This window comes from Copidosoma floridanum, unplaced genomic scaffold, assembly GCF_036245765.1.
Source record: "Copidosoma floridanum isolate Cflo_tuat_1 unplaced genomic scaffold, Cflo_Japanese_pri ptg000021l, whole genome shotgun sequence".
Lineage (NCBI taxonomy): Eukaryota > Metazoa > Arthropoda > Insecta > Hymenoptera > Encyrtidae > Copidosoma > Copidosoma floridanum.
The window spans coordinates 29,165,138-29,305,861 of NW_028321898.1; the positions used below are offsets into that span (position 1 = coordinate 29,165,138).

The window sequence follows — 140,724 nt, forward strand, 5'->3', positions numbered from 1 at the left end:
AATTATATTTATTATTTAATACTTCACGAGATGTAAATGGCGTTAGCCTTCTCAACAGAAACTTACATGTGAAATTTTGATAACGTCATAAATAACTAATTAATAAAGATATTGTATGGCAAAATATAAAGTGTAGTTTCATTGAAATTTAGGTAATGATTTTTCATTAAATCGGTATTGTTTTATGAGTTTTTAACTATTAAAAAAAAAAAATTGAATGTGGTATTAAGCAATAGTAGCTTGAACTCGTCTAAAAATATTAACTAAATTTCAATGAACAAATAAATTCTTACATAAAATATAAAAATTGTATTGAACAAAACAACGGAGAAAACAGTGTAAAGAAAGTAGTTTAAAAGAATGTTCCTTCACGTTTGTGTGGTATTGGAGCTTTGCATGGGGACTAAAACATTACAACGCAAAATTCAATAGAAAAAATTAAAAATACCTAATTTTGTGTTACAAGACTTACATCATCACAAAAGCAGCAACATATAACTAAAACAAATAAGATTCTGTTTTTAATGCGAGGAAAAGTAGTACGAAATAAAAGATTTCGTAGCGACGTTGTTGTTGCATGAACGAAAAAAATTACACAGTTAATTTCTATTATTATTTTATAAAACATATGATGGTGTACTAACTGTAGTATAAGCTCATATGCAATCGAGAGACTCGTTACGTTAATGATTTTAATTTTTTTAAGCAACGATCAATTACGCATTTTTATTAATGCAAGGTCATTAATGTTGCTTTGTTTTTGCCGAGTGATTTTCGTAACAGTATTTAACAAGCGTTATTGTATTTTTGAGTTTCTTTACACAGTATAAAAATAGCTTTTTTTATTCATCACTTTTTTTTCTTTAAAGTGTTTTTACGTTAGAGAAAAAAATATATATAAGTTTACAAATCAGTTTAGAAATACACTGTACATTTTCGCACGTGTCACTTGAAAAATAAAAAGAATGTTTTATAAGTTTCGTTCATTTTTATGTATGATTAAAAAAAAAAGAAAAAAAAAGAAAATTCTACCCTTACAGAGCTTGAAAAATCGATCCAGCCAGAAGGTAAGCTCACCCGTAGCAACACGCATATGATTCAGCAGCTCGACGTTATCGACTTTTTCACACCTTCCCCCCTACGCGTGAACACCATGTGGACACGCGACATACGTATACGTGTACCTTATTCCTCCCTACTCGTGCGCTTCCATATCCGAGGACTTACGGTCGTTCCATGACTGAATGTGCTGGTCGAGTCGACGTGAATGCAAATAGGGGAATGAGAGCTCTGGAGGATATTACGTTTTTTCAATACTTTTATAAGGATGTAGGAGAGATGAAGTTTCTGCTGAGGGTGAAATTCTCTTCGTTTTTACTCAAACGTGAAAAATGAGTAAAATGACACTCGTTTTGAGGGGTATTTTAATTTTTTTTTTTTTTTTTTTTTTTTTTTTTTTAACAATGGTCGAGTCCATTCTTACTTTGTGTTACCAACACTATAACACAGCAATAAACTATACGGGATTTTAAATATCATAGGATTGTCGGAGGGAAACGATATGCAAAGTGTGGAATTTATCAATTGCACTTTATTAATTCCATACCATCTTTTTCACGTACTCTGTGTGCACTGTGTTTTTGTTTTTGTTATTGTTGTGTAATACTTATGATTTTTATTTGTTGGTATAAATTATTTTTTCAGCATCATTGTTGGATATGAGACTCTTAAACAACAATATATTTATAACTCAATCTGTAATTAATAGTGAGTGGTATTTCGCTCATATTTTATTGTTTATATCCTACTTATATTTATACCTGTATATAGTAGTGGTTAAAAAAACATCAAACTCGATGGAAATCTTTTGTTTAATTAATTTATTTTTTATTATCATTATAATTTTTTTTTTTTTTTTTTTTTTGTGTTTGTACGCTGCCGTGAGCCTTCGATTTTCAAAGAGCCCATTGTTTGTTACCCCAAGAGATTAACGTACGTCCCAGTTACAGGCCGTCCCTTCTCTTTTATTCTTGTTTCGCAAAAAAAAAAAAATTCTCGTTTTCTTTATTTTTGACGTAAATATTTCAACAATCTCGCTTTTTCTATTTCTCGCACAAATCATCGATTTATTGCTTGTGCAATTTTATAATTAACATAATAGAACACATTCGCATTCTCTGCTCGCATACAAATCATTTTTCGTTTAAAATAAATATATATATATTTGTATTTATCCATGTGAAGAACAAGAAATCACGTGCTCGTCTTTTTTTTCTTCAAGTATTCCATTAGCAAGTAATTAATTAATCAATTAATTAAGATCAATAATAACTTGCGCCATAAATATATAAATAATCTACATGTGATCTTGATTTCTATTTTTTTGTAGTTGTATAATTAATACTTGATATCCTTTTCTTCTGTATGTACTCTTTTCCTCGTAATCTTCTAAAATTGCAGTTTTGGGCCAAGGTGCACACGCACGTCACATTTTTTCTTTTTATTCTTTTATTTATTTGTTTATTATTTTTTTCCACAATTTCTTTCCTTTTGCATACATATATATTAGTGTTTCGCTCTACAACGGCGAAATCGAGGGTTAATAGTTTTTTTTTTTATTTATTTTTTTGTTTTACGAAGTAATTCTTTTACACACATGCTCATACTTAAAATGTATATAAACGAATACACGCGTGATTACATTTCATCGTTACTTTTTTTTTCGTTTATGCGATTCATTTATTCATTTTTTTTCTTTTTTTTATCTACAAATGTATTATGTGTTTTATGAATTTACTAGTGCTACAATATTATTATTATTATTGTTATTGTGTAGCTTAGAAATTTTCTTCTCGAGAGGATCTTAGTTTCTATAGTTCTTGTTTCTGTTAGACATACACGTACAAGCTAATAAAAAGGTACATTTTGCTACTGGTCTCGCATAGATATATCTGCGGTTTATAAATATTTTCTTTGCTATTACATAACTAAATTCACTTGGTTACACATATCGTACTTTCTATTTTTTATTTATTTATTTTTTTTTGTTGATTTTCCTTACGACCCATTGCATTCTACACAAAATTGAGTCCTTTGTACATTTAATTATAATTTGAGCAGGCCCATTCTCTACAATAATGTGTATTTTCACAATATCTATATTCACGCGCACTACTGCCCGAGCGATGAATAAAAATTTTGACAAGCCTCTCGTACATGATTACAGAATCTAAAGTTAATGTTGTTATTTACAGTTACATTGAAAATACACTTTTCGAACCAGGTTTTTATTTAATACGTAAATAACTGTAACTTTACGTGTAACTTAATCATAAGATTTTTTAATACCTATTGTAGTAATAATTTTATTAGCTTATTTTTATTCAAATAAATATTTCTATATAGAAACAAAAAGACGAGACAATATTAGTATCACTTTCGACTAAAAATATGGTTTCTTTTAGACTACAAAAAAAAAAAAATTAAAGAAAAAGGCGAGAAAAGATTGATTTTTCTGTACATGAACGTACCTAATAATCACATGCTTTCATTACCTTATAATTAATTAAAAATTGCATCAAATATTCAAAGTTACTTTCGCATGCTGTCGATCTTCTAACAAAGATTTTGACCCCCTATGGACAAAAAATAATGAACACTTTTAGCCGACAGCAAGTTCGAACGTTTAAGAAAACCAATTTGTTTCTCGCCCCCTTCATCCTCATAATTTACAAAATTTATTTTTTCTAAACTGAATTTTTTGCTCAATAAGAAATTGTTGCGTAGGATTCTAACTCGTACTTCTTAAAATTACAATTGTAATGTTAGCGCTTACACAGTAGCATACGGTCCAAATGATGCGTACACCTATAATATTTTATGTTTATAATAATTAGCTACGCAAACATTATACTATACATATATACCGAATACGTATTTATTTCATTAGCTTCAAATATATACGAATCGAATTTGATCACAATGCTTTTTTCATCGAGATTTGTGGTGATGCCCTTCGTAATGAGTAGTAGAACATTAGGTTGAGTTTTTTTTTTTGTTTTTTTTTTTTGTTTTTAACGCTAAAAACTAGTCATGCATTGATAATTACTGCGCCTATAATACATGGGTACAAGTGTGTGTAATGAAATTCTATTTTATATCCACAATGCCCCGATGCACACGTAAACACCTATTAATCGTTTTTGCATGTCAAGTTGCAAGCCTTTCGTAAATAAATATGCATTAAAATTAATTGAAATTGAGAAAGAAAAATTTTTCAAAAGCACACAAATATATATATATATACAAGTTTATCAGTATAAGAAAGAAAGTTGTAATAAAGAAACCATTTTTATACATCACTAAGAATTCAGTTGAAAATACGTGCACTAATCAATATAATAGCACGATAATAAATAGCCTGAGAAACTTTTAATAGCTTGTTTCGTGAAAATGTACTTTCACATAATATAAATTTATTAATTATATAATTAAATTAATTAAAAATAAACCGATGATGTACATATGAATTTTATTTTGTAAAATCTTTTCAAATTTTATTTTTTATTTTTTTTGTGTTTAAATCTTACTTTCGGCCTTACAAATACTCTACGTAAAAGTTTAAATATTTTTATTTCATATCTATATCGATAGGATATCTATATATGATGCGATTAGCACAAAGACAAAAGTAGGGACGCAAGTAAGATGATGTCGTTACGTGGAGCCGCATTTATAGGCGTGCACACGCATTTTATAATTTACTTATAATTTTTTTTTTCCGCCACATGAGTAGAGCCCCGAAAAGTGGTTTTCACGGTGATTTTTTTTTGCGTAGAGGCTTTTTGTGGTTTTTTTATAGGTATGTACCCTGAAAAAGATATTGCTTATCAGGTTTTTAATGATGAACGTCGAGCTTATCGTTTGATTTAGTGTGGTGGAAAAGTTTTTTTTATTGCGTTGTAAATTTTCCTCTGAAAATTGACTATGGCTTTTAAATTTAGAATTTTAAAAAGTATTGATAAATATGGTAATTAAAAAGAATCGAAGTTGAAGCATTTCTGCTTACTTATACTAATGAAGACAAAAAGAGAATTCGATTTTTATTTCTTGCTATAGGAGAAGAAAACTGTTTTATTCAATAAATTAAAAAAAAAAAATTGAATAAAATGAAATTAAAAGCTTAATAATTTTTACATCCGAATGAAAGAATCGTAGGTTTCACTTCGAGTTCAGTTTTACCTAAATCTTTCAATTATTTTATCATTCAATTCGGTTTGTTGCACAAGCCACAATTGTATTTATTTTTTTATTGTTTATTTTATTTCATTCCATGTTTTAATTTTCATTATCCTCAAAATGTTCTCGAAACCAAGACTCAAAGTTAAAGTTATTTGTATTATTATGCTGTACTTCCATTAAACCGTATGCAAATTAAGCACATAAACGTTAATTATTACATCACTAACGACAATAATTCATTATGAATCAAGAATATATTTTTTTTCCAACTATTATTACTAGGAGAAAAAAAAAATCAGGGTCGATAAGACGAAAGAAAAAATCCGCTCTCGGACATAACGGCAGATACGACTCGGAAAAATCATATATGCGATAGCGGAGAATCGCAACGTCGGATACATACAAAGAGGCACGTGTTCATCCGCCGAGACACGCGTGTACGTTATGTATACTTTTGTTACATACAATGCAAGTTGTTTGACCGACTTTGAAATACTCTGACAATCATTCATTCATTTTCGCTGATTCGACGCATTGGAATTTTCAATTTTTACGACAAACCGATGTATATTAGCATAAGAATACCGTGTTTTTTTTTGCTCAAACCGCGATCCATACAAATTTATCACAGTTTACGTGAATATTATACATTCGTATTTCTTCCCGAGACGTTCGTCAAATAGTGAATTCCTGTTCGTTCGAGTTTTGTTAAAAATTTCCATTTCTTTTTATACATCCATCTACTGGATAGAAAAAAAAATTCATACTTTATGCATTAGCTCAACAGCGCGACCGCCTCGCTGTCTGGCTAATCAAATTGCCGGCTCGTTATTTCCTCGACGCGTCGAGATGGATTTTTCGCTTTTCTGCACATATTGTGCGCCAACGCAAAGCAAATGCCGCCGAGGACGTGACGGAATTTTTTTTTTCATTCGTCATCCTCGTCTGTTTATTTATTATTGCAAAGATTTTTTAATGGTACAGCCGTGAGAACGTTTATTAGGTATTATTACGTTAAGTCGAGTTTTGTGAGCCAAGGCTTCCGAGTTGAAAGGCCCGCAATTATCGGTTGCTTTTAAATTTATAATTGCACTAGTTTTGTTGTTTGTTTTTTTTTTGTTTTTTGTTTTTTTCCCCAACTTACAGCTATTATTATTTTTATCATCCGTAAAAATTGGCGCGAAAACCGAAAATCTTTCGTCATCTAGATTTTATTATTAGATAGCGGAAGTCAGACTTTTTTTTTTCACGGCGCCAAATTCCATATTTATTATGCATAAGTTGTGTATTACGGGTTTTTCTGATTGTCAGAAAGAAAAGAAAAAACACCGTGATATATTGCTCTGTTTACCACCTTCGAACTTAGTTTTTACAGAGAACGTGAATCTTAAAGTTTATTTGTTTTGGTTGGTAGATCTGTGTCACTTTTTCGGAAGCTCTACTCGTGCGGATTGATTAATAATTTAATTACCGAACACATGATTGTGTCATTGTCAAACTATAGAAATTTCATTTTCTCCTAGACGTTATTTGATTTTGTTGGTAAATCAAACGGAATCATAACGATTTCTCTGTTTTACATGATAAACACGTCGTTTTTCACACGAAAAATTTCTTACTCTCTGTTTTAATTTGTCATCTATTTATTTATTTATTTATTTTTTTTTTATTCACTCAGTTTCACAAACTGTGGTTACAAAAAAAAAAAAAAAAATTACGATAATCATAATAAAATACAATAAATAGTCCTCCATTATATGTATATGTAATTAAAGACACAACTTATCATTTAATAAAAAAAAAAAAAAAAAAAAAAAGTTATGATTAAAAAGTGTATCTTAAGGGGGGAAAATAAAATAAACAATCCCAATAATTATACACTCATGTGTTAACAAGACAAAAATCAAACTAACAAATAAATATAACTCTAATTTTTTTTCCTCACGGGTTCGAAAGCGGCGACGAACTTTATACAATATACATGATATATTTTTAATTACGTTTTTCTTTCTTTCTTTCTTTTTATTTATTTATTATTATTTTTATTTTTTTTCTTATATTCGAGTGGCCTAAAAAGCTTGCAATGAGGTAAGTTTTTTTTTTCCATTCGTGTAATAGTCGTACAATAACCGTGCAAATCGTCGTGCAAGAACGATACCGCGTTTGTGAAAGAAAACAAAGAATACAGAGTGTAATAGGTATAGGAGAGAAAGTACGTATGGATATGAAAAAAAAAAAAAAAAAAGAATAAATAATAATCAGTTGCGTCGAGTGCGAGAGTCGCTGCCTTCCCTCCGAAAAATACTCAAATAATGTGCAACAACTATACCCGAGGAAGAAGGCATTCGACTCCCCGAGCGCGTTTCCGTCGCTTCGTTCAATTTTTCATTTTCGCGTTCGCTCCGTTATGCTCTTATCGAACCGAACTAATTGCAAACGTTGCCGAGCACGTGCAACGCAACGTTACGAAAGATGCATTCGAAACGATTAGAAAGTAGTCAGTTTACACATGGAACGAATCGCGTGCGTTTGTATACACATGTAATAGAAACACAAATTTTCTGCAATAAGCAAAGCGTTGCCTTTGCCTCACCAACGGAAACATAAAAACGCACCGCGATATTTTTGTTTCGAAATTTCAGTTCGATCCGGCAAAAAGTTCAGGCGCTCGCGCCTAATTCTACTTTTGTTTGCATACAGGTAATAATATTCAAAACACTCCTCGCATAGCTTCGTGATATTGTAACGACCTTTTTCTTATCCAGATAAAATAATATTGAGAATAATAATAATAATAATCAACTGATATAATTATACCTATTATAGATCCTCTCTCAAATACACATCATCATCATCATCATAATAAATCATCGTATATATGAGCATACGTGTGTCGGCCCATTAATTAATAAACTCTCTTTCTCTCTCGTGTTCTCATCGGAACGTGCACCCTGGCCTTGAGATCTGAAGGGACTAGCATTTGCGGTTATTGTTGGCGTTGCTGTTGTTAAGCCGCAGACGATCCTGGCGACGCGGGCGCCGCGACTTGCCGCTCGCCACCTCCCTAACCTTGTTAGCACGATCGAGCCGGTTGCGCTTGGCCGTCTGCGTACTACGTTTCTGCAGCACCTGCACGACCCAACAAAAAACACCCTCGTTTAGCACTTTGTTGTTTTCCTTTTTTTTTTTTTTTTTTTTTTTTTCTCTCGAAACTGAGCCAGTTTTAAGGTGGTAAAGCCGCGGTAGTTACCAACCGGGAGCAAACTTACCTGCTGAGCCGAGTGGATCTGAGAGACGCAAGCGTCCTCTTCGGCAGACGTGTTCCTCATGTCCCTCATACTCGTCCGCCTCGTGCGCTCGGCCACGCTGCTGTTTGGCTGCTGCTGCTGCTGTTGTTGTCGTTGCTGCAGCCTCGGCCGTGCAGGCTGCCTGTTCTCCTGGTTCTCGAGGTTCTGTCGCCTCTGCTGGCCACTCTTACCACCACCCCTGCTGCTGCCAGCCTGGCCCTTGAGAACAACGCACTGGCCGGCACAGCAGGGCGCCGGTGGCACCAGCGGAGCCAGGGCCGGCTTGATGGTCTGCGGCCTCATGTGCCACCACCTGAGGATGTTCCGGTGTTGGTCGTCCAGGACCTTTTGCCTCGGGACCTCGAGCTTCTTGCATGGCTCAACCGGCGTCAACTCGCTCGCCATCGCCTTGGACTCGTTGGTGGCAACCACCGGCTCTTCGCTGATCTGCATCTCCTCCAGCTTCCCGGGAATCCGGAGTTTGGTGTTCTTGTTGCGGTGCCTGAGCTCGGCCGGCTTCTGGCGCTTCTGCCTGGTCGTGGTCGTTGGCGTCGCGGTGACCTCGAGGGTGGTCGCGTCGACGGTCGTCCAGGACATCATGGACGACGAGGTGGCTCGGGGTGGACAGCGCTTGGCGCGGCGGTCGTTGCTCTGGGCCGCGCCGGGGGAGGACTTTGCCGGTAATCTCTTGGGGAAGGGGCGCGGCTTGTTGGGCACCTCGCGAGTCGGGCTGGCGGCCACGGCGGCGTTGCCGTCCTCGTCCAGGTCGACGAGGGCGGCGTCGCTGCTGCTGATGAGGCTCGCGCTGGCCGTGGTGCTGCCGCTCAGGGAGGCGCCCGCGTACACGGACATGCTCGGGTGCTCGATCAGGAGGTTCTCCAGGGGCGACGTTTCCACGTGAACCGGTCCGGGCCGGGTGAAGCAAGCCGGTGGCGTCACGTACCACGACTCGTCCATTCCCGCGCAGCCCTCAACTGCAACATTCATTTTTTTTTTTTTTTTTCTTGTCTTGGTAAGAAAGTGCCATTTTTGGGACCTTTCAAACAGCCGAATTCATGTATAAAGAAAAAGAGGTATGTTTATACCATAGCGTTCTATGAGGATCCAGTCTTCGCCCTCGACCTCGGTTTGCCTGAGTTTCGGCAGGTCCTGCGCGGCAGGGGCGTTGGTCTCGTCGGCGACCGTGTCCGCGACCGGCGCTTCGGCCCCAAGGGGCGCGGGCACGGTCTCGCCCTCGACCTCGACCTCGGCCGCGCCTCCCATCAAGTAACTCGCCAACCTGCCGAACATCTTTCCTGGCTATTCTCGCGCTTCTTGTCCCTCGTTTATCTTGGACACCCAATGGCCCGTCCTATCGGTATGTATATTATGTGTGCAACCAAGTGCGCGACGACGGCTCTGCTGTCTTCCTTCTTTCCTTCCTTCCTTTCTTCTGATCCCCTTCTGTAATCACACAAATCGGCGGACAAGTTTCATTACTATTTTGCGTGCTTGCAGGTGATATTTAGGATAAAGAAATTGCCTCCGTTCCGAGAAACACTTGTATTTTTTTTTTTTTTTTTTTTCCATTTGGATGTCCGACAATTGACTTTTGTTAAAGTTGTCGGGTATCCAAATACTCTAGGTGTCGCAAGGTTGTCAAGAAAAAGAAAAAAAAAACAATTGGTTTCACTTGTAAAAGAGAAACTAGTACCGATATTGTATTCTTAGGGTAGAAAAAGCTATCAAAAGTAAATCCCCAATTTGCAAAAGTCGGACGCGTGAGCCGTGAAAGTAAAAGCCTCGGGGTCTCAAGCGCGACGACTCGACTTTTTTCTCAGGTACATACACTCATTGTACTGTTGATTGTGCTGTAAGTACATGTGTTATATGTATGGACGTAAGTAACGCGCAAGCGTGTGCTTTATAGCGATGCTTCTATTTCGAGCTTTGCGAGCGCGTGTGTTGGGTATTACGTCAAATCTCTTGTATCGAAAGCCCTCGGTGAAGGTCAAGACACGCGCGGGAACGGTATATACACATGATGCAGAGGAAACGTAGGAGGGGCACGGGTTGGGCAACCGTATATTATATGTACACCGAGTGAATGGGACGATAAGAAAAACAGGTGGGGTTTTTTTTGTTTTTTGTTTTTTTCCCCCTTCAAGTCGACATAAACAATGGGACCAAAGAGTGAGATGTTGTTGCTGTTGCTCTTTCGAAAAACCTTTTCATCGGCACTGCCGGAAAATGATAAACATGTAGGGCTAGGAGAGTGGTGCGTCGCTTTGCGCAAATATCCGATTCCGTTCGGGCAATTGGATGTCGCGAGCAAAAGCCAATTAGCTCGTGAATCCAGTTACGCGAGAGAGATTAGGTGTATACAGTCGGGGCCGATCGAGGATGGGTGGAGGAGAAAGAAAAAAAAAAAAAAAAAAGGGAAAAACATTTCCAGTAAACATCGCCGCCTCTCGCGACGTCATTGCTGCTTTTCACCCCCTCGCGGTCATTAGAAAGCAGCTCACCTGGTAACGATTTTGAGCGCCTGCCAGGCTGCTAAGAATACGCGAATGTCAAGCTCGACGTCCGAATTTTTATCTCTCCCCCTCTGTGTGTGCACCAGCAAGAAAATACATCGGGGTAGCGTGTGTTTTTCCGTGTTTTTATTTTTTTTTCAATTGTTGGAAGGAAGAGGCGGTGAAAAGAAGAAAAAAAAGGAACAAATTATAATTTGACGCGAGTGTCACTGAAGCGAGGGGTAAACATGCAAAACCCCAAGTTGAAAAACAAAAAGCTTCCCCCGCGAGCGCGAGTCAAAATAAACACACCAGCTAGATTTTAAAACTGAATGGGCGTACATTTCTTGTTTGGCCCCGAAAATAAAGCGCGACCTTCAAAACTTGCTCTAGGTCGAGCGCGCGAGCATTCCCGTGTATATAAGATTTAATTGTCGTCGTCTTCGATGGTCGTGGCTTGTTTCTTTATTTTTCGTCTTTAAGACTCTAAAATTTGTAAGAATAGCATCTGGTCGGGATTTGAACTTTTTTTCCCTTTTTTGTCTTTCGTTTCCAATCACGAGAACAAGAGAAAAATGGTAACGAGGAGGAGGGGAAAAAAAAGCCAACAACTGCGGGGCGATAGAGCGACTGTCGGAGGCTATCCCACGAGAGCTGTGGTGTACAATTGCATTTGACATACAAATGTAATGTATACGCGTACAGGCGGTAACGAGATAAAAGACGCGGGAGCTTTTATTGCTACAACATGTATTAGAGAAATTGGAGTATAAATACTTAAAAGCTTTTTTCCATTTAAATATTACTAATATGTTTTTGTTTTTTTTTTTTGTTTTTTTTTTTTCATTTCATGATGAACTTGTAAAATATTCTTGCTTATGCATCTGCTTCTGGTTTTTAAATACCACGATTATTTTACGCTGCACACTGCATACGCGCATATCATACAAACACGTGTAATGTACGTACTTCGTAGTTCCATGTACTATACGCAAAGATAGCATTTCGTTTGATTTACGTGAAAATTCTACCAGACAAAGTCCACGACGCGTAAATCCATTTGTTCGAAATTAAAGTTTGACGTAAGCTGTAGTACACGTCATATACATCTTATCTCCACGAATTTATAAATAAAAGTGACAAAAGACTGATGTAATACAAAATGACGTTTTATAGTTGGCGCTCGAGAAAATTTGTATACGAGCGCGCCCGTCGAAGCGAATGATGTACGTGGTGGGGGAAAAAAATACAAGTATAGTATCGCTGTCAAAGAAAAAAAAAAAAAAAAAAAAAAAAAAAAAAAAAAAAAAAAAAAAAAAAAAAAAAAAAAGTAGGTATGAGTCATTGATCTTTTTTCTTGTTTTCAAAACAACGCACGAAATAATTATCATTGATGCCCGTCCGTGACTTATTACACATACGTGCACGCTTCTGGGAGCTCTAGGTAAACAAAAATATTATTCGACATTGAAAAAAGAAATAGTCAATGGAATCTAATCTTTCGACTTTCGGGTGTGTGCGAGTGATAACAAAAATTTTTTTTTTTTTTTTTTTTTTCATGCGACATCTGCACTGACGGAATTCAATCGACGCTTTGTCACAGATTTTGATAAAATGTCACACCTGTCTCGTACCTACTTATCTACTCGAAAATGTTTTAAAAAATCTCGGATCGGTCGTGTAGATTCTATCATTTATTTAAGCCACACAAAAGTCTCGGTAAACTGACGCGGGAAAATCAAGTACAATAGGCCGTAAAGTCGATTTATTGTTGGTGATGACTAAGAGCGCATAAAGATATACGTAGGTATACTTGCAATCCACAAATATTTCCTGCACCGCTTGGATGGAAAACTAAACCGTAGAAAAAAAGAAAGAAAAAAAAACAAATCGATCCTCACCAAATTCACTCAGCCATCCCCCGCTATGTGTTCACTCTCAAACGACAATTTCACCACTTTTCACCCTCCACTTGAACACTGAGGTAAAAAACAAACTCGCTTTCGGTCCAGCCGAACAAGTGGTCCAAAAAAAAAAAAAAAAAAGAAAACAGCTTCCACGCGTATAATATACAAGTAGGTCTCCGTCAAAGAGACAACGGGTGGCTGCGCTGTGATGTATCAAGAGGAGTTTCTAGTTGACAACTGGCTGCTTTTATTCCCGAGCTACTACTGTACGCGCTTGGTGCCGCGATGGCTCTAATGCCCCGTACTTATCGCTCGAAAAATTGGCTCTCCTTCTCTCCGGCCATCGAGTGTATTGCGCGTACACGCGCGCCTTGTCTAGTATTTTTTTCTTTTATTTATTTATTTTTTTTTTTCGTGACGTATACGCTGCCCGCGCGTACGCACGTGACGCGCGAATGGGATGTACGATACGTGTGTGTTAATACGATTCTGAGATGAGCTTAAATTGAAGTTAGTGCCTCTCTCGTGAATGCTTGGCAGAGAAAGTAACGCTTCAAATGTTTTTTTTTTTTTTTTTTTTTTTTTGTTTTCTTCAAGATTTTTTGTTTTGTTTTTAAATCGTGTGATTTGAAGTAAGCGTGACTGACTAGGTGTACCAAAAAAAGACTATTAGATACGTTTTTATCGTTATCGCTGTAATTATTGCTTATTGATAATGATAGTTGGCCTCATTAACGAAAGTAAAAATATCTTTATTTTTTGTTTGTCTAGACTCAATACGAGTAATGTTTCTTCTTTTTTTTTTTTTTTTTCAAAACATGACCGTGACTGTAAAATATTATCCTATGGTCCCGCCACAAAATTTAAAGCGCTGCGTGTCGTTGAACTCTTTGCTGGTGCAGTAAAGACCATATCACGATTTTTTAAATGCTGTTTGCTTCTTATCTCGTTGGGATGGATTTGAACTGATTCTCCGATAGCAGACGGGACGTAGACATTTCAAAACAATCGAGATTAAACGAAATAAAAAAAAAAAATTCAAACGAAACATGCAGTTTCTCGCTGCCAAGAAAGAAAATCACCATCAAACTTCTCGCGAGCCTCGTTTTTTGTTTCATCAACGCCTTCGTAACAATCACATCATCAATTTCTTTATTTACTTGCGTCATTATCTTTTCCCCCGTGCACCCTATTTTTAATCTCCCTTGGTGCACTTTAACTGTCGGACGCGGTGATAATTCGCAAAGATCCGTTCGTTGACCTAGACTATTTTTTTTTTTTTTTTTTTTTTTTTTTTTTCTCCAATAAAACTCACTTGTTTATTGTACTGCGCAAACAACTCACTGCTCTTTTTCCAACAATCGTTACTCTAATTTTACCGTCGATGTTTTGTTTTCGCGAAAAATACATATTTCGGGCAAGAGTCGTGTATTTAAAAAGCATAAATTGTCTCTGCATCAAAGAGACTATTATTTTCAAAAACTTGTTTAAACAAAGGCCAGGGGGTATCGTTGGCTGGCTCGTTAAAATTAAATTACCCCGTGTATATTGCGACAATCGCAACTTAGGCTCATCAAGAGCGCTTCGTATCAAAATTATCGGTGTATAAAACTACTCGCTGTGTTGCTCCTGGGCTACTTTTTTTAAATTTTTTTATTTATTTTTAACTTACATCCTACACGTCCATAAATATCCCGAGCTTTATTTCAATGAACGAGGGAGATAGCGCTCGTTTCGACGGTTCACGGGCACATCGTAATTTCTTTTTAATGTTCTTAATTACGCACCTCGTAAACAAAAGAAATAACATCAACCAAACGATATTATACACTCGACACAAAAACAGCGACCCATTAAAAAAGCTCCCCAACCACTGCAGCCGTATACGTATATAACTCGGTTTTGTTTCACAATTTTTTTATTTCACTGCACTTTGACAAATAAGTATATCGTGATACCCGACCTGGACCATAATAATCGTGACTCCTAACTTTTTTTTCTTGCAAACGGCTGTATAGTACAGACATATACTTGATGGCAAAGTGTACCATTATCGACCGCATGTAGAGCTTGTGCACTTTTAAAAATGACGTCACTCGCAATCGAGCTAAAAGCACAGTGACATCGGTATCCACGAGTACATCAAACGATGATAATTACATGCGTGTATGTATGTGCAAGCACAGGGAGGAGTTTAATTATGTAAAGGTCCCCATCTGTGTATATATACAATACTTTTACTTTGATACAACAACGCAAGCTCATCCGGTTGGCGTATACCGTACACACTAATCGCTTAATTCAATTAAACATATTCAGGAATACAAGTACAGTTTTAGTTGATGTTTTTTTTTTTTTTTTTTTTTTTTTTTTTTTTTTTTTTTTTTTTTTTACCAACCGAATGACGCACTTGTGTTCATGATATATGTATATTAATTTCATATAGTGTTGCGTGAGCGTGGGTGGAGCAGATGAAGATTCGAGAGCATTGTTGGGAACGATGATGGTAATTTCGCGACTTCTAAGATGGATTTTCTAAAGATTTATATCGTTGTAGCATAGAGCGTGTCACGTGCGGCAAATATTAATATTCATGGGGTGGATAGGAAAAAGGAAAAAAAAAAAAAAAGAAAAAAACATCGACAACCTCGTGCATGCAGGCTTGAGTAAGTACCGATGCAGCGGTACAAAAATTATCGAACCAGAGAGCACCGGATCGAGCAGTATATGCGATATGGAGAGCGAGCGGCATTAGGACACGTGCTGCAATGCGTTAAAGCACAAATTAGTCAAATTGTTCGCTGCCTCTACACGCGCGCGGCCGAGCGCGTATAATGTCGTCACCTTGAACGAATGAATATTTTAGTATTATTAGCGCTGGTGCGAGTTGAAAGTGTATCGGGGCATGGATCTTTTTTTTTTTTTTTTTTTTCTTTTTCTTTTTAGATGTAGGCTTGGGTACGGGTACTTTTTTACTTATTTTTTTTTTTTTCAACTAAAATTTTTTGCCAAAATTATCATGGATTATTTATGCTAAAGAATAAATGTTTTTTTTTTTTTTTTTTTTCTCAACTACTTCTTGTAACACGTTGCTTTAAAAATATTTACAACTAAAAAAAAAAAAAAACCGAGTCAAAGTATTTGAAAAAGTGTATAAATATTTCATTTTAGATACTCTATAAAAAATTATAGTATTTAAAAAATTTATTGTACTTATCTAGTACAGAAAATTTTTTATTTAATTTTGTATCGTGAATAATTAATTAAAATTTTTTTTACTTAACTAATGCACTGCACATGTATATTAAAAATGAAATACATTACAGTATTCATTAAAAATTCATAAAACAATTGTACCCAAGGCTGCTTGAATGTAAAGCTTTTTTTTTTTTCAAGTACCCGGCTATGTATTTTAGAACGTTTATTATTCAATGTTACTAAAAAATATATTTAAAAAAAATCGATCACATTGATGTAGACTTAGTGTAGACTTTTTCAAACAAAATAAATGATTTCTTTTTATTTTCGAGTATCAATTTCCCGTTTCTTTATAATTTTAGCCCATAAAAAAACCTCTCCAGCGACGCGTGGAAATAGGGGCTTCTCTGAAAACTCACGGGAGCAGAGATAAGTATATAGACGCTGGATAGGTAGAAAAAAAAGGTAAAGAACGAAAATTAGGTGTCACCGCAGCAAAAGTGAGCGAATGATACGTATCTTTTTTTTTGCAACTTCCATGGTATTTTTTTTCATACGCTAATTGGAGCTCTCGAATGGAAAATTTTAATTCACGGGTATTCTCTTTCATTACCTTTTTCCATAGAGACGTCAATTTTTATGCAACGTAAATCATTTATTTTTTTAATAATTCAGTATAAATACGACTTTTTTAATTATTATCATTTAAAACTAAAGATAAGATACCAGTAATTGAGAAGAGCAGTGATAAGTATAGCGTTATATAAAGTAAACGTTGGACGAGCGCTCAATGTTGTGATGATAAAAAAGAAAAAATCTATAAAAAGCCGAAGCGTAAAAAGTAATGATAAAGTGGACGAGAAAAATAAAAGAGATTTAAAAAAAAAAAAAAAAAGAAAAAGAGAAGGGTCATTGCAGATAAAGAAAAGGCAAACGTATGTATTATACACTGCATTTTCAAGGACAAAAGTGAATAGCACCTGATCGTTGGTAAAACAAAGGCTTTGGCTGTCAGTGAGAGCAGACAAATAATAATATGTGTAATATGAAAGTAGACTCAAAGTATGCATATAGGTATTTGTTTTATGTACTCGTTGAAATAGCAAAACATCATATATACGAAGGATGTAAATATATCGATGCTACGTGCGAGTGACGTCATTTCATGCAACTTACACTCCCTGAACGTCTATATATATATATATATATATATATATAAACGCAAGTGCGAATACAAAACATTCGTACCGACCCACACGCGCAGTTAAACTTGTAACTTTATTAATAACCATATAACAGCGCAGTTTTTTTTTTTTTTAAACGCCCACACTTACTAGCTCATACGTCAAAAAAAAAAAGAAAGATGTATACACTAGCAACGCAAGACTTAAAATTTCAATACAGAATTTAGTTTAATTGAACATAGATGGACGAAATCTTGAATAAATTGCGTTTTAATGTAGTTATCGCGTGCACGTAGGAAGCATCTGTAGGTACGGGGGGGTAGAGGCGACGAGCTGGCTGAGCCAAAAGATGCATAACGTATGTGTATACACATATCCGCGTCGGTACCTATGTATACGTTATTTATTCGCCCATCAGCGAGAACTTGGACTTGGGTCGTTCTTCTTCGGTCTAGCTTCTCCCTCTCTTGCGTTATGAAATCGCCGTCGCAACGGGTCTGTGTCGCGAGTCGAAAATAAAATCGGGCCACCACGAGCGTGTACAAGTGTATACGTATCTGTCGACTCGCGCGTCCTTTGGGCTCTTACGGAGTATGCTTTTTTTTTCTTTATTTCAATACATATTTTTAAAAATTATAATAGGTACCCCGGGAATGAGCAATCGAGCGAGACAGCGCGTCGCGTTTTTTTCTGTTTTCTCGTTCAAAGTCACGGTTATCCGACGCGTGTCCGATGCTAGGAATTTTTTTTTTTTTTTTCGCGATAAAAAGCATACTAGCGTGTGCCGTACACGCACACACGTGCCGGAAAAATTTTTAGTTTTAAAAGCGTGAGCGTTGATAATTGATTTGCGACGATTTCGCAGCAGTTTTCGCTTGGCACGCAATAGGTTCTCTTTGTGATAATTTTTTTTTTTTTTTTTTTTTTTTTTTTTTTGACACTAAAATACATATCGATGCCCCGCCAAATGAGCTACTCCTAGCTTCTGTGAAAGATAAATAAAACTTGTGAACGCCAGTGAGGAGAGTCTACGAAATGAAACAGCACTAGTCAAACATTTTTCAACTAAAAGGGAAATCTCACGTACTTTTTTTTTCTCCTAAATGCTCGATAAATGACGCAACAAAGCGCGTGTATTACGGTCACGAGAATGCGTCCAACAATACAAGCATCGCTTGTCTCCTCGGAACGGAATCGGCACAACACCAAATAAATATAAACAATGCCGTTTTTACAGCTCGCGAGTGCGTAACAGCCTCGCGTGTGTGTCATTCGAAGGATTTTTCTCCTCGGACGTGGATTATCCCCCGATCGATTGACTTATCACTGCCGGTGTGGATCAGACTATATCTAGCGAGGCGTTTTGGATATATTTTTTTTTTCTTTTTGACTATCCAGAGTACGCGTATGAAGGTACACGAGCTTTTCTTTTACAAAATATCGCGAAACATCGCGAATTTTTTCATCGATGGAATACCTGTAGAAACGCGCTAATTGCCACGTCCATTTTTTTCCATTCCACAAGTCATTCGAATAAAAAAAAAAAAAAACTTACCAGAGACGCGTTACCCTATACGGTGCACTAGTCCGTTTTCCCCCACCGTTCACCTGTACCTCGTTTTTTTTCCTCTCAATGATTGACATTGAGCCGCGCTAATGCCGTACACTTTTTTTTTATTACTCTATTAACGAACGAGTTGCACGAGAGTCACGTAATTTTTTTTTTTTTTTTTTTTCCTTTTTCCAGATCCATTCTACCGGAGGTTGCTGCAGCCATTACGTCATTTATGAAGAAGGTAAGTACAGTTTTTATCGAAAAGACGAAGGTTCACGGCAAAAGCGCTGGCGGAGTTAACTAGTTTGGGAAGGACCGCTTCTCAAAGTGCGATAAATTAAGCATCGCGTGCGGAGTTTTAAACGAATATCTCTCTTTTTTTTTTTTTTCTTTTCTTAAGAACACTTTTCGTGCTCTGGTAGAGTAAAATTTATTCGTATGATATCTCACGATCTCGAGCTATTTTTCACGAGATTGCGCTTAAATGTAATTTTGGTAGACTGAAAAAAAAAAGAAGATTCTATCCTTATATGTATTCGATGCGATTGTCTTTATCAACTAGACGACACCAGCTGATGTGCAACAAAACTTGCGTATAAAGCCCATATTAAAATGAGAACAAAGCGGGGACATTTTTTACGGATGTAGAGACACAGTAGCGCGAGTGAGCGGAAAATCCCGGGAATATCTCTAATCGAAAAATACATCGCGAGGTGGGGGTATCTTTCATGCAACTTCCTCAATTAGCAGTATGTAGAGAAGCGCCCGAAAGTATATAGGGAAGTCATCGATTATTCAACTGTTCAAGTGATTGCAGGATTGATTTTTCGCGAGCGAGCGTATCGATTTTAGACATGCAACGTAAAAGGCGTCCAATCGAACAAAAAATTCCGTACTCTTGCCGACAAAAGTATGATAATAATCACGACAGAACGTAACGATCGATTGCACAATTTTCCTCACAGCTGGTCAGCGCGAGTATATGTTTATGCGCGCACACGAGCGATTTTCCCACCTCCTTCCCTAAACATAACGATTTTTGGCACACGCTGATTTGTGCGCGTTTTTTGGAGCCCGTCCAACCAACCAACATAAGGGTATATATCCTGCGCATACGAGTCGTAATTATTATTGTTTCGCGATGCTGAATTATTCGTTTCATACATGCAGTTTGATTTTTATCGCATATATGATCGATAGTTTTTTCAACCGTTTGATAAATTGATGGTTTTTGTCGCAGAATCGAGTCCTCAAGTCTATAAATAATTTCCTCAATATTATGTACACTACCCGTACCCAAGTAATGATGGATAGTAGCTAGATATGAGGAGCAGTTTGATAAACCCAAGAAAATTAAGCAAACACGGGAGAGTTTATGTATGGCGTGCGTATAGACCCTCGCGTACACGAAAAATCGTGCGGAGGGCAAAAACCGACCCCCATCTTCCAACGCAACTTTTATATGTATATTTACTTGCGCCCATCACGAAAATCACGCGAATTCACATCACTAAACGGCTGATCATGTATACGAAAGAGAGAGAGAGGCGCTATTGTGTACGTGCACTCGATGTAGGCCGCGAAAACCGAGCCTCCGCGCGTTGCAGGCGTAAATAACCTTTCTTTTGCTGCTCCCACCCTCTTTTTTTTTTTTTTTTTCACGGTGCCACTCTTATACGTATACAGGTATACCCGTTGGCTGATGTGTACTCTCTTTTCTGCTGATGGTCCATACTCTTTGTTGCCCATCGCGTGGAGAAACGCGGAATCACCCAAGGCCAGGGTCCGATAGGTTTTCTCGATGCGTGCATGGATCGTATATGTACTATAACAAGGATACGCTTGCACTCTCCGTTTGATGAGTGAAATCGAACGGTTATACTATCGAGTATTCCAGTATACTATATACGTTGTACTTCTTTTCTCAGTGTACACTCAGTGGAACTTTGTTTTGTCCCGGACCCTATTTCGGAACTATGGCGTGAAGTACTGTTCAATAATAGGGTCCGGGACAGAACAAAGTTCCACTGACTGTACCTATGAAATAATGTCGAGTGTGTGATTAATGAATATCGATTTCGAAAAATATTTATATATGCTCATCAATTCACCTTTACCAATGTATAATAATATACTGCGTATATAACAGTGTTTTCCAAAGGCAACGCCAACAGAGCAGTTCTTGGCGAGTAGGTAAACAAACGAGTCCTTACGGTGCAGTAACTCTTTGACACTTTAATTGACGTATATATATATATTTATGTATGTGCGCAGCGGGTATATGTCGATAGGTGTATTATGATAGAGATATAGGAGGTGTGTGTGCAAAAATAAAAAGGAGGAAAGGTTTGCAGTTGGTGCGCGATAACGCTCGTCATTATTGTTGTGCGCATCGAGTGTAATTTTGGCTCATTTGGAGTCATGTGTTTACCGTTCGATTTTATCCGTCAAATGGTACCCAAACACCGTTTCGTAAGAAAACGCAAAGAAAAACATGCACAATGGGCGCGAGTTTCCAAACGAAATCCTCGCCGTCGATCCGCCTTTGTGCGTATAATATATGTATAATTGCTAGGTGCGTATCACTGGTGAAAGAAAAATTCCGCGAACGCGCTTTCCACTCCTCGCCGATGTAATACCGTCGATTATGGGAAATTAATTTCCGCGCTTGTTTTCCCGAACGCGTGAATGTAAATTATATCCATATACGTCAAGAGTTTTCGATGCAGAGAAATTAAAGTTTTTTTTTAAAAGAGGAACGAGTAACATTTTACGAGCCAAGGTATATATGTATATGCCCGTTTGTTTCGTTTCTTCGGGGGAATAAAATATATCGTACTTCCTGCCTCCTCGTGTATTTTCGAGCGCAAGGAAATCGGCTAATACGATTTTCACCGACACGTCGTGTGTGCGTAAGCGTATGCGGCTGATGATAATGTGTTTGATGTACAATTAGGTAGATCGGCAAGGAGATGCGCAGTAGTAGGGGGGGGGGGGGAAGGCACAGATTTTTGGAATGGCCCACGATGAGCCAACCGTGTGTGTGGCTCGGTTTTTCCAGTCTATGCATAATACTTATTCACCTGTTCGCAGGTGTGGAAACATTTTTCTCGAATTAGTACAAAAGAAAAAAAACAGCTTTTAATTCCTCTTCTAACTGTCCGTTGGGAAAACGCGAGTCTTGTGCACGACGAAATTTATTGAGATCGCTCGGAAATTTACGAGGTCCATATATTACGTACAGAGATAAAGAGGTGCACGCATGCGGGAAGAGTTTAATTGGAAAAATGCGTCGGAGGCTTCCGTTAATTATCTCTTTCTCTCGTTATATATATAAAGAGCTGTGCCGAAAACTGTGCGATAAGACGCTCGATCGCGCCGAGGATACAGGTTGCACGGGGTTGGTTTGTCCGATGGTTAAATTGTTTTTCAGGATAAATCGATGGATGGCCAGGTGATAGATTAATAAATACATTTTTTTTTTTAAATGGTAAATTTCATTTAATAAAAATTACCGCACTCCGTGTGCACGTATAGGTATGGGTTATTCGATCGAATCAGCGAGCTTTGTTGTCAACAGCTGAGAGACACGCACAAAGAAGAGATCGCGATATTTTGCACTCACACGCGAGAAGGTCACAGTATACACACACGTGCGACACACATTCCCTCCCACTTTTTCTCTTTTTACTTTGATTTTTGTTTTTTTTTTCTCTCGTTTATTTGCTACAGAGTCGACGCGTAAATTAAATACCGCAAAAATTGCAAAGCTCGAGTAAAAGTTTTTCTCCGACATCGCCCTCTTTTTTGGGGTCACATGCAAATAAACAAATAAATAAATAAATGAAAAAAAAAAAAAACTAAGCGGAATATCGAAACATCGGCGCGTTTTGTAAATATTGGCTTTTCGCAACAATATCGCGCGAAACGCGCCTGCACGCAATTATTTATGCGCGTGCACGGTTTATGATGTCTAATACACCCAGAAGTTCAAAGACCTCAACAAGTGCGTTATATGAACGTAACTTTTTTCTTTTTTTTTTTTTTTTTCCTTCTTCATTACGAGAGCGGCGTGAAAAGTTTTCTTACTTTTCTCGGGAGAGGCTATACTTAGATCGGTAATATGGACGTAAAGGTAACTTAAAAAATTTTACTTTGAAAAAAAAAAACTTGACGATTTCAAACATTAAGAAACCCAAAAGCATTTTGGTTGTAAAGAAAAATAAAAAAAACACATCTTTTAACACAACTGTCGCGTATAGGGATTAATTTTGATAGTAAGTATAACAAATACTCTAAAAACCGTACAAATAATTGTAGTACCTTGTCACCTCATTTTCGCACAAGTGTTGGCTCCGACTTCAATTAACTACACCGACTACTGGTAAATGTTTACAAGTTCTATAAATAAAATGCTCGAAAAAAAAAAAAATTAAAAAAAAAAAAAAAAAACACCACCACGTCCGTCCCACTCGAGCGTCCTCGTAGCAATGACAGTCGTATTAGTGGTTTACCATAACACTGTTCCCTATATATAGGTACAACTCAACATATATACGTGCGAGCGAGAAAAGTTTCCCCCCTATATTTTGCTGTTTTCTCCGTCTCTCTCGCATTTGTAACACCAACTCGTGTATGTATAGGTATACATGAAAAATTCAACTGCGTCACACCGTAGCGTGGATTATACATAACGTACCCTCTGTCTCTTTTGCTCAACCATCCCGTGATTCACTCTCTCCCACAACAACAAGTCCGGTCCAGTTCGGGAAAAAGAAAAAGAAAAAAGAAAAAAAATAAATCAAGGGGCCTAAAGCGAAAACGCGTCAGAACAAAGTTTCGTTCGCGAGGGGCTGAAGGGGAAATCGGCTTTCCCGAATATCCTCCCCATGACACACACGCACGCGTGTATATATGTTCATATGTTCGTCCCTCGCTCTCTTCCACAATCGCTCAAAGCGCTTCAAACTCGGGTATAAACCCCGAGAACCGAAAATTAAAAAAAAACCCTTACACAGGATCCCTTGAAAAAAAAAAAAAGAAGGCGTCACTCCTCATATTTATATTGATGGTGCCTCCTTGTGCGTACTTTAAACAACCCCGTAGAAAACCCACGATCGGCAGATCGGCACTTTTTCGCGGACTCCTCCACGTATACGAATGCACGGGAGAGAAGCGCGACGAGAGGAGAAGAAGGAGAGAACAAAGGACTATGTATACTATACGCGCGAGCGAGCCTAGTTTTTTTTTCTCTCTCTCTCTCTCTCTCCCTTTTTCTTGGCTCGACTCTAACAAGCCCGACTGAGATTTTCATTTAACTCGTTCGTTCGCTCGCGACATTTGTGTATTTACTGTCAACGCGCTCGAAACAACGGAGCTTTTGCACAGTTGTTGGGGTATAATACACTTAAATACACATCATCCCAAGCAACAGCTGAGCGAAAACTAAAAACAGCTGATCGGCGTTTCGCGCACTGACAGCACACGTATATCAAGTACAATTGTACGACAAGTTGGCACAACGAGCTGCGCCAAGGGGGGACCGTATTTCTGATGGCAGAGAGAAAAAAGAGAAGATGAAGCCTTGGTCTTGGAAAAAAACAAAGTTTTGCGGTTAAAAGGAACAAAGAGGGAAGAAGATAGAGGAAGCCAAGGGATTTAAATCGCGTTAAAAAAAAAGGAGAGGGGACGTGTTTCGATGTGTACGGGTGTGCACAAGCCAAACAAACATAGGCGCGATTCGCGAGGGGAAAGGATGAAAGAAGCAACAACAAAAAAAAAAAAAAAAAAAAAAGAGCACAAGGAAGAAAGAGAGAGAGAGAGACCTTTGAAAAAACTGGTCGTCAAGTGCAAGTAGGAGGAAAATACAAGGGGTGAGAAGGTTGAGTATATACAGTATGAAATTTATATGGTCAGTGCCGGCGGGGGAGGGGAGAAGAAGAGAAATAGAGAAGAGGGATGTGTATATATGTATAATATTATAACGTATATAGGAGGGCTTTGGGGAAGAACAAGGATGGCTCTTCTTGTCCTTTTCTTGGCCTCGTACTCTTCTTCGGGGTCGCGAGGCGGAAAGGAACAAGAGGAGAAAGGAAAGAGAGACGCTCGGGCACGGGACGCGAAGCGGCGGGTATATATATGTACATACGCGTGTACAAACAGAGACAAAGAGCCCCGCTCTCGGGAAAGCGCTCCGTTTTTCCCGAGCGACGCTCTCCGCGATTGGAAATTTTTCTTTTTTTTTTCTTTTTCTTCTATACGCTTTGACGGTATACAACGGGGGTGGACGGTACGTGTACGCAGCGCTGCACCGAACGGCTGATCTCCCATCTCCCAGTGTTGTTGTTGTTGTCAAGGGGATACGCGTCGGGAGCGACACTCCGTAGATACATATACGTGTACGTGCGCGATATGATTTTTGGAGCTGATATATTATGGACTCGGCACTCGCACAAGTTAACAATTTAAAAGGAGGGGAACACACGATGATGATTATTGTATTAACGCACAACAAAACGCACTGTGTTTCCTGTGTGTTCGTATGAAAGAAAAAAAAAAAAAAAAAAAAAGAAGAGGAAGAGACACACTTTTAGCGTTGCGCAGCACTCACTTGTCACCGCTTGCATCAGAAAGAGTGCCGTGTATTGTATATACATATATATATATATATTGTATACCTATACACCGCGCGATAACCCTTTTCAGCTTGTAACTATATACATGTATAACATAATGTAGGTAACGCGTAAATAATAAAAAAGAAAAAGCTTCTTTTTTTGCGCGAGTACAAATTATAGAAAAGATGGGACGCGCGTATGTAATAATACTTGTATACCCTACAAATCCAACCACCCACCACCCACTCACACATTCGTAATAGTGCGAGGGTTACTTATATATTATGTGTGTAGGTACAAGAGAGGAGAAACCGAAAACTATCGATCGTCGCGGAAACGTCGGAGGCTCGCACACACTCGCTTGCTTTGCTTGGGCTTTAAATGCACTCGTACACACACAACACCACATCTATACAGCTAAGCCATACATGTATGTATACTAATATAGGAGCACTTGCACTCGTAGTCGTATAGGTATATACTTAGTAGTCATCTTGATCGTTCGAACGAGTTATACGCGCGAAGCTTGCGAACTGCATCGCTTAGTGGCTATAACAACGGTATATACTTATAATTGTAGAAACAGCAACAACAACAACAATAAGTAGTACCAATTGCACCGATCAATCACGTCACAATAGTATCAATCGCGTGTATACTTGGTTGGGAGGATATTATTCAAAATAATTTATGTTGAAACGGCTAAATTAAAAAAAAAAAAAAAAAAAAATAGTAAGTATCCTTAAAAGCAAAGAGAGAAAGGGAGAGAAAAATAATGAAAGAAAGACAGCCGGGGGAACAGTTAAATGACAATAGAAAAGAAACAAACCCGCACATCTGAACAATTGGGATATCGTATAAAAATGTAAAACATTGTAGTTATGATTAAATGTGAATAATAACAGTTTATATATATGTAATGAGTAAAAAAATAGAGAATTACAGAGGGCTCCTGTCGTAAGCTCGCCTGGGCGTGTTGCTATCGAGGGCTCGCGGCAGCGACTGAAGCCACCAAAAGAGAGAGCCAAGCCAGGATGAGCCTCCTCCGCGATGCCAGTGGTGGTGTATACGCCAGCTCCGACGACGACGTCTGATGTCTCTCCGCACAATATACCTATACATGCCAAGTGGATATATACACACAACACCGATGGCTGGGGCACTTGCATGCAGTGCGCGCGCGCGAATATCCCGCATCATCTGTATGCAGCAGGTATATACGTGTGTGTGTGTGTGTGTGTATTAAATGACACAAAAAGAGAGCGATGCTGGGTGTGTGTATGTGTAAGCGCGAGTGCGAGGGAGATGGATGATGGAAAACGGAGCAGCACAGCAGGCCTCTGTCAGCTGATTCGCTGAGCTCGAGGTGGGGGAGGACGCTCTCTCTTCACGGTGTGTGTGTATGTGTGGGAGGCATCAAGGGGGCTGCGGGGGGTTACACTCCGCTGGGATTCGTGACGGTCAGCTGGACGCTTTCTGAGTTGCCGATGATGAGCTTTCGATTTTTTTTACCCTCCCCCGCACTCGCACGTTTATTTTAATTTGAAAAAAAAAAAAAAAAAAGAAGAAGAAAATCATTTCTTTACCTCATCTCACCAAAAAATGTTCATCCGTTTACCAAACATATAAATAATTGGGGTTCAAATATACATGTGTAAAGCTAAAATTAAAATACGCACCAACAAATTGAGATGCGCACCAACGGCGGATTAAAAACGATCTTCCCGTTTGATTATACTGGGTCGGCCGAGTGGGTTTCGAGTTTATTGGAGTAATAAACTGATTTCCGAACCGGTTGCGAATACAAGTGCCCGTGAAAAGAAAAAAAAAAAAATAAATAAATAAGTAAATAAAAATCGTTACAGCGCGCACGATTTTCCGCAAACAGAGCGCATCGGGAAATTATTCGCGATGGATATTGGTTTCTTTCGATCAAGTCCAATCGTCTTGAAGATCGCAAAAATCTCATCAAGTACCACACTGCAAGTGCAATGTTCATTAATTACAAAAGCAATTGACCCTAGATCTTCACTGTATCATTTGGAAAACTTGTTCGAGTTTTACCCTAATTCACTTCTAATGGTATACGTGACCGATGATTAATGTTTCCCGCGTGTATGTGTGTCATAGTTCGTGCGTGTGTATATATTATGCATGAAGCGCGAGATTAGCGGGAGATCGGCTTACTTTTGCACACTTCCACGCTTACATACACACAAATAATTATATATACCGCTAACACAGAGAGATGAACGTGTATTTTCGCAAACGCACGAGTATACGTACAAATAAGTTGTTACAAAGAGTCGTAATACTCTTTGAGCTTATCGCAAGGGAAAAGTGCGAGCGGGGATTTTATTTTCTCTCGTAGGATCATACCAATCAACGAGTTTTTGTTTTACAAGACAATCTGGTGTAATGTTCATTTTTTGTCGTTGGTACAGACGAAATGAAAAATGGATCCTCATTTTCATACACATGCGGTATAATGTATTATAGGTAAGACAGGCTGGTTATTAAAAATGATCGTACAGTTAACGAGAAACATATCATCATCGGACGTTATACGGATATTTTTTTTTTTTACCGTCACTCCAAAACACGTGTAAACCAATGCATGTGTGTATACTCTTGGTTAAAAATTATACGTAATCATCGAAAATTATCCAAATTAAAGTTACGCAAGGTAAATAAAATATACCCATACGTTGCGATTTTGCATTCAATTTTCTCATTTTCACGTCGAGGCGTGTTGAACAATCGTGCAATCGTCATCTGATGGTCGGTTACAAACGGAGCGTAGATTTCCTTCGACAGAAGAGCGAGAAAGAGTAAGAAAAATTGAAAAATAAAAAAAAGGTGTACATCTCAAGAGCGTGACAGACGTATAGGCAACATTGACCGTCATCGCGTTGCATCAGAGCCTGGATATTAATATATGTACGATCCACACAAAAAAAAATCGATACATGGATCGTTTCGCGAAAAGTTGCATCTTGACCATGACACCCCTTTACGTTCAGATTGGAAAGTACTTTTCAAAAATTTCCCTGCGACAGATTTCCGTGACTTTTTAATGTAAATAAATCGAAAAAAAAAAAAAAAAAAAATCGGCAAACGCAGCTTTTTTGTAAAATGACCCATGTACAAACATGCCCCGTACACACACATTCTTGTCTACTTCTGGCAACCATCGCCTATAAAATGTATATCCGTATACTTATGGGCGTGCAAGCGTGTGCATGTATATATTATAAAGAGAGAGAATCGGTTAACATGGAAATGTGGGTCTGTTTTCGTGTGTACGTGCACAAAGAGATTGGATGGAGAAAAAGAAGAGATGGACACATGGACAGAGAGACTACGGGCTGTCTGAGCGGAGCTGGATGGTCGTATACAACACATGTGGTGCTGTTGATAGTACATGTAACGTGTACGGGGCCACAAAGTGGGAGAGAGCGGGGCTAGCTCTCTCAGCTGAGCGAACAGCTGTGCTCCTTGTTTTTGCGCTGATATGCTGCTGTTTTATTATGCCCCTTGTTTTGTATACATAATACATGTTGGGCGCTTGTGCGGATATGGTACGCAGATTATATCGTTGGGGCACAATTTCCAGTAAAAGTCACGGAGCATGGAAAATTTATTTTCTTCGGACTGACCTCATTGTCGTTGTGTGATTTTAATTACACGTGTACGTAATCGTATATATATGCGAATGAGAGCGAAGAATTGAAGAAAAAACTCGTTCGTCCACTTCGTACGCGGTACACTTTTATATGCATTTAATCACTGGCTTTTATGCGGATAAAGGAGTATAAGATGTCGATTGTGAGGAATTATTCATATGTAAACATGTCCGATCGAGGTGTAAACACAAAAACATGTGAGAATCGTTAAAGATCGGTATGAGCATTACTTACCGATTTTCTCGCGTTTGTAACGATCTCTCGCTCGTATGGCCTATGGGAAAGAACGCCAACACACGAATGTACAGAAAAACAGAAGAAAAAAAGGCGTCGAGAGTAAGTAGAGAAATGATTGAAAAGCGAAAAGGGGCCGTGTAGCAGCGGGGGCTTGATCAACTCCCAACCGTTTCAGCGCTAAATAACGCCAAATGTAACGGTAAGCTCTTTCATTGTGATGTACACAAATACAGTTTATATACTATGTGAGCACAACGGATGGAGCGAGTGTTTTTTTTTTTGTATGTCATGTAGCGATGAGCAGTTATATACTCATAAGTTCTCTTGGTGAATAACCTTTATACAATATGAACATTGAATTGGTGCTAATGCGCGAGCCACGAAAACGGAGCTTAATCTTGTGTACACATGTATAGAACGAAATTACGGAATAGTCATTTTCATTTTTTTTTTTTTTTTTTTTTTCACCTTAATAAAACGTTGCGCCGAGTGAGTCGATTGTCAGGGTTTCTCGAAATTACGTGACATTCTGATGTAAAATCGGCAACCGAGAGAGAGAGGCAAGTAATAGATTTTTTAGAGGCAAACAATTTTTTATTTTTTTTTTTTTTATTTTCCACGTCCATACGAATCTCGTCATGAATTTTCCATGTCATTGTCCTCCTCCCCCTTACCGTTCTTTCGAAAGAAAACACATAGGTACATACACACATATAGGTGTGTTCGTCGATGTTACGGAATTTTCAGGCTTCGTAAAATTACGGGAGCGTCAAAGGAAGGGGGGGGGAGCTCGCAGAGATGATGCGTAGTTAAGGAACGCGTGTAAAAACAGAGAAAGAGCAGCTCCAGCAAGATGAGGCACATCAGCGCAGTTTTTACAACGTTTTCCAGCTTTCTCTGTCGGATCTCCTTTTGTTGACGCACGCCTATATAATATATGAGGTGTACATATATACACATATATACATGTTTTCCCATCAAACAATATACTGTGCATGGATACGGAGACTGACTCCAATGCGGTATACGTTTGTTAGCAAAGAGCACGTGTGAGGGGGGGAGAGAAAGATTTGTGGCGATTTTTTCATGAAAGCTGCAGGAGAAAGGGGGCGAGTCAAACCGATGGGCAGCAACAGCTTATAGGAGCCACCGCTTAATGGTACTCCGGTGTATAAGGTATAGGTATATAATAGCCACGTATATATATGTGTGCACAATGTATAGGGGTAAATGACCCAATTACTGCGCACTGAAATTTTTGATTGTACTAAATTTCTCATTTCTCAATGTTTTTCGATGTAAATTGAACCAGTTTTACTTAATCTTAATCTGCAGCATCTCGTGCGATTAAAACGACAAACATTTTTCTGTTAAGTAACTTTTTTTTTTTTTTTTAAATAATTGTTTTAGTGCTGATATCACTTGCTGGTATTACTGCACCGGTTATAAAATTAGCACCAGTCGCTGCGCCCCCAACTGCTGCGTGGGTATCTCCCATAAGGTTTTCATGCTGAAGCCCTAGACCCAATTGCTGCGCCCCAATCACTACGCACGACTACAAAGTTTTGTAGGTTAGATTCGTTTAGAGTCACTTAGTTAAACAATTATAAATGTCATGATGTAAAGTATGATTCTGGATTGAACGTTATTAATGTCCGTACGTGTTACAATATCCAAGCACCCAAATTTTTCAGTCTGTCTTTCTTATTTTCAGTTACCGTCGAGTGCGCAGTAATTGGGTCATTTACCCCTATATGCTCATTGTGAAGTAACAACAGAAAATTTTCACACGCGCGGGAGAGCTGCCGGAGCCTATACTTACTCTCGTTGTTGTGGCTGAAACTACATTTTCAAGTGCGCGTGGCAGAAGCTACGGTATACAAATATATCTAGATGAATTTTTACAGAAATCAACTACGTTGTAGTGCAAGAAAAAGTTTTTGCCTTGTATCGGTGGAGGTGGCTCTCGAAAAATTGTTTAATCATCTTGAACAAGTAAGAAATTGAGTGGACTTTTATTTTATGTGGTATATCTAGTATATGCTTACAAAATAAAACCTTCATCTTGCGGAGGGCGTGTATAATATTACTACTGTAATATAGTGTATCTAAAAAACAAAAAGGAAAAAAAAATGTTTTTGTTTTAGTAAATATTTAACACATCATGTACATGTTTTAATTGGATCATTGCAATGTCATGGTAATTGATTACAACTGATTATTATATGACATGTGCAGCAAACAACTTATAATCATGTATCAACCGATCACAATGTAAAGTATGTAAAGTTTTAATTTCTTATTGTTGAATGATTGCATTAATTTTTAATAAGTTATACTAATGATAATAATACATTTATGCTGCAAAGTACAAATAATGCTACCATGTAAAAACGTGAAACGATGATCCAACTAAAATAAGATGGAGTTGGTTACTCGTTCCGGAAAGCACGTCGACGAATATCAATCTCGTGACGAGAGAGAGAAAGAGAATAAAAGTATAAACTAAAGGCGTCCGTCTCCAGCAGCTGACGAGAAAATCAAGAAGCTTTGGGAGAAAACACATAATACTACAGGAGCTCGTCAGTGCAATAATGAAACGTGATTGAGGTCGAAGGTGCGTTCGCAGCCTTTCTCTCTCCGTCCATACATCTTCCATTAATGCTAAGTATACTTCGACTGCATCAGCTCTCCGCGTAGGCTACGCCTTGTTTTTTTTTTTTTTTTTTCTCAAGCAAAAGTGCACGATCTTGCCAATTGTATGCTAACTAATGAGATTTACCGAGTCGGAGGAAAATATATTATATAAATTTTCACTCCCCAATTTTTCCAAGCGTGTTTTTACGCGCCTAGAAAGTTTAGAGGTGGATCATAAAGGTTCAAGTATTTTTCTCTACCCACGAATACATACATGGACATTTTTTTTTTTTTACGGTAAAGTACGCGTTTCGCCCCAACCCTCTGTTGGATACGTAATACACCAGTGTGGGTACAACTATATACATGAGTCACAGCAGCTCGGCCTCCCCTGAAAATATTAACAAGAGCTACCGTACACTTCGTTTTTCCTTAAATATTTAATCACGCTGTGCCTCGCTCGCACGTCTGTGCTATTATTTTCCTTGCTGGATAAATATATACGTATGTACACATTATATACGTGCACGCAGGAGGTAATTTATCGCACGAATGTCGTAACTAAACACCATGTTACCTACACTTGTGGCGTTTGAATTCTGTTGATTTGCATAATTCATCCGTGAAAGTTTTATTTCATCGTGTACAAATATATATATATATGTACATTTAATGCTGTTTTGTTGATGATTGTTTCTTCAACTAATGGATGAAACGTTTTTTTTTTTTTTTTCTGTCAAATAAATAGTTCACTATTAAAATTAGTTTCAAAAGCTGTGGACGAAGCGCAGTCGTAGAAACATATTATTTCGCGCTAGTCTAGCCCGAGGTTTTGCTTCCATCGGCCCCCCGACGTCGGAACGGGGCATGGAAACTCGTGTACTTATTTCGGACGGTATGGTATATTATTATCTGTTTCGGTGCACAAAAAAGGTTTCCATACTCGCTGTAACTGAAATCCCGTTTCCGCACTACCACACTGCGCGGCTTATTATTAGAATTACCGTTATATATTGCCGAGTACGACAAACTGGTTGGTACTCGTTTTCATTTTGTTCCTCTAATGGTGCATTGTCATCTTTTTGGAAAATAATTTCAAATGCCCCTGAAAAAACAATTTACAAGGCAATTGCATGACTAAAAGTATTTGCTCCACTAATGGGTTGAACGAAGAGGAAACAACGCAAAGTCGAGCTTGCATCGTTGAGATGAATAAATAATAAGAGACGGTGAGCGGGAAAAGCTGCACATTTTTTTTTTTTTACGCAACCCAACAAAAAAAGTACCGTGACAAGCTATACTGCAGTTTATACCTCGTCTTCTCCTCTACAAAGATTTGGACGTGTAGTAAGTATAACAAGCTGTGTACCCTCAGCGTCTCCAGTCTCGAGTTCTATTATCCCCTTCTACTTCTCAATTTTTCATCCATATCCCAGAAATCAGCTTTTTCTTAACCACGAACAGGAAAAAAGCTCGTGTATATAATTGAGCTTTTTTCTCCCTCCCCGAGTAACCGTGCTTTGCATAATTGACGCCGTGCACTTATACACCCCTCATTACTCCAAGTTTATGCTCGAGGGAGCTTCTGTGCTTCGTGTTATTTATCGAAAGCTCACGCTCGTTTTTCTTCTCTTCGATGGTAGAGGTAAGTTTTTCAGAGCTTTAATTTCGGACGAGACATTACAAACATATAAATCCAAACTGTGTAGCTTTCCATCAAGTCCATGTGTAGTTAGCCGCGACAAGGATACGACGGGGGTGTGTAAAAATCAATGCTTGCGATTTTTTCGAGCTTTCGCTACTCCTCGTATGTGGTCTGGGTCTAAAAAATTCTTCCGGCTCCGGGGATGACGCGTCGTAGGCAAGTATACATACATAAGAACGACTTGAGGCTGCTCCATCACCCACCCCTCGCGCAGTGTTACCGAAGCAGAGCGCGCCTGCGCGTGTTAATTTGCCCGTCGATACTCCACTCTCCTGCCACACGTCATGTACAAATGTGCAGCGTACAATATACACGGCGCCTCTGTCCTGCGATGTATATGCGTACAAAAAAAATATTTCTTACGTATCCACCCCTGTTATGCGTGCTCGGGCTTATTACATGTGCCACTCGATGACTCGAGCCTTCTCTTTTGTACATTTTATACATGTGTCTCTTACAAAGATTTCTTTTTTTTTTTTTCTTTCACAACATTATACATTTATAAACTATGCGCTCTGGTATGTACACTTTTTTCAGTATACAATACGACAAACAGCATTTGTATTTTTTCACCCCCTGCTGACTTTGATTTTACAACTTCGCTCCCTCCCCGAAGTAGCGGAGCTTTCGGACGCTTCTGCGTGCACGCGCGCGCTGGAAACTCATTGAACGTCGATTTCGACAAGTTAGCGGCAATTCCCGATACGGAGGATAAAGAAAATAAAGAAAAAAGCTCCGAGGCGTTGTTTCCCAGTTGCCCTCGGCCGTTAGAGTTTTGGCTTTCCCTTCGAGCCCCTGGCCAAGGAGGGGTGGGAAAAAGTAGCTATTATTCAAGGGTCCTATCGAAAATCGACTTTTGTGTGTGCTTCGGCAGAAAGCTCGCTCGGCCTGGAGCTTTTACAGTTGTTCTGGAAAGCTTGCGATTTTTTTCAATTTTATTTTACTCAACAATCCGAACACCCTTTGCTAAATTTCAATAGATGAATCAATACACGCATCCGAGGTATCCTCCAATAATACCGTGACAAACGTTCGATACGCTAGCACAAAGCGCTTTGTCATGCCTCTTTGTGCGTGTATGATGTATAAAAATGCTTTTGTATCCGAGGAAAATCTGCCTGATGACTAAATAGCGCAGCAGCTCCGGCACAAAGACAGATCAGTGCCTCGTACTCGTTAATGCATGGGTTATTGTGCACGACGCATGTGTGTATGTCCATGGATTTTCTATTCCTCTCCTATACTTGTGCGAGCGAGAAAGCGTCTCTGAGCTTTTTTTTTCATACATGTCATGTGTGTCATGGATGCGTGGAGGGTAGAAGGGGGGCATTGAAAAGCATCGTTTTTAGCGGACTGAGAGCTGTAGTAAGATGATTTATTCTTTTAGATGCAAATGTACAATCAATAAATTACCTATGAGAAAGACGCGATGGTTATTACTTGTTTCTCGAATCTCGCGTAATTTTTCGTCGATTCGTCAGTAACCCCTTGTTTTTCTTTTTCCTTTCATTTAGCTATTAACCAACATAACAATATAGAATAATACATTTATATATATTATATCATTAAATTCAAGGTTGACGTTGTTTCGCTGGCTATTTTTTTCCATTTATACACATATTACACTTGTGTCCACGCTAACATTCGCACGCGAGCTTTCATTCGGTACACTTGTTTCATCTAATCATCGTAATTTCATTATTTTATTTTATTTTATTTTTTTTTCTTTACAAAGTTCATTTTGATAAAAATTGTAAATCGCTATTATTGTTACATTCTGTGCATGAATCGTCGATTTCTCGGTACTCTACAATTTCATTACTGATCCGTTGAAAAGGAACTTAATTCGCAGAGTGGACAGCACAGTGTCGAGAAATCGGCTTCAATCAAATATAGAATAAATTGCAACGATAATTTTTATTAATTTTTTTTTTTTATTAATGATATAACTAAATAATGTAGTATGGTGTACAAATATTTTTAGGCAGTCTTTGCCCGAATCGCAGCACGCTTGCCAGTAACGGCCTGAAAAAAAAAAAACAAATAAGGAGCCAATCAGTAATGTTGACAAAATGTTAGTTTCATGCAAAATAAATTTATTGACGATAACACTGACCTGGAAACCAGATTTAATACTGGCCACAGAACATCTAGAACCACACGTTTCGCACTGAAGGAAAAACAACCTTGTGTCCTTTTGCAAAATGGTATCAGGCGAACGACACGTGTGACACGTCACGTACTCCTTGATATATCTTCGTAAAACGTTTTCGATTTGCTTCTGTTGGAAGCGACCTTTGATGATTAGTTGACTGTTACCGTCTACCGAGCCGCTGGTACCCAGCTCAGCTAGTAAAAAGTCCAGCAAGTGTTTTGGCTGTCTATGAAGAGTTTTACAAATCTGTAAAGAAAATGAATGATGATACAATTTTTCGAAGAATTGAAAAAAGTAACTAGACTGATTGTTGCTGAACATTTGCTCAAACGAGAATTATTACGAAACCTTAAGTTAGGGTCATCAAATTTTGAAAGTTAATAAATCAAATATTACCTCGGTAAAGTTAGAAAAGGACGTCTTTTTCGTTCCAATACGGACGACTTGTGGTGGTCTCATGACGAATTTTTGTTTCTTTCCAGCAACCATATCAGGATTCTTTTCTTTCATTATGTTAAATACTCTGTCAAGTAATTCATCGTATGTGTAATCTCGGTCCGAGCCGACCCACTGACTTTGTACCTCTGCACAAATTACGGTCATTTAGCATAAAAAAATTTTTTTTCTTGAACATTGAAAAAAAAAAAAAATGTTGAAAAACCACATTTAGTACAATAAATAACATTCAACAGACAATTAAGCTACTAGGCATCCATAAATTGCATTTCTATACCATGACCTGAGATCATTAAGTTGTGTGTATCACACTTATTTATAAACTAGTCATAAATTAAGAATATACAAAAAATCAATAATAAATGACATGTGCGTTCAGATTTAAAACAATTGTTGATAATTAACTTTGTAACTGATATCTAAATATTCTGTAACAAGATGCAAAACCATAAATGAACAAATACAAAAAATGACAAATGGAGCATGAGAATAAATAGAAATGTACGACAAGTTTTGCTGTCTAAATTTGTTAAGTGCAGTTCACAAAATCCATTAATTTTTCTTCATGTATGTCTTACCATAATCTGCACTTTGCTCGGACTCAGTGCAGCATGTTGACAGATAACGCATAACATAAACACCCAGCCTCACAGATAAAAATTTTAATTATTACATTATACCTACCAACATCATTGGCTTCATTCTCCTTTCGTTCTTCAGCCATCAACTCGTCCAAATCCTTCTTCTTCTTCTTTTTCTTTTTTAAAGGTACAGAAAAGTCAATGGACAAGTCTAGCTCTTCTATTTCATTTTCGTCTGCTTTTTCTTCCACAGCATCCTTAAAAAAAAAAAGAGGAATTATTAGACTTAAATTCACATTTAATAGATACTTTCAGTAGTCAATTTTTGAAATATTACTTGGAAACGTACTTCTTTCTTTCCTGTTTCAGGAAGAGCTGCATCAAGTTCTTCAAGATTGAACTTTTTCTTTTTCCTCTTTTTTTTGCCAAAATTTTCAAGATCTAAGGCTTCCTCTTCCTCTGCTGGTGCAGGCTCTACATCCATGTTTTCCTTATCTGCTTTTGAATTTTCATTTGCATCATTGAGTGCGGAACCACCATCAAGATCCATTGCTGCATCCAAATCAAAGCCAGTCTTCTTCTTCTTTTTCTTTTTTGTGAGTTTGGGATCAAACATCTGCAAGGTAAATTATTGATGTAACCGACTCTGCTCGAACAATTTTTTTTCTAATTTCATCGTACATTCGTCAATGAAGAAAGTTTGTGTCAATGATTTAATAATGCCTTCAAGCAATGAAGTATATTGAAACCAAAAAAAGGCGTGTGTGTCCTTTTCGCATACAAACAAACATGAAGGAGAAACGTCAAACAGACGATGAATCATCGACGTCTCCAAATTTATTAATACAGGATGAAATAACAGCTAACAGATATCATATGACGTAGGTACACAAGCATATAAGGCGCCGTGCGAAAAGAGGACACAAGCTAAAAAAACCGGCCTCGTCTCCAAAACGAAAGAAGCAGCGAGAGCAAAGAGGGGGGGGGTTCCTCTCTCTCTCACGCAACGTGCATTTGAGGTTGTGTTTACCTCGTTTCAAGCTTTTTCTCAAGCCCGAGCTTGCAGCCCCTTTTTCCCCTAAGAACTTGTAGAGATCGACGAAAACAGCGTGGCCAAGCCGATCGTGGGGGAAAAATCGAGAAATGCCGGGATTTCGGAGCCGAAAAAAGGGTACACGTGTTGCGGTTCGGAGCACCTAGGGCCACCACGCCGACACGGGGGAGTGTTCCCGCAGGGAAGCGGCGCGCCTTGGATCACAGAACGACTTACCGATTCCTCTTCCGTCATGTTGATGAGAATCTACGGGCTTTTATGGATAACCAAAGATACACCAAAGTTCACTGATACGTAGGACTGAATTTTTTGCTTGAGTATAATATTTTTCACTCGGTTGCCTGCTGTTGCATCAGACAATTTCGTACGCTATACACACACAGTCTTGCACTCACACTCTCTCTAGCTTCTCTTCTGCTTTCAGGGTTTTCTATCTCTCTCGGTTTTTTCTTGGGCTTAGGTTAGGTTAGATATGACACTCGCTCGGTTAGATCGTTTGGTTTATTACCGACAGAGGCTGGCATCAACTGCCGGTAAAAGGGCGCGAGTTTTTGAAAATCTTCCTAGCCACGTTATAAAATGTTCAGCCGCAAAATCGAACGAAAGCTGTAAAAAATTGTAGTGAAGATAGATGTTATTCGGCAAATAACATTAACACACTCGCGTTAGCCCCGCAAGCGCCTTCTTGTCATTCGGATTCGTGTAAATTTTCGAAGAGACCGTAAAACTTATCGCGTGCGCCACGTCAGATGAGACGAAAAAAAAAAAAAAAAAAAAAAAGAGGCACGGCTCGTAACGGTATCATATGTACCTACAAGTACGATTCGCACGTATGTGTACGTATATATGTATATATTTAGCCAAATGAAAAATAAAAGTGGAGCAAAAGATAAGCCAATGACGTTCCTCAAATTACCATGTAAAGTTATTCCACTTGCATAAATTTTTCTCAATATACCCACACACACGAAAGCTTCTTTTTCAGATACATAGATAAAAAAGGCAGTGCTTTGGATCGTATACTGAAATGTTTGTTTTTTTTTTTTTTTTTTTGCAAAAAAACCCATATCCTATAGCTAAGATTCAACCTGAAAACCACATCTCCAAGCACGTCGTTGAACGTGAGGTGTTCGCGTGATCAACCCTCCTCGAGAAAAACAAGGTCATCGAGTCAACTTCGAGAAGAGTTTGCGTATCCATCACCCTTGCCCTCTCGCACGTGCCGAAACCTCACCCCCCCTCTGTATTATATATATAAATATACACGCGTTAAACGACTTTTCCCCTCGCGAGCGGGAAGTGCAAGCACACACTAAACGCCGCGACCTTAAACTCTTTCCGGGAAAAGCAGGAAAAGGGTCATTATTGCCTCATCGCGTCATTTTCCCCCTCGAGAAATTTCAAAGGGGGGGAGGACGAGCCATAGCTCTCGCCACCTCCTGGGTAGAGACGGACGCGTTGACAAGCAGCGAAAACGAGGGAAATTGTTATAAATGTGCATATACGTATATGCGGCTCTCGGTTGTTCCCTCTCTCTCCCCCCACCCCCTACCGGCTCTTATATTGATTCGCGCCACCGTATACGCACACACGTCCAGGGAAACAGCTAAAGCATCGCCGCTCCCACCTTTTTTTTGCGTGTGCAGCCCCCCCCCTTGGGAGGAGTGACGGTCACGCGTTTTGGGGGGGGTTTTGTGAAATTTCGGCAACCGCTTCTATATAATATCTACACTCCCTTTTCCTCCACCTCCTCTCCTCTCTCTTTCTCTGATTATAGCTTCTCACCCGACCGACGCACTTTATAATATATATATACGTATACGAGAATCACCCCCACTTATCATATACACTTTTAGCTTTTTTTTTTTTTCTTCCCCTGGACGTATATCACGCGCTCGAATAGATATACGTAACCAGTCGTCTTATTTGCGTGTATAGTTACGTTGTTCGCCCCGACAGTACAATCGCGAGGAGCTGAAGTATTACAATAATAATCATGTACACGGCGGTGCACTCGGTGTCCAACTCAATCGGGCGCCTCCGACGTGTATACGTTATATTGTTATCATCGTTTGCACATTATTTATATATATATATAATGCACATTACTGAATACACACACACACGCCCATTTAAAAATCAAGGAGTATAACAAGTGCACGTGCAACCCGAGAGATTTATCGTTCTCCAGGGTATGTACGCGTATATTATATAATATTATGATCACGGGCCCGTGATGTTCCGTTGTAAGTATAATATATGTGTTTAGACAATCGTAGGGTCGACCCCCCCTTTTTTTCTTTTTTTTTTTTTTTTTTTGCTCGCCATTTATGACTTTTTTGGGTTGCCTCTCTTGCAAGTAGTACAGGACGACTTTGGTCAGACCGGCTCAACTCTCCTGTCTCTCACGGCTGTTTTTACACGCGCGAGACTCTAATAAGTAGTTACTGACCCCCCATCCCCTTTTTTTATTTTTATTCTCTTCGAACTGTTGCAACTTGCGCCTGTGTTAACTACAGACGAGCGACACACGCGCGCGGGAATCGAGAAACAAGTGGAACAAGAGACCGGCTTACTCTTCCCCAAAACCAAAAGCCATATACCTATAATGTACCCCACTGATTTTAAAAGCACGATTCTTGCGCAGAAAACAAAAAAAAAAAAAGATAGTCCTCTCGATAATCAGCCCCCCTTTTTGTTCCCCCCACACGTATCACAAAAGTGTATATATATATGTACACCAGCAGAAGGGGTGGGGTGGTCGCAGCCACATCGTGCGCAAGGGAAGCGCATAATATTCCGCCGGCAATGTGCTTATACGGGCCCGTACGACCTTTGTACCGCTCGTATATATATACGTGCCTATGTGTATAATAACCAGAGCCGCCCCTCCCGCGAAACACGGCAGTGCGCGCGCGCCTACCCCTGGCTAAACACTGGGGTGTACCTGCATTCCGTGTCACGCGCGCGCGAACTCGCGTACTGTCCGCGAGGGGGAAAATAACAAACAACGTCTCGACATAATAAATAAAAACTCGGAGGTGACACGATAGACGGGTTTTGACGAGGCCAAGCGAGTTGTCGATCAACGCCCACGTCCGCGTGCCTTTGTGTGACAATTAGCGTGTGTAGAGGTGGTTGGGAGGGGGGAGGATGGTCTCGTTTTTTCGGGGGAGCTTGCAGGGGGCGATCGCGAGTTTTGGTGCGCTAGTTGCTCGTCGATAGCCAGATCAAGAGAGTTTAAGGGAGAGAGAGAGAGATAGTTGGTGCTGCAGCCGTTGCTGTACGCGGGTCTCGGAGAATGGACTCATCGCGCGCCAAGGTAAGCCTCGACAGGGTGCACGTATATATACGTGCCGTCTTGTGCTTGAGCTTTGCTTCGTACATACATGTACACTGGCTAATACGTGCCTCTCTGGCGTGCGCGTGTATGTATGGGTGTAGTATCGCATTGCGGGGGTTTGAGATCTCGAGACTCCCGAGGCACGCGACTTTTTCTTTCTTTTCTTTTCTTTTTTTTTCACATCAATCGAAAAGATTCGTCCATCCCTCGTTCAATCCATTTTGGGACACCCTGGTCTTTCCTTGATTTAACCCTGGGATAACGCTAAAGTGGCCTTTTTTCAGTTACGCAATGATACTTTTCGATTACTTGTCGTTTCAATTGTTATTACACCGTGCTTGTACCTGCCAAGTAAAATTGAGTTTAATTTAATTGTGTAGAATAGGTGGCTTTGGTACGACCGTGTATGAAATTGCTTTTCGGAAGCGAAAAAACAAGTAGTAACTTCCATCACAAAAATAACACGTATGAAAGGGCTTTTACGCTTTTAGGGGATGATATTAATTTTATTAAGTGATACACGTTACGGTAGTGATTCGTCGATTTGGTGGACGCAAACCGAGTGAATATCCTTAAATTGATTGTACATAGGAATACCATGTTATTCAAGGCAATTCATTGCTAATGAATAGGTACATCTTGGGCGTGAAATTATCTTTATTTCTGTTTTGTTCGTCATTGCGATGAAGTTGAATTTACGTCAAATTATAACGACTTAATAATATTTGAGGTGGCTTTCAGTAGCCGAAATATCTACTGTAAAAAAAGCTGGGAAAATGTATTATTTTTCAATGATTCGTTTTAATCGTAGTGACGATTGGTTCTCTATTACTCGTTGGAGGATTGAAAATTACACTTTTTTTATGCTCGCAGAAGCGCGTGAAAAATCTTTTACGTGTCACGCGAATGAATACAGAAATGCGCTACGCACGCGATCTACGGCATTTTTTTATTTCCAGTTTTTTTTTTTTTTCCTAGATGTGTACTGAATGCCAATTGAATTTTTTTTTACCATCTGATAAAAATTAAGTTTTTCTTCAACAACTTATTACGCCTGTGTATTATGTCATGTACAGATAAATATTTTTCTCAACATTTAAAAAAAAAAAAAAAATTATTTTCGACATTTAGAATAATATACATAAAAATATGATCTTTGATTAATTTTAACATCAATATTTTGATTCTGCTGTCAATTATATAACTCGTTTGAAAGAAGGACACAAAACTTTCGCCTACTTACACAAGATCCGGGGGAAATCATAGGACTCAAGTCTTTTTACGTAACGTACGTATAGATACGCATTAAATGCACACTGCATTTTTTACCTCTCGTGTTGCCACAAAGTGAAAAATACGATTTGTCTCTCTAGAGGAAAAAAAAAGGTGCGAAATCAAAGAACTTTGTTACGTGTTTGTTACGTGTTAAAGTTTCGTACGATCAATCAAAGATTATTCTTAATGTATTTGAAAAGGGTTGACGAGTCAATGTAAATATTGACTCACACAAGTGATAAATTAATGTTCACAGTAACGAAAAAAAAAAAAAAAAAAAAAAAAAAAAGAAAAAAAGTCCTCGATTCATCGCAAAAGCAAGGAGCAATGGCGGTGGACATCCTGGACGAGGACCACCTGGCGGTGAGCGCGATAGTGACGGTGGGCATGCAGCTGATATTCTTCTCGATCGCCGCTACCTTCCAGATGGACAAATTGACGGATTTCGCCGGTGGGGTCAACTTCATGATCCTCGCGCTGCTCACCTTCTTCCTCGGGCAGGTCGGTAAGGTGAGTCGAAGGCATTCCGCCATCCTACCGGCACCAGCAGATATTCATAGCTCTGCAGGATATTATCGATTCTTGTATTGTATACTTATTGCATACATATAATATCTTGTACAATCTTTATATTATTACGTGTGTGTGTGTATATATATATATTTATATATATGTTTTCGTCTCGTTCGTGTGTATAACTCGAAAGTTTTTAGTTTTTGTTTCTCTCGACGAGACGAGGATTTTTTTAATTAGACACATAGACGTAAATGACTCTCGTTTCCTTCTTTCTGATAATACATATATTATATACTGACGCTCTTGTGCACATACGTATACCTATACATATATATTTGTAGCTTTATATACACTATCTCTACCTATATAGACTAACTATACTTTCGTTAGAGCTAATCTTGACTGTTTACAATGATAGTAATTTTTTTTTTTTTTTTTTTTTTCCACAAATAATTATAGTTTTAGAAGAGAGAGAGAGAAAGAGACTTGCAATGTAGAGAACACATTTATGTATTTGTATAGACATAGCCTTATTGTGCCAATGTGGTACTTTAGTGCATCCACTCGTTCATGACAAGCGCGACGTATGCGTTGTATATATACTCTTTGGCGTGCCATTATTACAACATGGTCAAATGGGCACTTTCGTAAAAAATTAAAACTTTTGTTTTTATTAAAATTCAGTTAATTTTTTTTATCCATTATTTCGATGCACAACAACTTAGTCCCCGAGACGGTTTTTTGTCTTTTAAAATATAACATTTGTTTTTTCGTGTCTACGATATTGAAGAAAAATTTTTTTTTCACATTTGACACAGTAATCAAACTGAATAATAATTACCATTGGTGAAATCTAATATTTGGAATCGGCTCAATGCTCCTGCTGTGCACTGCAAAATTTATTCTCGCCCAGCCATCGGTTTTATGAACCAAACAAACAACACCAATTATTCTGGAAACGCGCAATCGATACAGCATCGGAACACCCGCATAACCGGAAAGCCCAGATATATAAAAAAAAAAAAAATTTGTACGTGAAATAAAAATAGAAATTGAAAAAAAAAAAAAAAAAAAAAAAAATTGGGATACGTGCGATTTGTCAGACGCGAGAACGATTTTTGGACGCGCGCATTATGAATTTATGGAGTCGACTTTTTGTCGGCAGTGCCAATACAAGGAAAACGGGCCGACAGCCAGCATCTAGCACATTTATTTTATTTTTTTCTTCTCTATATTCCTCCGCACCTCACACACACGCATACGTTTCGAACTTGTCTATTATATGGCATTGGTGCACATCCGTTTATATATACAAAATGTTGATGAATTAATAATTATTGATATTGTAGTTGAATATATTATTGGCAGAAGTAGAAGGACCAACCATATAGCTATCCATCTATATACGACACTGTATGATTTTTCTTTAGTTTTTCGTAAAGACACGCTCACACAATATGTAAGTAGATGAGAGTTGACTTAGTAGACTCATTATTTAAAAAATGTGTAATTTTTTTTTTTTTTTTTTCTTTTAAAACGTTCAAAAAATCTTTTTCAAAAAGTAATGGAAAATGTATGCTATGACTACAGAGCTATCGAAGTAGCGATTGATTCTCGGGACTGGACGCGACAAAAAATTATGGCTTTTTTTTTTTTTTTGTTGTCGCGCAGTCGAATTGTGCTTTTTTGTATTGTCAAGGCCAGCTTCCGCAAAAGAATATTTACAATCTGCCTGAGAAATTAGCATGAAATTTAAATTTGTTCCGAAGATTTTTGTTGTTGCGTTACTCGCCATTGCTTGTCGACGACCAAAAGAGCAAAATCACATTCCGATCTTTACAATTACATTTTGCTTTTTTATGATTTGGATAAATTTCATACCCTTTGTCGAAAAAAAAAGCTCAATTGTTTAATTTCAGTCGCGTTGCCATTTGTGCTAATACCATGGCGATACATTTTCACCGTTACTGTAGTTTCAATCGTATTTTCTTTTTTTCACGATTGCACATGCATTTGTTTATCCTGCATATGCGAGTCGCTTGCTTATCACGTAATTGAAGGTTTTTCATTTTCTTTTCAAAAAAACACCACTCATAAAGTAACCAAATGAAAAATCTTCGATTAAGTGATTGCTTCTCGTGCGTGAGCTTTACCGCATCCACTTGCACTGTTGATTGATACCACCTTAATTTTCCTCATGTGGAATGCAAGATTTACCGATATCTCTGATTTTATCATTTATGTACACGTAATCGCTATTTCTTGCCTTGCATCCGTATAAAAAACAAGTACTGCCAATCGATGTGTTTCAATAATTAGCTTATACAGAAATATATATTTGTGAATACAAGACCTCGAAACTTTGGAGACCATGGCTTAGAAAAAAAAAAAAAGCTCAAATATCATTGTTTTTCAATACTGTAATTTATTTTACCCTTCAACTCAATTTGCGTTCACATTTAATATTTAATATACGTATAACGAAAAGCTCTTTAAAATTGAATTATCAATGCGTTTGACAATAGATTTGTTAATCGTGACTTTTCAGCTTTATTTTTCGACCGAGTACTAGATTCGAAGTTTGTGAAAAACACGGCACCTCTGAATTGGTACAGTTTTACGTTTCAAATGTGACTCATATAGAGTATCCTACAATTTGCACTTTACTTGGCTCCCTAGTCTGAAACACAAGATTACAGATACCAAAGTTTGAGGTCTTATCGTTCCTAAAAATATTTCCGTGAACTCAAGAGGATAAAAAATATAAGAATCCCCAACGCCCAGCTGCACACTGCCAAAGTAAATTTCCCTTCCGCAATGTTTTACCATCTACATGATCCTGTCGAATCGCTGAAGGAAAAAAAAAAAAAAAAAAAAAAAAAAAAACCCTACATCACGCAAAGTTAAAATCAATTCGACCGCAGCGATACTCTGCAGCGTCTGATACCGACTATCATTCAATAGGCGAATGCCCGTAGATGGAATTGCCAATATACTCACCTCTATGTATTATATATTAAAAACATTGTATATCGTTAAACTGTGCTATTGAAAAAAAAAAAAAAAAAAAAAATCAAAAGATGATCATCGAGAAGATAAAACTAAAACGCACCCCCTCCCCTATATCCTTGCCCCCCCCCGTCTCGGCGATTTTCCAGACGTACGACAGCCGCCAACTCATGGTGACGATATTCGTCTGCCTGTGGGGTTTCCGGCTCTCCTCGTACCTCCTCTACCGCATCTACCAAATCGGCAGGGACAAGCGCTTCGACGATCGCCGGAGCAACGTCATACGCTTCGCCGTTTTCTGGTCCTTCCAGGTATATGCACGCACATTCGATCGAATCAACAAAATATAAACCCCATAAAAATCGATAATCCGATGGCAGGCCGTGTGGGTGTACGTGGTGAGTTTGCCGGTGATCATCATAAATTCGCCCCGCAACAAGATACCCCCGTCGCCGAAAACTATGACGAACCTCGACAGCGCCGGCACGGCTCTGTTCATCGTCGGCCTACTAGCCGAGACCTACGCGGACCTGCAAAAGTTCGCCTTCAAGGCCGATCCCGTCAACGACGGCAAATGGTGCGACGACGGTAAGATCCCTCATTCTCTTTACCAATACATGCATCATCCCTTGACAATCGTGCATATAATAAGTACACAACGCGTGGAGGTCGAAGAGATCGGTTGTACCGATATACCGAACCCACTCGTATATATATATTTATATACACGCGTCTCGTAATTCGGTTCGCGGGCTGTAGCTTTTATTATTTTTATTTTCTTACCCTCCTTGTGCTCTTGTTCGCTCGCACCGTTGTTGGCACACTGCCCATGGAAATGGGGGCGGGGGGGAAACACGTGTCGAATCGACCCATCGGAATCGGCTACTTACGCAACTGTTGTTGGTACCCATGAAAAAAAAAAAAAAAAAAAAAAAAAAAAAAAAAAAAAAAAAAAAAAAAAACAGGTCTCTGGAGCTTCTCGAGGCATCCAAACTACTTTGGCGAGATCGTCGTCTGGTGGGGCATATTCGTCATCTCGTTGAACGTGATCGAAGGCTGGGAATGGATAGTCATAGCGTCCCCGATATTCACCACCATCATCATACTCTTCCTCTCGGGCATGCCACTGCTCGAAAAGGCTTCGGACGAGAGATACAGGCAGTGAGTATACATAGCACGTACACTTCGTGTGTATTTATATATTTTAGAAAAGAAAAAATAAATCAACCAATTTGTTGGTTGCAGTATCGCCGAGTATCGGCAGTACAAGCAATCGACGTCACCCCTGATACCGATACCACCGGGCATTTACTCGGAGGTGCCGTGGTTCCTCAAGTTCCTGCTCTGCTGCGAGTACCCGCTGTACAACTCCCTGGACCCGAAGCCCCGCGCTGCCGTTACCGAGTCAACGTCGATAAGCCTCGCCGCGTCCACGTAGCTATAAGCGTGCGTCGGCTTCCGTTCTGGCTCCGTGGTCATTGTGACGGAGTTCCGGGAACCGGCGTACGTTAAACCGACCGAGTGCGACTCTGATACCCAGGGTGTCTTTTTCTTCGACACCATTGTTTATTACCTCTTTCGTGATTTCGTTCCCGCTAATCCCAACGATACCGATCCCGAGGCCGGTAGCGCCGAGGTGCACCTCGGTCTCGAGGGTTGTTGAGGTTTTTTTCTTTTTTTTTTTTTTTTCCTCTCCTGAGACAAGCTCACCTATATACTGTATTTTACGTTGATGGATGTGCAAACTTCTGAACATTGGAATACAAATACAAAAGGTGAATCGTTTGAGAAGAAGAATAAAACAACGTTGGTTTGCTTTCTTTGTATACTTATTGGCTTATTGGTTCTTTTTTTTTTTTTTTTTTTTTTTTTTTAGTAGAAAATAAATGAAGAAAAATCCGTAAGAGGAGTTGAAACAAGAATGAGGTCAGTCTTCGATTCTACGTATGTGTAGTTTTCTGGGCGTACACCTATATGTAATAAATACCTAAAATTTTAATAATCGCATAAGTGATACGATTGCACAACGTCATTTTTTAGATGATCTCGCCAACACAGGTTCACTACAAAAAAAAATAAAAAAATAAATAAATAAATGAAAAATAATCCGTACATGACTATGGTCAATTACTCCGCATAGAATTACTTTCGACTCGATAGTATCGATTGTTTCAAAGTACATCTCACATTCGAGTAAATAAAAACGTATCGGAGGGTATAAAACCCATACTCACTAGAACTAAGGGAAACTATTTTTTCGCACCGCATTTCACGTCCATTGCAACATTGTATTTTGTAAATCAAACAAACTCCCGTTACTAAATAATTAACTATCTACAACACATAGTATTTATATACGAATAATAACTCGTGCACAAGATGTCATGTGTACCTATATACCTATGTAATGTTGCAAGAGTTATTGGGTTATAAACTACAACTAAAATTCCTGGACAGCAACATTTTCCTACATTGCTTATAGTAATATACATGTATGATAAATGAGAGTAACGAGCTAGTTTTTCAAAAGTGCCAGTCTCTGTGTACTTACTTCATTATTTTAAAACGAAGGCAGAAGGTCAAGCGTTTGTTGCATTCGATGGGATGGATTTCGTGGAAATTTTTTTCTTCTTCTTTTTATCGAGTGAACGGTAAATACGAAAAGGTTTAAAAACTCCATTGCATTTAGGGTGTAAAAAGTTAGATGCCAAATGATATTGCCTACATTTCCTATCTTTAGTGTATTTCCTTTGAAAATTCGAACTACCATATAAGAAAACAGAAGATAGACTTACGACCTTTGAGGGTAACAAAACATTTTTTCAACGTTCCGCGGATTAAATTACCATTAAAAAAAAAAAAAAAAAAAAAAATCACTCGTACACCAAGTTTGTTTGACTAAATTTATCAAAAAATATTACTGGCAATTTATCCCCGAAGAAAAAAGTGTGATTACAACATGCCTAATGTTGATTCATCTTCGTCAACGCGAATCCTTTAAAGAACTAAAATATATCATACAAAATTAAATAAACATTTTTTTTCGGTCTGTCAGACAAGTACTTTGTTGGAAAAAATGAAACGGAAAAAAAGTTAGATTCAGCAGCCGTACCTACAAATACTAATTCCCGACAATTCCGGATTAAATAATAGAAAAATAAATATAATTATACCAATGACAAATAGTTCGCAAAATACTCAAATTCACAAATAAAAAAAAAAGAAGTTTGCGTTAGGAAGAGTATATACATGACCAGGATGTGATCGTACGTACCGAGCCAGAGACTAGGATAAATAAATTAAGAAACAAGTTGGCAAATCATCGTACTTTATGAGGTAAAAGAAAAGGAAATGAAAAAAAAAAAAAAAAAAAAAAAATGAACATTTCGATCCTTCTCGCTCTGTTATCTTTATTTCTCGACAAACACGCTCATTCCTTAGTTTGGGCACTAAATAAATGGTGGTAAAACTAATCATGTACAATAGGCGCTCAATTCGTTGATTATTTTCGCGATACCCCAAAGACGTGTATCGAGAAAAATCTACTCGCTAGACTAACGAGCTCCAGATGCGTACATAAAATTTATTCGAAAATCTGCGGTGAAAAAAACAAAAAAAAAACAAAACAAATCAAAGTTTCAACGACACAACCACACTGTCTTCTAATTGGATGGATAATTTTCGATCCTCTCCCCCGACTGCGATTTAAATATCATTAGTTAAAGAAGCAATAGTACCTACAAATGATGTTGTTTCTATTGCTTTAAATTATATCGTAACAATACAGATTATTGGTCGAAAGCTTCTTAGTGCCAACAAATTTCGTAAAGCAATTAATTAAGTTGATGCTATGTTGTACGTATAAGGTAATGATTATGTGCATCAAACTCTTGTCGAATCAAAATTAGTTGTAATAATAATAATAATAATAATAATAATAATAATAATAATACAACAATACGAATAGAGAGTAAGAATGTCGCGATTATTGGTTGCGAACAAATATAAAATCATAGTATCTTCCTCAGTGGACATTGATGGTGAAGAAAAAGAAATCGAGTGTGGTCATACTCATCGTGTGCACAAAATAAGAAAATAAAAAAAATAATCCATCGCGCGTCTTGATGTTCTCTCTGTCTGTCTCGTTGTAAATAGAGAAATAAAACCCTCTACGATTTACTATATAAATTAGTACGTACGATGTAATGTGTATAAATAAAGCACGAAAAAGTACTTGTGCGGATGGCTTTGGGAATAATTTCTTGGCGAGATATATTTTCTAGTCAATGATGATGATGGCGATGATGATACAAAAAGTGACCACAGATGTTCCACGGCGATGATGCAGAATTTCACGATGTACCTGTTAACACTTTTATGTCGTTTGTACAATTAAACATATATTGTAATAAATCACTGTGACGCATGTGCTACTATTGACTCTTTTTCGGATACAATTTTTTTTTTTTTTTTTTTCCACCATCGAAAAAAGAGCTCGAATTTTTACGTGCATTTTCAGTGTCGCAGTGATGCATAAAAAAAAAATAAAATATACAAGCGCACCGATTGTTAATGGTCGAGTCCTCTACGGTTTTGCAGGCTGTATTCGCAGACATGAAAGTTAATCGTAAGGGCGATTGAGCGCTCGCTTTGAGTAACGAAGATAACTCATCACTTGAAATAATTCGTCCACGTATAAAAGTAAGCATGTATAAATATATATATATATATACGTATTCCTCGACATGATGAGTACTCATTTCGTTTTTTTTTAATTTCACATGTTTTGGGAGTGATGTATGTGTAAGTGTGGGTGTGAAACATGAAAGTATAATACGTCGAGAAATTTACTTATTCGAGTGTGGTTCGTTTAATTTTTCATTATTTTGTGATTCGAAGATTGTTTTTTTTTTTTTTTTTTTTTCGTAAAATGATGAAAAACAACGTGCCCTTGCATGATACTTTGTATGATAGCGCGCATGTGTGGGCAAGGCAAAGCAAAAGGAGACCCAAGTTTAATCAGTGGCCTTTACAAGCGAGTATTGTTTCTACCGAGAATTAAAATTTAATAAAATGTACAGTATATGTATACCACGATCGAAAGAGATTTTGATGGTACATGTAGAGGTTACCGAATTTAAGAGTAATTAACGCGCAATATTGTATTTCGTTTATTTTTTCATTTGTTTGCGGTGGGAAATTGAATTTCCAAATCATTTTTTTTTCATGTTAATTACAAATTCCTCGTTGTGATATCGTTGATGATTACATTGTGCGTTGATACGTACTTTTACAACAACAGCAAAGCTTCCAGAGTATTAAATGATTTAACACATATGATATTCCACAATATATATTGTAATTCGAAAAAAATATCATTACATTAGACTAGATACTATGGTACCTACGTATATTATGTATCAGTATTAGCTACGATTTTCATTACGTATAATATACACAACACCGACATTATGAGAAAGTTTTTCCAAACTTTCCATGTCTCATTTTCTATAAGAGAACCAAAAATATTTATTACTTACCAATGAGTCATTCAATGAATAGTAATAGAATTACATTGAAATGAAATATCTTAGTTTAGAAACGTAATGAAGCTTACGAGTAGTCGAATTAATTTTTTTTCGGAAAAATAAAACTTTCAAACTAGTACATCTGTAAAATAAAAATATGAAGCTTAATTAGTTCGGTTGATTGTGAGAAATAGAAAAACCCTTGGAAACTCATTGAAACATCTTTTTTTTTTTTTAACGTAGCAATGGCTAAAATTACACATATCTCATATCGTAAGTAGCGAATTTTACGAACCGATAGGAATTCAAGGAAGGAAGGGTTTGAAAATTCAAATATCAATAAAATCTTCGCAATAGTATCCACTGGGTGATTTTTGGATCGACGATATAATTTACATATTGCTATCGTAATTTTCTCCTTGTATGAGTTTTAAAAAATTACCACAAATAACTTGATTTTATATATATGTTTTTTTCAATTTCACGAGTTTCTCGTGTCAAAACGTTTGTAAGATTTGTATGAAAACTACATGAAAATAAAGATAAAAATAAAATTGCACTACTCCATAAAATAACGTAGGAATCACATTGAGGCGCTAAAATTAATATTATTAATTATCAACTAGTAATAATAAACAGTAAAACACACGAGGAAGATAAAAATCAAAGCTAAGCAGGTGACGCAGCCAATGATCCTTTAATTCAGTTCGATTGAAGCAATGCAGTCAACGAATGCAAAAATAAATAAATAGAAAAAAAAAAAAAAAAAAATTTAACCAAGGCTTCTGCCGATTTTTTGAAAAACAAAATGTGTCGCTTTCCACGAGCAGAGAACAATGGGAAGGAAAACTATTTTTTTGTAAACGAGAGCAAACGGGAGGACTAACGCCACGATGATTTTCGAGGGCTTGTTTTTAGCGCTTTTGTCGAGAGCACCGAGCCGAAGATAAACTCATGCAGTATTTTTGTTACTCCGATGATATGTAATACTTACTCGTCTTACACGTATGTACATGATATTATACATGATAATAGTTGTAACGAGGAAGGTTTTGAGCGCAAGTTTTTGGAGCTGATGATTTTTTAAGGGAAAAGCCGAATGTATAGTGTCGCGCAAGTGAAATAATAATAATACATGCAACAATTGTATTTCTATACATTCGAAGGAAAAGAAAAAAAAAAAGAAATTAATACATTACTGTACATATACACATGTATTTAAGAGAATTTTGAGGGTAGGAGGTGGTCAACATAATTTGTAAATATACATTATTACGATATAAAATAATATACTAATCACCATAATATGCGATCATGAAATTTTTAAATGAAAATTATACAATTGTGTTGAATTTTGTTTTTTAACTAAGCCCATTGAAAAAAAAAAAAAAAAAAAAAAAAAAACCGTCAGATCCAAAAATTACTTTGTTAAAAGATTAAATAGAACCGATTTCATGCCAAAGAGGAAAACGTAAAAAGCTCGACTTCAAGTAAAAAATTATAATAAGCTGTAAGCAAAAAATTCTTCTGTAACTCAAATTGTAAGTAACCTAATATACTATCAAAGTTAATATCGTCTCAATTTTTCATTAATCTTTGCTCTGTTCCTTTCCATCACCAATTTAAGTTTGCATCGAAATTTAAAATTCGCGCCACTTTATTGTGCCGCTTCTGCACACGCCGTCTGCAAAGTCTGCACGTGTATATTATACACACACACCGCTTCCCCCCGTGTGTTTACACTCAAGTATTTACATTTTATCGTACGTATAATTACAAAACTATTTAATAAAGCTCATTGTAGTGATCTAAAAAATCAAGTGATTTGTATTTCTGAAAGTGTAAGTGTATGTTACAGTTCAAGAAAACCATTGATCTGGTGTTTCTCGAATTGTAAGGTTATGTTTCTCTACATGGTGGATACGAATAAATAAATAAATTTCTTTCAGTTTCTAAACCAGCGATGGCAAAGGTTAAAAACAAAAGGAAAAACTTGGCTGACACTTATGCCCAAAGACGTAAGGAACGCCAATTAGTGAAAAAAACGATTTCGCCTTTTGAGGTGCATGCCTTCAAAGATAAAAAGCAGGTTCTGGGTCGAAAATTGAAAAATGAAAAAGGCCTCCCGGGCATATCCAGAGCAAAAGGTATTGAGAGACGTAAAAACACACTTCTCGTAGAGTACAAGGTCAGGGACAAGGATAACTTGTTCCTGGACAGAAGAATCGGAGAGAGGAATGCTGGCATGACAGAAGAGGACAAAGCAATGGCTAGATTCACTCATGAAAGAATAAAGGCTCAGAAGAAGAACATATACAACCTGAATGATGAGGAAATGTTGACTCACAGAGGCCAGGCTTTGATTGATATTGAGAAGTATGATGACCCTAAGAGTGACGAGGAAAGTGATGAAGAAAAGTCAGGAAATTTGGGCAAAAAGTTTGTAGAAGAGGCGCATTTTGGTGGTGGCATGTTATCCAAGCCAAAATCTGAAATGTCCAGAAACGATATAATAAGTCAGCTGATTGCTGAGTCCAAGATGCGCAAGGCTGAGAGACAGATGACCAAAGAAAAGACTTTGCAATTGACAGAAAAGTTGGATTCAGAGTGGAAAGATTTAATGCCGCTGCTCGCGTCCTCTAAAGCATCTAAAAATGATGTTGAAGAAGAAAAAATTGATGACTACGACCGAGCACTGAGGGAAATGAAGTTTGAAGCCAGAGGAAATCCTACAGATAAGCTTAAGTCAGAGGAACAAATTGCCCAAGAAGAAGAAAGTAAGCTAGAAAAGCTCACAGCTGAAAGAATAGCTAGGATGAAGGGATTTTCAGATGAGGATGACTTTAAGAAAAAGCATCGATCAGCTGATGATTTAGATGATTTTAAAATCGAGACCATTGAAGAGAATTCAGATGATGAGGAAAAAGAGGATGTTCAAGGAATCTTAAAAAATGGTAAACTTAATGAAGATAAAGAAAATAGTGAAAACGATGATGATGGAGATGAAAAAGGTTCAAATACTCAAAGTGATGGTGATGCAGAAGATGGTGATGAAGAAGGAGGTGATGACGAGGAAGGTGATGATGAATCAGATGGTGAGGAGGAAGAGGGATCTGGAAATGAATCAGACGACAATTTATCCGATTTGAAAGCTTCTGAATCAGAATCAGATGAAGAAAGAGATGAAGTTAAATACAAAGGAAACTACGAAAAAGAGGAAAAAAAGCGTGAAAAAAAAGAAGCCCATGTGCCGAAAAATAAGGTTACTGAAAAAAGTTCTGAAATTGTAGAGAATGAAACTAATGCACGTGATGATGTTTTTCCATGTGAGGAAGTGAAAACTCTGTTAAAAAATGAATATAGCGAATCTAGTGTAGACATACAAAAAAGGAAAGCAAAATTGGAAAAAGCACGCAAAGAGTTGCCCTACACCTTCAAAGCACCAGAAACTTATGAAGAATTGTTGGATTTGTTAAAAAATAGAGATTCAACGCAGCAATCTGTTATAGTTGAAAGAATTATAAAATGCAATAATTTCAAATTATCCAACGAAAACAGAGAGAAAATGTTGAAATTGTTTAAATTTTTACTTCAGCATTTAGATAATTGTGCAACTGCAAAAAGTTTACCAAAACGTCTAGAACTTTTTAATATTTTTGATAGATTGTGTCCACAGCTGTATGACTTGAGAGATGCCAATATTGAAGAAACTAAAACGTGCTTGCGAGACATTCTAAAGTTAAAACATGAACAGTTTGAAAAAAGGATCAAGTACTATCCTGGATTAGATACTGTAATAAAATATTTTAGAAACGGCATGAAAAATTATTGATTTCAAAATAATTATATTTTCATTTCAGCTCATGCTTTTTAAGTTGGTGTCTATTTTGTATCCAACGTCGGATTTCAGACATCCAATTGTTACACCATGTTTGGTTTTTATGTCACAAATTTTACTGAGATGTAAAGTTCGAAAAAAAAGTGACATTACCAAAGGTATATTTGTATGTACACTCATCTTGGAAGTAAGTTAACTTATTAAATACTTAATTGAACAGTTATTAAAACACCTATTGAATATCGAAAATGTATAAATAAACATAATGGATCAAGTTAAAAAAAAAAATATTTATCTTTTTTTTCAGTATACTGTACTAACTAAAAGATGGTCTCCAGAAGTTGTCAACTTTCTTCGTGGTGTTATCTACATTTCGTTGCCAAAACCTTTCTCGAAACACCTCAAAGTCATCCCACCATTCAAACAAGTTGGGGATTTTAGCAACTTATTAGTGCTAGAAGAGAGTCATAAAAAAACTGACTTTGACCCAGATAATTCAAAGATGAACATAAAGGATCTTACAGAAGAAGAAATGGACGATGATTTTAGAATTAGAACATTCTTTACAGCTATCAATTTATTGTGTGAGTTTGTTGCACAGTGTAGCGAACTTGACGCTGTTTATACAATTTTTGAGCCCATATTAGATTTGCTAACTTGCGGTTCTGCGAAATATTACCCAAAAAAAGTTAGGAAAAAGATCAAATTCTTAGTTAGTGAAATTGAAAAGTTGAAAGAGAAAAAATTGGAGTATCTTCAGTTTAACAAAAAGAAACCTAAAGCCCTTAGGATGATAGAACCACAAATAGAGAAAGTGTGAGTATGATTTCTAACGTGATTAAACAAAATAATTTGAAATACAATAAATTTGCGTCATCCTTATGAAAATTTTTTTTTTCTTTTAAAGGTACGACGGTAAGAAGCGCGCAAATTTGACAGGACAACAGTTGGAGCGACGAAAGTTATTAACAAAATTGAAAAATGAGAGGAAGAGCGCGATGCGTGAAATTCGCCGTGACAGCGCTTTCCTCGCCAAGGTGAAGCTGAAGGAGCAGATCTCCGCCGACGAGGAGCGCAAGCGCAAGGTCAAGGAAATCTTCGGCGAAGCTGCGATGCAGCAGCATGAACTCAAGATGATTAAAAAACAAAAATTGAAATGACGATGCTGTTAAAGATTGGTCGATCATTGTTTATTTTTACGATCGTGTAATATTCGTGTTAGTACCAAGTTACGAGAGTTGTATATTAATTACATAGGCAGGTTTTCAAATAAAACATATATTATTTGATAATATTTCGATTGTGTTACTCATCAAAAAGCTATTTAACATTTGATTGAAACAACGATCGAGTTTCGTAAAATGTGAAGCTTCAGAAAAATCTTGCTCTCCTTAATTCTCAATCCTGAACAAAAAAAAGGGATGTTCCACTTCCTCCAAATTGACACTGCAGTTTGCGACCAGTTTATACGTATTACCTGCATTAGATTTTAATTCAGAAGTTATGAATTCCATGTCGTAGAGCGAATTATGGAATCATTCTCATGTTTACTTGAAATATCATCCAAATTCCAACTCTATTCACTTGCATATATATACAGATAAGATATATTATTTGATGTGCAAGGTGAAGAATTTACAATTTACAACGACGTACGTGGTGGCGCTGTGTCCGTCGTCGTCCGTTGCAGACAGTTGTAATGGTGAACGCGAGAGAGTTGGTCCGAAAAATACATACCAACAACGTACATCTTATGCGATATCATGCGTGATATCAAAATACTTGAATACCTACTTGATCGTCGACAAAAAAGTGCATTGGATTGATTGACTGGTAATTCGAGGAAACACCAGAAGGTGAAGAAAAACACCCAGTTTTTAACATTTATCCTCAAGAGTCGAAAGCTAAAAAAAGAGAGAGAGAAAGAGCTGATGAGTTATTGTCCTGATACTGCATCATCATTATATATTATCATCAGCATCCTTGTCGCGTTAATCTGAGTAGGTAAGTGGTTCAACCGTATAAGGTGCACACACATATAATATGCGTACAATGTTCTTGCCCTGTCGTCCTTGGCTCTCTGTTTTCTTTTTCCTGTGCAAAAGACCTTCGTCATATCAATTTTAGCAACACTTCGTATCGGCTCCTGCATTGGCTTTTACTTTTCGGGGTCACGTCGCGCGCTCCTCTTGTATTTTTTATTTTTCGCATTTGTATTCTCTCTCGAGTCTCCCCCCTTTGCTCAAAGATTTTTGCATTCTGCAAAAGTACGAGACGGGCAAAAAAACGCCAACGAGCTTGAATTGCTCCTTGTTAACATTTTGCCTTCGTCTACGTAGGGGAGTAGGCAAGTGTACACGTCGGTATGTTTCATGTAATTCTGGCTTCTGCCTTATCCCTGCGTTTTTTTGTTTTTTATTTATTTTCACCAGTACAATATGCATTGAGAATAAGGTTTCGTTTGCACAATGTGTATTAATTGAAAAAGAGCCATTGAGTGATAAGACTTGAAAATTCTGTGACTTTGACCTTCTGCATTTGCAATACTTCCTCCTTTCGCGAGCGTGAATTTTTAATTGAGTGAAACCAGTTTGTGGAGTTGTTAATCATTGATTTAAAAATTCTTGTAGGGTAAACAATGATCTGATAATAGAAAGTTAAAGACAAGAAAAGATGTCAAACAGCAGTACGCCACATGCCTCCTATTACCTCGACCAGCAAGGCAGGCTTGTTGGAGTAGAGCCTAGCGGTAATGTGAATCCCAACGTGAGACGTTTGCCCAGTCTTGAGGAGGCTTTCAGGAGGCTCAGTTCAAGCTTGAGCAGGCAAGGTGATCATGGGACGCTGGATTCAACCTTTGGTATGTTTGTGTGCTTTTTGTGTACCTTGATATAAATAAATCCGATGTTGATTGGTGTCGTTTTTGATTATTCTAAGTTTCAGATGACTTAACAGGTAACACCACATCAGATGTGACAGATCAAGATTTGTCATCTGACATAACCGATGGAGCATCATCTCCTAATCAGACGACAGCAAGCATTCCACAACTGAGTTCTGATGAAGAGTAAGCTTTTTAAATCAAAATTATTTCGAGAGTGTATACTTTTTTGTTTATTGTACATTTGTTTTCAGCAAAAGGTACTGTTGGGTGTGTTTTGCAACAGACGAGGATGACATTACTGCGCCATGGGTAAAACCTTGTCACTGTCGGGGCACGGCAAAATGGGTGCACCAGCGTTGTATTCAACGCTGGGTCGATGAGAAACAAAAGGGACGCGCCAATACTCACGTCGCTTGCCCGCAGTGCAATACAGAGTATATCATAGTATATCCCAATATGGGTAAAACAATAAAACTTTATTTTAATAACTTGACTGAAAAATACAATTTTCCTTCATCACGTATCGTTATTTTTCAGGCATGCTGGTGGTAATCCTTGATACGATCGATGGTTTAATCTTCCGAGTTTGCCCGTTAATCGCGGCGGGCATTGTTGTAGGCTGTGTATACTGGACGGCAGTTACGTACGGTGCCGTAACTGTGATGCAAGTGATTGGCCATAAAGACGGTTTATCGCTCATGGAGCAGGCGGATCCTCTAGTTCTTCTCGTTGGCTTGCCCACTATCCCTATTATGCTTGTTCTGGGCAAGATGCTCGATTGGGAGGACCAGGCGCTTAACTTTTACCGGCGACATGCTTGTAAAATCCCGTTTCTGAAACGCTTCGTTAAAGTACAGTGAGTTTCAATGGCATTACACTTGTTTGAAAATCAATTTTTTTAAGCAAAGATAACATTTGGTAATAATAAAGATGTTTTGATTTGTTATCAGGACTACTTGTCCTGAGGAAGAAGTAGCACAATCTCAAGATATTCCTCCAATGACTGATCCTGTCTCAGCTACAAGAGTATTATGTGGAGCCTTGCTTTTACCTACAATTGCCACTATCTGTGGAAGAATATTTTTTTATAGTATACACTCAAACTTCCAGCGAACCTTATTGGTAAGCATAAAACGCAATCAGAAAGTCGTGCTATTTAAGATTTTGAAATGCTCATGAAAAGACGTCCGATTGTTATAGGGTGGTGTAGCTTTTATCACTATCAAAGGAGCTTTCAAAATTTACCACAAGCAGCAACAATACATAAGACAACGTCAAAGGCGCATAATGGATTACACTGACGCCAATGTAGCGATGTACAGTAGACAAAGGAGTTCTGAGACTCAGACTAATTGAAGAAGTTTATTATACATAAATCTTGCGGGATACAATAAAATAGTTGAGAATGAAAAGTATGCAGACGATCCTGTTAAACAATTTCTAGCATGGTATTAAATAATATACTTTGTTCTCTTGTCAAATTTTAGTTAGGGACGGTAAACTTAAATTTAGGTGCAGGAATTTTTTTTCCAAACAAAGTGAATATATTTTGATTAGAAGTTTTTTTATTGCTTAAAAGCTTTTGAGGAATTTCTTAGGTAGGTCTAATTAAAATTTTTAAAGAATTCTCTTTACCAGAAAGTTTAAATATACAAGTAAAATCTTTGAAACAATATTTCTATATGATATATAAATGTCAAAATTGTTTAAATTCGTTTTATCTATTTAAATCAATTGTAATTGTATGACTTACTTTACTAAGTAACTCATGTTTTGCTCTTTACTATTATTTTTAAGAAGGGGATACTCATTGATGTATAAATAAGAAATTGCGAAAAGCTAGGCGGTATTGTAAATTGTGAAAAGAAAATATTTCTATGACGAAAAGGCCAATTTTATTAGGATTCAACGTTGTCCTGGATTGCACAATGTTTACAATTTTTTCATGTATAAAGCGAGTATATTTTTCTTAGTTGCCAAAACAGTTTTTAAAAAATGTTCAAAGTTATTTTATAAATAATACAATATCAATGAAAATAAACAACTGTACATATACGAATTATAACATTATTAATTAGATGAAAATAAAATTGTATGTTCCCATATAAATGAATTACAAAACAGTACAGATTAATACGTTTGTCATAGATCCATGTAATATAAATACACAATATTATTGCAAGCTTTAAATGTTATAAGTTCATTGACACCTTTATTGACATCTCAAAACTTACCTTACGCTAAATGTTGTATTTTTTTGTGGTTGCCACAAACTTAAAGTGACAAATGCAAAACATAAAATGAGTAGCAACTCTGCAAAGCTAGGATAATCAAAGTCTCCAAAGTGCGGCACTTGCTGTAAGAACCACAATTCCGACGCCATCACCAAAGAGCCAAGCAATAAAAAGAAACTATCTACCAAAAGCTACTAGTGGATTATGGACTCGGTGGCCCAATTGTTTTCCGTGAGGGCGGGAGATAATAATGATAAGGGAATCGAGTGGAAGGACTCTGTGCAGTTGCCCTTTGTTGAGGAGGAAGTTGCTACAGAGTTAATTGAATCCTTGTAGAGCTACGCTGTGTTTCATAAATCCATTGAGTACATTACTGATTAACAGATTCATAAAATATTCCAACCACAAAGTTTGATGTAGCAATAATGCTACAAATAAGTTCAACTTCGAGCAGCCATAAGGTTTTAAATTATTTGAACTTTTTTCATTGTAATTATTAGCTTTGTTTTTCTTTACACATTTCTGCTAGTAGAAAAGTCTGTGATTACAGCCAATTCTTACTTATAATGTTTTGGATGATTGAAATTGGTCAATAGGGGTACAGGTAAAAAATGTAAAATTCATCTTTAAAATGAATCGTTGGTTTTATTCGCTTTTTCTGACCAATCGTTTTATACATTTTAAAACCACTTTGCACTCTTCTTAACTAAAGGGTATTTTTATTATTTTAAAACACGACTATATTATTTCCACACACAACAACTTCACGATGCAATCACATAAAAATAGTTCTACCTAATTATAAGTACACTAAAATTTGATTGAAATGCATAATATTTCAATTGATTGATAAGTACAGAAATATCATTAACATTCAAGGTGATATTTGTTAAGCGACACTTTGTCATAATTACAGTATCGCCTTAACATGTATATATGCTTTTTTATGTTTCTTTTGTACTTTTTCTATTAAAAAAATAATAGAATTATTTGAACATTATACATTATTAGGTCAATCTACTTGTAAAGAGTACAAATTTCCTTAACTGTGTACAAAAACAATGTATAATTTAATACTGCCAACAAGAAAATAAAAAATAAGAGTAATAATTCTTATCTATGTACAATAGAAATAAAAATGTTCATTTTCAATATCTATTGCATTATGTAGTGAGATATTTAAAAATTGCAGTCTTTTTTGTTATGACTGGACTTGAAAAGTTGCTTTCAAGTTAAAAAAACCTACAAAGTTCAATTCACCAACAACAATAATTTCTTTTCTGTTATCTTTTCTTCAAACTTATTTCAACATAAGTTTTTTGTGTTGTCTTTACTTGCTCAATTTACATTACAAAAAATTTCGTGATCGGTATATTTTTGATAGACTTCAATATTTCTTCCAACAACTTTCAATTTTTTTTTCTTGTTTTTTACATAAATATTAATTGTTCAATAACTATCGGGAAATTAATGTTAAAAATCACCGACAACTGATTCATTTTATGAACATCTTTGTATACCTACTTAACAAGATCTTATTTTTTTACATAAATAAATGACAAGTAAAAAAAAAGTTTTGACAATCCATTTTTCTTGAAATGCACAGCATAGAGCTTTACTACTTCATAATCACGACAATGGCTTACCCAAGTACATTATACTATGTGAATAAAAGTCTAGAGGTACGTTTGTAACTTCCAACTGTACCTTGTCAGTCGTTCCATCATCTTCAAGTACTTTGAAGTATGTGCACAATCTCGACTTTTCACCGTATTTGCCTAAAATATCGTAAGGTGGACTAAGGATATCCAGAAAAGCTGCTGGACCTTCCAGACATGTGATTTCATGAATATTTTTTAAAATTGGTGTCAAAACACAGGCAGGATCAGTTGATCTGACAGTGACTGGTGCATGTTTGGTTACTGAGATTGTTCTGCCCAACTGTAGAGTTTTTTCATCATCTTGTGTCTCAAAGGTGTAACTGTTTATTTTCACAACACCATTTATCACCTAATAAATAAGTATAAAACCATTATGAGAAATGCTAAAAAAAAATCACCAAAAAGTAATCATATTCAGTGTATATACCTTCAGCAAACCATGCATCTCTGGATGGTTGTGCATAGGTAGAGTCATACCACTCTTCAAGATAAACACAGCAATGGTAATGTCTTGATTCTCAAACACATCGATTGCACACATGGGTGCTGGTTGAGCTTTCACAAAGTCCAACATATTTTTATTCACACTGACGTCCTCTGCAGTTATTTCGTTCATCAAATTAGTGAGTTTCTCGAAATTCTTGGAGGAAAACACGTAACCAGGGCTCTGACATCCTGTGAAACACTTGAGCGCCTGCTTCCAGAGCAACTCTATTTTGCTTGCCATATTACAAGCAAGTGATTACTATAATTATACTAGGTACACATGATTTCACGTATATCTTACACCGTGCTATCTTTACCAAAATGATAAAGTCGGCGTGATCGAGGCACAGGGCACAGACTCTGTACCACAAAGTGCATGAGAGGGGAGACTCTGTATGGGTATAAGATAAGTATAAGTACCTGACCTGAGAGTGAGAAAGATGCGTATAGCTTTGTACATATATATTTATATATACATTGTATCGGATGTGTGAGCAACTGAGCAGTGTGAGGTCGGAGGTGGGAGACCGCGATCCACTTTCTGGGTACCTTTAATGTTGTTTATTTGTTTAGAAATAGTGACAGAAATTTATCAACAATAACAATGGAACCAAGTGAGCCTAGAGACTTTTCGGAAATGCGTGAGGGTATGTTACAAAAACTGTATGTGTATAAATATTGGCGAAACGTTTACGTATAGGTTATGCACATTAGCCGGATTGGTATCTGTTTATTGTTTTAGCGCAAATCTTTTTTCTACAACTTAAGTTAAAAAGAGTGTGTGCAATAATTAAAAAAGTATTTTAAGAACTCGCTGAACTCATTGTTATATGAGTATTCATAGAATACTCAATGCCTGTGTATATAATGTATACATTTTTATTAACAATGCCTTTTTTCAGAGGACTTTGTTGCGGAAAATTACATATTTATGAAAGAAGAATTAATTATTACAGACCCTGCAAATCAGCTAGGTATGTTGGTTATGCTAGAAGGCTAAAACATTACTTAAATGGTAAACAAAAAATCAACAAAATGTATGTCTTCAATTTTAGATTGTGTCCAAACAAATGTTCTTAGTAACTTGCAAAATGTTAAAAACGATGAATCTGCATTAGATATAACTCCAATGGACGTAATTAGTACTAAATTGGGTAATTATGGGTAAAAACAATTACCCCCTACTTTGTACTATTTGAAAGTTTTGATAGTCTTATAATTATGTTATTAATGTTTTTGAAATAATTTAACTTGCAGAAGAAGGCACAAATGGCTCAGAATTTTTTCAGGAAGAAGATAATGATATGAAAAATGATGACGGTGATGACATTGTAATAATTTCAGGTAGGTTTGTGTTTTCGTTTTTAGTTTAAAATATTTTTTTTCTTGTAAAGTACAGTATGGATAAAATAGTTCTGATCTTTCAGAGGAAAAAACAAGTGAGTCCACACCAAAGCCAAAAAAAAGTGTAATTATTCCAGAAATCGTTAAACAAATGATGATTATAAAATCTGAAATGCGTAAAGGCAAGAGAGGTGTGTATTTTTTTTTTAACTTTTAAATTATTTCAAACATATGTAACATTGAAAAATTTTTAACTCCGTCTTTTGAATACATTAATAAATAAATATTGTACAGTACCGTCAAATATCGTTTTCGTCAAAAAGTGCAGATTATGCCAAAAAATCCAAAAAGAATCAAGATCACAGACGATGATAAAATGCCAAGATTGCGATTCAAGGTGTTTCTTATTCCAATGTTTACTCTGCTTTAAAAGATATACCACGGTTTCTGAAGTGTTTACACATATTAACAAAAAACATGCCGATAAGGTACAAAGAAAATGTACAGAAAATCATCAGCAACAATCTCCCAAAGGAATACGAGTTACATCAAACAAGTACCTTGATACAAATGAAAAGTTTCATTTTACTCAGGCACAAAAATCAGTTAATATATCATCATCTGTAAATAATGCTGGCACTGTAGAACCTACAAAAGAAAAAGAAGATAAAGAACATGATCCTGAAGGTTTAATGAGTTGTTCTAATCCTCCTGTTGAAATTCGTAAGTATAAACAATAACAACAATTCAATTTAATTTTTTAATGTCAGACCAAGCTCATTAATCGTCATTTTGTCATTTTGCCATCTAGTTCTCAAAGAAGACATTCCCCTGAAACAAACAGAAATAGACATACGTGAGGAAATTCAACTATTCCGTTGTACTCAGTGCGACTATTCAACTTCATTCAAGCGCTATTATCAGGAGCATGTCAGGAGGCGTCATCTTACCATCGATCCAAATAACTATACTACATGCCCAGATTGTAAGAAACAATTTCGATTGCTCAAAGATCTTAAATCTCATTTGAGCCACTGTGGCAAGGAGCCCTATCTTAAGTGCAAATTTTGTGAGTACAAAACGAATCGTACAGGCACATTAAAAGTACACATGCAGAGTCACTTGGTAAAGGAGAAAGCTGTAAAACTTGTAAACGCGCTCGTAGATTCTGGTCAATCAAATGGCAGTGGTATCAAGAACGCAGGTGCTGTAGCTCATAATGGCTTTTTTTTCTTTAAAATAAACTCTGAGTGGTTCTACAGTAAATAATTCTTGCAGATTTGGAACAAAGTTTGGATCAGTTTAGTTCCAGTGTATCTGATGCTCTCAGTACCAGTATGTCTGAGCAGGAAATGGTGGAAAATCGTAAGTTTATCGCAATGTATCGTACTTCACTGGTTATCCAATTTACGCTGAAGGCTCAAAATTTTTTTTTGTCCCTACAGAAATGAAAAATTCCATGCAAGCCTACTGCCCAAAATGCAACAAACGAGTCAGGTCGTTGAAGAAAAAAAAATGCTCCAAGTGCAACAACTTACTAGTATACCGCTGCAAAGTCTGTAGTTGCACACATGCAAACTTGTCAGAGTTGCATCAGCACGTAATGCGCATCCACTTTGCTCATCGGGAAAAGCCGTGTCCAAAATGCAGCAAAATGGTGGTTGAGCTGCGCACCCACCTTAAGATCTGCGGGGTCAAGCCGAGTTACAGCTGCACTCAATGTTCGTTCAAGACGAAACATCATTACAGCTACGTTGCCCACATGCGCCACAAACACCAAACCGATCGCAAAGACTTTTATAAATGTGAAAGGTGCTCCAAAGAGTTTGCTGTTTTGCGATATCTGCATCGACATCAGAAACATTACTGTGACACGCAACCCAAGTACGGTTGCGCACACTGTAGCCTTAGAACTCGTTCGAAAGGGAATCTCGTTCGGCATATCAGTCTGTTGCATATGGAAACTATGTCCGATGTAAAATTCATCTGTAAAAAGTGTCAAACTGAATATCGAAATCTCTACATGTATGACATTCACATTAAGCACTGCAACAAGAAGGATGTTAACGCGTAAAATTGTAATTATTTTTTAGTCCCATAATATTTTTATTATTATTATTATTATTATTATTATTATTATTATTATTATTATTATGCCCCTATTTGAATATAACTGACAACCAGTGTTGCTGGTTTTAAACAATTGTTGAACCGTAGACGTACAATTGTTGAAAGAGTTGTTTGTGTTATCCAAAAAGTAGGCTATTGAATATACGGCACGTGTGTAATTTTTATATACTTCGAAAAAATAAACAAGATCAAAAGAAAAATTTCAACAAGTAATTCAATAACGAAAAAAAAAATATATGCATATTCTGCCGCGCTCTCATGTAAGAGTACCGCAACCACGCAGTGACAGGTCAATAAACCTAGAGTCACGTTAATCTCCGTGGCACTCTTATGGACGAGCAATTTAATGAAAAATTCCATACGTGCAATTAGCCGTGCAGAGTCGTCCCCCTTGAAAGAAAAAAAAAAAAAAAAAATAGATAAAGGCGCATCGAACCCAACGATGACAAGATAGATATCCGCCGGGGGTGTGGGGGAAAAGGGTCGGGCGGGTAGAAATCAAAATTGCTCATTCCGGGCGACGTACATCAATAACATTTTTCCGCGCAAAGAAAAAAAAAAAAAAAAAAAAAGAGAGAGAGGGAGACCGTCGAAAAGGATAAGTGTGTATAACTGCGACGTAACGCGCGACGCACGTGTCCCACTTGTTGTGCCCGTGTATTGTGTACGAATATGATACACACGTACAGGCGACAAAAACGAGCTAAAAAGCCCGTCCAGCGTCCACTGGTACCCACCCCTGTACTGCGAAAAAGGGGATAGGGTGGATGGACGTGTGCGCTGCAATAAAAGTCACTGGCTCTTTTTTGCCCCTTCCTATACTTATGATCTGTTATGTGTGTTTATGCTCGCACACAATATTCATCGAAGAATGTATACGTATATACACAACACGCGCAGTAGATGTTACATGTAACTCCAGCGGAGCCTGACGAGGGAAAAGACGAATGGGCATTCAGAAGGGAAAAGGCAAAAGCGGAGGATGACGGTGGTGGTGGTGTAGTGGTTGGCGGTGTGCAGCGGGTAATATACGAACGCAGGAATTCAAAACGCGCGGATACGTATACGTGCATGTTGTATCCTTGTTGTAGTTTCTCCTCTTCTCTTTTTAACGTCAAATCGATGCGCCGTAACTGGATGAAAATTTAAGTACGCGTGATTTTTTTTGTTTTTCTCATCTTTGCTCCGACGCGATGGACGATGCGGTCTCTTTTTCTTTTGGACGCGCGCATACGAGTGTAGCCACACTAATTGGGTTTTCACCGCCGTTAGCGAGATTTACGCGAGTGAGATGTCTCGTCTAACAATCCATATTCATGTTTTCTCCCAAATGTTGTCTTAAAAATAGCTTACCCAGTATCCCAAAGAAGACAAAAATCTCATTCCTCGGAAGGGAAAGGAAAAAAAAAAAAAAAATTGTTAAAATTTACGCGCACGTCCGCCGAGCTAACATACACCTTAAGTAACTTTTCTAATTATCACTATATCATCCACGGCCGCCACCCGCTACTGCGCTCCACCCCCATAATTCTCTTCCCGCGATGTATATATACGCGCATAATAAAGGCTTTGACAACAAAATGGGAGAGGGAGAATCGCCCCGTTCTCGAGTAAAAGAGGAGAGTCGACTCTCATCTTGTGCTGAAAAATCAATGTTGTACGCCCGACCACCAGAAAAGATGAGCTTTATATTTTTCCACCGCGAAACAAATTCGTGTATGATACAATGTGTGCTTATTATATTGCCGTGCGTCGGGAGCTTTTGTGGCCTCAATGAGGGAATATTTGTATACGCATCAGCCCTCTCGAGAGCCGCTCTTTACCTATCCCTCTGCTTGTATTGGCTGTACGTGTGTGCTGTACGACATACCTGAGCGGCTCGGCGCTGCCTCGAGCTTGAGATTTGGAGCTTTTGTGGTAGGGTGCAAAAGGATGCTGTACCGCGATTTTGGGTAATCCACATGTATGCCGTTATGAATAGGTAGTTATATTTTTCTTTCGTGAATTTCAAACGATTCGTACAGCCGAAACTAATGTAAAAACTGCGGGCTAGAGCTTAGATTTATTTGTTTATACTTGCGTGTATAATATATATGTATGCAATTCCCGTGCGGGTAATTAACAAAAATTACAAAGCTCCACCACGCTGATGTGATTATCGCACTGATAGGCACCTCAATCAGTACTTAATGTTCGCACCGGCGTCTGACTATTTTCGAGTCGTACTACTTCGTTCGTTTTAAAACGTTTTAATGTCGAAGAAAAAAATATATATATAAAAAACGAGTCGTACAGCAGTAACAAAAATATAATCAATCTATTAACTGCATCCGAACTTCAATGATTAAAAAATAAAACCGCGGTTCATCTGAGCCAACTATAGCACACTTGTGCGTAATTACGCGCGAGAAATTGACAAGCGGTAATTAAGGGATATAATTAAGAATGACGCAGTACCGAAACGAGCTTCTTTCTGTTTTCCTTCAAACAACCCTCGTGGAATTATTTGTTGGAAAAACTATGGCGATGATTGAAAAAAAAAAAAAGAAAAAAAAAAAACAGAAAAAAAAGTTTTTTAACCAATAATGGTGCGAGCGGATATTATAATGCGGCAGTGTATGATACATACCCGGTCAGTATGAAGCTCGGGCCGGAAGCTCGCGGAGTATAACTGTACCTGCAACGGCAGGGAGGAGGGGAAGCTTGTACGTATACACGTAGGAACGAAGGGAGGAGGACGCGCGAGCGATTATGATTCGCTGTCGGGCCGCTTAATCCCCGGGGCGAGCCCGGCTCCACCCCGGAAACGTCTCAATTCCCTCCTACGCGCTCCGTGATGCTCTTCTTCTATTCCTCTTCATTCCGCGCTCACGTATACACACACTCATGATCGCGTCCTTTTTTTGTTTCTTTTGAGAATTTGCTTTTTTCTCCATCCTCAAAGTGGCTCTAATTTTTTTATCATGAAACAGCACCACCCCCCCCCCCCTTTTATTAGCTCATTTATTATTTTTTCGTGATTAACAAGCTTCTCGAATTTCACGCGGCTACGTTCTTTTCGCTCCGTGAATAAGGCGATATAGTTTCTCTTCGGTGCTAACGTTAACGAAGGTCCGAGGGAGCCCAGATTTGATTAAGTATTCACCGTTACGTAATAATATGCTAAAATATTTACTGTATGGCTGGCATCGCGTTGTATACGTGAAGTGAAATAACACCAACGCGGGCGGAAATAATCCAAACCTCAAGTGTACATGTATTTTATATTATACAATAGAAACAAAGCAAAAAGCCGTAGAAAGTGCCATACACCATTTGAATGAGCCAAGGGGGTTGGAGAGGGCTAAAGTCCCGGTCCTGCATTCCTCTGCTGCGAGCTCGCACGAGAAGTAAAATGTGATAATAAGAAGAAGAATCAGCAGGTAGCGGCACACTCGGGGATAATAAAAGGCCCGCTCTGTCCCTTTCTCGGGTCGGGCAATTAGTCGCCTGTCCAATTCAACGCTCCGGCAAAACGACGAATTACGTTTCGTGTACCTTATTGTACAATCGCCGTATATTCCGCAATTTTCTCTCGCAATATAGGCACTTACGCCGCTTATTATTTCAATGCTTACGGCTGTAGTGGTACATATCCTGGTGGATTGTTGGTGGTGCTTATACTATACTTGTACATGTTTTTATACCTGTATTTCTGCGTAGGTGTGCACAATAAGTGTATGATGTACCAGAGGGATGGATCAAAATAAAAAAATGAAATGAATTTGCAAAAAAAAAAAAATTTTTTTTTTGCTTAATACTTCCTGTGGGTGGTCGTTGTAAGCACAAAAATATAGGGTGTACGGTAACCCAAACCAAAGAGAAAATGACTCCCACCCTCGGGATACATTGTATACATCATCATTATAATATCAGTTTATAATTGTCATTCATCTCTAATTGACAAATACTTATTTGCGTATATTTGCGACCTATACCTCACTCGGGTATATAACTGTGTTACCTTAATGAAGTGTAAAAGTGCTTATAAATAAACAAATAAATAAATATAAATGTTTTTTTTTAATCGCGCCGCACAAAGACCTTTGATTTCTAATTTGTAATGTTTCAAACACGAATTACGGGAGCAACGATGGGAGCTGAGGAGGGATACGCGGCATCCAAGGTCGACGGTTTCATAAAAATTTCCGCGGAATTTCAAGCGCCCGGGATCGTTGATGTTATTAGCGGATCTCGTTTTGCGCGCCTTATTTTCTTACCGGAGCTCAATTTCAAATTTCTACCCCCTGGCTCTCTCCCTCTCTCCATCTGCACTAGACATCATTCGTATGTACAAAGTGCGCTTTATAAGCAATTACATTACACAATTGTTGTTATTTCAAAAAATCGCTTCAGCTAGGAGGAAAACATTTTTTATTCTCGTTATAAAATGGCACATCTCTTTCGTTCCCGAATAATGAAAATATGTCCGCCAACGAGTTGTTTTTTGTTTTTGTTTTTGTAGATGTACGTGTAGGTGGGCACGCGATATTCTAATTACGTTTTTCCAGTTAAACGAGCGGAGCGAGAGAGGACGGACAATCCAGCCAATTTGCCGGGGGAATTTTTATTCCCCCGCGGAGGGATTATTGACGTTATAACTCCGGAAAAGAGGGGGAGAAAAGCCGCGCGAGAGAACGAGAGAGGAAATCTCGGCTCGGCCGCACAACATCCACGGGCATGCGTACCTATACCCTCTGGCCTCTACACCGATGCCCTTCTCTTCCTGTTCTGGCCTCCCTGACAACGTATTCTCTCTCTCTCTCTCTCTCTCCTTCTGTGTGTACATGTACACGTATATGATACGTATGATTCTGATATCGCTCCCTCCTCTCGACGACTCTTCCACCATTTTATACGGAAAAATGAAATGCCAGTAGCTTTCGCATCAATGTGTTTCCAAGCTCGTTTTTTCTTTTTTTTTCTTTTTTGCCACGACTTTTAATTACTTTGATCAGACCGAACAATTTTTCAATGCAATGTGTATTCACAACCTGATGATTTTTTTTTATCGTTATTACGGTACGTAAACGCAGTATTTTTACAAGAAATTTTAATACACTTTATAGCTTTGTAACAGAACAAAATTTAATCAACATACCGACATCAAAGAAAGCGCCAACTTAAAATTGCCTTTAAAAAAGCTGCAACTAGGATTAAATTATTTTTTTTTTCCTTCAATTTTTTTACTGGCAGCACTGTCTGTTTTGTTTTATGAGGAAAAAAAAAATGAACATTCGGTTATTCCTCCAATCACAGGGATAAACGATTCAATTTGCAACGTATGTTTTAATCATTTTTTGTATGTCAAATGTAATTGCTCGTTCAGCTAATTCTTCGTTGAAATAATGCTACAAAATTGAAAAAGAAAAAAAAGGTGCCTTCGAGTTACCACTTTCTTTGACTGAGGTGTCGGGACGTCATGTCGATTAAATATTTCATACTGTCGGTGGTGCAACTTTTTTGTTGCTGCTGAACAACGTAGTCGATGATCATCTTCCCTGCACGTTAAAAATTCACCGATTCGACGCACGAACACAAGCGTCCCGTGACAAACGAGAAATTTCACGCTTCAACCGCCTCGTAAACAATAACCACCCCGTAACCCGCACCAGGGACCCCTGCCCGAAAGAAAAAAAAAATCCACTCGAACCACAAGAAGAGCGTATGTATATAAAAAAAAAAAAAAAAAAAAAAAAAAAACACCAGCCATATAATATGATAACCCTAATACCCCGACAACACAACATTAATACAACGAGTCTTCCCCAACCCCCTCATTATACGACAGCTCTCCTACCCCTAGAGAGAAAAAAAAGAGAGCACTTTCGATCCATCATCCGGCCCAACTATCCAGAGCCAATTCAACCAACAGAGAGCGCAGCAGATATCCAATAAAACGGCGCTCGCGTGACGTATATACGCGGCAAAACAAACGTCAACCCCTGTAGCCTCTCCCCTCCCCGCCCAACCTTTCCACGCATCTCGTAAATCCCAGCGACAACACAAATAAGTGGCGCGTACAAGGTGTACGCCTCCCCCCTCCCCCTCCTGCCTACCAACCGTACATGTATATATACGCTTGTACTGTTACACGCACCCCCTGGGTCTGTCCCGTATCGAAGATCGTACCGAAGAATCGCAAGTATTTCATTTGGAGCAGATTAGACGGATTAGCGACCGACGACAAAGCGCTCCTTGCGTTCTTCGCCCCCTCCCCCACCCCTGCGAAACATATATATGTGTGTATATACGTACACGCGCACCCCTAATGCGTCCGTAGCTCTATAAAGTGACTCTGGAGAGCAGCCACCGGCTCGTCTATCTCGGTGCATGTTCTGTATTATAAGTATACACCGCACGCGTCATGGGGAGAGAGACAAGTCGAAAGGTGCAGATGCTTATATTATTTGGCTCGTTCATTATGTCCCTTAATTTCGCGACTCTCTTTTATGCGCGTACATAATATTATACCTACCGTGTTTCCAAAGAGAGAGGCCTTTCTTTGTCGCTGCCATACTTTCCTTACTTTTCGGGTACCGCACGTATATATACATATAGATAGATGTATGGTTATGGGCCACGCAGAAGAAGGACGGGGGTGGGTAGGTAGGTACACGAGGCGCGCCGTTATTGACTTGAGCTGGAATTTTCGTTTCGGCTTTTTATCGAGGTGCGTGTGTATAGGTGTGTATGTGTGTACGTACTCCCTCGCCGTGCGTCTGCGTGTCTTTAATGCTGCCCCTTTGGCCCCGTGTAGAGCCCCTCGATAGACTCTCCCTCCTGGAGGACCTCACCCGACGTTGTACGGCTGAAAATGTACTTTCACTTTGGCTCGTCGTTTACATTTTTCCCTTTTTTTTTTGTTTCTACCCACGGCTTATTTTTTTGCCAATACAATTAAACAGTTAATTCGTGGCATCGACAAGAAAGAAAAAAAAAACGAGCGAGCGGATTCGAAAAAAAATTTTTAATTAAATATTCAACCAAAGCCAAAGAGAACGAGCTTTTTGGCGTTTGTAGCGGAGAACGGAGCGAGAGCGGAGCGTTTTTTCGAGAAATTAATTAAAAAATACCTTCATAAGCCACACACGAGCAGCTTCTGCCGTAGGCCCACGAGTGCACGTGCGAAGAGGCTGAAACGTATATATGTAATTGTTCATTTTGTATAAAAATGCTCCCGCTTCCGCTGAGAACAAAGACGTCAATTGCTCGGTTTCCTTCTCGCGTCTCTGTTGAGGTTTTTGTGCGCAGATATTAATATTAGCCTGACTTTTTGCGAAACTGACGTCCCTCGGTCCGCGTTAATTTTACAACCATATATGTACTCACTAATATCGTATCTTGTATTATTACATCAATATCGAACGCATCTACAAAAGTCTTTGTAACGTTCATTGAAAAATGGCACAAATTATTAAAATTAACAATTAATTTTCCATCAATGTACACACTCTCGTGTGTATAATTATATTTAAATTTAAAACATTTCGTTCCATCCGGATACGATTTTACGTCGATGGTACCTTAAAGGTCCGACAATTAGCTGCTCACGCGATGGCGATGTTTATCAGGACGGCTCCGTCAATCGGATTATACCAACGTGCATATAGATGACGTACGCATCAGTTGGAGACTAATGGTGTAACCCTTTCACGTGTGCTGTATACATATATGTATTACATCATACACCTATATGTATCAGCCAAACATCAGTTATCGCAAGCAAATACATATATGTGCGTGTATATTTATACGTGTGGGGTGGTTACGCATTTGCACTTTGATCAGATCCCGAGATCACGTCTACGCAGACCCACGCACTCTTTGAATAAATTGGACAGGTGTATACAGCCTTCTCCGTACGCGTATGTGTACCTGTTTTATAAATTACAGGTATATTTCACTTTGATCTGTATACGACAAGCTAACTTTATTCACATAGAGATGATTAATGTATAATTGACGCATATTTATGCACCCACGAGAAATTTCATCAAAATATATTGTGCAACATGTGTAAAACAATGGCCCCATCGTTCCATGTGAACAAATTCCAATGTATATACGTACGCGCGATCCAAGTCAATATTATACAGTATTATATCGTATATATGGATGCTTAATGCGCTACCTTACAACAACAGCTACAATAATGCACGTACACGTCATAATAACAATAATATAGCAACGATCGAAACATCAAAGCCGTACAAAGTATATATACTTATACACTTTGAGGGCAATAAACACATTATGTGCACGCGAGTGCTTTGATATTAAATACACGGGTGCAGTATAAATATATGAACAGACATTTTGGGCATCGGTTATGTCATTAAATGAAAGGCAAGTCTCTCTCGCGGCCGGTGGGTGCACGGGCCAGGATAATCGATTAGCGTTAGATTAGATATACGCAGGGACACGTATAAGCGCGTGCATCGTCTCGTCGAGCGTAGCCAAATTGGTATGCGGACGTATCAAACGCTCGGCATCGTGCACCCCCGCATGTACATGTATACATCCTCCCCCCAGCCTCCTTCTCTCATCATCCCCCCCCCTGTCACGACATCGCTTCGGATCCTTCTCGTGGATATAATATCCCCTTGTACTGTAATACGCCGATTTAATCGTTCATTTTGGCTTGTCGTCTTCGTGTATATGTATACCTGTACGTGCCTCATCGTGTTAAGTACACTTAATTGTGTACATGTATATATACATATATGTATATATATATCGTGGCTTAAACAAGGCAGGTTCTTGGTTGTGATAATGAGCTTTCGGTGCGTGTACACACAAAAGCCTGCCATTCGGATTATTTGCAGGACCGCGACGCTCCTTTGTCGCATTTGCAAATATATATATTTTTGCGAATACATAACAATAACCAATTTCTATTGATTTTTATTACATTTATACATACATTTTTAGCGAGTGACGTGTGTGTATAGGCTGTGATCATCCTAGCGAAGATTGAAACATGTTGTACATCGGACAGAGCTTGTCAGTCGCGTTTTATCGTTACGACAGAGAGAGAGAGAGAGAGAAAAAAATTCTGCGAAAATTACGTGCTCAATCGAGACGAAAGGGTTGTGCAAGCGCGCGAGAACGAGAGAGGGGAATTCCAAGCGGTTCTCCGACAGACTGGAAAACGACATCATCCTTACGGAGCTGCGAGGCTCTATTTCCCCGCTCCCTCGGTAATTAGGTGCCAACTAACGACAAGGTTATTTAATTGGAACGAGATAACTGCTATATATGTATACGTATATATAGCTTATACACAGCGTATGGGTGTTCGTTATGGCATCGCCGAGTCTATTTTTCCTTTGATCTTTTTTTTTCCCTCCCATCTTTCGGCGTCTTTGGTAGGGGTGAAGAAGACTTGGTTCCGCTGCAGCTTTGAGGCAGGAAATCGGATGACGATGTCGTGTAATGCGCCTTGTATTGTGAAAAACGAATGATTTGATTGCTTGAGACGATTTTGGTGGCGGATTCGGTGTGCTTTATGACAAATTGCTGTTTTTTGGTACGCAGTAGTTTGAGTCAATGTACGGGGCGACATTGTGATTTTCTTCGTTTTTTTTCGGTAAAAAGTAGTTTGAGTCAATGTACGGGGCGACATTGTGATTTTCTTCGTTTTTTTTCGGTAAAAAGTAGTGCGAGTCAATGTACGGGGCGACATTGTGATTTTCTTCGTTTTTTTCGGTAAAAAGTAGTTTGAGTCAATGTACGGGGCGACATTGTGATTTTCTTCGTTTTTTTCGGTAAAAAGTAGTGCGAGTCAATGTGCAGGGCGATATTGTGATTTTCTTCGTTTTTTTTCGGTAAAAAGTAGTGCGAGTCAATGTACGGGGCGACATTGTGATTTTCTTCGTTTTTTTTCGGTAAAAAGTAGTTTGAGTCAATGTACGGGGCGACATTGTGATTTTCTTCGTTTTTTTCGGTAAAAAGTAGTGCGAGTCAATGTACGGGGCGACATTGTGATTTTCTTCGTTTTTTTCGGTAAAAAGTAGTTTGAGTCAATGTACGGGGCGACATTGTGATTTTCTTCGTTTTTTTTTCGGTAAAAAGTAGTGCGAGTCAATGTACGGGGCGACATTGTGATTTTCTTCGTTTTTTCGGTAAAAAGGAGTACGAGTCAATGAACGGGGCGACACATGGATTTTTTTTTTTTTTTACTTTTCGTTGTGCGGAGTTATGATGTACATAATGCGTAACAATGTATTTGTAAATGCGTGAAAACATACGGTACAATGAAAATTGGAAAATATCTTTTTTTTTTAATTTTCACTCGAGGAAGGGTAAAAGATCCCTGGGGATAAATTAGGTGAAAAAAAAAAAAAAAAAATTCCAAATGATGAAAAACCCAGAGGCCAACTCGCAAATGAGAAAAAGAGGGTCGGAGGGGGAGGATATTATAACGGACTTGCCAAAATAAGCCCTACCGTTGTAACGACTGAGCTTTACAATCACGTAGCCGTGTGGTGTAGGACACACAAGAGGAGGCGTGTCCCGGGGCCAACTGAGCAGAGGAGAGGGAGGGGGGGGATAAGTCGTCGATGGCGTCGCGTCCCTTTGGCGAATCAGCGTCGAGGCTGCCTAAGAGCAGAGGGAGGTGGGGCGTAGCAAAAAAATATTGACCGGCCGGCCTCTCCGGTCCATTATACCAACGCTCATGTGGCCCGCAAGGGGGGTCAGTCCATACCGTAACGATGACCGTCAGCTATCGTGCGTACCTTTTGTCCACATACATACACCTGTACGGCGTGTAATGATTTCGATTTCGAAGGACTAATGAGCCTTCCCGGGAATGTTTGACCGGGGGGAGAGTTCGTTTTTGATGGTATACGCAAATTTTGGGTCCCCAAAGACGAGCCATTTTTTTTGTTCCACCTCCTGGTTTGTTTGAGATTATTTTTATCGAAAATCACCCAGTTTACTTAGCTCGTGAAAATAAAAAATACCCCCCTCGCAAATGCGACAGAAACGAAGAAAAAAGTGACAGTTTCAGTTCCGTCGCCAATAAAAAAAAAAAAAAAAATCATTATACTTACTCCGATGTAGCGAGGAAGGAATAGGAAAAAAATAAACAGCCCATCGGCTGTCGCGAGGAAAAATATCTGACTGTCACGAAACAAGGCAGCATACACACACGCAAGGGGAGGGAATGACAAAACGAGCAGGGGCAAGGGGGCGGGCTGTGGTAACATTCAGGGGAGGGGGAGAGAGAGAAAGAGTATGTACGTATACGGTCATACAGGGTGGAAGATGAGGGCATTATTGGTCCGGGGGGATTATTAGCGGGCGGAAGCGACCGCGGTGGTGGCGTTTGACATCATTATTCGCGGCCACTGTATGAGCCGCCGCTACCCCCCCCCACCCACCCAACCCTTCCTCTCTCTAACTCACCCTTTGGGATGAAGATTTGAGAGAGCGCGGGCTGCAGTGCCTGGATCCACGGCACAGTGCGCGCTTACTGGTCCTTCCCTCGACATCGGGATGCCGAGAGATGAGCGACAAGGATTTTTTTCCATTTTTTCTTATTGTTTATTTCAATCCACCCTTCACACGTGACGCACGTTTATCTACTCTGTGGACCAAGTGACTCTGCCGACTTGAACGACCGTTGTCTCCAGGTATAGCGTACGGTTTGCCGATGCTCGTCGAGTAATTTTCGCGCCCATTTGCTTTGAAAAACTGTGATTTGTGATCGAGGGGACCGCGATCGGTGGACGATCGAGATCCGCAATCGATAGGACACACACCGCGGACAATGCGAAAGCCCAAAGTGCGCGTCGTAACTGGCTAACCGACCCCGCGAAGAGCAAAGATACAAAGTTTCGGTGTACGGTGTAGAGAGAGAGAGGATGGAGCCGAGCGATCCGACGGCAACGGAGGACCTGTCGGAGAGCGGCGAGAGCTCGAGCAGCTGTCACTCCGAGGCTGGACTGGCGAGCAGCTTCCAGCCCTACCGGAGAAGGGTCGAGGGGCCCGCGAGAGCCGAGGACGAGCCGACAGTCGCGCGCCCGAGGTTCGCCGACGGGCAGGACATGCCCATTGCCCTCGACAAACCCAAGGACTACGCCATCAACCGCAACGACGGTAAGTACACGCATATGTACCAACCTCTGCACTTGTACGTGCGATACGTGATGTATCGAAATGGATTGGCGCAGTGTACAGCGAGTCCTCGAGCGCCGAGGAGCCGGCGAGCGTGTACCGGGCGAGCAAGGACCACCGGCCGAGCGATGCTGGCCAGAAGGAGGCGATGTACAGCTTTTGCCGGGAGATCCGAGAGATGCGGCAAAAGAGCCTGCACGCGGCCCTCGAGCGGACGAGCAGCGGAGGAGGTAGAGACCTGGAGATCATCAAGAGCAGCTTCGGGCTGCCGCTCGAGCGCGCCAAGGATGGATTCGGTTTCGCCTCGAGGATGGCCCTCGACAGGCTGAGAGCCGCACCGAGTCACGGTCTCTCGCTTTCCTCTCCTCCATATGTTTGTATGAACAAACCAACTCTTGTGTTTAACGTTGTCGAATGTGTATGGGTGTATACAGGCGAGGCGTCGGCGTCGGAGGAGCACCGTCAGTTCAAGGCGATGGCACAGCCGATGGCCCTTGACCGGCTGAGGCATGCCCACTCGCTGTTCCAGGCGTCAACGGCACCGGACTCCCGTTTTCCTCAAATGCACGTCCAACAGCCTGCCACGGCTGCCCATCCGCCACCACCCGTGGTCCAACACCATCACCTCGCCATCACCCAGATCACGCAGATGCAGCAGCAGGTCGGCTACGGGCACCAGCAGCAACAGCACCATCATCATGACCACCAGCAGCAGCCAAAGTCGTTTACAATAGACGCCATACTCGGGCTACGTGCTGTTGGCGCGCAGAGGGACAAGCACCACCATCAGCGCTACCACCCGTACAAGAAGCAGCAGCAACAACAACAACAACAACAACCGGGTACGTCTCGATGTGACTCTCCACGATGTCCGGTGATGAGTTAAAAAAAAAGGAAATGTTTTATATTATTTTTTACCACGTGTGTAGGGTCAGAGGGTACGGCCAAGTGTCTGACCGCGAGCTCTGGTTGTTCGAACGGGAGCAGCGGCGTGGACGGGGGTGGCAGGGCCGGTGGTAAGCTCAAACGGGTGCGCACTATTTTCACGGCCGAGCAGCTGGAACGGCTCGAGGACGAGTTTACGCGGCAGCAGTACATGGTGAGGAAAAAAAAAAAAAAATATTAAATTAAATTTTAAAAAATTGATTTTTAATACTCGTTCGGTATCGGCAGGTGGGTCCGGAGCGGTTGTACTTGGCGCACGCACTTCGGCTGACGGAGGCTCAGGTGAAGGTGTGGTTTCAGAACAGGCGGATCAAGTGGCGGAAGCACAATCACGAGCAAACGAGCCAGAGGCTGCACGAGCTGGTGCTCCACGAGAGGGAGGACAGCAATGAAAACGCGGCCGAGTGGTGATCAGAGGAGAGAGACATCCAATCCTGATGATGAGCTTACCAATCGTACACACATCTCTCTCTCTCTCTCTCTCTCTCTCTTGTTCCTCCTGTTCGAGGATCAATGTACTCTTAATTTTGTTGATTGTTTGATTAAGTATCGTTCGACTATATATTTTTAATCGACCGATTTTGTTTGTTTTTTTACGAATCGTTTTTTTTTTGTTTTAGCGATTCAACGATTTTTATTTCTTAGTATAATTACATACGCACACGTTTATATATATATATATATTAAATGTTAACTCGTCTCTTATGATAAAAAATATACAAATTACACTGCACAAAATGTAAATTAAATAAATTAGGTGTACAACGATGACGTACCAGTATTAATTATACATATAATTGAAAAATCCGAATTAACGAGAAATACGTGTAACGTTAAATAATATATATTCAACATGCAAGAGGTTTTTTTTTAACTTAATTTCGTGGGTGCAAAAGTAATTTATTTATTGAATTTTTTTTTTTTTCCTTAAAAATAAGCCAATGTAAATGATAAAAATCACCGACAATGTGTGATAGTATACGTGTTATATTTATTGTACGTACGATAATTCATCGATATTTGTGTGGTTGCACTTTTTTACACGTATCGCCGCGTCCTGATATAAATCACGTCGATGAAAGAATATAAAAACGATTTTTGAAGCACCAAAGAACAATCAAATAAGTACTCTTCAATAAACATGCAAGGTATATGTCAACTCATTCGATTATTCCATTTTTCCACAAAAAAAATACCTACGTACATACTGATCATAAAAATTTTACAGGTTTGCACATGTGTGTTATTGCCACACTATTCAGGAGTGATGCACATTTTAGAGACAGAAAAAACAAGTAAGAAGTAGGAGGATAAAGTTACGCCCGTTGGCTGAAAATGCGTGCAATAAAATTATTTGTAATCTTTGATATTATTGTGTGTATTGATCTATTTCGTTGAATGATGGTTAGATAAAACTGATGTAAAATAAAAAAAAAGGGGGATGATCGTTAGCTGTAATTTTTTGTTTTATTTTTGTTTTTTTTATTTTTCAACGATGCAATTGTTATATGAGATTAGATTTGAATAACCCATGTGGTATATCTATACATAATTCGTATACATAAATTACAGCACATACAGAAGAGATGAGAGACCAATTTATGAAAAAACATGTTTCGAGTGTTTTATACAATCACTTGACTTATTGTTTTTTCCCTTCTTTTACATTTGATAGCAGGGGTTGAAATAAAAATGTTTTGAAATAATTTAACGAAGCTTTTTCTTCAATGCCAAGCAAACAATTTTTCATTCGTACTTCCCGGGCTTCAACATACACACACAAAATAAACCCCCCTCCATTAAAAAAGCACAACATAACCTAACCTCTGCTTCTCCTCTTCTTTCTCACTCTGTTATGTGTGTTGTGTGTGTGCTCTTGTAACACGTCAAGTCAATGAAGGGATAAGTACCTACTTTTTACTTTACTTTACCTTATCATCGAAAGAGAGGAAAAAAAATTCGGGATGTGTATATCCCAAAAAGGCAGTGCCTCGTTTTCTTCGTGCTTCAACGTCCTCAAGCTTTTACATTAGGTAGGTATTGTGTGCTTACGTGACTGGAACGTCGTTTAACAAGTTTAGGTATTAAGTGTAGGTGGAAAAGCTCTGAGGAAAAAGGCGCCCGAGACGCCCTGCAGTCGAGTCGTGATAACGACGTCGACGACGACGACGACCGACAAGAAAACCACGATAAGATAATTGAGAGTTTGGAGAGTCGTCATCAGCTAGAGGCAAGATGTCAGGCTTCGACGAGAACCCCTTCGGCGAGCCCAATGTCAATAACGATCCCTTCGCGGTGAGTGTGTCTCTTCTACTAAATTTCTCCTTATCGATTGTTCTGAATTTTTTTTTCGATCGAGGAACCTCTGGAAGACGTGTATACACCTCGACATATACTTACCTTACTCAAACACCTCTTGAATTTGCGTTGCTTTTGACAGTTCCATACGGTAAACGATTCCCCTTATATTCAAATTGATGAACTAAAATCTATCTTGTTGTGATTAAAAAAAAAAAAGATGTAAGCTGATGATGATGCCAATTTAAAGTATGTGTATTTGAGTTAGTTTTTTTTTCTACGATTTACGAGTTTCCATCATGAAAAATAATTACTAGGTTCTGAGTTTTATTTGATTATTGTGTAGTCTGCACACGGTTTTTGAAGTTTTATCATCACAAGCTTTTTTTGCTACTTTTACCAATATTAAGATGTATCATTGAATATTTTCAACTAATTATTTATGACGAGTTCTACTGATAACTGACAAGTAGAACTTTAATGAATACGTCATTGTAGTGTTTTATCTTCTATCTTTTAAAAAGCTCTGTATCTGTTAGTCACCTGAACTTTTATGGGCGTCTTGAGTGTATTTTGTTAATTCATCAATTATGAATGGTATTATCTACATAACTCACATGTAATATTATACACCTACGTAATTTAATTAGCTACAAGCTAAAGAAACAGCAAAGGAAAAAGTTTCTAAAGTATTATTAACCAAAAGTTATGCAGATGATCTGTTTTTAGTTTGTGCAATATAATTACTAAGAATTTTTATACAATTTTAAATAGGATCCAGCAGTACGTAAGGCAGCGAGTTCTGTTCCAAATAGTGGAATTGATGACTACAATCCATTTGCAAATCAAACTGGAGCTACTGGACCACAAGTTAGAGGAGCTACAAATCCTCCCATTTATGGAGGCACTGCCAATCAACCGCACCAAACTCCATCTTATGGAGGTACAGCTGTTACAGCACAACAGCCTGCTATGCTACAAACCTCGAGCCAAGAAGCTCCACCACCAAACTATACCCGAACTCCACAGCAAAATATTCCTCAGTCAAGCAGTGGGTCATTTTCACCCACTAGTGTGAGTTTTTTTTTTTTTTTATTGATAAAATGATTATAAAAAATCTTTTTGACCTCAATATGACAATCTACTTCGAAATATTTTAGCAACCACCAAATGAGCCATGGAGGAGAAATACACAAGATATGAGTAATGCACCGTATTATCGTGAGTATAATCAAAAAATTACGTTTTTTTAGCATGAAAAATTTGTTTTTCCTTTATTTAAAGTCAAATATTTTTACTCCCACAGCAAGAAGAAATAACTGGCCACCAGTACCCGAAAGTTGTTGTGTACAACCATGTTTTTACCAAGACATTGATGTTGAAATACAGCCTGACTTTCAGAAAATTGTTCGGCAATTGTATTATTTGTGGATATGTAAGTTTCTACCAACATAAAATCCAAATCTAAGTAATATATCAGAACACTTAGTAATAATTATGAATTTTATAGTTCATGCTGGAGTATTGTTACTCAATGTAGTTGTTGGTTTCATATTGTTACTGGCTGATGATCGTGAAGATAATTTCACAGTATTTGGACTAGGTCTCGTTTATCTGATACTTTTCACACCGTTTTCATTTCTTTGCTGGTTTAGACCAGTCTACCAAGCCTTCAAGTATGTGAACATGTATATAATATAATTTAAATGTATTTAATATATTTTTACTGACCTTTTTTTTAGGAATGACAGTTCTTTCAATTTCATGGTATTCTTTTTGATATTCTCCTTCCAAGCTTTTATAACACTTTTCCATTTTATAGGATTTCCTAGTTCCGGAACTTGGTAAGAAGATAATTTGGTGCCTAAGTAAAATATTTTTTATGTTATATACATTCGTAATTTTTATTTTTCACTTCAGTGGAATTATCAGGGTACTGATGACATTTTCAACAAAACCTAAGGGTTTGATCCTTGGTATCCTTGTGCTGGTCACTGCTGTTGGATTTCTAACTGCAGCAGTTGCAGACATTGTTCTAATAAGCAAGGTATAATATGTATTAAAATTCTACAAAGTCAATTAAAAACACTCAATTCCCTTTGATTTATTCACTCATTTTTATTACAAACTGTTCATAAGAGGGCAATTTGCGTTTAAAAGTTTTATAGTAGCCTATCAAAAAAAGTAAAGTCGATAATACTAGAGCATTGATTTTCACAGGTGCACCGCATTTACCGCAATACCGGAGCTAGTGTATCCAAGGCCCAACAGGAATTTACCTCAAACTTTTTACGTAACGAGCATGTACAAACCGCTACAGCGAACATAGCTGCCTCAGCCGTCCGCAACCAAGTTAACACTATGACGCAGCAACCACGTTACTAAATGATAATCACATGAAGACTTTGACGAGAAAAACAAGCTCAGCGGGAAGAGGTTACTGAAAAATCAACTGAATTGAAATCTGTATTTATTTTAAAAAAATTTTTGTCTTGACAGAGTTTTTTCTCAAGACTGACGGATGATTGTCATAATAAATATCTAACAGCGTCGTATAAGTATTTGTGTGAGTTGACTTTATTTTTGTTTCAGCATGCTATGAAACGTTAAATTTGCAAGTGTTAAGTAAACAAAGTTGACGTACATGAGTGTAAAGCTTATTCTAAGAAAAATGATAAATATGTAGCTAGAAATCGAATAGAAACTTTGCGCTGAGTGATAGAGGATGGCTGTAAGTGGGAATTAAAAATTAAGGTTTAATTCAAAACCGCTCTCTTGGCATGTTTCACGCTTTAAGTGTTTTTTATTTTCTATTTAATTTACTGTACTAAAAAGTAGTGTTTAAATTGTTTTACTGAACTCTTTTATAATCAAACATTTAAATTGCGAATAATATATATACATAAATATATGTCATTCCATAATTTGCGTTGTAAATATGTTTAAATATCAATAATTATTAAATTTTAAAATATATTTAAAATAATGCATATTTACTTAAACGTTAGACGGTCATTACTTTCCTTTGAACCTTGCAACAAATCCATAAGTTTATTCCGATCAAGCAATACTAAGTTGCGGTGCTTACGAATAATTTTAAAAATTTATTATTACTAATGTCATTCATTTCAATGTATTACGCATACTTTTGAGCTGAGTTGTTTAGAAAATTTTTTTTAAAAGTTGTTTTTTTGAGCAAAAAAAATAATATGTTTAGTAATTAATTCTTAAAGTCATTTGAAACTATTAACTTTTACAAAAAAAATATTTCAGTACAAAAAATAGTTTATTAGTGAAATTTACACATGTATATTATACATTCAATGTTTTTTATATCACACTGCCTTGACGAGTTATACATTTTTCTAGTCTAAGGTATTTACAAAAATGCTTTCAAATCATCAGGCAGACCAAGCATTCTGAGTAGCTCTTCTCCTGTAAATAACAGTGTTTTAAAATTAAAAAGGTCATAATACATCTGAATGTTTTCTGTTAAAATAATATTAATTTTACCTTCATGTTTGTACGTTTTCAGAGGATCATCAGGGAATCTACTGATATCTTTTCCTACTTCGTTAGTTAAGTTAATCAAGTGAGTAGCAAAAATCGCATCCATTAAGAGAACTTCATTCCTGTACATGAGTTTAGCGTGACCTTCGGCCAGCCTGACTAGACTGTCCATTAATCGAACAGTCGTGCGCTCCTCACGCCTTTCAGGCCTCAGTCTGTGAAACTGGTAAGCTGCAACCAATACTTTTTCCGCATTCTTAGTCATAATAGGTCGGAAAGAATGCACGTGGGCAATGTACTCGCGCAGAGTTTTTTCATTCCATGGACCGTCGGTTTTCAATAGATTTAAGTCTCCCGTCTCGTTTCTAAAATTATTTCAATACAATTATTCATGAAGTAACGTCATTTTAGTCAGTAAGTACATACATTTGCCGGCTCGCATTTTCAGGAGCAGAATTGTTAGGTGAAGCATTTTCGTTGGGCTCATTGTCGCAGTCAACTAAATCGATGTCATTTTCTGGGGTTGAAGTATTAGGTAGAGAAGTTTTATTGGGTTCATCCTCAAATTCATAAAAATCCTCGACGTTTTCCGAAGCAGAGTTTTTAGGTGGAACATTTTCGTTGAGCTCATCCTCAAATTCACAAAAATCCTCGACGTTTTCCGAAGCAGAGTTTTTAGGTGGAACATTTTCGTTGAGCTCATCCTCAAATTCACAAAAATCCTTGACGTTTTCCGAAGCAGAGTTTCTAGGTGGAACATTTTCGTTGGGCTCATCCTCAAATTCACAAAAATCCTCGACGTTTTCCGAAGCAGATTTTTCAGGTGGAAGAGTTTTGTTGGGCTCATCCTCAAATTCAAAAAAATCCTCGACGTTTTCCGAAGTAGATTTTTTAGGTAGAGGAGTTTTGTTAGGCTCATCCTCAAATTCAGAAAAATCCTCGACGTTTTCCGAAGTAGATTTTTTAGGTAGAGGAGTTTTGTTAGGCTCATCCTCAAATTCAGAAAAATCGTCGACATTATCTGGGGCAGGTCTTTTACATGGAGGAGTTTCGTTGGGTTCATCCTCAAATTCAGAAAAATCGTCGACATCTTCTGGAGCAGATCTTTTACGTGAAGGAGTTTTTTTGAGCTCACTTTCAAATTCAGAGGGATCAGTGGCATCCTCGAAACGTCTGTGGAACAAAGATTTTTTTTTTTAATTAATCATATATGTAGAATCGTTGTAGTCAGTATATACGTACACTTGTAAATTCTTATTTTTCGTAGCGGGATTGAAAACAGAGTGACTTTTGTTAGCATTTTCGATCATAGAGTAGTCAGTGGTATTTTTTAAACTCCTGTGGGATAACGATTTTTTAAAATGAAAGTAATCATACATTATTGAAACAATAAATAGAAAACTCACAGTTGGCTCTCGTAATTGTTATTAACCATAGCGGCCTGGAGAATGTGATTTGATACAAGCTCATCCCATTGTGGGTCGTGATTATCTCTTAAAAACAATATAATATCAAATCGAGATAGCAACGGTCCACCTAGTCTCATCTTCACTTCTTCACCATCGACGAAGCGGCCGCCAACCGGGTTTATAGCTGCAATGACTGTACACCTCGAATTTAGTGTACTTACAAGACCAGCCTTTGCTATAGATATTGTTTGCTGTTCCATAGCTTCGTGGATCGAGGCCATATCGTTGTTACTCATAGTCGTTAATTCGTCGATGCAACAGACTCCACCGTTTGCTGACACTAGAGCACCAGCCTCCAAGTGCCAACCATCTGAATCCTTAAAATGTTATCAACTCATATAATGAATTTTCCATGTTTTTAATTACAATGAGTAAATATAATTTGCCTTGATCGCTGCAGCCGTAAGACCAGCTGCTGTGGTTCCTACTCCTGTTGTTAAGATTGAACGAGCAGCTAATCTTGCTGCTGTTCTGAGGATTTGAGACTTGCCAGTGCCAGGATCCCCACACAACAGAAGATGTGAATCGCCTCTTACTCGTGTCCCTAAAAGATTAAAATTGTATTGCGTTGTAAAATAAGTTTTGTAGAAATTCATTTTTTTTTTACCTGACTTGGTAGTTTTTGACACGCCACCACACAAAATTACAGCTAATGCTAGTTTCAAACTATACATTCCATACAACTGAAAATGAAAAAAAAATTTAGTCCAAGTCAGAACTCAAAGAATACTTCAAATTATTTGTTTTAATAAAATATTTTTCTCAAGCTTACTTGTGGACATACTGAAGTAAGAATAAAATCCCTGCCTTCCAAAGGCCTGTCACCATATTTATCCCAAAAATTTCTAAATATTTTTGTCACTTCTTCTTTACAGAAATCAGAATCAGCAACTTTTCTTCTTACCAACAAACTACTAGCTAGTAAAAATGTCGTTGACAAAGGACGTTGACCTACGACCACTTTGTCCCACTTCCTTATTAAAAATCCACATATGTTAACATTATCCCCTGATGTACATTTATCTACCAAATCGTCAAGTAATACCACTGGTAAAGCAGATGTCATTGTACTGCTAACATTAGAAGTCTTATCCTTGAATTGAAATTATTCGAGTGTTAAAAATATATAGATTCAAATACAGTTTATACTTTATTAAACATACTTGGATTTTGATTTCTTGATAATCTGCACAAATTTGTGTCTGCAGAGAAGTCTCGGGGTGTAAGCTTTTTCTTTTACATGCTCCACATTCTCTAGTATCAGGAAATTTTCCTTTCTCCCATTCAAGCTGTGTGATAAAATATATTTGTTAATACATGAAATAAATTTCTACTTTCATTAAAAACATGCGTACCTTCAAGATATTGACATAATTGCATTTTTTGCACAGCAAGTGCTTTTCAACTATAGATACAGAAGGTTGAGTAATCCTGACAACAAAACCAGTTACTGAAACAAGTTCTCCAATTTCTGCCTGATCAATGTTCTCAGGTACACCATAGACTCTTGTCCTTATCTTGTCAAAGAATTTTATAATTAATTAGTGACGATGTACGGATAAATCGTAGCTGTTACTTACATTTTTTTTTACTTTTTGCTCAAATTCAGCCAATTGTTCTTGAGCTTCTATCGCGGATTGATCACAAGCTGGCAAACATTGTCTTGGAAGGCGTAATATTTTGAGCGCCGTTTTGGCATCATGCTCAAAAATTATAATAAAGCTTGAAGAGCAGTGATAAATCAGTAAAAATTGATTAAAATACATATAATACGGTAAAGAATGTCAATCACGAATAATCAAACGGCTTACTCAACGTTGATGGAGAAAACTCTTGTTTCGTCAGGATCCTTGAGGATTTCTTTAAGTTCATTCTCATGGTATAACAAAAAATATTCCTTCAGCATTTTTCTAAACAAAGCAATTTACAAAGCTGAACAAAATGCATGTAGCACAAACAAGTACACTTAATCGCGGAAGAAACTAAATCACATCGTCGGCGTAACCTGTAGTCTGTGGCAGTGTTTTTTATATCTTTAGCAACGTATGCATTAGATTATCTATATTTATTTATTTATTTATTGTTACATCTGTTTCGACTTCATGGAAATCAAAATTTACAGACAGATAGAAGATCAACTGAGTCTCAATACTTTGGTGTCCAAAGTGACATTTTTGATAATTTACTTAAGTGAACCCGTAAGTAGATCACGATGAAAATGGCGAGAAATGTCAAAAACCTTAAGTAATAAATTCTGTTAAAATAGCTTGAAAGTTTTTTTAAGCGGAAGAAATTTTATCAATATTTTACCGTTGTTGTGTCCAATTCAAAATTTATATACATGTTTTTTGTTTACAATATTTCAGTCGATAAAAATTATTGCGCCTTATCGTCGACGATACGACAGGGGCTCTACAATATCTCTGTTGATACATTCAGAGACGGCTATCGCCTGTCGGTATGCCAAATCCACGTTAAAAATTTTTACTACTTTTCGCAAAAAATCGAGAAAAAGAATACCGCTAGATGGCGCTGACTGTAAAATGAATATAAATTTACAAAATGTGTGTAAATTGTAAATTTATAATCGATTTGTGTGAAATTTCGGGAATTGGAAAAAATAAACTTTTTGTTGAAATGCAATTAATAGGTTTTATTGAATATTTAGATCATCTTAAACAATACAATCAAATAATTTTTTTTTTTTTTTTTTTTTTTTTCTCTTAACAACAATCGTTACTTGGTACTGTGTGAATTAACCGAGAGCGCAGCGTCCCTTGTTCTCCCTCAAAAATTGTTCCTGCAACAAAAAAAAAATGAAATATTAGGTACGTTGGATTACAACTGACAGCAATATGATGTATCAAAACTCGATAATTTACCGCGCATTTGATTGCTGCTTTCAAACCTCCGGAACCTTGACATCTCTCGGTTCCTTCTTTTACACACTTCGCAGCCATCCTTGCCAACACCTTCCCGATGGCTCTGGCTATCAGTGCAGCCTAAATCGATAGAAATATATAGTTTTCATCATTACAACGCAAAATCATTTTGTTGCGTTGTTATTATTATTATGTATACTTAAAAAGATTTTTACTGGAAAAACAAAATTTACTCATTTTTAATTAAATGTATCGATTATGGTATTACATTTCTTTCCTCGAGTTCGTCAAACTCATGGTCACTGGCCGCGTCCTCTTCAGCCGCTACGGATTCAAAGTTCATGGCAGCAACGAAGAACACAAACAGTCCCAGGAGGACGAAACAGCGGGGCACCATGTTGAGATGTAGTTGTTTTAGCGAAGCGAAGCTTGAGGGTGAGACTGCACTTGACTGATGACTTTTTCGCAAAATTCAGCGGTACTTATAGTCAGAGGAACCGATTTTTTGAGGAAAAAAAAAACAAACGCATGGTCCTGAACGAGCAACTGTATCAATACACGGCACGTGGATCTCGAAAATGTAATTGAGGAAAAGCTTTTACATGCCACATATGTAATTAGCCTAATCGAAACCCACAAATCAATGATTGAGGTCACACTGTTTCCACACCATTAACATTGCATTTATTTTCCTTGTCCAATCATCGATGCAACAATCGGTAAATTGAATTTATAGGCAAGTAAAAACGAATGTACTCAAAAGGACAGATTTATTAATTATAAACCTGAATTTGTCAAAAAAAATATTTATTATGTCCATATTATTATGTAGGATTAACTAAAATTAAGAGTTACGAAATATTTATACAATAAGTATTACAGTTTTGTTAAATAACGGAAAATCTGATGCCTTCGTCCATTTCACACGTTACCCTGTTATGATGTATCAATCACACGTCAGCCCGTACTTCGGCTTGCGATATGTGATTATGAAATTTTGATATTTTTTCCTACCTCGAGCCATTTAGAGAGGATGGTTTGCCCTCGGCGGGGAAAAAAGCATTTGCCACAGAAGCGGCATCGCCCAGTGGCTACCTTACGTCTCTCGGGCCGCAAAATAGCCCCGCAGAGATGATGGAACTTATCCAATGAAAACTACTATTTACTAATATGACAGCTATTATGAGTACTTGACAATTTTTGAATCATTGTCATTACAGAATTTTCTCTTATTGCTATGAAGCTTGGATCATTTAAATCTACTTAACGTTTTTCAATCGACAAGGAAAATAAATGCAATGTTAATGGTGTGGAAACAGTGTGACCTCAATCATTGATTTGTGGATTTCGATTAGGCTAATTACATATGTGGCATGTAAAAGCTTTTCCTCAATTACATTTTCGAGATCCACGTGCCGTGTATTGATACAGTTGCTCGTGCAGGACCATGCGTTTGTTTTTTTTTTCCTCAAAAAATCGGTTCCTCTGACTATAAGTACCGCTGAATTTTGCGAAAAAGTCATCAGTCAAGTGCAGTCTCACCCTCAAGCTTCGCTTCGCTAAAACAACTACATCTCAACATGGTGCCCCGCTGTTTCGTCCTCCTGGGACTGTTTGTGTTCTTCGTTGCTGCCATGAACTTTGAATCCGTAGCGGCTGAAGAGGACGCGGCCAGTGACCATGAGTTTGACGAACTCGAGGAAAGAAATGTAATACCATAATCGATACATTTAATTAAAAATGAGTAAATTTTGTTTTTCCAGTAAAAATCTTTTTAAGTATACATAATAATAATAACAACGCAACAAAATGATTTTGCGTTGTAATGATGAAAACTATATATTTCTATCGATTTAGGCTGCACTGATAGCCAGAGCCATCGGGAAGGTGTTGGCAAGGATGGCTGCGAAGTGTGTAAAAGAAGGAACCGAGAGATGTCAAGGTTCCGGAGGTTTGAAAGCAGCAATCAAATGCGCGGTAAATTATCGAGTTTTGATACATCATATTGCTGTCAGTTGTAATCCAACGTACCTAATATTTCATTTTTTTTTTGTTGCAGGAACAATTTTTGAGGGAGAACAAGGGACGCTGCGCTCTCGGTTAATTCACACAGTACCAAGTAACGATTGTTGTTAAGAGAAAAAAAAAAAAAAAAAAAAATTATTTGATTGTATTGTTTAAGATGATCCAAATATTCAATAAAACCTATTAATTGCATTTCAACAAAAAGTTTATTTTTTCCAATTCCCGAAATTTCACACAAATCGATTAGAAAAACATTATTTTAGTGTTGTTGTATGTGAGTAGTAAATTTCAAAAATATGTTTACCTTTGAATGGGTGTGATTAAATTCAAGTCGTAATTGAAACATGATTATGTTCTGAAGTTTCTATCATCAATCGATAATTAATGGAATTAAATATTTGAATAAATCAAGCATATTTACATGTAAGTATGCCAAGCAAAAAAAGTTGATAAAAAAAAAAAAAAAAAAAAAATTCTGTAAAAACATATTGCACGCATATTATTTATACTAAAACATGAGTTGACTAAACTAATATAAACTTGTTGGTATATTATTAACTCACATAAATATGTATAACTATTAGAAGCGCATATTTGGTACTTTAGTACTCGTTTGGGAATATTACTGGAGTTTCTTACAGTAAAGTGAACCTTTAAATAACAATAACTTTGATAATTAACCTATTACTGGTATCTTATGTTACATACAGTATCCCTTTTTTTGCAGTATACATCTACGAACTTTGTGTTCGTATCAACATGTCTTTTTTTTTTTTTTCTTGTTTTCCAACGTAAAACCGTTAAACCTCATCCCTGCCGGAACCCGGCAAAGAAGATAGGACGCTGCACTCGACGGGTGGGGGAAAAAAAAGGCAATGTCTCGACGGAACTCTCTCGTTGCAACAATCGGTGCGGGCTCGCGCTATTACATACCCCGCAATGAAGGCACGCACCGAAAGGTGGTGTTTACAGATCGTGCGTGCACATGCGCGCATCCCCGAAAAACCCCGGACGTAATTGTCGAATGGCACCCGCGCGCGTGCAACCGCCCCCCCCAAAAGTTAAAGTGGATAATTAGAAACGCGCGCCCGCGCGTATACCTCCCTCGTTTCGGGAAATCGGGCTATTGTACTCCGGGGCCCCCACCGCACGTAACGTGTAATTTATACATTCGCCCGCTTCCTTTTTTTCACGCAATGCTAGAGAAGTGCGCTGGAAGAGGATGCCGATTTTTTTGCGTACCGCACCGAGTGCCGATGATGCGCAAACAACGATTATACCGCCAACAGAGAGAAAGAAAGAGCAAAGTTCTTTCAACCGAGTAAATTGCGATGTGCACACAAAAGTTCATACGCAAGTGAGTACGAGATATATAGGAATCGGTACGGTAATTACGAAAAACTAAATCGGCTCATCTCTCGCTCTGGAAACTACGTATTATTTCGCAGCTTTGTCCGTACATATACGTCTCGCACAGAAAAAATGGTAATGGTCCATAATTATATACACGCACGATTTTTCCAAAGTCCCCTTTATACCTGTATAAGAAGCCGACGGCGCCTCTCTAAACGAGTGTCTCCTTTCGGTGAGGTTTGTTTGCAAACGTTACTTTTTTTTTTCCCCCTTCCGTCCAGGCGGTGTGTCATTAATTTCTCGTTTTTCCAGGCGACCGGGCGTCGCGACGGTGTTTTCACGGTATCCGGGGTGATATTTTTCACGGCTACAACTGGTCATTTGCTCGGGGGCTGAATGTTTGGGTGTGCCTTTTTTACATGCAGTTGCAGTTTGACGCGATTCGGGGTAAAGGTGACGGATGACCGCGGGGATCAAGGGACTACTGCCGAAAGGGTAATTGGTGTGTGTGGCGACGGGTGTCTCGGGCTCTGACGCCGGAAGCGTCCGAGCTGCGGGTGCACCTTTTTTTAGGTATACTCTGTGATATTCTATAAATGTGTCCATTTTGCAATCGGGATACCAATGAAAATTCAATTTTACCGGTGTGTATAGAGTGAAAGCCGTAGTTGATCAACAAAGTAATATAAAATTTGTGCTGTATACGACAATTTTTTAATGCGTATTGTACCGTTATCTAGAAATTTTTCCATTCAAAAACTACTTATGTCAAGTTGGATTGGACGAAAAAATTAAAAATAGTTTTTTTATTATCAAAGATAGCTAACCATTCGCGTAACATGTAGTAAATAGCAAACTTGTAGCATTTAGTACTGATACTTCTAACGTGGTCATACTGTCCGATTTATCTATTATATCTATACATAAATAATTTTAATCTAACATATTTGGTTGCTTCCACTTTGACATGTGTGTTTGCCTAATATGAAAAATTAGCAAAATCATTCATGCGCACACAACAGTTCGATGACATGATAAACGGGCAAGTGTTTTTGTTTCAATGAAATGACAATAAATGAAATTATTTTTAGAAGCCTTTTTAATAAAAATATTTTTATTCAGGGTTAAGAAGGTAAAAAATTAATTTTATGTTTTAAACAAACAAACGCACTGATATTAAAAATATTCAAAAGTGAGCAAAAGAACTGAATATCCTGAAATTTAATGTCGGTTTTACGTGTTACATTTTAAATTAATCCATAGTAATAAATGCCAATAAAAAGTTGCAAAAATCCTCTATGACCTTTGATGCTAGGTACAATTTTTTTGGTTTATGTTCCAAGTTACGTTTGATTTTATAAAAATCAATTAGCTCTTTATTGTTCCGTGAATGGCCAGTGTCGAATTAGGGCCGATGGTCAAAAGATAATCGCTTATTTAGTATCAAATTGGGGCCAAGAGATTATCTCTTTATTTAATCAATGTCGAATTCGGGTTGGACTTGTCAAGTGCCACAGTACTGGTATATACTTTTTTGAAACGTCTTTGATGCAATTTAATTTTTCATTATTGATATCAAACCATTTAATATCTTAAGAATTTTTCTTTTTTTTTGTGTTACCTTGTACTCTGTTATAGCACTTTGCATTTTTATACCTTAAAGTGATTCCACAATCATAAACAAATTCGGGTTTGATTAGTATAATTTACGATTTATATGCGATCGTTGAGTGAAAAATACTTGGAAAGTTATGACCACATTATCGGATGATACAGTGCCCCTTTCACGATGTAATCGCATAAAATACAGTGTTAAAAATATTCAAATGCCGTATCTCTTGGGGCGATATTCAAAAAATCATCCACGAAACAATCCTCAATTGTATTTTAACCCAAAAACGACAGCCCGAAGAAGCATTGACTGCTCAGTCCAAGTTTTTGTATTTTCAGCGTCCTGTGAATACAAGGCGTCGAAATGACGATGCCACTTTGATCGGGCCAATACGAACACACTGTTTTCTTTCGTAAAATTTTCACTTGTACTCCCAAAAAAGACTCACGTTTTAAAAATTTAAAATTTTAGTTTACAAATTTTTTTCTCACGTTATCGAACGATGACAAGAACATATATTATGTTGTCAGATTGTTACATTTGGCTCAGATTAAACATGGAAATGTGCTCCAAAAAAAGAATAAAATATTTGTATCCCTCTTAATTAATGCACGGCTTCATATTTACTCCCGTACAGGTAAATATTTTTGTTTAATGATCCAAATGTATACGGCAATTCTTAGAAATTTTCAAAAATTTATGCAAAAAAATAATGCTGGTCAATAATCTCAAAGATTCAACATTAGATTTTGATGGTCTTTTTTACATAGTTCAAATTATTGGTCGGTTCGACAACCTCGTGACGAATTGTAAATCTCAGAGGTTTTTAATTGCTTGTCGAAGATTAGATAATGACTATGAGATTAGTTTTTTTTAGCGCATCAATCGTAGGTAAACAAGTCTATAAATAATATACTTGGCGTCTACTTGGAAATTTATACATTTGAGTATCCAAACAAAATTTAACTGATAAAAGTTGATTATCTTTTTACACCACTATTTAAGGCTATCTATATAGATAAAGAAAACAAAAAAAAATTATCTCTGAAAAATTCGAATATGTATATGGACTAATTAAATCCCACACTTTACAATTCATAAAAAAAAAAAAAAAAAAAGAAAAAAAAAAAAAAAATAGAAAGGTCGAGTTTAGAGCGTTTCCCCCTGACCCCCTACAACAATACACCATCTCCTGTACGCAAATATAAAAAGGATATGCCTAAAAGTGCCGAACACAATCATAACATCATGTATATATATAAACTCCAAGCAATGTAGTATTATATAGCTCCGTGAATTCACGCCTGCTTGTATAATACACACACTTACATCGTGTGTACACGTATACACATCACTGGTATAAGAGGGAGCCAACAATGCGGACACCATCAATAAACCATTAATCCGTCAACCGGCCCCTAGCTGACGTGGCTCTCGGCGTTTTTCTTTGTTATTTACGCGATCGCCGTACACCTATTCCATCTATATCGTGTGTATATGTACATATATATTATAGGCACTTACTCGAAAGCCTATATATATCTATACATATATATCCTGTTAACAAATATTTGCAGTAACAATACATACATGCACAAGAAGGGCCTCCAATCGTATACACGTACAATGTGCAGGGTCCTCGAGTCGAGAAGAGGGAGTATAAAGGATAAGGATCATGGTGCGCTTTCCTCCCTCTGTAAGGGATTTTTTGTGTTCTTGTTGTTAAAATTAATAAAGCTATGTGCTGCTTTTTTTTCTCTTCCTTTGTCTATTTTTATGCGCTCGCGAGATTTTTTTGGGTTTTTTTTTTTCACAACAAGTGGGTTACAACTGGGTGAGACCTTGTAAATTTTGTGGAAAATTTAATCGATTACCTTTAAATGAGATGCATTTTCGATAAAATTACCCAACGTAACGTCACCGAGAGAAAAAAACAAACCATTGTTTCATTGTTCAATGTTGTTTATTATTAATATTTTTTTTTTCCTTTTTTGTTTTTCATCATCATTCAAAGTAAAGGTACATAAATTACATGTCGGAGGAAAAAAACTTTGTTGTTTATTGCTCGATTCTTCATTTGCTCGCTGCGTCTCCACACTCGATCTACGTACTCGCCAGTCATCTACTGCAACCAAAAACCACAATCATGTTCTCAAAAATAGCGAATAAACAAACGAAAAAAAAAAAAAAAAAAAAAAAAAACGACTCACCCTAATCTACTCCAGATTCACTTTGAACCATCAGCCAGACCAACGGCCGTAGACACAAAATCGGAAAAGGCAATGACGTCAAAGTCGTTCTTGTCGGCCACCTGCAAGTACTTCAAAGCCGCGGGCTGACAGACGAGCCTAGCTACCAGTGTCAAGTACGTCTGGGTGTGAAGTTTGCCGACCAACGTGGCGTACTGTCCCTTGGCTGCGATCTTCTGGTCCCTCAGCGCGTTTATCTGGCCGATGGGCAAAAGTGCCTTGGCCTCCTTCAAGAACCCACGGTAGCCCTTCTCCTTCTTCTTCTTGTCCTTGTCCTTGCCCTTATTGCCCTTCTCCTTGTTCTTCTCCTTTTCCTTGTTCTTTTCCTTTTCCTTCTCGTTTTCCTTGCCCTTCTTGCCTTCCTTGCCCTTCTCGCCCTCCTTGCCCTTCTTCTTGAACTCTTCTATTTCGGGCATTTGCTCGGCATCGATGCTGAGACGCGACGCGAACTCAACGAAAAAATCGGTGGCGTTGGCCTTCGTTGGCATGAGGTACTCGTGCAGTTTCTGGGACGCCTCGGTCTGAGAAATGTTTTTCAGGAGGTCGAGGTTCTCGTTGCTGCTCATGAACAGCAAAGTCTCGCGAAACTCGGGGTCCAGCAGGGCGTACTTTATGAAGAGGAGTCGCGTTTGGTTGGCGGGAATGAGTCGCAAAAAGTCCTTGAAATCATTAATCAGGGCCTCTTGCTCGCTCGAGGCGTTGCCTTGCAGAGTCAGGGGACTGCTGGCCACTAGGCTCGAGCTAGCCACCAGGAGCGTCAGGCATCCCAGGATGAGCTTCATTTTCTGTAAACGATATACTAATGAAGATTTTTTTTTTTTTTTTTTTAATCTTCCTATTCTTCCAAGTTTGTGTGCAATTGTTAAATTTTTTTACTTTCTACGTTGAATCGCTCTGTCATTTCAGACAAAAAAAAAAAAAAAACTGCGTGCAGCACTTGACATAAAACTAGTTTTGACCATTGCACACGTGGGTATTACTTAAAAGCATTTCGCGGTATGTTCCACAAAAGATGCCTATGTGTTTAAAGTAAATACTTGAAATCTCGAGAGTACTTAAAGTTACAGTGATTACTTACACTACTACTAAAAAAAAGCACTCTGATAATCTAAAATTTAATTGTAAAATCGTTCAGTTTGTACTACGAACTTACAGTAATTAAAAAAAATCTTATAATTAACTTTGATTGAATTATTTTATTTTGATTTTTTTCTTTATATCCGAGTAGTGAGACAATCAATGAATTATTAGGTGTCATACTCACTTTTTTATTCCACGAACGCTCTATTGCTTGGACGTCAACTGTTGGCAACAGTCAATCAAACAATCTCTAGCAATTGTCGATCGCATTATTATATACCATCGAGGGCGTTAATCAAGTGGCAATAATGTTTGTCAGTATTATCATTTTTACGTTGTTAAATCACAATTTCTTGTTATTTGACGTTTAACATGAATAGGTGGTGGTAGTTGAAACGTACGACATTTTTGCGTGATTACCTACAATCTTATCTTGTTCACGTGCTAACTTACCGTGCTAGCAGTGTGAAGCCTTATTTTTGTTGGTTTTATCTACATCACTTTATTTATTTTTTTTTTTTTTTCACATTCACTTGGATTCGATCAGATAAATGATTATCTATGAAATAATCGATTCCTTTTGCGTACGTTTATCATACATGAAATCTCTGTATCATCGAGAGTTTATCCTTATATGAAGTAAACATTCTTTTTCAATTGTGTGTAATACCTCAGTTGTTACGAAATATATGTATACTTTTTTCTGAATTCATCAATGGTTCATTCGTATATTTTGGACATTAAAATTATTAGAATAAAACTTGCTTGTTTTATAACTTATTTCCTTAAAATACATGTTGAATACACGACAAACACGTTTTAAAAATATTAGTTACTAAAATTTTTCTAAGCATGTTTAGTTCTCCATTAAAACTTTAAAACTACATAAACTACAGAATAACTTTATATTTTTTGCAGTTGACAACAAAATTACAATTCATAAAAAAATATTTATGATGGTAAAAGGAGAGAACCACACTTTTTCACTGTCACAGATAAAAAAAAAAAAAAAAACCAACGTTCTCCCTATTTCTGTCATTGTTCCATGTTAGGTGGCTTAAAACATGTTCAAAATTAATGTGCATTGTTACTACAATATGTCGAAAGCGAGCAGACCTAAAAGTAAGAATAATACCTGGAAATCGAGAAAATAACTAGATTATCAAGTCAATAATAATTGTAAGTAGAACCGGCATCATGAATTTCATACGAAGGAACGTTGAAAATGCTGTATAATTTTTATTTTCACCAAATCTATAAAGGAAACAAAAAAAAACGACCTACAAATAAAAATGGCAAAGGATAATGAAATTGTGCCCATTTCGGGAAATGTATTTCACATATACATGGACAGTGTATCATTTCAATTTTCATTTCACACGCAGTAAGGGAAAGAAAAATTTACCACGGATGATCGATAAATCTCATAAACCCTCGAGTTTATGGAAGCCTTGATGGCACCCCGTAATTACGTGACCTCACACCTCGCTCGGCGAGAGAAAACTCCTTATGTGCTCGTTCGAAAAAATAAACGCACATAAATTTATCTCTTTATCGTTACGGATTTCGGGAAACCTGCCCACCCCAGGCGTGATTTCGGTCCCACCCCACAGGGTGAAGAAGAGAAAACCACCCCGTATATGACCCTCAAAAACAAAGGAAAAAAAAAAGGTGGGCTAGGTTGGGATGAAAACGCGTCGGCGTGTCGAATGAGCCGCACACCCTCGTGGCGCCTTTCCCTCCCCCATTACCCGACATTTCGCGCGTTACGTGTGTGTTACAGATCTTTAAACACCTATGCCATGGGCTGGAGGGGGTGGCCCCGCCATTCTCGGATTGGCCTTTGTCGGTACGCCCGCCGGGGTTTTTTAAAAATTACTTTAGGACCCGGCCATCGACGCCCTCTTTTGGATATCAACGCTCGGAGAAAGTCCATTACGGGCACTATAGGATGACTCACGCATCGCGAGCTCTGTGCGCCGTTCGCTGAGATCCTCGATTTTCCACTTTTTTTTTCCTCTATACTTGCGAGTTAGTACTACGTAACTGTCGATACATGGTTTTTATTGAGATTGAAAAAATTCTGGCATTGCCAGCTGGAAATTTAAATTTCCTAAAGTCATAATCATTAAGGGATGCGGAGGCTTGCTGTATATGTAGGCGTGAGCCGGATGTTGTAGGGATACGAATCGACGGAGAAATTAATATTTTCTTTTTTCTCAGCAGTATCAGTTGAACCTGTAAAAGCTTTTTTATAATTTTTTTTTTTCTAGGTATAACAAATAATTTTAAAATGCATAAACATTAATCGTTTCAATGATGAAAAGTCGAGAGCTGGTGAAACAACCTCATATCGTTTTATAATGATATGGAAAGCTTTTCATATTATTTAGTCTCTTTGACAATGATTTTTCATCGAGGCTTCGAAAACTGTCATTTCATAATTTAAAAATATCCCAATTGAGGAGCTGGAAACGAAAAGGGCGCATAAGTTGAGAAACACGTAAAAGTATTGTCCAAGGAGTAAATTTTTCAAACTCACCATATCGATTTTTAAAAAATACTAGCTTGTATAGAATGAAAATCCACACCTTTTTTACATTTACAACTTTTTGAATCAAGTCGTACTTTTTTAAATAAGAAATAAAAACCGCATTTCTTGAAAACTCAAATTCAATCACTTTTAAAAACATAAATTGCTGTTTCTCAGTCAATTATGATCGAAATCGTTTGAAATTTAGTACGGGTACGTGAAATGCCTCAGCGCTGGCGATGAATTAATCAGATTTAGTTAAATTTTTTTTAATTAATTAATATTTAATTAGAAGTAGGTAGTGCACGGATTACGAAGGTTGTCAACTTCAATGAAATAAAGTGTGCGGGAAAGTTTCAGCTTGACAAAACTTTCAGCGACAAAGTTGTTCCTCAATATTCGAAGAAGTTTTCCTAAAAGTTTCAAATCGATTTATCAAAAAACAGCCGAGATAGAGAACTTTTTGTAACAACGTGCACGGATGGTAGGCAATAAGCTGTCATCGGCATGCAGCAGACGGCCTAACCTGATGGTGTTGTTGAGCTGGGCGACCGCCGTGGCTCAGTTATTGTCAGCTGTGCACGTTCTATTTATACAAAGTTCTCTATCTCGGCTGTTTTTTGATAAATCGATTTGAAACTTTTAGGAAAACTTCTTCGAATATTGAGGAACAACTTTGTCGCTGAAAGTTTTGTCAAGCTGAAACTTTCCCGCACACTTTATTTCATTGAAGTTGACAACCTTCGTAATCCGTGCACTACCTACTTCTAATTAAATATTAATTAATTAAAAAAAATTTAACTAAATCTGATTAATTCATCGCCAGCGCTGAGGCATTTCACGTACCCGTACTAAATTTCAAACGATTTCGATCATAATTGACTGAGAAACAGCAATTTATGTTTTTAAAAGTGATTGAATTTGAGTTTTCAAGAAATGCGGTTTTTATTTCTTATTTAAAAAAGTACGACTTGATTCAAAAAGTTGTAAATGTAAAAAAGGTGTGGATTTTCATTCTATACAAGCTAGTATTTTTTAAAAATCGATATGGTGAGTTTGAAAAATTTACTCCTTGGACAATACTTTTACGTGTTTCTCAACTTATGCGCCCTTTTCGTTTCCAGCTCCTCAATTTTTGTAATTGACTTAACTAAATTATTGTTCAAATGAATGAAACGACGTACTGTAACATTTTAAGACAGTATAACCTTGTGTAAAAAATTTAACGCAGCATGTATTAACTACGAACCCCTGTAACGTAATAAAATTGCATCAAATGATCATGTATATGTGAAATAAAACAATAGAGTGACCTTCGATGTGCACATATTTCTGTAGTGGTAATTTTCGAAAGAACAGTAAATTTTATAAATTATCCAGTGATTGTAAATAATTTCGGGGTTATTAACCCAAGCCTCTGTTTAAATATTAGTAGTATGACGTACTACAAACGTGTTTATTATACACAACTGCTGTTATCGAAACAGTATAGTATCAGTAGTCATTCGATTTTCAAGTTTATTTATTGCCACTATATTGAAGGAAAAGTACATCGTCATCAGTTTTTTATTATTGATGTCAATCTTTGATTTTGGATAAAATCTCCTGCAATGCGTCGACAAACTGGGAGGTCGATGATTTCATCGGCGATAATTGAGAAACCGTTGGCTGACAACTAAACAAACGGTGAGCTAATATTTTTCTTTCGATGTTAAATATAGCGACTAAAAAAAAAAGTAACGATGGTGATATGATCTACCATGTGCATCCTTCTCTCTTTTTAAGGGTAAAGCTTATATCCAAACGAAAACAAGAAAAAGACATCATACATGGATACCGATGTCCACACGTGCATCATAAATGTTGCCTGAGATGTGCAACACCTACCATGTGGTTAAAAAAAAAAAAAAAAAATCCTTTCCAAGTCTTGATAATACATTTATAAAAAATTACCAATAACCGTATACCCTCTGTTGCAACTTTGCGGATCATTTTACATCATATCAATATTTTTTAATAATTGTACAGCCTAATCTTTGCACAATTAAGTCAGGTGTCAAAACCAATTATTGAGCTAATCTGCAAACAATCAGACGTTCAATCAATTAAACGACAACTTACCGAGATGAGTATAAATGACATACTTATTTATTTTATTTTTTTTCAAGCACGAGCTCTTCCCTCGTCCGAGACAACTTCTCATCGCACGTATATATACATAAACCCAAGTATATGTGTATGCAACGCGGTGTTCTCACAATGATAGTAAGTAATAATAGCGTCGAGTGGCACTCTGGAGCCATTGTGCCGTTAACGAACCGTTAAACGTGCCCGTCGCAAAAACCGCGAAAGCTCGGTGAGAGAATCGATTCGCCACCGAGAGACCCCGAGCCCCGTCCGATCCCGCGATACTGCGTACCTCGTGTGCAAATGGGGATTTATAATGGGCAACAACAAGGAGCCTACAATGATATTTACACTTGAACCGGTTAGGTGGTACAAGGGTAGGCGCACGCGTGGCCTCGCCACTTGAGTCCAACTCGAGCACCGTTTCGTCGGACCCCCCTTTTCACCCAGGGGGAGGGGGAGGACCTGCACCCGTCTTCGATTTCCCAGGATTCCCATGAGTACTGCCTTCAGAGCCGAAACTATATGATTTTTGGGCGTATATATACTTGCTATGCATTTCTCGTACGGTAATTTTTCGTGTGGGTTTTTCGCCCTCGTTTATTTACTTTCTCAAAGGGGCATTTGTTTCGTATTTTCGAGTATTTTCATCTATGCTCACGTTATTTAGTCCATCCAAGTTAATGTATTTCTATTATTCCAAACGATGCTACGTTCAATATTGGGTTGCAACTTCCATTTTTTGTTTCTCCCAGCTGTATAAACCTATACTCGAGTGACCTTCCATTGCAACTACTCTGTCTTATTATGTGTACCTTCCATATATATATATGTGTGTATGTAACTTTTTGCATAATTTTTGTCTTGCTTTATCACTCTCCAGTGCTTAGTCATTGAATAAGCTTATTCGTTCGTATCGTTTTGGATATTTTTTTTTTTTTTTTTTTTTTTTCATCCTGTGTTGGTAAATTTCGTTTTGTTTTACGTGACAGCGTTGAAGGTATCTCATATTTTTCCGTAAACAAAGAAGAAGACTTATAAAAACCGAATGATAAGATAAACAGCCAAAACTTAGTCGCCTCTAATAATAACTATACAAATGGATTTCGGCCGGTTTATCGATAAAATTGGTCATTCGAATAACAACTCGTGCTTCCCACGAATTTGACGTAAAGCGATTCTTCAGCCATCCGCCAAAAAATGCGGTAACTGCACGAATAAGACAATGAAAATAGAGTTCGATCCAACGAGATATTTGTATTACCGGTTAGCGCATCTTCGCGATGGTTTTATCTCGATTTTTCCACGCGAAAATGAATTTCTTAGTTTTAACTACTTATTTCATTAGTTGGTCGTTTGCAGATGTAGTGCCTGGTGTTTCTTTTGGGATTATAAAACCAGAAAAAGAATTTTTTCGTGGCGATGACGTGACTTTAATCTGTGACGCTGTTCATAACGGATACTCCACGGTAAAATGGTCGAGTAAAATTTACGGTAAATGTAAGTCCTTAAAACACGTTATAATGATAAGCACTTAAATTTTACATCACGAAACTTTACTCGTTTTCATTAGAAAGAAACATCAGCGTAAGATAAAAAAAAATACCAACTTCACTCACCGCAGCATTCTATCGATCAAAAACACGCAGAAATCGGACGAAGGAGAATATTGTTGCGAAGCGACGGATTTACATAACCGAATTGAGAAAAAAACTTACTTTCTCGAAGGTATAGCGAGGAAAATAATCATTTACCTGACATGATATTATATATACTTAACTGTACTTTTTTGATGAAGATCAATTATAATTATCATGCTCATAACTTATTGTTTGTTTCCAGTTTTCGAAAAACTTCGAATTATCGACACAAATATGAATGACACCATAACGATTCGTTTAGCGAAAAATCTTCAGGGTAATGTTAGTTTATTGTGTTACGTTGAGGAGGAGTCGAAACCAAATATCACTTGGTACAAAAACGACATTCCCTTGGAATTATGGCAACAGTTCGTCCTAAAGGATGACAATCAGAAATTAATAATTAAATACCTTTTGGAAAATGATAGCGGAAATTATTCCTGTGTGGCTAAAAATCGTTTTGGATTAGTACGAAATTCGCAAAAGAATAATTGTGGAAGGTATTTACATCATAATGGATATTCTCATTCTTTGTTTTTTGGTATCAACTATGTAATACAATTTAATAAGTTAATTCATATTTTAGGGGATGGAATATCTTGGCTTTGGATTGCAGTAATTGTGTTAGTTTGTTTAATTGTGATATTCATGTTAATAATATATCTCATTTCCTTATACATAAAATACTATACAAAGTGTAAAATAGAAGAAATAATGATACCATGTACCATTCTTATGATTATTGGATATATTGCACAAGTTTTAAAACTGTTGTTAATAATATTATTATTAATATTGTTACTTTAATTAAATTTCTAGTACTTAAAGATCAAATACATCAGATAAAATACACTATGAAATAAAAATTAGACTTCAACTGTCACCGCTTGTCTGGGCTCTTTACTTATCCTTCCAAATACTTACCATTCGTTTGTTTTCATATATTTATTTGTATTTAAGTAACCCCGATGATTCTTCATTCACCCAGGGTCGAGGGAACACCCAGTTTTCCAATTTCACGAAATTATTCCTAATTGAATTTCTTCTTTTTTTGCGAAATAGCTCACGTATAATCTCAAATAAAGGTTGCCCCTTCCGAGTACCACACGAGATCCCCTAGAAACGCAAAGTCCAGACATACACATAGTCGTCGAAAATTTTTCTTAAAAAAAAAAAAAAAAAAAAACAAAGTTTCGCCAACGCCCGCAAATTAAAATCAAAAGAGAAAAAGAAGGAAAAAAAGATACGCGTCACGAGCACTAATTGCACTTTGGAATGACGTAAGGGGTTTTTCCGCGCTTTTCCGCGAACCCGCGCACAAGTTATTTCGCAACGGCAGGGAGCATCGATACTAATCCCGAGGTCAACACTCGAGGACGCCACGAGGAGCCAAAATACGTTTCCCAGAAGCTAGACCAAGTTCTTTCGAAAACACACTCGACACCCACCCTATAATCAGCCCTAATAAGCGTGGACACGGGCTGGGTGTTCCGCGCCACACCACGAGCCAAAGTCCACGCCTGCTACCGTGTATACGAGTGTATTTTTATATGTGAAGCCAGGTCGTGTTGTTTCTCTTCTCTGCACCCCCCCCCCCAAAAAAAAAAGAGAGGAGGCAACAAGTGCATCCTTATCGGCGCCGGGTCTCTGTTTTACAGGGAACTCTGTATAAACATGGCGGGGGATCTAATCGGAGGCCTAATCCTCTTTGGCTCTCTCTCGTTTTATCTTTGCCAAGTGCCATTATACGTCAGCTCGGACGTGGTGTGTGCATTGTATACAGTAATAGAGAGCAAACGCCTTTCTTTTACATTTTGCTCCCAACTTCTCGAGAAGCGCCTACTACACGTATGTATTTTGCGAGGCATTGTGTGTTTCTGTTGCAGGGGATCTTTGTTCCGTATACACACGCCACGGCGCTAATTGGTTCCTTTTTGTTTGTCTTTCATCCTCTATTTTTTCGTGCCTATGTATAGTTATTACTTTTCTTATCCCCGATCCTCTATTGATTTTGTTTAATCGTTCCAGTTAAAGAATGCGCTTCCAATAATTATTGCTACTATGTTTTATCACCCAACTTACACGCAATATTATACCCAAAGAGATGCACATTTTGTGAACAGTATTTCACTTTGAATTTTTGGATAAACGAGCCAAACCTATATTTGTTAAATTTTAATCCAGATAAATTAGTTAAATAATTTCAATAATAACAACGTGTGCAACGTAAAATATTTCAAAAGTATTGAATAAAAGTACGTGTATTACGTGTATGATTTTGAACTCGTGGTCCCACTGATGTGACCCATTGTGGATTATTTTTGATCGACGCAAGGAGCGAGGAGCATTTCCCGGTCGCAGCGTCAGGTTGTTGGGTAAAAAGGACGAAAATGTGAAAAAACGTGAAACGATGGATGTTTTGCTTGTCGGACGCGTCAAACCTTCGAATCGAATCGCAAGATGAAAAGCGAGCCCTGAGAAACGGCCAATCAATTTACTTGCCCTGTTAACTTTGTACCTATTGAATGTGGGTTTTGGAGAATTTTCCCAACGCGAGTCAATCGCGCCCAAAGTGCCGCGTGTAAAAACAACAGAACAGATTTTTTTTTTCGATCGAATCTATGAAAATAACTTGGCACGTTGGGCCACGCACGATTTCACGTGTGTAACGATGTGTTGACTTTTTACAAGCGAGTATCAAGAGAGAAAAAACACGCGTCTCCGTACAATGTGACAATAATATTGACAAAGGCTCATTCGTCCGATTTTCCCGTCCGACGCTCTTTTAAACGCTTTCCGATCGAAGGGGCAAAAAGTTGAATAAAAAACGAAGAAGAGGGAAAAAACACTTCCAAAGCCGGCTCCTTTCTCACGTGGAGAAATAAATGAAGGAAGAAAAAAAAAAAAAAAAAAAAAAAGAAGAAGAAGAAGAAAAAGATAGAACCTCAGACTGACCCTCCGATCCCTCGCTTCTCTCTAAATTTCTCGTTGCAATTTGCCAGGTAGTTTAGAGCCGCTCGACCCGAGGGTCACTCCACCCCATCTCCCTTTTTGTATTTCTCTCTGCGGTGCCGTGGGGAGAGAAATGCATTCTCGGCACACGCTCCGCACCATATACACACAATATATACCTATATATGGGTAGCACGCTGGAGTGGATGATCGGCCCCGAATGCACTTGCCTCGATGTATTATTCGACAATGGGTCCCCTCTCTCTTTCGGCGATAGGTGGTGGCGGCGGTGGGTATTATTTGCCGGTGAAATAACACGGCTGTCAGTTACGGCCGATACGCTAAACACATCATGCCTAGGAGACCGCTCGCGTTTTCGTGCGTCGTTATGTGGGAAAGGAGGAAAAAAAAAAAAAAAAATAGGGGCAAAAGAGCACCAAACTAAACGCATCTAAGGGGGTGGGGGAGAGAGTCCGAATCGATCTTGGTTTTTTTTTTTTTTTTTTTTTCAATTTAAGCGAATAGGCGCGTGCAGAATTCGCGTAGGGGCTTGTCTTTTGTTGCTCGCACGCGACTGCTTTCTCGATAGCTCTATGTTTTTGGAGCTTCAAGAAGTTCATTATACACACATTTTATACGTATTGTTCGGTTTATTGGGTCTAGCGTACCTACATAGAAGCTCAGTGGGAACTTGACTTTAACAACCTTTTGTTCCCTATATCTTTGTGCTACGCCGTGCCACGGTCAAGTATACGAGAAATACTGGATGAATCGTGTGGTGACACGATATCATGACATTAGACAATATAATTATGGTACAGAAATGTCGTACATACCCACTAATAGACACGTAAAAATAAATTGCACCTAAAATTTCAGTTAAAAGTATACTTTGTACGTGCACAGACTCGATGGATGCATAAGGTCAAATGAGGGACGCGTTTGCGGTACGACATTGGAGAATATATTCATACTTCAAATAATTCGAACGATTTAAACCCAGATATAACATTACGTTCAGTTGTTCATACAAAATAATTTTTTTTTTTTTTTTTTAATTAGATTGACTTCAGAAAGAAACAAAGCCCAAAACTATATCCCCTACGAGTGACCTATTGCGACAAGTTTTCAACAAACTAGGACATCATCTTTAAAAAAAAAAAAAAAAAAAAGTAATAATAATAAAGTAACCAGCAACGAAATTACCGTCGACACGCAACACGTACTTCCAAACGCGTGATAATTATATTCCCGGTGTACTTATACAATTCACCGCATGCATACACATTGGGCTACCTGTATTAACCGAAGCCCTCGGGCGTACAGGCACGTCCCTCCTCCCAATACCCAACCCCAACATCCTATATACACCGTAGACACATTTTTATGACACGAAGATTCGTATGTATAGTCCAACAACGCAGTTGCAGAAAACCATCACGTTGACCTCGAAAGTGACACAATACGCCTAATCCGTGTCTGGACTACTTTGTGTCCCTTCTATTGTACTTGACTCCGCACGGCTCCTTTTGAGCACCGGTTATTTATGAACGCGCCCAATTAGCATAAATGTATTATATACAGTTACTTTCGGTCGTAAACTACGCATGGGTCCCCTACTTTTATTAATTATTTACCCATTCGTGTTATAAATCCAGTGTGCGGGAGTTTGTAATGGTGACGTAAGATATGGTGTTTTTTTTTTACTGGATCCTAATTGGGGCGTATAAACATATTGACAGTGTTGCGGGCTAATTTTGTTTTTTTGATGCCAAGGGACGAAGGTTTATTAGGAAAAAAGCAAGAGATCGTCACGCATCGGTGTGAGGGTTCTCACACGCGTCGAACCCCAGCTTTTGAAAATAGTTCAATTGTTGGTACCCGCGGCAAAACGCATGGATCCTATTATTCGCACGAGTGATAAATTCGGAGCTATTTAAGAGGATTAAATCCAAAACCAAAAGGCAGCTTTGGAAAGTAGGTATCGCCTCTACTTTTGAAGTGATGGATGGAAAAACAAGGCGAGCGCGGTTTTTTTTTTTTTTTTGGTACATCCAGACGATTAGTTTGCAAGATTGTGGACCAACTCGGTCTATTCGGTGGCAAAAGAGGATGAGCGCGTAGCGTTTGGTAATTCCTGAATTTGTTACCAAATAAAAGGAGGGGTCCCATAAATTGGAATTATTATTTTTCACGGCAAGGAACAATGGAGGGCGATTCCAAAGTGTGGACAGTCCTTTTCACGCCGTCGCTCGTAAACAGGATGTGCTAATAATTTTTTTCCTGCATCAAGTACCTAAAGACGAAAAAAAATACATAAAAAAAGGTTTTTTCAACTTCAAAGTAGTTTTAATCTCCCTTTTTGGGTGAAAAACAACTTTATCAGTTTAGTTACTACTGAGGACGTATTTTATAATATACCAATAAATTGGGCCCACTGGCCGAAGGCAAGAAAAATCACCGTATCGACCGTTTAAACGGAATCAGCGAGTGTTACTCTAAAACCAAATCCTGAGATACACCTTTGGCACTGATGACTCGTAATTTCGCGTATCGGCGCGCCATATCTCCGATTATAACTCAATTTGGATGGTACCGAGGAGCTCCTCGAGAGCACGTATGTGTGTACATACAGAACCGAGTGAGAGAAAAAAAAAAAAAAAAAAAAAAAAAAAAAAAAGAAGCTGGCTTCTACCGGCGTATGTTTGCCAAGACAAACACGACGAGCACAAAGCGCGCCCAAATTTATTGCACCGAAAAATCTACATCGACGCGGAGAATCTAAAAGAGGGGGAGGGGGGCCGCGGAATCCTCGCTCTTTCTCCCGCTTTGGCGAATCGAAAGCCGCCCCGTAAGTATACCTGCCTATCGATAATATCTCAATCGGCCCTTGACCAAAAGGAGAAACGAGAGAGACTAGACGACCGTGTGTGTATAAAGAGAGAGAGTAGGTGTGTGGGTAGGTGAGGTGCTGCAAAACGTCCAATTTTCTCGCCGCCTACATCCGCTCGATCTCTCTCGCTCTCTCGGGATGCTTTAACCGCCGAAATAACAATCGGACGCTGAGCCGATCTCCGAAGCTCCTTTTTTTTCGCCTCCTCTCTCTCTCTCTTCGTTTTTTTTTTTTTTTGTTTTTTTGTTTTTCGTCCTCTCATTCCTGCCGCTTCGGAAGCCGCGCTGCAAAATAAACCGTAACTAATCCGATCTGGCTGCTATATTTTTCTTATTGACTTTTAACACGCCCGTCGTTTTTCCCATTGTTTCGCAATGGCGCGCTTTGTCTCGGAAAATTGGGTCTTTTCGCGCTATGGGTTCCTTTGGGTTTTGGGCGAGTCATTCGTGCTGTAGACTATTGGAGGCTTTTTTCGTTAATGTATTTATAGAAAAAAATTTTTTTTCTATTTCCATACTGTCTATGGAATGTATACTAAATTTGTACGTTTCGTTTGTCAATATGAAGAGTAAGTAAGCAACAGTAAGCAAGTAGAGTAATTTTTTTTTTGTTTTTCGTTTCGTCATTTTTCGGCGAAATGAGAAATCCTTAGGACAAAAGATTACGAAATAATTGCATAGGGGCTTCTTGGCGCGTCTCGTTAAATTTTTTGAAAATTGAGTCTAAACGAAATAAGCAGTTTTACGCTCAAAGGCTACCGTCCGCCCTGAAATTCGTAAAAATGGTTTCTCCCCCTTTTTTTTCAATAATTTAAAACGATGACAAAAATTTGCTGGATCTCTTAATTTATTTTTTACGACCGTTAATTGGGACCAATATTACTGAGATTGTTTTATGCCACGATAAGACACTGCAAAAATTTACAAAAATTCTATTTATACCTCTAATATTTTTGTATTAAAATATAAGTAAATGGTTTGAAATTATATCAATCAAAATCATAAATATTATTCATCAATTATTAAATAAATCGATTTATTACATGAAAAAATTAATTATGCAGTACAAATATTTTAAATATAATTATTTATAAAAATTATAATACATGGTACGTTAAATTTTTTCAATGTCAATATACAATTATGATAATGATGTTTGAGTAAAATTTAATTTTTTCATATCACATGTAATTTAGAACAATATCATACATTTATTTTTTATCTCCGATGATTTAATGAGGAAAAAATAAATAACACATGGCTGATTTCAGAAGCAACGTCATCTTTTGTTGAAAGAAAAACAAGAAAAATAATGTGCTTCGTGACTCTGGCCTTACTTACTATTAAAATACGTAAATATACGAATAAGTAGAAAATCGATTTTCACGTCGAAACTCAACGTTTTTAGTCTCCTGAGTTGGACTGATCGCGTTGATAAGTACAATTACATCGACGCGTTATTAATTATAAGTGCACAGATGTATAAGCATAAAAAAGAAAAAATATTTAAAAAACTAAAGAAAAAAAAAAAAAAAAAAACCCCAAGAAAAAGGTACTTCTAGGTACTTAACCTCCGCCTCCTCATCCACGGGTCTGTCTAATCTAATAAAGCAATTAAGTTAATACTTTAGCGAGAAGGCGCTTATTATGTACTCCCTTTAATTATACAGAGGGACGATATGCTGCTTATAAAAGCTATACATGTATATACATGCGCGCACCAGCAAAAGAGTGGTATATATAAGGTAAAAGTGATGGGCGCGCGAGCCCACCGTATTTGATTATCGAATTACGCGCTTTAAAACCAACAATGGGGAGGAGCGCGCGACGCACAATCGACCCGCTTTCGATTTCTTTTTTTTTTTTTTTTTTTTTTTTTCGCTTCTTTCTCATCTTCCCCCCATCTTTTTTGCTCCTCGTACATAATGTGTACAATGTAGGGTGCGGATGTATACATTATAGTCTCTGGGCAGTCGAAAATTGTAGTCGATGCTCAAATATATGCACTTATATGCGTGCAATCGGGAGTGCTGATGTGAGTTTTAAAATACACACGATTATTACCCCCTTCGGATCTATTGTAGTTTCATTATTGTTGTATCGTTTTTTATGAAATAGAAATTTAGATCGAGACATTTTAATGTTAATATTTTGATACAAAAAATTAGTTCAAAGCGAAATAAAAACAATGAGCACGATAGTTTTTATAATATGATAAAATAACAGAGGAATTAATATTTTGCAAGACACGTGCGCTAAAATAAGTTTGCTAACGGGTGTTTTGGCTTGTACGACCAATGCGGTATCGATACTTGTTGATACAATGCCACGTGCACGTGCTATTGCGTTTAATATGCCGTGAATTGAAAAATTATTAAATTCTCATTGGGATACAATGGCTAAATAAAGTAAATACATTTTCGTTGTTTTTCGCTTTTTCTTTTCTGTAATTAATGGCATGTACATCAGTTACTGACAAAATTAATAATAATTTATATTTACAAATTAATATAGTAAAAACAGTTGACGTCATCATTGTTTTTAACTACAAAAATGATTAAAGTAACTATATACAACTATTTTTCATAGCCAACTTTTTTTTTCTTCCAACGTGTGGAAGTTTCCACAAGTGAAAAAAAAAAGGTAAGTATATAGCCACACGTATATCGATTCCTCGAATTCCGGCATTAATAGAGACTCTTCTATACTTAATTGATACAGATGCGCGGCCCATTGGACAGTTCGGCCCCTTAATAGTCGTCCATTATTGATTTTTCGGCTCAAAAGTCGCAGATCGGTAAGCGAAAGCAGCGCAGTTGCGCAATCGATTATTATACACCGATTCCCCGTTACGAGCGATCGACGTTTAGACTAAACACTTGGTAGCGACTGCTTCACCACCCACCATTTAGAGCTCGACTTTTCGACGAAACGACGCTCGGTGAACAATCTCTTTTGAGAAGAAAAAGAATCCACCAGTTTATTTGACCTTTTTTTTAAAAAGTTTTGATACATGCAACGAAGACCTCGTTGTAAAAAGAAAACTCGCATCTTTTCAACGCTCCGTGACGTGCTCGTTAGTGGGTTAGTCGTAGGTTGTACATTAGCGGCACTTCCAAGGGGCGCTCATCACCTCTGCGTTTTTGCTCAATTTAACAAGCTGTTGATATGCGTCGTGCTCGAGGCAGCTGACAGGATAATATTCGAAAAAAAAAAAAAAAAAACACGAGAGCGTAGAAAGTGTACGTGTATATTATGCGTGTACGCACACAATGTCAGAATGATAATATCCATACGACTGCACGTGGAAGCGTTTCTATATGGACACAAAAATCTGGCTTTCAATACTAACATCAAGTGGAATAAAGTTTTCCTCGGGTCGTAGGTTGGCATCCCTATTTAATTAACGGAGCGTGTGTTCGATTGTGGTAAACGTGAATTTCTGAATACCCTTTAAAATTGTAAAAAAAAAAAAAGTAGCACCAACGAGTTTAGGTAACGCGAGGTATTGAAAATAAAACCGGACTTTGCACATCCGGCGTCAAGTCAATGCAAAGAGAATTGGTATACGTAGATATATACTTAAATGCAAGGGGGCGGGCAAGCGTAGAAGAGACATTAATCGAGATTAAATCTCGGGGGAAGAAAAAGAAAGCGAGAATACGCATGCACGAGGTGTACGTGTATATACGGGGAGAGGCGGGCGTAATATACCAAGCGGAGAAAAAAAAAAAAAAAAAAAAAACGTTCTTTCGAGGGAACGCTAAAAATTCTCACGCCGAGGATCACAAGCGTATCAAAAGGGTGCGTGTGCGTAGGAGGGGGGAGGCGCGCGCTTGAAATCCCTTTTCGGATGTCCATTTCGCGTAATGACATTTTAATGGAGTTATTCGCGTAGATTCTTTAATTACATGATGTATGCAACGTTTGCGCGACGCAGGTGGATCGTGCCTTCGGCTCTCGGATAACGAGATGCTGTGCCCGTGTGGGTCTTGCGGTTTTTGTAACGACGTGTATGAATAATTGTGCCGTGGTTGATGGCTTCCTTCCCCCCCCCCCCCCCGGTTGAGTCGAGATCGTTTTGGTCGACGCAGTTGTCATCTCGATCTTGGAAGCGGGTACTTTCTTCGGTAACGATGACGTACATTAAATTGTTGAGGAACGGAAGGAGTATTGGAAAACGTAGTTTTTTTTTTTTTTTTTTTTTTTTTTTTTTTTTTTTTTTTTTTTTTTTTACAATATACTAATGAAAATTTACTGCTCTTGGAATTTTCTGGGATATAGATTTTAAAATATTTGTCACCGTATATATTCAAATTAGGTATGATTCGTTGATATTTTTACGTCACGTCTTCGTTTAATTAGGAATGAAAAAATTGGCTTATTCTATTCTTCCCGTTATTCTCAAAGAGTTTCAATCAGTTGTACAGGTATCGACAAAAACAAATTATTTGAAAAAAATGTAAGCGTTTTAAATAATGTACCAACTATTTGTTATTTCATGAAAAACTCTTCGTTTGATGACCCAATCATTTAAAAAAGAAATTAATGTATTTATTTAATTATTTTTTAGAATATATTAACTCGTTTTTCTCAATACATGTTCGATAGTTGTTGTGAATTTTTTTAAGTTTGACCATAAACAACAGGTTTTTCAAAGATCTCTTAAAAATAAAAGAACCAAAAAAAAAAAAAACGTCATCATATTTAGCACGAATGATAATCGAAAAATATTTCGATTAGATCGAAATTAATCTTTACGTTTAAGGTCAGACAAGAAGTTGATAAGATAAAATATGTGATATCGATTTGCAGTTTTAAGTGAGGTAGTAGAACATTTTTAATCTGCACAAAAAAATTGCGTCTGTAAAATTTCATACGAATCGGTTCAACTTTTGTATACGTGTGATGGGTGGTAGATTGTAATCGTTACATTTTTATCATTACTTGATAACACTATTATTTTTATCAAAGAATTTGGTAACAGCTCCAAGCGCAAAATTTAAATTCATTCATGTAATAATCGAGGTTTATAAAATTCGATTTTTCTGGAGTATTGAAATAAGTCACTAAATAGACTGAGTTTAAACTTTGTTGATTTAACTGCAGCGTTGAGCGGTAAACACCACCTCGTCCGGTGTAGCGATTAATACAAGTAATAAAAACAAGATTTATCAATAATTATTGCGAATCGGGGGTACAATAAAAATTAATTTTCTTTGTCTTCTCAATAGCAATAATTAACAAATAATTAAATAATACGGGCTAACTCAAGAACCAAGTAAATAAAAAATGCACACTTCGGGGTATGACTAACAACTAGATATATACTGTAGGAGGAATGGGGTGGTTTTTCATTAGTTTTTGATAAATAATACCGTAAACATAGGTATAAAGAAGAACTGAAAATCCTGTCTTTTATCCATATTGTTGTAGTTTGGCTCCTTTTCCAGTAATATAGAAAATCTTGAGTTTTATCTATTTTAATGCCCAAAAAAGACCAAACTAGGTATACTATCTTTGTTCAAGTAGGGCAAGACATCCAACAAGTACTCGAGAAATGCATTAACTTCTCGCAGTGGCACACGGAGATGTATACATATATACACACTGATGTGTGCACCTACTTCCAAAAATATGTTTCCAATCCCAATATTTCACGCGCATCCATGTAGATAAAAACGCGTGAAACGCACCATCATATTGAAAAGATAAAAAATAAAAAAAAAAAAAGGATAATGGTCCTCACAGCGCATAGGGTAGAGCGCTTTTCCAAATTGGTCCGCGACAGTCGTCGAAGGAAGAGCCCTCGCATAACTTACCCGGGGTAATGGTGTATACGTACATATAGGCACGCACGTTATGTATGTGTAGGAAAAGAGACAGACACCAGACCAGACGCGTTCGGTGATGACCTTTCCTTTCAACCCTCGCGCGCCACAAGAGGGAGCGGAAAAATGGGCGGTCCGGCTTTTATTTTACGAAACAGAGACGTTTCGTTTGTCTCCTTTCACTACCCCTCCCCACCTCCTTGCCGCACGCCTTTCTTATTTTCTCTCTTTAAACGTATATATATATATATATTCACGCACGCGTAAGCTTCCCTCCCGCGTCCTTAGGTGGTCCTCCCACCGTCGCTTTGCGTCTGGAACGCATATCTGTACATTATATGTTTTACGATTGTGTATCTGTATACGTGTTCATCGTTCGCCCTACATAATATCATCACATGTACCCCTTCGAATTTATTATATTCCTGCCCCCGCTGCGGGCTTGTGTATGTATAGTGTAGAGGTATATTGTATACGCCGAATGTCATTAACGGGGCGGATTTGGATTTTTAGGGTTTTCTCGTTTATTTATCACGTACAACGCGGATTGGAAGATCGATCGAGTGGTGAGGTTTATTTTTCAAAGTTTCGTTTCGAAATTCTTGACTCGGTTTTTTTTTTTTTTTTTTTTTTTTTTCCCTCCTCTTCGTGGGGGTTTGATTGATTGATTCGCGGTGCATCGATCGTCGCGTTGGGCAAGGAAAGTAGTGATGACTACATCGGTTTAATCTCGAGTTCGCGTGGGTGGTTTTCCCTGAAATCGTTCAAATGAACGAGATACGCGGGACTTTTTATCGTGTCTTTTCATCGGTGTTCATTTTTTCTCTTACGCGCGGACTTGGGCATAATTATTTTCTGGATCTTATAGCTATTCATGATAAAATGTTGAGAAAAATGTTTTTTCTATTGTAGATAAGTGTAATTTTATTTTATAATATTTGAATACTTTTTAAATCCTGTCGTTTCTTTTTTTTCTAAATTGTTTTTCATTTCTAATGTGAACGCGTTGTTATTTCCAGAGACAATTTTATGAAGTACTGTTTTGTAAGCAGTAATTGTAAAAAATTTTTTAGCGTAAATACTTAATGCCTAGTGAAAAAAAAAAACTATATAATTAAACAAAACAAAAAATGCCCTTATCCAAGTATGAGTCGACGGAGGAGTAAAAATATTTTAAAAATACATTTTAAAGCAGTATCGCTTAGAGAAGTGTGTTAAAAAAAAAAAAAAAAATCCAGTTACGGTTGATTTTTGAAAATAGTAGATTGATTGGGAAGTATTTCCAGAAAATTTCGAGAACCAATGAAAAAAAAAAAAATAATATACTTAACGTACTATTTTAGAGATCAGTTAAAGCTAGATTAAAAAAGTTAAGGTGTACAGAAATCTTTACGAGGAGTAATAAATTTCTGTACCTATAATGTGATGTATTAATTCTGTTTCGAAGTAATAGTATTCAAAAAAAAAAAAAAAAATTGTTTTCCAAGGCTCATTAATTATTAATATTCGTCACGGCAGTTTTAAAATTATCTGAAAAATACATTGTACATAATACGTATTTTTAAAATTGGGAACACAGATACCAATATCACAAAAAGTACGGGTAAGATAAAAAAATCACCGATAAGTAATATAAATTGCAATCAGGCAATCCACGCTAAATAAAATAAATGACACGAAGATACTGCAATCGTAACAAATAATCCATCAGTCGTAAAGAAAAAAAAAAAAAAAAAAAAAAAACAACTCGAAAGAATCTCATTCACAGGCTTTGTTGCACGATACTGTACGTAATAGATGAGACGATAGCATTAACCGATCGTTAAACGGATCGATTTGAGCACGAGAGGTATGTTAAATGCAAGCAGCCATAGAAAACCAGGACCACATCACGCCCAATAAATCCCGACACCCGATACGACAATGTGTACCTGACGCCACGTCGAGAAAAAAAAAAAAAAAAAAAGAACAACGAAACGTGGAGACCCGATATGCAGGGACCAGCTGAAACTATATGTGCCCAGTCGTGTGCAGAGCTCAGCTGCAGTAAAGGAGCTGCGCTATGCGTATACTACGGTGTACATGAACGAGTCTATGAAAAGTCATGGATGGAGTGTGGGTTGAAGTTCCAGGCTTGGAAAATTTTTCTCGAATATTGTCTAAGGAGCGAGGAGAGTCGTGATAGTACTCTGGAAATCTCATGGGACAGGCTTTTTCGTCGTTTAATCATTTTTCGTTGCTTGTAGCTTTAGATGAAGAAAAAAAAAAAAAAAAAAAAGAAAAGAGCTGATCGAAAATCAAAAACAGGTCGAGTAAACATTGAGCGATAAAAAGCTTTTAATTGCGACTGGTCGAGTCGAAAAATTATTTCCAGATCACAAGTTACATGACAAATTGACTGAATCTGTTTGAATTGATAATTTATCTGCAAATTTTAATTCAACATACGTTTTTCAAGTGAGTAAATGACATTTTGTGGACTCAATTGATGTACTATGTTTATTACACAGTGTTTATGCATTTATAATTTGTACCATTGTTTTTTCTAAATAAGCTACAATTTACTTGGATTAAATTATCAATAAATTTATATTGACGAATACCAAGAGGTTTTTACCTAAAACATGTATGATGATCAACTTTATAGTATTTATGTTGCACATACCTAATGTATATGCTACACCAATTAAGTTTTCGTGTTTACATACACGCGTAAAAAAATTATCGCGTTTTCTTTTTTAATTGTCTACAAATTTATTCTCGTTTTTTTACACAATCATTTATAAAAAAAAAAAAAAAAAAGTCATTTTTGTGCATAAGATTCTACACAAAAACGAGTTTTGACACTTGAGTAAAATCATATAAAAATAAATTGTTACGTTGTACTCACGAAATTTAGGCGTTTTGCTTTTAGAATCGTACAAGAGGCGTACGAGAAATGCAATGACAATTGATTTTTTACTGGGAGAAGAGCACCAAAAAATTCATTCGACGGAATAAAAAAATGGTCCACTTGTATCATACGGTGAAGAAATGGCTTATTTTGGCTAAAAAGTAAAGTTGACCCCTATTTTTTTAAATTCCCTGGGACAATCTAATCTCAGTGATATCGCAAAAAGCCGAGGTGGTGATTTTTCACAGAATGGCCCATGTACGGCAAGTAGATGAACTCACCGTTTAATTTGACGCGCGTGTCGCAAGAGCGCATCATCTGCCTCTCTCTCTCTCGAAGGGCAAAAGCAATCAATTGTTGATGCACACGCGCGGTTTTTGATTTGCGAGCCACAACCGCGGCAATAAGCGTCACGCTTCGCGATCGTCCAACACGGAAGTTTACGCGCTCGTTTATCCGTGGTATATATGTATATATGTATACACATCTCCCCTCCGTATACGGGCTACCTCTTTCAAAGGCGCTGTAGCTCCTTTTCTTTTTTTTTTTTTCATTTTTGAATTTTCTCTTGTGCTCGTTTCGCCGTACTCCTCGACGAGGAATCTTTAAGTTTTTTCTTTTGCTTTGGACTTTGTTGTCATTTTTCGAAAGGTATAAATTACCCGGGAGGTGAGGTTTTTCATACGCGGAACATTAAAGTCGGGGCCATAATTGTATTAGTTGTTGAGTTGAATTTTTGTGACCTTTCGTTATCGTTATACAGGCAACGGTTCGTTCGTATAATAAATTATATTACACTTTTTTCATACCACACGCTCGTTTTGGTTTGTTTCGTACTACTGGTCTATTTACTATAGTTCCAATGTGTTATATATGTACAGGCGTGCACGTATTGAGGGGTGCTCTCCCGGAAACGGACCACTTTTATGACCGTTTGTCGCCTCGGCTACCAGGAGAGCAGTAGAACGAGGGGAAGGCCAATTCTCTCCTGCGTTTTTTCGAGCCCGCGCTTTCTGGTGTACTTATACAGTGCAAGCCCTCGTGTTATATGTCATGGTTTAATTTCAATTATTAATTTTTTTGTAATAATAGTTTCCTAATATTGTATACTTGGGTAGATGCTATTCTTTTTGCAAATTTTTGGCACTTTTAGCAGGTTTTTGTACGAAAAACAAAAATTTAGTATTCATGTTAAAAAGAGTAAGTATGCTGTTTCCCAAAGCTCAATTGAAGTTATCAGATATCAAGCTAACACGTAAGTATGATGAATTTGATTCTTACGTGAAAAAAAATATTAAGGGAGGCATGAACGGACAAAAACTCTATAAAAAAAGTGTTTTTTTTACCTGTAAGCGATGCCTTCGTATTAAATTGTCCATACATATTACGAATTACCCAGAGTGAGTCATTAAAGAGGTTCGTGTTGGCTGAGAAAAAGAGTAAGTATATCTTCAATTGGCTAACGCGATTTCAAGTAATAATCAAAGCGTGAATTAGAAGATTAAGAAAATTTCGATCTTTCCAGGGGTATCATTAACAGGTTGTAATATCTTTTCAACGAAACAGCGTCCAATCCTTTGATCTTTCTTTTAATTTTTACCTTTAGCATCTGTGTTTTTAAATTAAAAAAAAAAAAACTGCTTGGACCAATGTATCAAACACAAGGGATTTAATATTATTATGTCTCCCGAAGTATTAATACCCCAAAGTTACAATTACTCATTTACCAAGGGTCGAAATTTTCAATCGAATTTTATATTCGAACAATCTTACTATTACTATTTACTTACTATTTAACAATTATCAATGAAAAACGCATGTGGCAAAAATCGTATGGATTTTAAATGTAACGATGCAAAGCAAAATTTAAATACGTTTTTGCTCGGAGATACGAGTTTTTTTTATTTTGTAAAAATGTTTACTTAAAATTTCCTACAAAGGAAATCGTATCCCAATAACCCATCCTACCTAAGTTACACTTTGTGTTTCCAATGCTATACGCATACATGAAATTGAAGAAAAAAAAGTCTCAAGCGCATGACTAATGAAACGACTTCCGGCCGAAATTGGGGGCCCCATCGCGGACGCAGGACGTAATTTTTATTCCCAAAATTATAATAAAAGAAAAAAAGAAAACAACACCCGAGAAAGGAAGTCGTAACGATAAATATACATGTGTACAGGTATTTGGGGGAGGAGAATAGTCGGGGGGCACGAAACACACGAAAGATCGGCTGTTGGAAGGACGCGCTCGGTCCAGATGGAACAGGAAGCCGTACAGAGCGCGGGGGCGCGATAAAAGGGCCCCTGGGCACCTGTCCGCCCGAATCGTTGCAGCGGTAGCAACCGCCCAGATGCTCGATTATACAAATGAGCTGGCGTTGCATTCACTCGCAACTAATTTTTTTTTATTCCTCAACTCGGTTTTTATCCTATATATACATACGCGTATGTATATGGATGTTATGCGCTGCAGTGGCTGCAAAGTCAAATATCCTCGGGGCCATAAACGATTTAGGGCAGAAAGGGTAGGCGATTATGCCTTCAGTTTACCCAAAGTAATGTGTTTGCGATGATTATGTACGTGTAAAGATGTAAGTACAACGGAGCACTCGAATCAATACTTTTATAATCGAGGGTTCTCGTTTTTTTTTCTTTTTTCCTAATTACTTTGCCATGCAATTTTAGTTATTTCTTTGACAAAATTGTACACCAATGCTAATTATTATCATTACTAACTTCAATGATAACCCAATTACAAAGGTTGATGTCATCTTAAAATCTGCAGAGATTCCACGTGGAAAAATGTATAAGGTTTTATTTTCGAATATTCATAGAACCTATTTGGATTCTTCTGTACAAAAATCTGAATGAAAATTAGCTAGTGTCCATAATGGGCTAAAATTTATTTCTACAACAGATTCTTCGAGTATTCTCCAAGTTACATTTACCGATTTGAATAGAACTCGACATTCAAAAAATCCATCTGTACAGTAGAGCCCCTAAAAAAATCTTGAACAAGGCATGAAAAAAAAAAAAAAAAAAAGTTTTGTTCCACGTTGAACCGAGTAACCGACTCCATGAAAGGTTCTTCGGACTCAATACCTAAGTAATACACCAATCGTATCAACATAATACCGCCATGTTGATTATATACGCATCGCAACCAGTAACCCATTCAACGTATTCACTCGCTGCTCATCCAATTTATTTGACAAACGAACACCAGAGTCTACTCGTAAACAATTCATCACTCAATGCTCATATATATATACATACATCCGAATGCAAATGATGTTCGCGTGTATAGAACAAGCGAGAGAACAAGTCGTTGTTCTTCCCTTATCCGGCACCCGAGCAAGTGTATATACATAATACGAGACAAATGAAATCAATTACACCGATCCGCAGTACACGATCCCCCATATGCTTTTCGACGTGTCCTCTATCGCTGCATCTGCAGTCTGTTTTCAATATCATCCCATGTGCAAACGTATAACAAAAAAAAAAAATAATAATAATAAGGGGCGAATCAACGGCACCATCATCGTGTACAGCTCCGTATCACTCGAGTATCTGCGAACCCCCCGATCAACGGACTATTATTATTACGTACGGCGCAATCAATCAAACGCGGCTCGAGGAAAAAAAACAAAAAAAAATAGACAAGTGCAGCGGGTAGAGTGAAAAAGATCGACGTTTACCTCTACGAGGCGTCTAGCGCCCGATAGTTTCAGAGAGAGGAAGAATAAAAAAAAATAAAATAAAAAAATTCTCCTAGAACAGTGGGCTAGACGAAATAAAAAGTCAGCCGGGAGGAGCGATAGACAGTTTACTTGATGGGGAAGAGAGAGAGAGAAAAAAAAATGGGGAGGAAGAAAATCGAGGATGAGCCGAATGAGCGCTCGTGTGTGTGTGTGTGATAATATATAATGGGGCTCACAAACGAGCGCGTGCCGGCCACGCTTCTCCTCAAACGAAAATGACAGTTGGTCGGCGCTACGTTATTCTCCACACGGGAGTATAGGTATATAAGACTCTCTTGCTCAGGGGTGCGCGCTCGCCGTTCCTGTAAAAATCGGCGTCGAATTTTCTTAAACTTTTTTTCCTTCTTCCACCACTCGTTTTAAAGTCACCCCGTATAACTTTGCGCACGTACAGGTGTAAGTGGAACATGTACCTGCATGGTCTGTGGGATTTTTTATTTATTTTTTTTTTTTTTTTGTTGCGGGAGATGTTTTTGGTCTATACGCGGTGGGCGGTACTGCGAGTCCTCGGGAGCCCGAAATTGGGGTGCCTATTAACGTGTGTACTTTGCCGGGATAATGAACCATTATTATATGCGGCTTTGGACTTCGGATGTCGTAGGTGTTGAGTTGATTACGCCAAGGAACAAATGGAGGCTGCGTTCCGCGAACCGAGTTGAGAACAATGAGTTTCTTTTAGCCAAATTGTACGGTAGTGCCTCGAGAAGATTCGACGTTGCGCTCTCGCATGTGTGTACGGTAGCCCCTTCGGAATATGGTTGGGAAGATGCAAATCATCGGGTGGGTTTTGCCCTTTATTTTTACATCCCGTGGATACGTTGATGGTTGGGAAGTATCTTTTCAAGGTACCTCGTGTGAGTTACCGAGTGGGGAATTTTTTTATTTTTATTTTTTATTTGTCAAACAATCGAATTTTAATTCAATTGAAATACGTATATTTATAACGCCGATACGCACTGAGAGAACAAAAATATTCAGCATTTCTTTCCGGTAGTCGCGCAAAGGACGGTGAAATCAGTTAATTACTCACATACGCACTTGTGGCCCGAGACACTTCTCAACTTGAAATTTACTTGGTTATTGTTATCGGTTTGCCTCCCGTGTAAGGTTTTTTTTTTTTTTATTACTTTAATGCAAATACGACGTTTTTTCTAATTTCAAAGGTTAAAAGGGGCATCCTCTCCGAGTAAATTGCCTTGCGAGTTGAAGGTAAGCGGCATACAGAACTATAACTCCTAGGAAAAAAAAAAAAAAAACGTTTCCTTCAAGCAGTGAACGCGATTTTTTTACTCAAAAGTAGAAAGAGTAATCCAACACTGAAATGTCGAGGGAGAAAAAAGAATTGCCATCTTCCTCCTGTAAAATGGTCACGTATAATTCGCCTTCTCGGGGAAAGCTTCTACTGTTTGCAACGGAAACATGGGCGGACGCGGGCGTTTAATCGAGGGCAAATCAATATTCTTGGGGGTCCGCAATAATTGACCCGTAAGACTCTTCCAAAGCAAACTTCCGAGCCTCCGAGGACGGATTGAAAAAAAAAGTGCATCAGTCGGCACTTTGAGGAGGGACGGAACATAAGAGTGGCACAACCAGCGCGGAAAAATCGAAAGTCTCGCGCGGCGGGGGTGGTCCTTCACCGACAAAGCCGGGCTCCCGGGAAGGGACGTCCCCCGAAAAAAGGAGTCCTTCTGCGGTCACCGCTTGCTACTAATACACTTGCCGCAAATTAGTGCCCGCGGGGATCGAAGGGTTTTCGTTGCACTGGCGACCGATGGAATTTTTGTCTCTGTATTGCCAAGGACACGGCGACGTGGGCAGTTTAAACGAACTTTTTTTTTTTTTTTTTTTTTCCCCCCGTCAATGGAAAAGAAAACTGTCCACTCGTTTGCGCCCAAAGTACCCTTAATTGGGATCCTTGGTTATTCTTCTTTGTGATGGCCTCCCTTTTTTTTTTCTTTTTTCAAAAATTGAGACGAAAAAGAGATGCACCGAGTAAAACTTGATACGTCTAATGTCCTTTTTTAAAATATCGATGAAGCGATGACGTAAAATTAATATCCACCTTGAAAGTGAAGAAACGAAGAACAAAAGAGAAAAAACAAAGGGTCTAGGTATAGATGGTGCCGCGTATAATTTTCGGGTGGCCGAAGCGATGACGGGAGAATAGAGACGCGACAGGGGAAAAAAGAGCGAGCGCATATAAGTATACGGACCGTAACACGATCCTTTTGTGCATAGTATAGATTGCCAGTCATATAGAAAAATTTGTCGCAGCCCAAAGGTCCATCATGTACTATACGGTGGTAAATGTGACTAATTGGCGATCGCCAAAAATCGAAAATTTTTTCCTCGAGTGAGGACCAACCTTCCTTATAGTGACCGGGAAACTGAACATTGAAGGCACAGGTTGCACCCTTTTTTATTTATGCGAAAGAACTAACATACCTAAAAACGTTGGTGGAAAGCTAAAAGCACCATCATATTTGTAATCTAATTTTTATTTAAAAAAAAAAAAAAAAACTTATGTACTTGAGACAAAAGTAACAAATTTTTATTACTCTTTTAGACAGTAACCGCGTTTTGGCGATAAAAATGTCTGTTTGAAACAGTGAATAAAATAAGGTCGCGAAAAATAAAAAACATCCCTTGCGACGGAACAAAAGGATCACCAGCTCACGGTGCTAGCCCATCAGTAAGTTTTTTCAAGTATTTCTCCCGGTAGGTGTGATCATTTTTACCGTTCGCTTTATACCATCACCGCGTTTGTCTTTGACCAGATAATTAGCACCGATACGGCCCAAAAGATGAATTACATTTACGCAGTCATTCGTTACGACTGAGAGAGCATCGACTGAAGGAAAAAAAAAAAAAAAAAAAACGCCACCACGAGACACGTAATCCAGATAAGGCGTGTATGTATATGTATACCATGGATAGGCGAGATAAAATCCGAGAAGAGCGAATAATCAAAGAAATCGACCCGCGAGCGCCAAATAACCGCTCCAAATCGTTCGAATACACATGTACACACGTATCGTTCGTGCATCGTTTGTACACGATATACACCCGAGAGTTCTTTCGAAAAACCCGACACTCTAACCCAAATCTCGTACAAGTATATATGTATATGTGTTATTTCTCGCGCCCTACAGCTCCTTCGGTCACGATTTTTCGGCACTCGAGCGAGCGGTAGATATCGCGTACGGTTACCAAGCTCGAGTCAAGATTCGTGCCAAAGATGGGACCACCCATGGGCCCGATCATCCAACGATTTTGGGATCGTTTTTTTTTTTAATTTTTTCCGCTTCTTCGTTTCAGCGAAAAAAAGGAGCGGGGGTGCGATTTTTGCGGTGTCCAGTGTCGAAATGTTAACACCTCGAGCGCTTAATAACGGGTCCCGTGGATATTTATTCATCCACGCCCCAGCACCTTTGCATAGAAGACGCGAGAGGCGTTGGTTGGCACGAAGTGTAATACACGCGAAATCGGCGCTTTCACTTTTTCCGCGTGGGGTTATTGGCCTTATTCTTGATCGAAGTTGGCGATGTCGATTTATCGGGTGGGCCGCCTTTTTTTCTTTTTTATTCTAAAGGTAAGGGGTTTTACAAAGGCTAAAAACACAGGTTGCCATACTACAGCGTGTACCATGACACTTTTGCTACGTATTATATGGTCAGTGGTGCCAACCAGAGGACGGGGGTCGGGGATTACCTTTGGGAAATTTTTCCCGTGTAATTTCATGCACTTCGAAATATGTTTTTTTTTTTTTTAAATTGTATTAAAAAGTATTTGAAAGCGCGATTCTACGCCCATTCCTGATGTAGAGATGATCACATGCTTTGTGTGTAGTATAAAGGTAGATGTGACTTACAATTATAGGCATTGAAAAAAATAAACGTACCAAAGTAACGGACAATTGCTTTCCAACAATACTCATATACCTAAACAACTGTTATTATTTTGCACTATTTTCTGTTCCACAAAAGTGTGTCAACGTTGATTTTCGGATCCTCGTCCCCTACCCCAAGACAAATACTGAGGCTGATTTGCAAGTCAAAACCCTCTTACCAGAGTACAAGAACATTTTTTTTTTTTTTCTTTTGGATTTCATGTTCTTTTTGGACAATGGAAATACAATTTTCATGTCAAATTGGCATCTTATCGGCCATGTATCTGTAGGGTAGGAACAAACGCGGCGTCGCAGCAATATCCATATGGACACCGTCAGTGTAAGGTCAAAGTGACGAGAACCCGAGCGCGAGACCGCAGATCTCTTATCTCTACTCCCTGCTCGGAAGGTGCACACTCTTTTTTCCCTTTTTTTTTTTTTTTTAACCCTCGTGATAAATTAGGGGGAGCCTCGTGTTTACACAGCCACTTCTGCTTCAACTTGTCTTTTGCCTCTGGAAAAATAGCAGCAGAAAATTTTGGCACCAGTGGAGAGTCAAAGAAGACGATGATCTTGTGCCGGGATAGTGCGTGAATTTTTGTTGTTTTTTTTTTACGGGGTGAGGATGCAGAGGCTTATCTGATCTCGGGTGTGGCTTGCGTAGCTCTTTTATTTGTTGGTTGGTGCACTTTTCTGATTATGCGCATGTTAAGGGGTGACCATACGAGGGAGAAACGAGGAATCGAGGCGAAGATGATGAAAGAAAAGGTTGCACACTCGTAGGTCAAGGTGACGGGGCAAATTTATGGTTTTTTGGCGAAATCGACGCGCACACAGTGGCCAAGTTGATTCTACCTTGCGGCACCTGCTGAGTCATTTTTTTTCTTTTTCCTTTTTTTTTTAGCGAACAAGTGGAAATTCAAATTTTTTGACTTGCGTGAAATAATTCGTTCGGAAATTTTAATACATCGAACATTCACCAATTGTTTGCAAAATTTTATACATAAAATCGTGAAACGATGTACTGTAAATTATATACACATTTACAAACACATTTGGTTTTTTTAAATATTTTTTTCATTACATCATTCATCAGTGTTCAAATAAATTATTCGAAAAATAATTGCCGAAAATAGTTAACTTGTTCAATCGACATAACAAATGAAATGTAGAAAAACATAGCCGATAAGTTCAAGAATCACCGTTAAAGTCAAGTAAATAAAAAAAAAAAACTTTTGTTCTACATTGATAAGGTCTAAGCGTGCCGTATGACGAATTTAGAAGAAAAAAATCACCCCTCGAACAATACAACTACAAAGACCTTTCTTTTCTTGACTCCGTGTTCATGGAAAACCCTCACCAAGCTCGACGTATTCACAAAAGATGCCTTTGCGCAAAGGTTCCCTCGGTAAATCATCTTTCGCGATGCGTAGAAATAACTTGTCAACAGGATATTTTGAAAAGAGGAAAACTTCCATCGGGTCCGCGAGTTTGGCGAGTATACACGTGTATCCACACCCCAGCTACCCGTGCACCACTTTTAGTCCCGAGCCCCCGTTACTTCGGAGAGCCACTCACCGACCACCCGATCCGGATCCGCTACGTATATAATATGTGCTTTATCTAGTGGCATCGGGCTCGTCTAGCCCTCGTCTGCCTTAATTTTTTTTTTTTTTTTTCTCTCTCTCCCCCGGCACATCGCTGGCTGCGATCTGAACCCAACTCGGTGCACACCCTTCCTTCCGAGAATCGAGGGGGAAAATGGAAAGTGAGAGATATAGTTCTGGGGTCCATCGCGACGCGAGTTCTGGAAGAAGGAAAAAAAGAAAATATCGATTGCAGTTTGATTGCAGGGACATTGGAAAACAATGGCATCTTGATTTTCTCCTCCAGGGGTTTTAATGGGGGGCGCGGTGTTTGTCGATCGGACTTTTTTTCGAGATGACGTTTGCTTCTCAGGGTGTTATTACAATAACAAGGGTAATCTAAACTGTACTCATTTTATTACATTTTTTATTTACTTGGCTTTCAAAAGAAGTATTTTTTCTTTTTCTTTTTTTTTTTTTTTTTTTTTTTTTTTTTCAGAATCTTGGTGAAATAATTGCCTCTTGGTACGTAAAAATTCAGAGGAGTTTGTGTTGTGTTTGGAAACGAAAGTTCACGCGAGAAGTGGCATTGCTCTTTTTTTTCGTAAAATATTCAATAAATGGAAAAAAAAACATTTTTCATGATGTAAGACTAAATTGCCAAATATGGCACACTTCTTTAGTTTTGTCTTTTTTTTAACATCAGAGGGTTGGTTTAAAAAAAAAACGATTTTTTCTAGTTTTTTATTAACATGTTTATAGGAAAATCTGCCCAATGTTGTTTACGATAAATATTTCAACGTCAGTTATTAAATAATACTTAATCTAGCTCTTTTACAATAACTTTTTTAGAGATTTTCTAATTTTATGTAGTAGTTTTAATAAAAGTTTGTTTATTGTAATTTGCTCAATCATTTCATAACATCAACCTAAAAATAAACGTACGATTTTTTCGTATTTAACACTCCAACACTGAGATACAAGTACTTCAAACTGTGAAATTTATTTAATCATTGATATTGTTCATGATAAAATATTTGTAAACAACTTTTAATTTTAACCAAGCATCGAAAGAAAGGAAAAAAAAAATACGTTCAGCTTGAGAGTTTCTTCGAGCTGTACGAAAATCCACCTCCAAAGAGCCGATGTTCTCCTGGTCGACTGGTCACTTATTCGGGTAATGACTGTCGCTACAAGTGCCGCTAGCTCCGTTACACGGACGCATCGGAACACTGTTATCACATGCATCTACAGGCCTAATCTTTTTTTAATGTTAGGCTACTCTAGATTTTATAATAGCTTTAAATTCTTGACACTAGACACGTAGTACGATTATAAATTCCCAATTCTTATAATACCTATTCAAGTTACAGTCACAAAATAAACGACAATGTATACTTGTCTAAATATAAATATCTCAATTATTGCAGTAAACGATTACATGGAGCTCAGTTTCGTGGCCCAAATACATTCAGCAACACTAATATCAACAACAGTTAACATTTTTTAAATTGTTTTTTTTTAGATTAAAAGCTTAAAAATTTTTACTTTAATTGCTTTACTCTTGTGTTTTGTATTTGAAACTTATACATACTTGCGCGAGTAACTAATTTTAATGTTTCTGTTGTGAGTAATGTACACATGTTTTCTATACAACTGAGTACAAAAACAAAAAGTTTTTTTTTTCTCATTAGTGCAGTAAATATATACATTAATTCATATTTATATTTTTGAAAGATTTTGGTGTTGTTGGAAAAAAAAAAAAAAAAAAAAAAAAACATACATCAGGTGCCGCCTACATCCGCCATTCACAAACCGGAAGACTCACGGAACGATGGAGTGTGTGTATATACATAAATATGTTTCTTCGAAAAATGTTATGTACACGAGATCCATCGATGCTTTTATGACTTAATTGAGTTGTTGGCGTCGATCAGTTTTCGCGAGCTGCAAGGTAATTTTTGTTCGACGGTGATCTTTGCTCATTTCCGTTTGGGCTCGAATTTAACTTGTGGAGAATAATCACCCGGCACAAGTGTACCTTTTACTTTTAGTAATAAATAATTATCATGAATCCAAGGTCAACGTTTGATATTCAAATTTCATGCAAGATATATTAAATTTTATTCGTGCCACAACTATGGCTTCTTTTTCCAGATCATCGCGAGAACGAGGATTTGAACCAACCCGGAGGAAATCTGCAAATGTAAAAATCGGCATTAAGCCTCATGCCACAATGAAACAAAAACAGAAAAGGTAGTTCTTAAAGAATGATCGGCAAACTTTTTCAAGTAAAATTCCACACCAATGAGTTGGGACAAAAAAAAAAAAAAAAAAAACAAAAAAAAAACCCATGCAGTTAATCATTAAACACCCCCCTTCCTTTTCCGTTGGTCTTCTTCCACACGCGGTGACCGAGTCGAGGGAGCAGGAAGTCCGGCGTATCAGGAGGTAGGCCGTGGTGGACCGAAACGGTATATACTTACGCACTTTACCCTCAATCTGGACTCACGCAAAGATCGTATTCGCGCGCGGTCCCCGTCGCCACCCGAAAATTAAACTGGTCCCACCAACACGCGCATACATATATATATATACGGGAACCCCCTTGCCTTATTCTTGATTATAGTACACACACGCGAGTGTACCCGGCTCTTTCTTCCTTTGGAGGATGAATGAACGAAGGAACGAATGAATGGGAAGATGCTGGCAAGCGTGAGATTTCCTGAGAGAGGCCGAGGGGGTACTCATTAAGTGCGGGCATCTTCCGTGGCCTTTTTGGGAGAGAAAGTGCGTGCGCGCGCGAGTGGGGTTATAATATGAAAAAAAAAAAAGGGAAAGAAATCTTGGAGAGTGAGGGGCTTCTTTGGGAAAAAAGGGTGATATAATTATTACGTTGCGCGGATCGATCGATGAGCCGGAAAGCGCTTGGAAGAAGAAGAAGATGAGCGGGGGTGATGGCGCTGACGAGGTGTGTCGGGGTTATGAATGAGAAAGGGCCTTTGGTTCGACTCTGTACTATATATGGACGATATTGGTGGAGCAGTTTGGTTTATATTGGCCTTGTTCCTCCGTCGTGGTGATCACGTGTGTAGCTGTGGGAAAAGTGTGAAAAATCGTACCTTTGCTTTTTTTTTTTTTTTTTTTTTTTTGGGTTCTTGGTATTAATTCGACACGGAAATCTGAGATTTTTCTCAAGTTATGGGCACGAGATGAATCGAGGGAAGTACGTTTCGTGTTGGAATTAAATTGATTTTGGTGATTATGAGAAGAGGTGTTTTTTTTTTCACTTTCTTACCTACATGCACGGATGATGGATAGGTGATATAGGGGGTTTCCTCAAATGTTGGACCTTTGTTTTTTTTTCTTTGTTATTATTATTAATGTAGATTAGTGAAAACCCAAAAAAAGTAACGAAGCGTTTCATTACCTGAAATTGTTTGTTTACGTATTAATCACGCCAAGCTCATAAATGTATTCTTTTAATGTCACTTACTCGTATATATACTGCAAAAATGGCACCTCATGTGAGGAACATTAGTGTGATCGAGGTTCATTGTATCACAAATAATCAATAATAGCATCTTCCATGCCCAGGAGCTTGAAGGTAAAACATCATAAATTGATGGTTGACATCCTGATGATCCAAGGTATATAGATTTATAGGAATTCGAAAGGGAATTGCAATGTTCAGACACTTGAAGGTCTCCAGTATTTCCTTTATTTGAAAAACCTTCGTTTTCCACGTCCGAGTGTGAGGTGAAAGTTATGGGCAATACCTGGCTTGACCTCTCCCAGCCCTCCACTATTCGGATTATTTCTTTTGTGCGTGAGGTAGTTTCTATCTTACAGGAGTTCTCCGTCTCCCTCCACACTTGAGCTACAATAGATATGTGCTCGTATTGGGAGAACAGGACTTTCGAAGAGCTGTTTTTCCGTTTCGGGGCTGCCGACGATATATACATGTCGTATCATACGGTGTGAATTTTCTAAGGATTCTAACATACGACACTGATAACGTATAAGACCTTTGGATGCTAATTGTGCAATAAAGTATCATGGAAGGCTAGAAATTTCGTAAAATAACTTCTGAACCGTGAGTTTTCATATGTCTCAAACCGTGCTTTTGTCATTAGAACTTTTTTTTTTTTTTTTTTTTTTTTTTTTTTTTTCAAACAGGAGAGGAGAAAAAAAAAGTTTGGCTTCGATACTTCTATATTAACTTCGAGATAAATTTTATCATCGGCTTTTCGATGTATTTCTAATGCACATACAAAACTAATTATCGTCACAAGTTTCTTTCGTACCCTCGTATACTACGAATTCCGGTGAGTTTGTGGTTATCTGAAGAATAGATACGTGACTAGGGGACAATAAACTGTATGGAGTTGGTTGAACATTTTTGGAATGTAGAAGGTAGTATCTTCGAAATGGAAAGAGGCTCGGATTTATTTGTCGAAACAATACGGTTTCAAGACACGATTGCCATGTATTTTCGCTGGAGCAAAAAGAAAATTTAACATTACAGAAAGTGGATTTTGTAGGCTTCAACATATTGTAGTCATGTACATTTGGAAATACGTCTCCAAACCACCTTAAATAGAGTTACAACCGATTGGGCTGAGAATTAGTGAATTGTAGCTTTATCATAAGAATAAATTTAAAAGGACTAACGTAACGGAGCTAAACAAATTAATTCTTAGCTCGGAATACAATCCATAAAGGGGCTCGAGGTGCAGTCTTGTCTTGGTGCCTTCTTGCTACGCTTGGTAGGAAAAAAAAAAAAAAAAAGTGGGACGGACCGTGCGTTGACACCGCCCTCTTGAATGTCCGGCTGAAAGAAAGAGGGATGCGTTACTTCAGTTTTGTTGGGAAAATGGGAAAAGTTGACGAAGGTACGGAGGGATGGACACAATGGATTAATGTGGAAGTATGTGGATTCTGAAATCGTTACAGATACTTGGAAAAATTATCATTTTTTTTTTTTTTTTATTCATCATGTCAAGGGGTAACATGCAGTACAACGAAACAGTAAAATAGTGTATTTCTGTTTTTTTTAAATGTATATTATCAGTCTTCATGTACAATAACATTTTAACACTACTCCAATACCCTACTGTATATACCATACCATGATGTCTCATAGAATAGAACCATTTTTCTTCATTAAAACTCGACGAACCCATTAAATGTAATTCACATGAAATGGACATCAAGTAGTTTTACTTCATCATAATTTCATCCATCAGGAATACACGAGTTAAACCCACCCTCCCACGCATGTAGGCAGCAATCACAGTATGGTAAACACTATGTTCATTACTCATAAAAAAAAAAAAAAAAAAAATTATCGTCACCATTCATAATCAAATTCTTCCAACACCATACCGAGTCCTAGTCCATCGTGTTTACCCTGTGGAAAGAAAAAAAAAAAAACTATAAATCCTTGTCGTGCCAACGCATAACAATCATCAAAGGGGTGTAATAAAAATTGTCCTTTCGAATATTAATGCACGATGATCTGCGCATTGAAAGAAAGGGTATACACACACGAGCAGAGAGTGTCACTGGGGGTTACCCTGACACTCTCGAAAGAAGAAGAAGAAGAAAAAAAAAGCGAGAAAGAGAAGGGGTGGAGCCACGAAAGCCGGTAAAAGCCAAAGGATGAGGAGGAAACACGGGGGAAAAAACAGAAGTCAGAGCTAAAGCGAGAAAAGGTATATACCCATGTAAGTATATGTAAGAGCACAATATAATATACGAGCAGCCGGAAAAAAAAGGGAGGGGGAGGAAAGAAGGAAAAAAATAATGTGGAAGAAGAAGAAGAAGAAGGGAATAATCGAGAGAGAGTGACGTGTATACGTGTGTGTGCACGCGGACGAGCGAGAGGGGGTGCGTGCTCGTGCCTTCGAGAGGAAGCTGAAGGAACCATATGGGTAGCAGACGGCAAGCAGAGGCCTCTCTCTCTCTCTATCTATCTCATTGTCCCTCTTCCTCCCTTTGCACTAATAATTCCGCCCTGCGACCCCTCTCTCTCCCTTCGGAGAGAGGGTTTAATCCAGCAGTCCCGGAGAAATCAGGTGGTCACAAAACCCCCGCCCGTATGTGTGTATGTGTTTCAAGATCCGCAGCGGCTCTCTTTCGAATGTCTCGGCTTCCCCTTCCTCGGATCTTCTGCCCCGGCACGTGGCCCCGACTGTCCCATCATCGATACACGTACTCCCTCGAGGTAGCCGTTTTTGTTTTTTTTTTTTTTTTTTTTTTACCTGTCCTCACCCACCCCCTCAATGTACGCGCTGACCGGTATCATACCGATCCGTCGAAAATCGCAAAGTGTGACGCACGGGGCGGTCGAACGTAATGATTTCGATCCCCTAAGGTTATAGACCGAGCAAAGGTGCTCCAAGCTATCTACATACTTACACGTATGAATGTACAATAAAAAAAAAAAAAAAGAAGCAGATCACGTTCTACCTCCCCGCGTTGGTTCACACTTTTTTCCCCGATCCTTCCTGCTCTTTGTATGTATATACACACTCTCATCCCTTATTGTGGGTGCATCTCGAGAGAGAGATATGATATATACACGTGTACAATGGAAGCCGGCTATATTATATTATACACACCTTCTCCATCCGTAAGTATAACTTTTCAGGGGACTGATTGCAGCGTTCGTACACGTATACATAAACACGCGCGGTGTATGGAGGACGAGAGCTAACTTTTGAATTGATTAATATGACGGAAGCGAGCGGGCCTTTTATGCCTTGAATTAATGGCTCGATCAATCATCGGTGCACATCACGCAGCGTCGATGCTTTGCACTTTAATTGTCCGCGGAGCTATATATACAAGATGCACAAAGAGGGATGTAGTAACAAAAATTGGTGAGGGTGCGCGTAATACACAGTATTGGGAGGGGCTGTAACGATAAAAAAAAAAAAAAAAAAAGAAACGTTTTCTTTTACCCGTACTTTGTTGCGTTGGTCTTGTTTTTCCGGTAAAAAAATAGGAATTGCTTTTTTTTGTCTTCCCGATCAGAGTTGGGCTTCATCCTGTATACGAACATCACCGATGTACCGCGCGTGCGAGTGAAAATGAGGTGAGTAGGTTTTTGTAACGAAATTTGTTGGAGGTACTACTTTGCTCTTAATTTTTTTCGGATACGAGTGTTAATTTCTTGTTTTTTCAAAACCGGACGACCAAACCATAGCTGGTTTTAGACTTGTCACGTTGTACTTTGAGTTTAAAAAAATCTGTGTTTTATTTTGCAATCTCTTTACTTCTCAGTTTCATACGTAGCTCAAACTCAACTTTCATTGACGATCCACGCCAATTCCAACATCGACCTCTCAAGTTGACTCGGTGTACCGCACTTGCCTACTAACCCTTTTGTACCTACCTTCTGTAAAATACGATCTCTTCCACCTTGGATTCCACATTCAATCGACATGCTCTTGTGATTTTCTTTGAAAATTTCGAAAACTTCAAGCAATCGATTCACCGACACAAATCTCGACACTGGACATAATTACATCTTTGATACGCGTGTACCGATAACGTGTAATTGTGTACGAACAAATGATACATAATTAACTTTCGGCAAGTCACCTTCGATCAAAGGATACGAAAAACACTACGTAGATAAATTATTATTATTGCTCTTAAAAAATGACACTCCGACGTATACGTGTATACACACATCGGTAAGTATAATATATACAAGAGCTCAATGATATAGCTTACTCCGGCCGGCTCGTGTATACATAACTATCCGAGGACGGAAAGAAAAGACGAGAAGGAAAAGGGGGAATCCCATAAACCGTCACAGTATATAGAACGCGAACGCTTACAATGTGTATCTTATAAGGCGTGCAGTTTTCGGAACTCGGAAACGCCAGTCCTTCCTGGTTGTACTCGAACATTTAAGTACCTTATACGTATAAGTGTATACGTATATATATAATATATACTCTCATCCACCGCGGTGCTCCTCCCCTTTGCCCCTCTTGACTCTTGTGGCTTTGGAATTAACGCGCAAAAAAAAAAATAAGGGCTTTGAGTGGGAGTCGGTCGCACACGCGCGGGTGTCAAAGGGAGACGAGTGGGCCCCTCTCGTTTTCTCTCTCCCCAATGGCCCACATATTAAGCACTGGGGCCCATTACGCGCTGGCGCGCGCCTCTATGTGTATGTATGTGTTTCGTTGCCAAGGGAGAGAAGCCCCCGATTCCGGGGGCCCGCTTATACGCTTGCCAACTGTCCCAGGTGTGCGCGCACGCGCCCCCGAATGTATATATGCATGCGTGTATAGACATATCGGGGACCCACGGCAGTCGTGTGGCCAAGCGCGAGTGGCGCGTGCTGCTGTTATCCCCTCCTCACCTTCTCTCTTTTGGGCCCCGTCGTGTTTTTTAAAGGTATATATACTTACCTCGCTCACATATACATTTTGTCGGCTTTCGCTTTCTCTCTTTATCATCATCCATCTCATTTCGACCCTCTGTCTATGCTGTACTTTTTCTGTGTTGTACACATAATATATACTTACTTACTCTGGCTCATCGTGGACAAATAATGATGATTTTATGATTCTTAAACTGTGATGTGTACGGATAAATTTGAAAGCATTATTTTTTACCTGTTTCATTTGTCAGTACAGGTATATGTGTATAAGTGGTTTTGTACATGGTTAATTAATCGACTAGATACTGAATTAAATACCGAGTGGATTAAAATGGTAAACAAACTGAACTTACTTAAATCGACTGTTGTTCAACTTGTATCGGAAGTCCTGGTCGTTATATCGTACGCTTTCATATTTCTATTTTTAGAGTGATTATAAAGTTTCACGTTTCTTGCACACCGATGAATTTTGCACTATAAGTAGCTGAGAAAAAATAATTGCGAAAAATTTTTATAACGGTATTTTGGCCTTTTTTTACATTTTTCGTGTACTTGTCAATGAATTTTTTCGATATAATTCAACAATATTTAATTCATGCCATCCTGAAATAATTAAGTACATGCCTTGGAATAAAATAATAATTAATGTTATTATTTTATTGTATTACTTATAACATTAATAAATTTAGCTTAAATATACTTTTGAGTTGTACTTACCCTGTTACCGCAATTTGTTTTCCACTTTTTCTACATTTTCAAAAGTTTTTGGAAACATTAAAAAAAAATGTTAACTCGGTGGTATCATGACACGCTTGTTATGCACGGTTGTTTTTTAAATTTTTTTCGTGAAAATAAGATGTATGATTAAAAAAATGATGAAGTCTTTAAAATAAAAGTTAACAAAATTGGAATCAAACAAAATGACACATCAATACCTGTAAATAAAACAATAATAAGTGATGTTGAAAAAGGAAGATGAAAAAATAAAAAAAAAACACGTCGGATGAGTGACAACGTACCTCGTTCGCGCGTGCACGCATGTTAATTACGCACTCGCGCGTACACGTGTATGTAATATGCTGCCGGAAGCAGTTGCATCTGACGAACTACGCACACGGTTCAATCGTAAATTTTTCTCGGGGACAGGCTATACACTATAATACGTTGCGCCTGAATTACACGCTCGCGCTTGCACAGCCACGCAAATGAGATACGAGTATGATAACGCACTTGTTTTTATTTTACTGTTACATGAATTGATGGTGTCTCATCTTCAAGTCAAGCTAGATTGCTGACTTCTTTTGATCCGAACAACTTCGCGACCATAAGTACCGATTTTTGTAAATGTCGACTCTTTTGTACGAAGAAAAGTGAGCCGCTGTATGGTTTTCAAGTTTCAGATTAAATGGGCATTTTTTCAATATATCAATCAAAAAATCGTTTGTAGAAAAATCTGTACAATAATTAAGTTTTGCTCTTTGTTTAAAATTTACATTTTTTACACTCAAAAATTATTTTACGAGACTAACTCTATTCTAATGGATTCTTGGCCTGTGTGTATGACATAAAAAAATGAAAAAAAACAAAATAAGAAAAATCAGCACACACACACACACCAGTGAATGATTTTCAATTAAAACGACCGAATTTATATTATTTTGTAGATACATAGATTCTTCTTTATTTATTACTTTGGCAGTAAAACATCTATACGTATACCTACAAGATACGAAAAAAATAAAATGTTTTTATCTAATAATGTTAAAGATACACACAACTTGGTTTTGAAAAAAAAAAAAAAAAAAAAAAATACGTATAAACCACGGTAACTGTTTATTTACTGTTTTTACAAGTAATAAAATTTGTCAGTTTTTACAGGCATCATCCCGAAAGGGAGATAGTAAAGATAAACAGAACGAAAGTAATCAGCCAGGCGCAATAAGCGTAAATCCTACGGGCTATAGTGACACGCGCCTTTTGAGCTCATCGCGTTCCAAGAAGCCCATTATCCACCGTCCGAATCGATAATCGAACATCCCGATCGTCAGGCCTACGCTACAAACTCGAATTGTTTTAACCACAAAAATACGATATTGCAAGAAAAAAAAAAAAAAAAAAAAAAAAAAAAAAGAAAAAAAGAATATATTCTCATTATCGCTATTTTCGGTGTTACAAATTACACATGGTAGATACAAAAGTGCGTAGCGGTGATAATTCACCCTGACTCCCTGACACTGTATAGCAGAAACACGCACTGACGCACACACTTTCACGCTTCGCACACAACAGGTATTATGTATAAAAGATGAGGTTTTTCACGGCCGATCGTCAAATCAGCCACATGCGCGTATAGGTTTTTCCTAGAGCGCGCGGCGCGTATGAGTATATGAAATATACGTACAGATTCATCTTTAACGAGCTGATGGGAGCTGCAGCGCGCGCCTGTTAAACGGCAAAAGCGGCCTTTGGAATATTGCTTTTTTTTTTTTTTTTTTTTTTTTTTTTTCCTCTCATTCAAGATCTGGTACAGCGCGCGACCGAGCGAAGAAAAATATAGCTCGGCTACAAGTCGAGCCGAGCGTGTATGGATATCTATAGGTGAGATGACGCGGCGAATATTTGTGCGAGTGTCGTTGCTCCTTTGACTTGTATATATGCAGTGGTGCACACGTTATTTTTATAAATATATGTACGTTAAAAGTAAAATTTTGAAACTATTAGCTTAAAAATCCCCACGTAAACGATTTTAATAGAATGTAAAGGAAATTTTAGTTTTTTTTCTTTCAAGTTAAAGTATATTGAGCTATTCGATTAATTTATAGAAGATATGTTTAACAATTTTATTAACTTTGTACTAATGTAACTCAATAATTGGATCGTGTAGTAAATACACAAGTAATATAATCACTAGTTGTATATTAATATACAAGTATAGTTATTGAAATAAGTTTTTTTAGCACAAGTAAATAAATTACATTTTTATCAACAAATTGGATTAAAAAAAAAAATTTTATGTAATCCGTGCCCAAATATGAAGCGCGCGCGCACACACATTAATTAATAACGATCCAATTTAACGAGAGCAATTATATTTATTTGTGAGAGTATCAATCACCAACGCCCATCAATCAAAAAACAGTTCGATACCGTCGTTCCTCTGAATACGCCATACTCGTACCTACTATGAAAGTTGAAAGTAATGCGTGAACCCTTTCGTGCTTGATCGTCACGCGTCAAATACCTTCGAGGTTATTATATTACGGGGTGTCAGGAGGGTGCAATTAACATACCGAGATCGCAGCAGATTCTTTGTTATGATGATGTTTTGAAAAAAGTTTACCGTCATTTGCATAAAATTTATTTTCTATTTGATTAAACGAGTAATTAAATTTTTTTTTTTTTTTTTTAACGTTGAGATTCATAAATGATACCGAGTTTACGGGTAAAAGCTACAACTGTGAAAAAAAACTTTAACTAGAGCGACACTTTGATAGAAGAAATATTGACGAATTGAATTTTCTTGCAATTCTCAAATTTTTCTCTATTTTTCATATTTTAGTATTGCAGGAAAAAAAAATTAACTTTTTTAAATAAAAATACAGTCAATTAATGCGTGTATACAATCACATTTATTATTTTTGAAGAAATGCATACCATATTTTAGTGGAAGAGAGTAGTATTCAATAATTATTCGAAAAGTAAATTTTTAAAACCGACAATTTATTGAATACATAGTATTTTGTAAAGTTAAAAAAAAAACTCAAAACTGTCTGTACTGATGGACCACGTGTATTTTTGTGCAACTTCGTGGTTTATATGTATACTCAACCGTCGTAACCACAGGCCTGGCGGGCCTCAAATAGACATGCCGAGCGAAACGCGCATATTAAAAAATTTTAATATATAAAACATTGGCCATTTTCAAATGCGGCTCTTTAAAACGTAGCTTCCGGGCACTATTTTGATCGCCGAAACACACTCGGATAAGCAGACAAAATTGGCGTTAAATTCGAGTCTACCGAATCTTTTATTTATTTGCATACCAATTACCTCTTAAAACAGTAGCAATCAAATTAATTAGCATACAAATTGTACAAACACTATTTGGCTAATGTTGTAGAAACTATTCGGTTATTATGGAAACGAAATTTTCGCTCTGAACATGCACGTATGCTAAATTTAGGTTTTTTTTCCTCGTTCAAAAAAAAGAAAATGTTTGATGTTTTCGAGATAGGTATACTTCGATGCGTGCAGTGGGTTTAAGAACTTAGACATACATCTGCCGAAGATTTAGAAAATTTTGATAAAATCTAAGCACTATTTGTGTATGAATACCATTCACACTCACACTTTTTTAAGTTGAAGTTATTTTTTATTCC

General features: G+C 37.8%; 12 protein-coding genes across 31 annotated transcripts in view; 7 read left to right on the forward strand and 5 right to left on the reverse strand.

Annotated features, from left to right (window-relative positions):
• Positions 1-592, forward strand: part of Arfip (ADP ribosylation factor interacting protein arfaptin) — a 3,936-nt gene extending 3,344 nt beyond the window's left edge. For all 4 annotated transcript variants that reach the window (XM_014349416.2, XM_014349338.2, XM_089594177.1 and 1 more), the window contains exon 5: positions 1-592. This exon is cut by the window's left edge and continues 1,334 nt beyond it. The gene's annotated coding sequence lies outside the window, so the exon portion shown is untranslated.
• Positions 593-7,007: 6,415 nt separating this feature from the next.
• Positions 7,008-26,517, reverse strand: TP53INP (Tumor protein p53 inducible nuclear protein). 4 transcript variants are annotated; one of them, XM_089594910.1, is made up of 4 exons: positions 26,428-26,517; positions 9,614-9,971; positions 8,511-9,502; positions 7,008-8,370 (listed from the first exon to the last, which is right to left on the reverse strand). In XM_089594910.1, exons 2-4 carry the CDS (start codon positions 9,816-9,818, stop codon positions 8,215-8,217), a joined length of 1,353 nt encoding a protein of 450 aa, XP_089451036.1. In that variant the 5' UTR covers positions 9,819-9,971; positions 26,428-26,517; the 3' UTR covers positions 7,008-8,214. The 4 variants fall into 4 exon arrangements, with proteins under 4 accessions (XP_089451036.1, XP_089451039.1, XP_089451037.1 ...); XM_089594913.1 differs by lacking the exon at positions 26,428-26,517 and adding an exon at positions 23,191-23,282; XM_089594911.1 differs by lacking the exon at positions 26,428-26,517 and adding an exon at positions 12,925-13,479.
• An 8,586-nt stretch (positions 26,518-35,103) lies between these two features.
• Positions 35,104-38,417, reverse strand: eIF2beta (eukaryotic translation initiation factor 2 subunit beta). Of its 4 annotated transcripts, XM_089594141.1 has the most exons (7): positions 38,212-38,417; positions 37,291-37,557; positions 37,045-37,198; positions 36,939-36,971; positions 36,301-36,488; positions 35,866-36,150; positions 35,104-35,774 (listed from the first exon to the last, which is right to left on the reverse strand). In XM_089594141.1, exons 1-7 carry the CDS (start codon positions 38,227-38,229, stop codon positions 35,730-35,732), a joined length of 990 nt encoding a protein of 329 aa, XP_089450267.1. In that variant the 5' UTR covers positions 38,230-38,417; the 3' UTR covers positions 35,104-35,729. The 4 variants fall into 4 exon arrangements, with proteins under 4 accessions (XP_089450267.1, XP_089450268.1, XP_014204567.2 ...); XM_089594142.1 differs by lacking the exon at positions 36,939-36,971 and having other exon boundaries at positions 36,301-36,486; positions 37,034-37,198; XM_014349081.2 differs by lacking the exon at positions 36,939-36,971 and having other exon boundaries at positions 37,279-37,557; positions 38,212-38,416.
• Positions 38,418-41,181: 2,764 nt separating this feature from the next.
• On the forward strand, positions 41,182-47,817 carry LOC106636456 (uncharacterized). 3 transcript variants are annotated; one of them, XM_089594149.1, is made up of 6 exons: positions 41,182-41,317; positions 42,870-43,123; positions 46,288-46,449; positions 46,519-46,726; positions 47,104-47,299; positions 47,384-47,817. In XM_089594149.1, exons 2-6 carry the CDS (start codon positions 42,941-42,943, stop codon positions 47,574-47,576), a joined length of 942 nt encoding a protein of 313 aa, XP_089450275.1. In that variant the 5' UTR covers positions 41,182-41,317; positions 42,870-42,940; the 3' UTR covers positions 47,577-47,817. The 3 variants fall into 3 exon arrangements, with proteins under 3 accessions (XP_089450275.1, XP_014204373.2, XP_014204446.2); XM_014348887.2 differs by lacking the exon at positions 41,182-41,317 and having other exon boundaries at positions 42,787-43,123; XM_014348960.2 differs by lacking the exon at positions 41,182-41,317 and having other exon boundaries at positions 42,787-43,114.
• Positions 47,818-53,381: 5,564 nt separating this feature from the next.
• Positions 53,382-56,796, forward strand: l(3)07882 (Nucleolar protein 14 homolog l(3)07882). 2 transcript variants are annotated; one of them, XM_089594663.1, is made up of 5 exons: positions 53,382-53,429; positions 53,616-55,459; positions 55,527-55,691; positions 55,812-56,320; positions 56,412-56,796. In XM_089594663.1, the coding sequence occupies exons 2-5, from the start codon at positions 53,630-53,632 to the stop codon at positions 56,662-56,664; spliced, it is 2,757 nt and encodes a 918-aa protein (XP_089450789.1). In that variant the 5' UTR covers positions 53,382-53,429; positions 53,616-53,629; the 3' UTR covers positions 56,665-56,796. The 2 variants fall into 2 exon arrangements, with proteins under 2 accessions (XP_089450789.1, XP_023248077.2); XM_023392309.2 differs by lacking the exon at positions 53,382-53,429 and adding an exon at positions 53,439-53,507.
• Positions 56,797-57,156: 360 nt separating this feature from the next.
• On the forward strand, positions 57,157-60,570 carry LOC106647395 (E3 ubiquitin-protein ligase MARCHF5). 4 transcript variants are annotated; one of them, XM_023392298.2, is made up of 7 exons: positions 57,157-57,508; positions 58,135-58,385; positions 58,442-58,571; positions 58,640-58,848; positions 58,926-59,244; positions 59,339-59,510; positions 59,589-60,570. In XM_023392298.2, exons 2-7 carry the CDS (start codon positions 58,178-58,180, stop codon positions 59,742-59,744), a joined length of 1,194 nt encoding a protein of 397 aa, XP_023248066.1. In that variant the 5' UTR covers positions 57,157-57,508; positions 58,135-58,177; the 3' UTR covers positions 59,745-60,570. The 4 variants fall into 4 exon arrangements, with proteins under 4 accessions (XP_023248066.1, XP_089450252.1, XP_089450250.1 ...); XM_089594126.1 differs by having other exon boundaries at positions 58,135-58,364; positions 58,460-58,571; XM_089594124.1 differs by having other exon boundaries at positions 57,158-57,508; positions 58,135-58,364.
• A 940-nt stretch (positions 60,571-61,510) lies between these two features.
• Positions 61,511-63,105, reverse strand: LOC106637414 (2-aminoethanethiol dioxygenase). The gene is made up of 2 exons (XM_014350224.2): positions 62,711-63,105; positions 61,511-62,632 (listed from the first exon to the last, which is right to left on the reverse strand). Exons 1-2 carry the CDS (start codon positions 63,008-63,010, stop codon positions 62,252-62,254), a joined length of 681 nt encoding a protein of 226 aa, XP_014205710.2. The 5' UTR covers positions 63,011-63,105; the 3' UTR covers positions 61,511-62,251.
• Positions 63,106-63,284: 179 nt separating this feature from the next.
• On the forward strand, positions 63,285-66,225 carry LOC106647307 (uncharacterized). Its single transcript, XM_014363670.2, has 9 exons — positions 63,285-63,416; positions 63,672-63,743; positions 63,825-63,923; positions 64,027-64,113; positions 64,197-64,304; positions 64,408-64,836; positions 64,925-65,317; positions 65,392-65,478; positions 65,559-66,225. Exons 1-9 carry the CDS (start codon positions 63,374-63,376, stop codon positions 66,185-66,187), a joined length of 1,947 nt encoding a protein of 648 aa, XP_014219156.2. The 5' UTR covers positions 63,285-63,373; the 3' UTR covers positions 66,188-66,225.
• An 11,930-nt stretch (positions 66,226-78,155) lies between these two features.
• Positions 78,156-79,764, forward strand: LOC106647218 (uncharacterized). Its single transcript, XM_089594847.1, has 5 exons — positions 78,156-78,390; positions 78,465-78,755; positions 78,843-79,250; positions 79,338-79,507; positions 79,582-79,764. Exons 1-5 carry the CDS (start codon positions 78,156-78,158, stop codon positions 79,762-79,764), a joined length of 1,287 nt encoding a protein of 428 aa, XP_089450973.1.
• A 1,466-nt stretch (positions 79,765-81,230) lies between these two features.
• Positions 81,231-84,795, forward strand: Scamp (secretory carrier membrane protein). 5 transcript variants are annotated; one of them, XM_089594302.1, is made up of 9 exons: positions 81,231-81,648; positions 82,426-82,555; positions 82,595-82,725; positions 82,812-82,872; positions 82,958-83,086; positions 83,162-83,327; positions 83,394-83,495; positions 83,572-83,698; positions 83,872-84,795. In XM_089594302.1, exons 1-9 carry the CDS (start codon positions 81,589-81,591, stop codon positions 84,034-84,036), a joined length of 1,071 nt encoding a protein of 356 aa, XP_089450428.1. In that variant the 5' UTR covers positions 81,231-81,588; the 3' UTR covers positions 84,037-84,795. The 5 variants fall into 5 exon arrangements, with proteins under 5 accessions (XP_089450428.1, XP_014219761.2, XP_023246255.2 ...); XM_014364275.3 differs by having other exon boundaries at positions 81,231-81,386; positions 81,443-81,648; positions 82,426-82,725; positions 83,872-84,794; XM_023390487.2 differs by having other exon boundaries at positions 81,231-81,386; positions 81,448-81,648; positions 82,426-82,725; positions 83,872-84,794.
• Positions 84,796-84,933: 138 nt separating this feature from the next.
• Positions 84,934-88,827, reverse strand: LOC106647748 (uncharacterized). Its single transcript, XM_089594299.1, has 12 exons — positions 88,442-88,827; positions 88,211-88,352; positions 87,986-88,147; positions 87,794-87,919; positions 87,403-87,723; positions 87,238-87,313; positions 87,017-87,174; positions 86,568-86,947; positions 86,404-86,499; positions 85,588-86,334; positions 85,165-85,526; positions 84,934-85,086 (listed from the first exon to the last, which is right to left on the reverse strand). Exons 1-12 carry the CDS (start codon positions 88,534-88,536, stop codon positions 85,031-85,033), a joined length of 2,721 nt encoding a protein of 906 aa, XP_089450425.1. The 5' UTR covers positions 88,537-88,827; the 3' UTR covers positions 84,934-85,030.
• Positions 88,828-96,509: 7,682 nt separating this feature from the next.
• On the reverse strand, positions 96,510-98,078 carry LOC106647775 (uncharacterized). The gene is made up of 3 exons (XM_089594390.1): positions 98,016-98,078; positions 96,713-97,536; positions 96,510-96,627 (listed from the first exon to the last, which is right to left on the reverse strand). The coding sequence occupies exon 2, from the start codon at positions 97,531-97,533 to the stop codon at positions 96,730-96,732; it is 804 nt and encodes a 267-aa protein (XP_089450516.1). The 5' UTR covers positions 97,534-97,536; positions 98,016-98,078; the 3' UTR covers positions 96,510-96,627; positions 96,713-96,729.
• Between the last annotated feature and the right edge of the window lie 42,646 nt (positions 98,079-140,724).

Coding starts and splice junctions, on each gene's coding strand:
- LOC106647218 (XM_089594847.1), top strand. CDS start 78,156: ATGGAGCCGAGCGATCCGACGGCAACGGAGGACCTGTCGGAGAGCGGC. Junction 78,391..78,464: donor CGCCATCAACCGCAACGACG/GTAAGTACACGC, acceptor GGATTGGCGCAG/TGTACAGCGAGTCCTCGAGC. Junction 79,251..79,337: donor ACAACAACAACAACAACCGG/GTACGTCTCGAT, acceptor CCACGTGTGTAG/GGTCAGAGGGTACGGCCAAG.
- LOC106647395 (XM_023392298.2), top strand. CDS start 58,178: ATGTCAAACAGCAGTACGCCACATGCCTCCTATTACCTCGACCAGCAA. Junction 58,386..58,441: donor TATGTTTGTGTGCTTTTTGT/GTACCTTGATAT, acceptor GATTATTCTAAG/TTTCAGATGACTTAACAGGT. Junction 58,572..58,639: donor CAACTGAGTTCTGATGAAGA/GTAAGCTTTTTA, acceptor ATTTGTTTTCAG/CAAAAGGTACTGTTGGGTGT.
- eIF2beta (XM_089594141.1), bottom strand. Junction 37,199..37,290: donor CTGAAACAGGAAAGAAAGAA/GTACGTTTCCAA, acceptor TTTTTTTTTAAG/GATGCTGTGGAAGAAAAAGC. Junction 36,489..36,938: donor CGAGCAAAGTGCAGATTATG/GTAAGACATACA, acceptor TAATTTGTGCAG/AGGTACAAAGTCAGTGGGTC.
- LOC106647307 (XM_014363670.2), top strand. CDS start 63,374: ATGGAACCAAGTGAGCCTAGAGACTTTTCGGAAATGCGTGAGG. Junction 63,924..64,026: donor CGTAATTAGTACTAAATTGG/GTAATTATGGGT, acceptor TTTAACTTGCAG/AAGAAGGCACAAATGGCTCA. Junction 65,318..65,391: donor CAGTGGTATCAAGAACGCAG/GTGCTGTAGCTC, acceptor TAATTCTTGCAG/ATTTGGAACAAAGTTTGGAT.
- LOC106647748 (XM_089594299.1), bottom strand. CDS start 88,536: ATGCTGAAGGAATATTTTTTGTTATACCATGAGAATGAACTTAAAGAA. Junction 86,948..87,016: donor TTACGGCTGCAGCGATCAAG/GCAAATTATATT, acceptor TAACATTTTAAG/GATTCAGATGGTTGGCACTT. Junction 86,335..86,403: donor AAAAATAAGAATTTACAAGT/GTACGTATATAC, acceptor TTTGTTCCACAG/ACGTTTCGAGGATGCCACTG.
- TP53INP (XM_089594910.1), bottom strand. CDS start 9,818: ATGTTCGGCAGGTTGGCGAGTTACTTGATGGGAGGCGCGGCCGAGGTC. Junction 9,503..9,613: donor GATCCTCATAGAACGCTATG/GTATAAACATAC, acceptor TGAATGTTGCAG/TTGAGGGCTGCGCGGGAATG. Junction 8,371..8,510: donor AGATCCACTCGGCTCAGCAG/GTAAGTTTGCTC, acceptor TGGGTCGTGCAG/GTGCTGCAGAAACGTAGTAC.
- LOC106636456 (XM_014348887.2), top strand. CDS start 42,860: ATGTTCACAGTAACGAAAAAAAAAAAAAAAAAAAAAAAAAAAAGAAAA. Junction 43,124..46,287: donor TCCTCGGGCAGGTCGGTAAG/GTGAGTCGAAGG, acceptor GCGATTTTCCAG/ACGTACGACAGCCGCCAACT. Junction 46,727..47,103: donor CGGCAAATGGTGCGACGACG/GTAAGATCCCTC, acceptor AAAAAAAAACAG/GTCTCTGGAGCTTCTCGAGG.
- LOC106647775 (XM_089594390.1), bottom strand. CDS start 97,533: ATGAAGCTCATCCTGGGATGCCTGACGCTCCTGGTGGCTAGCTCGAGC.
- LOC106637414 (XM_014350224.2), bottom strand. CDS start 63,010: ATGGCAAGCAAAATAGAGTTGCTCTGGAAGCAGGCGCTCAAGTGTTTC. Junction 62,633..62,710: donor AGATGCATGGTTTGCTGAAG/GTATATACACTG, acceptor CTTATTTATTAG/GTGATAAATGGTGTTGTGAA.
- Scamp (XM_089594300.1), top strand. CDS start 81,589: ATGTCAGGCTTCGACGAGAACCCCTTCGGCGAGCCCAATGTCAATAAC. Junction 82,726..82,811: donor GGTCATTTTCACCCACTAGT/GTGAGTTTTTTT, acceptor GAAATATTTTAG/CAACCACCAAATGAGCCATG. Junction 82,873..82,957: donor GAGTAATGCACCGTATTATC/GTGAGTATAATC, acceptor TTACTCCCACAG/CAAGAAGAAATAACTGGCCA.